The sequence below is a fragment of the Spermophilus citellus genome (genome assembly GCF_964194105.1).
Source record: "Spermophilus citellus genome assembly, chromosome: 10".
Taxonomy (NCBI): domain Eukaryota; kingdom Metazoa; phylum Chordata; class Mammalia; order Rodentia; family Sciuridae; genus Spermophilus; species Spermophilus citellus.
Genome location: NC_138197.1, coordinates 118,839,608 through 118,983,786, shown reverse-complemented (window position 1 = coordinate 118,983,786; position 144,179 = coordinate 118,839,608). Strand labels below are relative to the sequence as shown.

Below are 144,179 nucleotides of genomic sequence, written 5' to 3'. Positions count from 1 at the left end.
AGTGACTAAAATGAAAATAGTTGCAACACTATTAAAGGAAGGGTGTGGGAAGACTGGATAACTGATTCTCTGCTTTGAAACTATAAGTAGATGAGGTATTCTGGAAAATCATTGGAGTTTCTGAAATGAAGTTAAATATACACTGAATGATGTTGGTAGAGTGTGCTATTGCTGACATCTGGGTTGTGATATTATAACATACCTTTTCAAAAGTTATCCTTGGGAGAAACTTGGTAAAGTATATGTGGGAAACCTTTGTACATATTTTTTAAGACTGCCTGTGATTTTATTATTATCTCTTCAAAGTTGAATTAAAAATAAAAGGAAATCATACATCTACCATACATAATCAAGCCCTTCTATTCTTAAGCATTTACCCAAGAGAAATGAAAGTTTGTCATGCAAAGAAGTACTTGTACCTGAATTTATTCTTATTACTATTTGTAATAGTCAAAAGTGTGTTAATAACTGAAATATCTATCAACATGTAAATCAATAAATTCTCTTATATTCATGCAATGGAATACTACTCAGAATTTAAAAAGAGTGAAATCAATACACATGCCATGGATGAATCTCAAAATAATTATGCTAAATGAAAGAAGACAAAAAATAATAATAAAATGAGTATAAACTGTACATTTTCATAAAATTCTAGAAAATACAGCCAGATCTATGTTGACAGAAAGCAGATCCCTTGTTGCCTGGGGATGGAAGAGAGGTTGAGAGAAATAAGACAGAAATTACAAAAGGGCACCAAGAAACTGTATGGGGTGATTTATATGTTCGTTCTCTTGACTGTGATAATGGTTATGATTGAATATATATGTCTGACTTATCAAGCTAGATTCATATAATATATAATATGTCAATTATTCCTCAATAAAACTGTTAAAAATTCTGCTTCAGGAATAGAAAAGGGAAAATGGGATTATACTGCCATCAGCTAATAATTGAGAATCAAAGTGATTAAATTTCTCCAAAGTCTTGCAACTAATAAATGCTGGAATTCCAAACCAAATATATCTTACTCCAACACTTCTGACATTTTTACTGCACCTTGTGAGATGTACATGTTACCTATTACCATAATAATGCTACATAATGAATCACCCCAAATTAAATGTTTTACCTTTGGTCACTCATCTGCAGGTCAGATGAGATCTATTTGTCTAGGCCAGGTTCAACTAGACTTGGTTCCTAGGTACAGATTTATGTCCATGTGTGCTCCACAGAACTATCAATGTCCTTGGACCAGTATAATACCTACAGCATGTAATTCTCTTGGCAATGTTAGCAGTGCAAGTGAGCAATGTCCAGTTGCACATGCACAAGTCAGACCTCTGATTGCACTGTGTCTGCAAACCTCCCATAGACTAAATCAAGTGACATGGCTGATCCCAAACTCAAAAGGTAAGCTTACTTGGCCTCTTTGAGAGAAACTGGAAGGTCACAAGGCAGGAAATAAAGGAGTGAATGAGGTAATGGGAACAATAATGCAGTCTACCAACAATCAACCAATAAAGGGAAAAGAAACTGAATACCATTTGGCATGGTTAAGATCTGCAAAATAAGAGAACATAAGGGAAGTCCACTCAGGCTAAGGTAATCTTAGTTCACAGGAGGTTATGAATGTCAAGATAAAGGCCCAGAAAGCAATGTCAACAGCAAAGTCTGCAGCCAAACAGTCAGATTTCAAAGGATACAACAATGGTTTCTTTATCCCCAACCAATATCCAGGCCCCTTTACTTTACTTTAAAAAAAAAAAGACCTAATTTCTATCAATCAATATTCCCCACAATTTGGTGATATGTAAATCAATAAATTCTGGTGAGTCATGCAGGCTATTTTGGTGGTTTTTACTCCTAAGTCAAGGGGGTTAAGATTTGACATGACTTAGAGGCAAAATTCAGGAAGGCCTGGCTTCTGGGATCTCATGGATGTTTTCTTCTGTAGTTTGGATCGTGAATATCCTCCAAAGCGCTTCCATGTGTTAAAGACTTGGTCCCCAGCCCTCAGTGCTATTGGGATTGGTGGAAACTATGAGGTGCGGCCTAATGGAAGGAAGGTAAATCACAGAGGGCAGGCCCTTGAAAGGGATATTGGAATCCCATATGCTTCTTGACTCCCTTTTGCCTCCAATCCACCATGAGGTGAACAGGCCTCCTCTACCACATGTCCCCACCATGATGTCCTGTGCTGCCACAGGCCAAAGCAACATGCTTAAAGGACCACAGACTAAAACTTCTGCAACAGTGAGTCAAAGTAAACTTTTCCTCTTCTGTAAACTGATTTATCATGGTATTTGTCACAGCAGTGGAAAGCTGAATAAAGCATCTTCCTTCTGTTCTTCTCCAAACCTATTTCTTCAGCTATTCTGATTTTAAGAGCCTTTTATATTTTTCTAATTCACTTCCTTTTTCCTCAAGTTTCCAGAGTTATTTTTTGATGCTTCCATCTAAAAATGAAACAATGCATTCTGCATTCCTGTTTAGGAAACTCAAACTGAATAAATCAAGTCTCTGGGACCCAATGGCCATATTGGAATTGGCACCCACAGTTGATGGCTACTCTACTCATGATTGGATAATGCTCAGGACTCATGCTTTCTCTGTTTACTTCTACCCCATGTTCTTCTGCACAGGTCTTCCCTCTGCTCCTAGATTCTTCTTAGTGCCTTCTGCTTCCTGCCATCCTGTAGCCCTCTCCTCTTCACCATCCTCATATTCCTTTATTGGTGTCTCACTCCAACCTCCTCGAGAGAGAGGAGTTGGCTGGGCATTATAAGTCACAGAACTCAGAATCCTTAAGCTGCACTATACCTTGGGCTACAGGTAACTTCCTTTTGGGTAGACAGTAGTCCCTGGTCTAAATAGCTGTGGTCATAATCATAGAGACAGAAAGTATCAAGATCTATGTATCAATTGACTTCTCTCGGAAGAGACTGTGGGTATGGAAAGAACCCTGAAACTTGCACAGGTATAATTAGTCTTTGAGTGAAACAAAAGTGAAAGTAGGATAAGAAGAAAGGATGAGAATAAAAGCTAAAAGGCTTAGTTGATAAATGAGGGATCCCCTGGGGTATTAGTGTGGGGAACACGGAAAATGTTTCCAAGGTTTATTAGAGTACTCTGGTGAATACTTTGATAGGCATTTGGTCTTGCCCTGAGTCACTCAAGCTGAAACAGGTCTAGGGAAGCCAACCACGTGATGATTTGGAACAACCACAGCCCTACTGGGGCTGTACAGGTCACAGCACGTGCAAACAAAGATGAGCTAATGAGGGCCTTGTCAGAGACTCTGAGACCTCATATAGCCTAAAACAGGCTGACAGCCTCTCTTTACCCCAGAGGGGAGCATCTGAAGTCCTTGTGGCAAGAGATTTTCTCTTGCTACATGGAATATCTCCAGCCAAGGAGATAGGTTTGCCTTTTAGGATGTGCAGAGATATGAGTTACAGTCTACAGTCAAACCAGGGTGATGTCTAAATAGATAAATCCCAGAAAAATCACTCTGACTTCAGAGAGCACATAATTTTATTGAGCCTAAAATAAAATTTAATTTTAGTAATTGATTTTAATTAGAACTTTGCATTTAAAAAAATTCTTTTAAATACCTGGTTGTAGATCATCTTTGTGAGCTCATTATGGCCAGACACTAAGCTAAATGTATTATATAGATACAAAAGCACTTATTTAATTTTTGCAGTCATTCTTTAAAATAGGGGATATAATTATCTCCCTTTTACAGATAAAGAAATCAAAGCTTTGGAAGCTAATATGACATGCTCAGACATCACATAGCCAGAGCCAAGACTCCAATTCCACATTTTACTTCATCTTTCTAGAAATTAATGAAAACCCAGAAGGATCACATTTATTATATCCATTTCAAAGAAGATGGATTTTAGCAGAATTAAGAGACTTATTCTAGGTCCACCACTTAGTATAAAAGGGAGTAAGAAAGTATCCAGATCTGCTGAAATCAAAAGAGATACACCAGGGCACAGTAGAAAAAAAAAATTTCTAAAATCAGACAAATCTAAACTCAAATATCTGTCTCTGAATATGTTTGCTATATGACTCAGGCCAAGTTCTCAAGTTCTTTGAGCTGTGAAATGAGATTTCTATATCTACATTAAAGAAGAACTGTAAAGATTCAGTGAGAATTATCATACTAACAATTAGATGTTAATGTCCCTCTCCAAAGTTTTTGACATTTCACTTATATAAATAGGACAATCCGGGTTAGAAATCATAAATAAATCCACAGTGAAAGGAATCATAATTTATGAATGAATGATATCCTACGGTCTTTGGGGCAAGTATTCTATGGAATCCTGAATGAGTTTTCCAATATGAACAATTCAATAGTGTGTGTTGGGAGATGAATATTGTCTCCCCCAAAAGATATGTTGAAGTTCTAACTCCTGGAACCTATGAATAAAACCTTATTTGGAAGTTGACTTTGAAGATGTAATCAAGGTGAGATAATATTAGATAAGGCTAGACCCCCATGGGTGTGTCAGATGGTAATAAAGTGTGGGAACACACTTCTCCCCGTTTTCCATTCCTTCACTCCTGGATGGAGTCATAAAAAGAAAGTCCTTGTCAGATGCTAGCCCTGCAATCATCTGTACGTCTTGGGACATCAAAGAGGTGGATCATGCTCACTCAAGTGAGGGATCAACAGCCTATAGGAGATCAAGTGACAGGCCCTCCCCACAAAGCCCTGCATTCCTAATTCCTGACTGGAATTCCTGACTACACGGTCTTTAGGTCTAGTCCTCTTCCTTGAGTCCCACCAACCTCTTCAATTGCTCTCCTAAACATCTCATTTTACCCAGATTCCCTTCATCTCTAAGTCATGTAGATAATGGGAAACCATTCATCTGGAAAGGCAGGGACCACGGCCCACCAACAACCCTGTACCTTTGGAAAAGGACGGGTATCACAAGGTCCAGCTAACAGCTGTCTACGGATGGTATGTCCCTGTTCTTAGACATACCACATTAAAAAAAAAAAATAGCCAGTAATCCTAAATTTTTGTAGGAAATCTGAAAGATTTTTAAAGTATGATGTTCACTAGAGGAGAGCTTCAGGCTAGATTTGGCATACAAGGCAAGAAAGAGGTAGTAGAGACAAAAACACTTTTACTTCTGCTTCCAGACCTCCCAATCCCTCCCTTCAGGCAATGAACATAGAACTGACAATTTTCTTAACATAGGACTTGGTGGAGGATACAGAGTAGAGTACTAAAAAAACAAAAAAACAAAACAGGTATATAAAAACATACCTGTATCATGAATAGCACAACATCTTTTGTGAAGTCATCCTGTTGGGGTTTACACAATGTCTCTGCCACAGGCTAGCCCTGGGATCCAGCAAGTGGGTGGATCATCAAAGCATAGTCCAGGGAGCAGCAGAATCAGGTCCAGGGAACAGCAGAATCAGCTCCAGTTAAGAGTTTCCTAAGAAACTCACTCTTGAGTGCCAGCATAGGCCGATTGGATCAGAACCCACATTTTAACAAAATCCTCAAACGACCCTTTCATACATGAAAGTTTGAGAAGCACTGAATGAATGAATTTCGGTCTTTGGTTCCTTGTCATCATTCAGTCTTTGGAACTGTTGCAGCTCTTCAGAAAGGCATCCAGAGCACACTCGCTAAAACACTCCCCATTTTCTTTCCTCTGTCTTAATTTTCACCACAGCTTTTACCTCATCCTGAAAGTATCTTAATTATTTATGTGTTCACTGGAGTATAAACTCTGGATAGCTGGAACTTATCTTTCTCATGCACTACTTAAATTCCCTACCCCTGGAACAGTACCTGGGACATTCTATAAATAGTTCAATAGTAACTGAATGAGGTGAGCCAATTAGCCACAGGATGGCTTGTGATTTCTCAGGGCATGTCATGGGAAACAAGTTTGGAGAGGTAGATTGAGGCCAGATCATGAAAGACCTTGAATATCAACCTAAGGAGGTCTGGATTTCTTGCCCATATTTCTCCTCACTCTGACATATCAAACTAATGTGCTCACAGCCATGGGGATCTTCTTTGCCTAGTCTTTACACTGAGAACTGACAGTATTAAAAAAGAGAAAGACATTCAGAAGACTCAGAGATTCGTTTTTCATTCAGAAAAAGAAAACAGGAGAACAGAACAGTTGAATGTAGATCTCTCTTCCCAGAATGACATAGAAAAGGCCATGTACCCAATGACAACCGTTCTCCTCTCTTACAACAGAGCTTATATACAGTCAGCAAGAACTGATCTTGATGTCTGAAGGCTTATACAATTGTAAGCCTTTGTGCCACATAGCTACAATTTCTTTGAGCTTATGCCTTATTTGTAAAACTGTAATGACAACTTGCATTTTCTAGGGTAGTTAAGAGGATAAAAATTAAATGACTCAAGTGCTGTTAGCAGGGTGAAGGGCATTATAAGTGCACACCAGTTTTGTTTCTGGGTTTTTTTTTGTTTGTTTGTTTGTTTTGTTTTGTTTGGTACTGGGGATTGAAGTCTGGGGTATTCAACCCACTGAGCCACGTTCCCAGCCCTATTTCTGTAATTTATTTAGAAGCAGGGTCTCACCAATCTACTTAGTGCTTTGCCATTGCCGAGGCTGGCTTTGAACTTGAGATCCTCCTGCCTCAGCCTCCCCAGCCTCCAGGATTACAGGCATATGCCACAGTGCCCAGATTCCTTTGCATATGGTACTTGGTGAGTGGAAGATCTTACTACTTCTTAATCTTAACCAAAAGCCTGGAATGAACAATGACATTGGCACTGAAATTCTGTCCTCTGACATACACTTACAGCAACCATTAGTTCCAAACTAGAATTGTGACCCTGATGGGGATGTTCCCAATAGAAGCTAATCAGCATTGAGTGTGCCCCTTCAAAATACCACTTGTGCCTGTGATCCTGTGTGCTAAGCTCCTCAAAGCCTGCCTCCCTGCATCCTCTACCTTTCCTCTTTACAGAGTTCGTCCCACCCAGCTTTCATTTCTTCCTGCTATAAGGAAAGATATCCACATCTCTCAGAAATAATGTCTCCTTCTGCAAAATCAAATACCCGGGGCAATGGGAGTGTGTTCCATGAGCGACTGAATGAGGCTTTCAATTAAGTGTAGCAGCTGACAATAGCTGTTCACAGTGAACTTCTCTGAACTGTCCATTCTGTCAGTTTCTGGTACCAGGGATTGAACCTGGAAGCACTCAACCACTGAGCCAAGTCTCCAGACCCTTTTGTTGTTGTTGTTGTTGTTGTTGTTAATTTTTAATTTGGGGGCAGGGTATTGTTAAGTTGCTCAGAGCCTTACTAAGTTGCTGAGGTTGGCCTTGAACTTGCAATCCTCCTGTTTCAATCTCCTGAGCCGCCACCACACTCAGCCTAAGCTCCTAACAGTTCTTTTGACATACGTGGCAGATTTCTATTATCTGCCAATATCTGTTCTTTCATAGTAACAGAACCCGTGATTTATTTTATTCACTTATTATTTATTTTTCTGAGTGTGTGACCATAAACCAAAATAAAACAAGATACTTCCCAGACACTGTTGCAGATAATGTGGCCACATGACTGCTTTCCGTGTATGAATAGATTGAATGGGGCTCCCAGGTATGTTCTCTTCCTGCTGGCTAGAATGTGGATGCAGCTGTGAACCATCTTGATGGAAGAGGATAGCACCTCAAGGAAAATGGAAGAAGGTACAAGGAACTGGAATCCTACTACCACGATCTTCAGTAGCAGCCCCAGAACCTATCACACCTGGACAAGAACATGAAAGAATTAATTTTCTGAACTTTAATTAATTTTCTGAACTTAGGTTTGCCACTGCCATGTTGGGTATTTGTTCTATAACTTAATAATCTATATCCTAATTCATGAAACATAGATGTGCTGAAAAAGTTTTGTGATTATTGTGATTTTCAGCCCCTTTCTCTAAAATTCTGGGCCACAGTTTAGCTTCCTTGGTCAAAGCACAGGAATAAGATGAGAAGTGCTATCTCCTGCCTGGGCCAGATGATTCCACAGTGTTTCCCACCATCTCTAAATAACTTCTTGGAACTGCAAATGAGAGGACAGCTAGATCTGGCAAATATATTCCCACTGGAGTAGGTGATAACATTTTTAAAAATACATCATCTACAAATAGTGGAACTATATGAGAGGCAGAACTAAGAATGGTACAGGGTCTCACAGTGTAGTGAGAGTTGGTTTAGCTATTTTGGAGGACCTATTGGCAATGCTAAAAAGCTAAAAGTGTGTCCTGTAAGCCAGAGAGGTCACTTTTCAGTATCTACCCTAGACTCATAGATGTATGTAAGCTGATGTAGGAAAGAAGGCATTTGTGTTTGCATGCATAGTCAGGCAACATTGTTGTAGTACAATAGCTGTCTCTAGGCTGTAGATATATATTTTGAAAAGCCATTCAGTTATGTTGTTATTAATGAAGCAGATTTATTTGTCTGGCCCTAATGCATCTGTAAGATATACACATATTAAGACATAATGTTCAGTGAGAAGGATGGTTCTGGAATGACATGTAAAATAAGCCATCATACATACTTCTACGAAAAAGAACCCACACATATACACACTAGATGTTTCTGAAGTCTCATATATGAAAATACTGTAAGAAGACAGAAAGGAAGGCAAGGTTCAATTATAATACAACCTGGTAACAGTGATTCCCTCTGGAATGACAACTACCATTGGAACTGATAGTTAACATCAATAATGCCTAAATATTTTACAGTGGGAATGAATTTATTTATTACCTGGTAATTAAAATAAAAATATATTAAAGACAAGGATACTAGTACCTGGTTACTATTGAAGACTGTGCAGATTGCAAAAGTATGCAGCTGCCTTCTAGTTAGAGTACATGAGGAAAGAAAGGGTATTGTTTTTAGTACATATATACTAGAAAAACGTGGAAATTTGGAACTTTGTCTCAGTAAGTAGTCAAAGCCTAGTTTTTTTTTAAATGCTTTTCTATCAAAGGTGAGCATTGCAGTAAGATACAATTATCTGAGCAAAACAACCATTTTAATGTTTCTTCTGAACATATTGGACTTGGGGACCAATGAGTTTAGGTGGCATGATCTTGAGTTCTGTATCATAATGCTTTGATACAAAGAGAGAAAATAGAAGTCTGGCCATAAGGTCAAAAGCAAATGAAGGGGCTGGGGATATAGTTCAGTTTGTAGAGTGCTTGCCTTGCATGCACAAGGCCCTGAGTTCAATCCCTAGCACCACACACACACACACACACACACACACACACACACACACACGCACAGCAAATGATATCTGATGTTTGGGAATTCCAAAGCAAAATCCATCTGCTAATCATCCAAATGGTCCCAAACAGATTAATTGGTGGCATAATTACAAAGCCTACCCCAAACACTTAACTTTAATTCTCTTTGGTCCTTTATCAACCATTTTATACATAAATAAAACAGGATCCATGAGTTACTCGGCCTTAAATGTTCCCTTCCTCTCCTTGTTATGACCAACTCACCTCATTCGGTCCTATTTCCAAACATGAAACTCACTTTTTTCTAGTCACCATCCTGGAGATGGTTTTGGATAACATACAAATGAACATTTATCATTTCTATAATTATAGGTATAAGTATAATTTGTTATCTATAACAGATTTGTCATATAGAGTAATCAAATGATTTTACAAATTTTACTGATGAGGACAATAAAATGAGAATTAAAAGAAAAAGCACAAGTCAATTTTACATGGATATGGAAAATACACTGAAGTAGCATTTGAACCAGTTATGTTTGGGAAAAACTGACTTTTAGCCAAAAGTTTCACTGCTCTGTGAAATCCATCTGTGTTAGAAGAATCATGTTCATATGTCCATCTTCTCCATACTCTCTTTTTTTCACTTTTTTTTAATTGGTTGTTCAAAACATTACAAAGCTCTTGACATATCATATTTCATACATTAGATTCAAGTGGGTTATGAACTCCCATTTTTACCCCAATTACAGATTGTAGAATCACATCAGTTACACCTCCACATTTTTACATGATGCCATATTAGTGACTGTTGTATTCTGCTACCTTTCCTATCCTCTACTATCCCCCCTCCCCTCCCATCTTCTCTCACTACCCCATCTACTACAATTCATTTCTCTCCTTGTTTTTTTTCCCCATTCCCCTCACAACCACTTATATATAATTTTGTGTAACAATGAGGGTCTCCTTCCATTTCCATGCGATTTCCCTTTTCTCTCCCTTTCCCTCCCACCCCATGTCTCTGTTTAATGTTAATCTTTTCCTCCTGCTTTTCCTCCCTGCTCTGTTCTTAGTTGCTGTCTTTATATCAAAGAAGACATTTGGCATTTGTTTTTTAGGGATTGGCTAGCTTCAGTTAGCATAATCTGCTCTAATGCCATCCATTTCCCTGCAAATTCCATGATTTTGTCATTTTTTAGTGCTGAGTAATACTCCATTATGTATAAATGCCACATTTTTTTTATCCATTCATCTATTGAAGGGCATCTGGGTTGGTTCCACAGTCTCTACACATAAATCAAAGGCTTCTCCATACTCTCATGGACCATCTTGCTCTCCTTCACATGACCACTGCTGTTCAGAGAAGGTTCTTAATACTGTATTGCATGTGGGCTGAATGACAGTTCCTTGGCTTGACAGTGTGAATATTAAGATCACTTGCCTTGGTGACAAACAGCCCCTGGAAAGATTATGGTGAAACAGAGCCCCCTTGCTCTAGAGCAACTTTTACCACATAGAAGAAAATCCCAAAGCACTGAAAACTCTTGAGGCCTTTGCTGCAGATCAATTAAATCAAAATCTTTGGAAACAGGATTTAAACCTCTGTATTTTTGTAAGTCCCAGAGCACTTTCAACATGCAACCAAGGTTGAAAAAAATGGAATTGGATGATGGACTCATCACCAGCAAGCTAAGTGACTGAAAGCCAGTCTCAAAGAAAATGAGAACACTAACAGGCTCAGACCATTAGGGCCTTCACTCTGGACCTGTTCTCTGCTGAAATGTCTCCTTTCCAGACAGATGCTTCTCTGACTCCCTCATTACAGGCACCACTTAATATTACAATTACATTACAATCTGCCCTCAACTCCACCCTATGTTCTAGTTTCCTCGAATCTGTTCTACATTTTCCTTTCCCCTAGTACTTATTGTTCTCTAACTTACACCATTTACTTAGTAATTACCTTTATTGTTAATGATTGTCTCACCAAGAATGGAAGCTTTTCTGGCTGGGGATGTAGCTCAGTGGTAGAGCACTTGTCTCTATACGTGCAAAGCCCTGGGTTTGATGTCCAACATTAGGAAAACAAATGAACAAACTAACAAAAACGTTATGAAGCTTTCTGAGCCCAGGGATCTTCGTCTGCTCTCTTCCCTAAATCTCTCAAGAGCCTAGAAGGATGACAAAGAACTGGTGAGTGCTCAACAAATATCTGCAACATGAATAAAAATTGGAGCTAGAAAAGACCTGCTAGATGGTTGGCTAATTGCTAATAGAATTGATAAGAAACTGCAGCCCAGAGAGAAGAAATGCACCCAGGTCACAGAACAAGGCAGCGGCTGAAGTGCAATGAGACCCCGACCCGGACTCCCAGCACAATATCCTCTCACCCTCACATGCACTTTTCACATTCATCAATGTGCACACGAGCAGATCCAAACTGCAAACCTTGAAGCACAGCCTTTGTTTCGGCTTGAGGTTTTCAAATAACCGCTCTGCTTTTAGAGGGTGCTATTAGCATTAGACCCTGATAAATTTGACTTGAAATTTGAGGACACCACTGTGCAGGATGTGTAAGCACCAAGGCCTGACGACCACAGAAAAAGATTGATTTTTACCAGCTTCTTTTTTTTTTTTTTTTGTTCACCCTAATCTGGGCTGAAATAAAGAAGCTGTGAGATCTAGGCTTTGAATGTTGTAAATGAGCCCACCACTCATTGCACTTTCCAGCAAGATAAGGCCAGAATGGCATTTGCAGAAATGCTTGGCTATCTCTCCAGCAATCCGGCTCCTATGCAGGCCCCTTGGTAACAGCTTGGCAAATCCGCAAAAGGAATGCGACTATATAGTTTGTGTGTGGACTGCGGAGTTATTATGGCTTCCAAATTGCCTAGCAGGTCATTAATCATAGGCCAAGATAGGCCATCGCTGCGGCCCGCAGTGAAAGCACCCAGCACAATGCCAGAGAAATCATGTTTAACATGCAGCTCTTGCCAGCACAGATATGGATGGGGGAGAGGGAAGGGAAAAAAATCATTCCCCTCTTAGGAGAGAAAACTTCTACTTATCTTTGATTTGCATTCAGTCCTCTCTCAATAGTCCTTAAGCCTGTTATTTAATTCATTTTGGTGCCAGGGTTCATCACAAAGCAAAAACCCTAAGCGAGACCTATGCAGTCTGTGACCTCCAAACCCCCTGTCTTTTCTTGTCAGTTCTATGTCATTTGTGCAGTTGAACTCCACCAATTTGAAATGCTGACCTCTTCCATAGACAACCTTATTCTCCTTCAGTGAAAGAAAAGCCCAGAGACGACAAACCACTCAAGCGGGAGATGGCAAGAAAAGAGAAAAGTGGTTGACTCGTAAATCAATTTCCACAGCCCACCCAAAACCCACACACACATTGTATTTGTATATTTTTTTTTAAAAAAAATTGCTGAATGGGTTTATAAAGAAGAGGGTTCCAAGAACAAAATAAAAAAAGAAAAATATGAATCAGAGCCAGGAATAATAGAAGGGACAACCCTGTTCCAAATGGGCCTGAACGACATCTTTTACACCTGAATTCTCTGAGGTTGTATGAAAAGTTGGAAATTAAACACAGGAATAAAGTTTCTGACAAAGGCAACAAAACAGAAAGGGTTGGGGGTGGGGGGGGACACTGAAAAACAGGACTTCAGTTATGATGCCCAAGAGATTCTGAGGCCAAAGCTACACACCTGGGCCACGTGTAGGAGTTATATGTGTGAAACATGGATGCATATTTCCCAGTGCTGGCTCTGGTCTTGCCTGCCCCAAATGCAGAAATGAATCTTACCCTAAGACCTGTGATTTTATACATTTTTTAATGCCATCTGTATCACCTCTGTAGATTTTTAGTTTTTTCCAATAAAGCCAGTCATCAGCTATGTTCTGTTATTTAATTCAAATCTACACATATCAGGCACCTTCTATATTTCTGTACTAGGTATACTGTGAATATAAAGTACAGTCCTTTTCTTAAATACCTAACAATTTAGCGTGTACATAAAACATAAAATTCCTCTCTTATATGGGAAAAAATTATGAGAATAGAAATACAAGTTTCTCTTTTAACACATGAATCAGCTTTTCTTAGATTTTCCTCCCTACGTTCCTACATCACCAATAGGATTTTTTTAGGCTTGTGAAGACAATTCCCAAATCAGTCTGTGTTTTGCTAGAGACTATTCTTTCAGCTCCCTAGACCTCCTGACACCTAAGGAGTAAAATAGAATAGTTCCCTTCTTGTGTTCAGAAAATTGAGTTTCCCCCATTATGAAGCACACACTAATGAACCCTTTTATTTCAGTTACTTTCAAGATTCATGAAACATTGTTAGACAATTAATGAGGATTCACAAATTGCTATAGTTGAGTGAGATAAAGCATGTGGAGTTGCCTGGCTCCTTTTCTTAAGAGCTATTGTTCTCCGAGCTACAAAATGCTTATTGTAACTCCTGGTGGTCAATATGAAAAATTTCATCATTTCTCTTTATTTTATTTATTTATTTATTTTGGATACAGCAGAGTCTCTTGAATAAAAGTAATCATGACAGCTTTTCTAAATTCTAAACATTATTCAAAGTCTTTTTATTTTGATCATTTCTTCTACTTTAGGGGTAAAAATGAAGCCCTATAAACAAACAAATTACAGGCTATCATGATAAGGGTGACTTAATAACACTAGTACACGTAGAAGTTACAGTGAAAACGTGATTAACCCGTGCAAACTGGAGTGGTGGAAGATTTTCTGGAAGAAGGGATGTTTTGAGACACCAGGTCAACAAAGAGGGCATGTGCAAAGATACAAAGAGGAGAAAAAGGATCACGGACAGATGATACTGAGCACGTTGGTATAAGGCACTAGGAATGGCTAGAGATCTAGTACGGCAGTGGACAGAAGTTGCATCATCAAGGACTTTCCAACTCTCATCAGAATGGAAGTTCCACAAGAGCTTCCAGGTTTGCCTTATTCATCCCATTGGCACCGACGAACATTGTATTGTGCTGGTACATAGCAAGAGCCCCATTTTTATTTGTGGAGCGAATAGAGTGACTACTATTGTGGACAATGGGGAAACCATGGAAGTGTTTTTAAACAAGAAGGCTATATAATCCCACTTAAGAAAGATTACTTTGGTGGCAGTCAGATGGTCTGTATATTATTTTAAAAGTATTCAGACGGCCAGAGGAGTGTAAAGGATGGATTGGAGTGACAGGGATAAGGAGACTAGTTCAGAGACAGAGGTCCCAGGAGAAATGATAAGGTCCTGAACAAAAGCAGAGCATTGGGGTTGAGGACACAGGAGCTCAGTCTCAGAGATAAGTATGAATATCTAAAAAGTCTGGAAACAGAGAAAATGTACTTATTTATTTATTTTAAAAATATTTATTTTTTAGTTGTAGTTGAACACAATATCTTTATTTTATTTATTCATTTTAATGTGGTGCTGAGGATCCACCCGGCTAGACAAGTGTTCTACCGCTGAGCCACAACCTCAGCCCAGAGAAAATTTATTTTTAAACAATACTTTCTTTCCCTATCTGGTTCAAAAATGTATGATATGTCAAGATCGTTGTACTGTCATGTGTATCTAATTAAAACAAATTTAAAAAAAAGATATTCTTTGCATCTTCAAAGAACATGTTCAGAATGTTTCCTTCAACTTCTAGGCACATCGATAGGCAAGATGTCTCTAAATCAGAAATCTAATCAGCTTAGCCATTAATCTAGGGGGAAAGTACAATATGTAATTTAAATGTTTTCTCTGATTTTTCCAGAATATTTAGACATCATAGAGGATCTTTTGGACTTAATCATGTTTGTTGAGAACTGGACGGGTTTCTGGTCAAAAATATTGAAGGGATGACAATATTACAAACCAGGCTTTGGAGCACAGGTTGAGCATGTTCTTTCAATCAATATTTTCTTTTCAGAGCCTACTAAGTACTTAATCAAAAGCCCTCGGAATGGGAAAATAGGTAGGACTAGAAATGTAGTTTAAAAGCCAATATCATTTTATGGGGAGATCCCTGTAATGAGGGGCATTTGCTGGAAAAGACTCCACCTGGTTTGACATTCTTGCCATCTTGAACTATAATTCATAAAATAAGTCTTTTGAAAGAATATGTCCAGAATTCTTTCCATGTATTCTAATCTTGGCTATCCTACTTTCCGGGTGTGTGATCGTGGGCAAGTTATTTAATATTTCTGGCCTTCTGTTTCTATCATCTGCAGCTCAGGGATTTGAAAGAGGGGACCCATGAGGTATTTTAAGCATTCAGTGACTCCATAAATGAAACTGATGGTACTACGTTGAGAAACTGACCCTCCTCTCCAACTTAAAAGTACAAGACAAATAATGGGGACCAAAAAGAACTGGGAACAGATGCCAGATCATGGGTGACATATGAATTTGTACAAAGTGAGTCTTGGGTTAAAGTCTACTCGAAAGGGAGCTATGAGTCTCGTTGAGACCCAATATCCATCTTCTTCTTCTCCCTTGCTAATTGAATCTTATCTGTGTTTGAAGCAGTGACATTCTGGGTTTTAAAAGCAAACTCCCAAACTTCTTTTACAAGACAGCAGCATTAGGTGGCACATTCCTTTTGTCCTTTATCTTTCCTCCTCTTGCCTAGAAAGCAGATGTGATCCAGAGACTCAATCAACTTGAACTACAAGACAATAAGTCAGATGCTGATCATGACCGAGTGGAAAGTTGGTCTAACCCTGATAGCACTATGAACATTCTACATCCAGACTTCACACTCAGAAAGGAAGGGAGGGAGAGGGAAGGAACAAGTGAAAAGGAAAAGAGGGAAGAAATGAAGTAAGGAAGTTGGAAGGGAGAGGAAGAAAGAATGAAAGGAGCAGAGAGGGAAGGAGGGAGAGAGATAGGAAGGAAGAAAAAGAGAGAAAGTCCATCATTTGGTTTCACCATCATATTTTAGATTTTCTGCACATGCCATCAAACCTATTTCTGATAAAAGTGATGACTGACATCCCTCATATAGTGAGGAATGGCCATTTATTATGCTTAGGTAATATAGATACAATAAATAACTGCTTCCCAAAACAACATCTCAACAAAATCTTGCTTATGGAGCCCCAAAGAACCAACTGAAGTCCTCCAGAATAGAGACCACTTGTAGAACTATTGCCCTGCTTAGACATGGTAGACTTTCAGATCACAATTGCTATGGGTTAAATGAATGATGGGGAGAAGGAAGCTATCTTTGTCCATTAAAATTACTGTGTCCCTCTGACAACAAACATTTATAGCTGATAATTCATCACAAGTCCATTGGGTTGACTGTCCTCCCTCCCTAGGTCAACTAAACCAAACTCTGGGAACATCCCACAGAAACCATAGAAGTGATTGATGAATTTCACTAATGTGGTTGTCATGCCCTTAGGAAGAAGCTAATATCCAGATTCCTGGTGTGGACTAAGTGCCCTTGTGCTACCACCCAGGGCAAAGAATGACAAATCTGTCCAATGGTGTGAAAATGCAGAAGGGCCAAGGAGAGAAGCCAAATTAGGTTTGAATGCAAATAACTTACATGTTATTAACCTCCTAACTGGGAAACAGCCTTCACAATGAAACCAGCAGTTATGGGGGCAAGATAACTGAAGGAAGGAAGACAGAGCACTTTTGGGGGAATTGCTACTCTCTCTATCTGCATCGATTTCTAGCAAGCAGTCAAAGTACAGCTTTAAAGGGGACATAGTTGTCACCATTATCATCATTCTAGAGCAAGGATCAGCAAAGAACACCTAAAATCCAAAATCCTACTGTTATAAATAGTTTTACTGGAATATAGTCACACTCATTTACATATTGCTTCTAGCTGCTTCTGCATTCTAATAGCAGAATAGTATGATACAGTTTGCCTAGGAAGCTGAAAATGTTGACTATGTTGCTGTTTACTGAAGCATTTGCAGAACCCTGATCTAAAAGATATTTGCTTTTTTTTTTAAAAAAAAATTGCTTGTTCTGTTTTGTTTTTAGCTGCCCAGTTGGAAATACCCTTCCCTTGGACATTCTTATGCATTTTGGAAGAAAATAGAGTCCATATCTTAGAGTAAAAGCAAACAAATCCAAAGACTCTTTTTCAGGAGCCTCCCTTACACTTATAGCTGAACAATCAGGAGCCCCTGCCCTAGAAATGGTCTGAGGGACAGCTGCACAAAGTAAAGACAGTGGGGAAGCCATTGCTGTGACGTTGGCAGCTTGGGTTATGGCTGCAACCAGTCAGTTTCCAGGTAGTGACAGCATCAACATCAGCAAGAGAGTCATTTTTATGCTGGAGATGGTGTCAGAATAAATGGCAGTGTCCAGAGAACAGAGGCAACAACATTTGCAGCCATATCTGACCATTCTGGGGGAGCATTTTTAGCTTCTTTTTAGCTTCATCTTTTTAAGCCCATTTTCTGATCCTGAAATCAGTCTTCCCAGTTGTTCTACAAACTACCCAAACTCCTTCTATGTCTCTTTTTAGTTTACAGTAGCCAGTTTACATCAGGTAGCAATTCACAAATCACACATCCAGTCCTGGGAAGTGTGTTTTAGGCCCACTTAACAGGCCAAGAAACTGAGGCTAAGTGAGGTCAAGCAATCTCCCTGAGTCAACACTTTTGATCAAAACAGAGAATCTCATTCTACTATGTCAGGCAGGCAGAAGACCTTTTATAACACCAAGATCATTGGTTTTACTTATAAATTACACAAATCACCTCTCCAAAACCAGCACTCAACAGTTCTGTTAATGCTTGCCAGTATCTAGTCGTGTGTGTGTGTGTGTGTGTGTGTGTGTGTGTGTGTGTGGTGTGCGTGCATGTGCTTCCTTTATTCCTGTCCAGGTGGCTTTATTTTTCACTGGAAAATGTCATCCCAACGTCATTAGCAATGAACTGTTACCTGACAGTAGGAAGACTCATCCCCAGGCCATATGGCTGAGTTTAATCTACATGGTCACGGTGTAATCCCGTTGAAATGGCTTCCCTTTGCAATCAAAACCGAATTTCACACTTTACCAAGATGGGGACAGCTCTTGTCTTCCCCCGAGTAATATAGATCTCCCCAGGCAGCCAAAGCCAATGGAAATGGCTTTCTTCTCCAGGCCTGCAGCAGGTGGGGGGCAGGGCTGGGAGGTCAGAGTGAATGGGAAGAGGCTGGAAAGGAGAGGGAGGAACACCAGAGAATCAGAATCCAAAGTAATCCTCCCCATTCCCTCTGACAGATTACCATTGCAGACCTTCAGTGCGTATAAGTTTGGAACAGTAAATTTAGAATATGTCACTTTTATGGGATTGGTGATTTTATCTTATCCACAGTTGTCATTTCTATTAAAGCTAATTAACTGGTACATCTCCCCCAGAAGACTAAAACAAATGATCCCTGTCCACAAACTGGCCTTATAGGAAAGCCTCCTAGTTAATCAGAATACCCAGGAATATGTATTATAAACAAACCCCCCCCCCATTTATTCTAATGCAGTCCATTTTAGTGCTGTGTACGAGAATCAATGCTGTCAATAAATATAAAAGAGAACTGAATGTCACTAGTGAGGTAAGACAAGCAGAATAAGAGAACATATATCATTTTTTAAAATTACCCTTTTGGTAAAGTTGTTTAAAATCTAATAATACTCACTGAGGCTTCGTGGAAGATTATACTCATATCAGTGTTGATGAAACTTTGACAGATTCAACCTTTCTGAATGCTGTGAAGAAATATGAATCCAAGAGCCTTCAAAGAGCACATATCCTTCAACAAAGCAGTTTTCCTACAGATCCATCCTAAGGACGCAGGTATGGATAGGATGTTTAGTTACAAAATTTTTCATTTGTTATAGCAAAAAAAGAAAAATAGAAAAAAAAGTATTTGTGTAAAAATACAGATTGGCTAAGATGTTATTATACTTTCAACCAACATTTAAAATTATGTTATATAAGACTAAAGATTCAGAAATAAATGACTTCTCGATTTTTAAATCTCTGTCCTACCTTATTCTGTAAGGACAGGGACCATGTTAGTCTTCACTGCTATATTGAAAGGGCTAAGAATAGACCTGGGAAAATATTTATTGATTTAATAACTAACCTGATAAATGTTTGCATGTAAGTATAAAAGTGAAAGATATGATGTTCTTTATGAAAAAAAATATAAGATTAGATGTTGAATGTTTTTCTGTGGTGGGAAGATTAGAAGTGAGGGCTATTTACATATCACAGATATATTCCCATATTAGTAAATATAAATCTACATCACTGTTAAAAGTTTGCATAATGTCCCATTAAATGAGCTTGCAAATACTTATTTGAACCAATACTCAAAATTAACATTTCAAAATGTTTTAAATTTTTACCATTATAAAAAAATAAAAATCATACAACAAAAGCTCTTGGCTGTGTCTTTTGAACTCTGCTGATTCTTTTTTTTTTTTTTTCTCTCATAAAAAGTAGGTAGAATTTGAGTTAGCTGGTCTGTTTTCATCTGTAGAGTATCTACAGCAAAATTAGTTGTTCATTGAAATATATAATGTATTGGATGCCACACAATGAACATCATCATTCCTGTGTGCCCTGGTGAAGCAGGTGACATTCCTGAGAAGGAGAAAATGGACATAAACAGGCATCTTCCCTACTGCGCCAACAGGAAGAAACTGGAGAAAGAGATGTCCTTCCCACATGCAGAATTCTCTTCTCCATACAGTTTCTGTCTCCCCAGGAAGTGAAGATCTGAATGCTGAAGCTGAATTGGTCCTGCCTGCACCTCTGCCTAGGGATCAGGCCTGGTCCTCTACCCAGGGATCAGTTATTATTGGCCACTCTGGTTTTCCTTGGATTTTCAAGAGAAAAGATCTATCTCATCAATAGTTTACATGGACTACCATTGGCTAGAGCACTGTGGTTGTACTAACTCTAAAGTTTTTATTTCAGCAATCCTGGGTCTCATGCTTGTGTGGCTGGGGAGGGGGTTGTCCATGAGATTGGTCTGTATATCACTGCATTCTGGACATATCATTCACGATCCTCAAAGCAGACTTGCCAATCTAGCACTGCATTCTTTTTTGTCTGGCAACCAGTGAGGTAATGATTCTATATCAATATGGAATCTGTCTTCAGAAGATGAGAAACGGTGTCCACAGAAGGAAGAAAAACAGAAGATGCCGCAGAGACCAAGAGGGACATGTTGAAAATGATCTCTGCTCTCAAGAAACTAAAATATTACAGAAGGAATCAATGAAAAATAATGACTGAGAAACTTACCAACTTCAGTAGAATTATTAAACTCCCCTGGGATTATAAAAAGTAGCTGTTCTAAGTTTTCTAGTTTTGTTTTATGAAACAGCCAGTGAATAGGATCAGAGAGAGATCATGACACGGATCCTGGAGTTTTGGGTGTGGAAGCAAATTTAAATTATCTCAGGAGTATCTGATGCAATGGGAATTATAGCCATCCCTTAAATTATTATGATTTCTGCAAATTATCCTTCTAAATCCTGTGGAAGAAATCAAAGTTCTGAACCATTCCAGAATGCTAGGGGGATAAGACTCTTGGAAGAAAAGCATAGTAACTAATTCTAACTTTCAGTGCTAATTTTCTCCTAGAAAAGTAATCACTCCTTAGGACTTACTTTTTCATTTCCTACCTGCTTCCTTATGAAGAAATAAGTGGCAGTCAGGTCATTCTGTTCTTACTGAAAGGTGACAGCTGACTTGGAGGCCCTGAAACTCTTCCACACCAATAGGCAGTCTCCTGGAGATCTGCAAATGTGGTCTCTGATTTACCACACAGCATCCTTGCAGCTTGAACACCACAGGACAACAGCATGTCAAATTCCCTGATAAGTTAGCTGTAGCACAGTATTTTTGTTTCCTAGATGTAATTACATACCTGGAATATATTTTCTTGATACAGAAAAAATAAAGACTAATTCCTATTTCATTTCAACTTAATTTTTGGACTATCTTATATGTGCTAGACACCATGCTGGGGCATTACATAGTTTATCTAATTCTATCTTCATCATTCCTGGCAGGTAGTTATTATTATCTCCACTTAAGCAAGTGAAGGGACAAGAGTTCAACTCCCTAGTTATCAGACAGGGCATCCAGAATCCCAACCAGATCTTTTGACCCCTAATCAAATATCTTCCAGAAGAAAATAGTATTCAAAGAAAACCAAAAGGACATTTCTATGGAATGTCCCCCCTTCCTTCCCTGTTTTCTTCCTTCTATAAATGTGTAAGTGCTAAGCATGTGCTAGATACTGTTCTAAAAGCAGGGAATAGTCTTGTTACTACAGAAAGATGGCAAAGAACATGCTTGAGTATTACTAATGCTTTCGGAAGTGAACAAGCATAGAGTTGTTCTCTGAATCTTATTGGAGAAACTAACTATTGGAATGAGGTCAAAAGGACATGGAATTTAGAGTCAGGCAAACCTGAGTTCAAATCCTGCCCCTGACACTACCTAGCTATATTGAAAGACCCCAGCCCCATAACCTAAGGCCCGATTATGAAAAGTAGAAAGTATGCAGTAAACAGGTGAGCTCACCACATGACCTGTTAGAAAGGGCACCCTGCCCACATCACAGGACATGCTTGAGCAAACTGGGATCATAAGCGGGAAAAGGGAGGAAACAAAATGTAAACCTATGAGATTAATGAGTTTTTCGTGAACCTATAGTGAAAAACAAGTTTATCATAGTGAAAAACAAGTTTACTCTTTAAGTGACATGTATGCTGGATTCAAAAACACCTGTTATTGTGCTAGGTGGAAAACAACTCCTTTTTCCCTATAAAAGATCTGTACCCCAAAGCCCGGTGTGCCAGTTCACCAAAGCTTCGGCTGAGGTTTTGCTGTGCACCCGCAGGCGCCTGTGTATTAATAAACTTGCCTCTTGCTTTTGCAGCCAGTGTGACGCTAGTTCTCTTTTGGACGGGGGATTTGAGGGTCTGGGGGTCTTTCAATATGCCCCCTGACAAGTCCCATAGTCTCTCTGAATCTCTTGTTTTTCTTCACCTCTATAGTAAATATGATGATGTACTCCCTTAAAGAACTATTTTAATCATGAACAAAATAAGATGCCTGGCACTTGAAATATGATCAGTAAACACTGGAGAAGGGTATAGCCATTTTACTATGCTGCCTTGGTCTGGGAGATTTGTCCATGCCCATGTGCAGGACTATCTCCTATGACCTCTCCAGGGCCAAGTCTTAGAAAGCAGAAGGTGGGACATCTCTGTGCATTGCGACACTGCCGAAATTGCACTCAGGCCGGCTCCATCTCCTTTGGCTTGCAAATCCCTGCTCCTTTGGCTGGCGGGGCTTCACGGGGTGGAGGGCCAATTCGCCATGGCGGTTTGTATCTGCAGCAGGCCTGACAGGCTGGGAGAGGAAGGCGTTAATGTTTTCTGACAGGCGACCCCTAATTGTGGGAGCTTTTCTTCTAGGCCTTTCTGTGAAATTCTGACTTAGGCGAGCAGCATAACAAAGTGGTCGGGCATTGAGCATGGCTTGCACTACACTGAGCTGGGGGGGTCTGGGTGGGGGTGGGCTGGCCCGGCATTATTCATGAAGACTTTCAGCTGTTTTTGTCTTTTAACTAACCTTTGAGTTTGATCAGAGGGCTGGCCGGCCTCCCTTTCGCCAAAGGCCCTGCTGGCACCTGGACAATGGAGCCAGACTGTTTTCCTAGTAAAGAGAGATAGCTGGGGGAGGCCAAGAGCTGTGTGTACTGGAGGCTGTGGGGGGCCGCATGCCAGCTTTACTTCAGTCTCGGTCTTTGGGACAGGGATGGTTATTGATAGAATTCCCAGCTCCCTCAACACAAGCAGTCACCCTCTGACCGCTGCCTCTCCAGGCTCAACAACTTTATCCAAGCAAATGCGCACAGTGGGCTGGTTTTCCCATTTGATTTTCATTCTCTTCCCCTTCTTTCCTGGGCTCTGACTTCCCGCTCTCCCTTTTTCCCTCCAAAGGGCTCACTGGCTGAAGCAGGACTCCTATATACAATCTAGAAGTGTTCAGGTTTATTTTTTTTTATTTTTATTTTATTTTTTTTTAGTTTTAAATCATGTTGGCTAAAAAGAGAGAGCAAATGAATGAAGAACGCAGAAGGAAAGAAGAAAAGTCAGAAAGAGAAAGAGGAGAGAGGAGGGAGAAAGTGACTCGGAGAAAGACCCAGAAAGGCTGGCAGAAGCGGTTTGGCAGGGAGGATGTAGAAGGGCTGGGTGCGGCGGCGGTGGAGTCCGGAGGCGGTGGTGTAGCGCTGCTCGCGAGCCCAGCAGCCTGAGCTCCCCGGACCGGCTGGGGAGCAGGGAGGGGGCTGCGGGGGAGGTGCTCTCTAAGTGCTCTCGCTTTTGGCAGGTGCGGAGCTTTTGTCCCCTACATCCACTTCCTGCCCCAGCAGTCCAGACCTAGGGCCCAGTCCTCTCCAACGTACTTTGCAGAAAGTGACTCCCTTCAAGGAGTGTGGGTTGGCGGCTTTCCCCCATCTCATCCCCAAAATAGCCCTGGTAGCCAGCGCATCAAAGGCGGCTTTGTGAGCGGCCGCCCGCTGGCTGCCTGAAGGGGGGCGCACGCGGGACATTCTGGGAGCGCGTCCCACTCCCCTCTCCAACCTTTCCCTATTCTCCCTCTCTCATTCATTCGCCTCTCCTCTCTTTCATTTTCTTTCTCCCCTCCCCCTCTCCTCCCTACCACCTAGCCTGGATTTTTTTTTCCTCTCCGTCTTTTCTCCTCTCCCTCCTTCCTTCCTTCTTTCTCTCCCCCGATCCTTTTCTCCTTTTTCTTTTCCTCTCTCCACTCTGGCTACCATCCTGTCTCTCTTTTCCTTCCCATCACCTCCTACCTATTCCTCCCGTTCACTCCTCCCGGGAAACCGGTCCCCAAGCCTGTTGTCCCTCTCCCTCTACCTCCGCCGGCGACCTCCCCCCGACCTCCCGGCGTCAGGTAGCCTGGCGAGTCTCCGGCGCGCGCAGCTGACAGCGGACGCATGCCTGCAGCCAATCAACGCCCGGATGCGCTGCAGCTTGAATAAATCATTAAGCTTGACACGCGCTAAGGGCCTGCGCTCCGCGCTGCAACTTGCTTCCTGCCATTAACCTACACACCCTCTTTTGTAACAACCTAATCTTGCATACAAAGGAAGAAGGAATATAACTTAGACCTGCGCTAGAGCCAAGTCATTCTTATTCGCAGCGCGAAAAGAACGCTAGTATCAGGGAATCCACCTCCCTACCTTTGACTCTAGGTAACTTGGAATTTCTGGGGAAATCCGGAAACAATCATTTCTCGGTCCAGAAGTGGGTAGAAGTCCAGAGACTACTCAACAATAAGACTAGAGAAATGAGATCACTGAGAAGCATCAATAGTGCTTAAAAAATGCAATAAAACGTACTTCTTGGAGAGTTTGCAGTAGAAGATACAAATGAAGGCAATTAAGACCTATAAAGGTTGACTAAATTTAATCATTTGTCCACCCCTTTTTAAGTGATTGCATAAATGTTTGAGTAAAAAATGGGTGAAAATGTTAGTGGCTCCCCACAGCAGCGTCTCTGTTTATCTTAATGGCAAGTCCCAGCACCACCTCCTTATCTGATTCAGAAAGATTATGAGAAGTGGATATCTCTTGCACTGATATACAGTTATTGGCAGCTGTAAAGCCCTTTCATTTTCTATTCATCTGGTGATCTATGCAAAGGAAGGTATTGTTGTTACTCTCATTTTCCAGTAGAGAAAATAACTAACTTCTTTTGCAGACCTTCAGGTAAGTCATTGCTGGCTTCAAAAGATGAAATTATTTTCTAGAGTTAGATGTTGCAGAGAGTTTGGTTTGCCCCTACCCCTGGAAGTTTCTTGCCAATAGTCCTATGAATTCCTAAAAAGAACTAGTATATATTCATGAGATCCTGGGGCTATTGGCCTGACTACCAACCAGCAGTCAGGGTCAGCAGGAACTAATGGCACTTATGTAAAAGGGTAAATGAAAAGAGTTCAATGGATAAACAGAGAGATCTAGGTAGGGATATGGGAACCAAAAATGCAACACCCAGAGCTAGTAACAAGGGTGAACTGTAAGGACCTGAACCTGAAGTGGCAAGAGGAGAACTCTGTTCCTGGATCTCAGAAATAGCTGTAGCTGTGGGGCAGCTGTGTCCTTAGACAAAGGAGCAGAGCCACTGTCAAAGCAACTGAGCCCAAACAGTAAGAGAGTATGGATATTTCCACCTACCTCCCCTCCCACTTTGTGGCCTCCTAAGGGCGCCTCCCACTGGCCACACCCAACAGGAAGTCAGAGGGCAAGAGAACCCTAGGGATGAATTCCAGGTGACACTGAAGAGTAGAGAAGGGTAAAGAGTAGATCAGAAGGGGAAAGCATATGATCCAGATCCATTCTTCCAAATACTGTTTTTTCAGCTTTGTGTGTGTGTGTGTGTGTGTGTGTGTGTGTGTGTGTGTGTTGCTGGGGATTGAACCCAGGGCCTTGTGCATGCAAGGCAAGCACTCTACCAACTATTTTTCCAGAGACTTAGCAGTGAACAGAACAGGTAAGGCCTCTGTCCTCATGGAATTCACAAATCGGTGGGTGGGAGAATATTGTCAACAAACATAGAAACAAGCAAAGACAGCACTTTCACATAGGGGTAAATATCAGGAAGGAGAATCAGGGCCATGGACAGGGACTGATTGTGAGAGATGGAGAGTTGTTTTAGATAGAGCCCTTGGGAAAGCTTCTGGAGGAAGTCCTCTGGGAAAGCATTTGAGGGAAGGCAACCTGGACTTTCTAGGAAAGTCGACTTTGAATCCATTTCTACTGCCAGATTTCTTTCTATGAGGTTTGTGGGAAAGAATCAAGCCTGGGCTGTGATTTAGATACACCTGGCCAGTCCCCATGAAGATGAGAAACAGAACTAGAATTTAAAAAAAAAACAACAATAGCGCCACACGAACATTTACATAGAGCTTGTGGTTTCTTCCACAGGGCATTCCCCTAGTCCCTTAGATTGTTTATTCTAGCTGTTTGGGCACCAAGAAGTCTGGATGTTAATTCAGTTTCTTACTTCTCTTCAAGAACAGCAAACTCTGAGATGCACTTCCAATTCCTCCTTTATTGCATCTCAGTCCTACTCATTGGAAGCTCTGAGCAGAGCAGAATGGTTTCTTTTTTCTCTTCCTTGGTCGGTCCACCTGATATGAACGGTGAGATAGTCTTCTCCATATATAACCTTCCTATTCCCAATTTAAAAATTGAAAGATTGCATCAGGGAGGTGAAAAGTGTGTCCCAGTAGTTCTATGCCAGCCTCTGATAATACGTGCATTCAACATCTCTGAAGCCAGCCGCAGATCTGCCCATCACCCCCGCTCCCCACTCCTCCTCAATTTCAGGCGCGTCTCCTCTCTTAACTCAGTGGTCTCCAGGCCATTTTTTGAATAGGTAAGATTTCTCAGTCAATAAAGTTAATGCAGTTTTCTTCCCCAGCATCCCCCCCCCTTAATAAAAAAAAGTGGGGTGGGGGATAAGACCGGGGAGAGGTTGCGATTGCTAGCCTCTGGGGTCTACATTTTGTATTTCGCTGACAGCCCAGGGCTGCTCCAAAGCCCGCCGCTCAGCCAATGGGCAGTGGTGATTTATGGAGCTGACTAATGCTGGCTGAATGCGGCCTGTCAGAGCGCAGTGAATGGCTTCCCTTCGCCGCACAAGCCCCGGCTTTGTGTTGCTAAGCGATTAGAGCAGATGTAATGAGATTTTGCCCAATCCCTGCTTTGCCCTTTCCTAGCTTCGGCAAAATTGTGTGTGTTTTTGTGAATTTTTCGAGTTTGCCTTCGCATTGTGGCAAACAACGGCTAACTTTGCCTCGAGTTTTAACGAGACTGGATATCTCCCATTCAGAAGTGGGTAAAAGAACACCTGTCCACACAGGGAGAAGAAAAAAAAAACTCTTTGTGGGAGCTGAAACATTATCCTAATGTTATATTCATAGCAAAAAATGACTTGCTACACTTTCTTTGCATACCTTATCTGTAAACTTGCAAAGGAGCTAAATTAAATGAAAAAGAAATGGGGGGGGGGAAGCCCAGCTCTGGTGCTCCAAATAAGATAAAAATAAAAACAGGCATCACAAAAGCATTACTTCCCTCAAGTAAGCTCTGAATTGGCCCACTGCTGGCAGAAAGTCCGATTATTTATGGCGATGAGGAGTTTACTGATTTTTTTCCCCTTAATTACGTTCATCTCTTTGAAAGGGACTGAAGCTGCGATGTGCATTCTATAGAGGGTCATTTAGCAAAATGACATCAGACGCTGTGGCGTGCTCCGCGCATCGCGGCTTTAAAAAATGATTATTCTGTGCCACTAAATGGTATAGATGTACCAACACAGACTAGATTTTTAACTCTGGAAGACGTGCTGGCTCCCCGTTCTTTGTTGGGTTTTGTAAGATGCATTTTGCGCTGGGCTTTCCGCTTGGCTGGAGACACGCAAACTGAATCTGCAAGTAATGCAGGCGGCTAGTGAGGAGCCGGCAAGAGGCCCAGTAGGATTCTAATCACGTCCTTGCTAACTGACAAGAAGCAAGCCAGCCAAAAACCCACCAATTTCTTTTTGAATCTTGGTAATTGGGTACTTTTACACGCAGCTCACGCTATTCGGATAGAGTCACAGGCTTAGATAGGCCAGTGTCTCAAAGCGACCACACATTTCTAATGCGTTTATTTAAATCTAATTCCTTCTGCAAGGAATTCATATCATACCTGCTTTTTACTTGAAGTCAACATGGAAAGTGTGTGCATGGGGGAAAAGGACTAGGCCTAGAAGTGAGAGAAAAGGAGTACACCCACCATCAAGGCTAACGTGTGGAAAAGGAGACCTGCCCCCAACCCCCCCCACCTTCAGCACCTCCTTCCTCCACCCACCCCTCTCTCCACTAGTTCCTCCAGCCCTTCCATGGACTCACAAGGCTAAACTCAGAAAGTGAAGGTCTGAGAGTGGAGGGGAGGGGAGGACCTTCTCTTTCCAGTTGACTTTTTTTTTTTTTTTTGGAGATGTTTAAATGTACAATTTATTAAAGTGAGATGCAGCCATTAAATCATCTCTTCTCTTGGGGACATGTGTATATTCATAGCCCAAAAAGTAAAAATAAAAGAGGCCCTTTATTTTTATGTATACCCCAGCAATCTAGTGAAGCCCTAAGCAACTTAGCAGACCCTGTCTCAAAATAAAAACTGGAGCAGGCTGGGGATGTGACTCAGTGGTTAAGCATTACTGGGTTCAATTCATCATACCAAAATAAAAAAAATATATAAATAGAGAGACAGAAGAAAATAAAATACAGATAATATTTTCCTTCTGCAGCCATCACAAAGTTACCACAGGGACTAGGACTGGCCATAGCCCTTAGTCTGGCCATTTCTGCCACTTAGCATGTTTTGGACCACCCTTTTCTCCCCTCCCCCCATCCACCCATTCCCTTTGGTAGTTTAATAATAACTTGGCCAGGGGAGTCAGAGTCAAAGAAGCCTTAGAGACAACTAGTTATTTTAATTTTTAAAAAAAAGGAAAAAAGTTTTATTACGAAACTAGTTTGTATAAAACAGGGTTATACATTTTTTTTGTAAGTTTGTAATAAAACAGTAAGGAAAAAAAAAGGCAGTGGTAGAAATTTCCAAAAGGCAACCTATCAAAACCAACTGGTTACCACTTTGCGTTTGGACAGTAGCTGCATAAACTTTGTTCTTCTTGAACAGTATTTAATAACATCATTAATACATTAAAAACGTTTCTATAAAGTAAGACACATTGGTGCTGAAGTACATCTGGTGGCATTTTGATCTCACCTATGAGGAGAGTTCTTTACAAAACCACATAGGGAAAACGGCAGTCGCAACGTGAACTACACATCTAAAATATGCAGAGGTAATAGCATTACATGTTAAAGTATCAAGATATACACATTTTAAACCATTTGTACAAAACTTCTATAAATTTTTTCTCTTTCTTTCTCTCTTATGTACAAAAATATCTTAATATATCCCCAAACTGGTTAGGATAGATACAAATAGATTTTTCTTATAATAAAAAAAATTCACAAAAGATTGGAAGCCTTCTATGATGAAAACTGTAGAAAAGACAGTATGAGGGAGAGAGTAGGGTTTGGGGAGGGGTCCCAGGGAACAGGGGCAGGGTTTCAAAGTACTGAGTATAGATAGCATAGTTGCACTGTGGACAAATCTCCACAGCTCATCGGGATGAGGGTTACTGAGATCAGAGACACCAATCCAATTCTATAGGGCTAAGAACTGCACTTTGAGAGAGGGCGGGGAGGTGAAGGCACCAGAGCAAGCGCTTTCAACTCTTCTTAGCGGTGGGTGGGAGTTACTACAGGGCATGCGCTGCTGCCTTCCGCAGGGAGACCACTGTTTTTGCACACCAGCTGGGTCTTGCGCAGACTTTCAGGTACTAGTTGCTCTTCATATCCCCGTAGGTGATTGGAGTGCAAACATGCTGTTCTGGGCGCATCCTTGATTTCTGAGAGCCTTGTCTCTCAGGCATTCATCAATCAGTGGGCGTTGGGGCTGGTGGCCTGTTCTGTGTGTGTGTGTGTGTGTGTGTGTGTGTGTGTGTGTGTGTGTCCTTCTTCTTTCCTTCTTCTTTTATCTCCCTCCCAACATCGCTGATAAGAAAGCACTAAAGATGCAGGTGGTGCGGTCACGCTATAACAAACAGAAGAACAGGAAAAGTTAGTGTGAACCTAGAAGTAGCATAGAGCACCTGAGGTTTCAGGGAGACCCTATCAGGTAGAACATCTCTTTTGACAAATCCCAAGACCCTATTCGCCAGCATCTCAGCTCCTCACCCCTTCCCTCCACTCCTTGAATTCCTGGTCAAAGCCACTTTCTCAAGGCAGTGTTGAAACCAACAAACTAGAATTTGAAATGCCATACTTTAACAAATTCTTTAAATAAATAAATAAATAAGACCTTCATGTCCGTGAAGTCAGCCTCGCCTTTCACAGACACTCAACAGAAGGATGAAGGACCAAGACTAGAAGATCACCTCAATTTGTCCACCCCCAAATGCAACCTACCTGCTTCCAAAGTCCATTCACACCAGGGCCAGACAAGCCCGAGCCCCTCAGAACCAGTTGGTGAAGTCCAGCAGTTCTTGCTCCTCAGGGCTGAGAGGATCATAGGAGCCTTCGTCGGACGAGTAGGATGAGACCGGAGAACCGGCCATGGAGTTCATGTCGTTGGAGTAGTTGGGAGAGATGGTGGGCGACAGGACGCCAGCCTGGAAGGCGGCGCTCACCGCGTCGTGTTCATCCAGCAGCTGCTGCAGCGCTCGGATGTACTCGACCGCCGAGCGCAGCGTCTCCACCTTGCTCATCTTCTTGTTGGCCGCACCATTGGGGACGTGCTCCCGGAGGGTGGCAAAGCCCAAGTTGACCAATTTGACACGGTTGCGCTCGCGCTCATTACGGCGCGCCACGGCTGCCGGCTGCTGCTGCGGCAGGCTATAGCCGAAGCCGCTGAAGTTCAGCCGGCGTTTGCAGCGCATCAGTTCCGGAGAGGACGAGCGCTGTCGCTTGACTTGCTTGGGCGCTGACTTGTGACCGCCCCCTGAGGGCTGGCCGTCGGCCGCGGGGCTCAGCTGTGGCGCCTGCTGCTGCTGCTGCTGCTGTTGCTGCTGCTGCTGCTGCTGCGCGCTCTGAGCTGCCGCTGCAGCGGCTGCTGCCGCCGCAGCTGCAGCCGTGGCAAAGAAGCAGGCTGCCGGCGGCAGGAAGGGCTGCTGGGGCTGCGGCTGGGGCTGCTGGCCGGCGCCGCCGCTCTCCATCTTGGCAGAGCTTTCCATGCGCAGCGGCGGCCAAGGAGTCGCAGGATCAGAGTGAGCCCGGATGCAAGGTGCGGGGCAGGCGAGGGGTAGAATCAGAACTTGGGTGCACGAAAGGAGAGGGAAGAAGGGGAGAGAAAAAGTGGGAGCCCAGAGGGAAGTTTTTTAAAAAGCAAAATCCCCGGGAGATTTCTTAGGGAGCAAAGAAGGTGCAAATGATTTTTCTCCTCCCTCTTTGCCTCCTCCTCCTCCCCTCCTCCTTTCGCGGGTTGGCTTTGGGAGCCTCGCGTGGCGCTCGCGTGTGAGTCTGTCGCTAGCGCCTTCTTGCTATTAAAAAAATAAGAAGGAAGGAAGGAAGGAAGAAAAAGAAAAAGGAAGAAGTAGCCAAAATCAGTGTTGAGTGAGCTCTGCGGAGTCTTGCGTCTCCAGATCCTCTCTACCTAAAGGTCGCGGTCTCTTGCGCCCGGTCCTGGTCTCTCAGCCCTGGCTCAGGCTGTTTTTATTATTTTGTTAACCCCCTTTCTTTCTTATTTCCTTCTTTCACTCTCTCTCCCTGACCGTCTCCCTGTCGGTGCGCCTTCCACGTTCCCTGGCCAGAAGTGAGAGTGCTGGGCGGCCGGAGCGCAGCCGCCTTTTCAATGGGACACCCAGCCCCACGCGCAGCCCTGGCCCCGCCTCGCCCCCCACTCCCCGCTGCTGTAGAGAGCGGCTGCAGCCCCCACTCCCCCTCCTCTTACCTCCTCCTCCCACCCACTCCCTAAACTCCCCCTCCTCCGCTCCCCTTCCCCCTCCTGTTCCCTGCGCCCGCTCCTTGCAAACTCTCCATTCAGCGGGGTTTGTTGTTGCAGTGCGTGCGCCTGGCGCGTGCCGGACTCCTGGCTGAATAAACAGGCGCCGCGCTAGGAGCGGGCTGCGGCCGGGGGTGGCTCTAGAAAGGGGGGGGGGCGGCTTCGCAGGAGGGGTAAATGGCTCTGGGAATTGAGGTGTATGGGTAGAAAGTTCTGGGATGACATGCTCTTGGATTCTCCTGAGAAACTGGAACAAAATTCAGGGAAGGGTTTGGGCAGAAAGTGGCACAGGGGAGGTGTGAAGGTTAGGGGAGAATTGGGGCTCTACTTTTCCTCTTTACTTCTCCCCACTACTGCTCTCTCGGGGTTCGGGGTTCTTCAATGACAAGAACTGCAGTAGTTTTAAAATTAAAGTGTAGAAGCATGGAATGGAAACAGAGGGAAAAGGACTGGACTCTGCGAAGGCTTGAGTTCTAGTTCCGTCCGTCCTCTCAAGAGCTCTGTGGCTCTTGGTAAGTGCTATCCTCCTGAGCCTCGGTTTCCTCCTCTGTGGCCACAGAAGATTAGATTAGATGGTCTCTACCTCCCATCCTACCCTAATAACTAGGAGGTACCCACCACAATGGAGGAGTGCGGAAAGATTATAATTAGTTCTGCAGGGAGGTGCACCCCCCCCCCCCATACACCTCCTCACGCCCTGGGTAACCTCGCACCGGTTCCCCAGAGGATCATTTCTAGACTGGCTGTGGGAAGCCCAAAGAGGAGAGCGCTCTGGAATATTTCCGGTCTCTCCAAGAAGAAAGATGTGATGTGGGGTGGCAGAGGAGAGAGTGATGAAGCTTAGGGGACTGGAGGAGCTTCCTTGGCTGTTGGGCAGCGCTGCCGCAGGCTCCTCGGAGGCCTTGGCGCAGCCTCCATCCTGCCCCAGGCGTGTGCCCGGCCGGCCGGTGGCAGGCGACTGGGAGCTGAGCCCGGTGGAGCCGTGTGCTGGCGCCACAAGGGTGGGGGAGGCGCCTGCAGCCGTTGCTCGGTGGCTTGGACAGCGCCTGCCCAGGCGCCCTTCCTGGGCCCTCGGCCTTGGCACTCTCTGGCCAGAACTCGGTCCAGCTTCTGGGGATACTGCGCTCTGGGCAAAGCAAACCTAGCAAATGATCTGGTGGAGCGGGAGGCTGGGTCGCTTCTCAGGTCTACAGAGGCAGAATCAAAGAGAGGGCAATCTGGTGGATTTGTCCAATGGAAATAGTTTTGATCAGAGATCTAAATGCAGGAGTGATTGTGAATTATCTGAATAATTGCGCTAAATGAACTTCCTTTATGAAGCTGGGTCCTTCTAAAGAGTCGGTGAGAGTGACCCAGGCAGCCACACTGGGCATGAGTGGCTGGTTATGAGTGTTTTCAGAACAATAATGATGGTGGGCAGTAAGAATATTAGCTCCCCAGGTGAATCACGTCTCTTTTCTGCTTCAGTTTCCTCTATGTAGAAGAGGTAGGTTTGGGAAGCATATGACCTAGTCCTGCCAAGAAAGGTCTGTTCTGTAAACCTCCTCACTCACACAGTCCCCAGGCCCCCAGTAACCTGTGTCTTGTTGAATACACAGGATTTCACTGAATCCGTCTGGATTTACTGGGAGGATGTCCTCATCCTAAGAAATAAACCAAGAGGTCTCCAGAGTCACATTTGTCTTTTCAGAAGTTTGGTTTCACCACCCAGTCTGGGCCTCTTGTGCTTTCCAACCTCAGGAAACCTCAGGCCACAGAAAGAATAAGATTATTTAGGAGCTGTCCACCATCCACATGCCCCACTATGAGTCCTGGGTGTGCCACTAGGAGGCCTCCACAGGCCTTACCCACTCCTCTCTGACAAATGTGGGGGCAGGTGGAAAGCAGAAGAGTATGTGGTTAACATCAATGCATATAAGTGCATTTTAATTCATGTTATGTTGAATCATGCAGGAGCCTTGAATTCCCATGCAACTTTTATTGTTCTACATTTGAAAAAGGTTCAGAAGAGTCCCAGCTGTACCACTGTGGTACGTTGTAACCTGTAACAAGCCTCATCCCCTCTATATGCCTCAGTTTTCTGATCTGCACAGGAAAAGGCCTACATTAGTTAATTTTGAAAACCATATCTAGGAGCACAGAAAATTTTCTGGTAGCCATGCGTATTCTGGAATGGGGGCTCCAGGCCTATACAGAGATCCTAATTACCAGAGACTTAAAAAATCAGAACAACACACATTAGCCATGAAATGGGCTCTAAATGTAAGTACCTTGTGAAATCTTGCAGTGCAGTGTTCCTGCTCCTTAGCCCCAGCTCTGGAGAGAGGATAACAGGTATACTAACCCTTCCAAGCAAAAGTACCTGAGAGTGTATCCCTAATCTCCCTATTCCGACCCCAATTCTTTCCACTCTCATAGGCTAAGCCTGCTTCCATGCATGCTTTGCAAAGCTTTCCAGAAACCCAGGCATTGTTCTTTTCTTCCTCCAGGAAACTTAAGCACTCTAACGCTGTCTTCACCTCCTCCAAGCTTAAGGTAGAGCTGTCTAGATTTCTTTTTAGGAGAATGCAACTCTGCCCTTGGAGATGGTACAGAACCAAGGAGAGTTTTCCTCTGAGACTAGTTTCCTGGCTCATTCTAATCTAGGCCTGGTCACCTCCTATATACACCTCCTGTATGGGAGTCTAGTTTGGAGCAAAGGACTGAGGCTCAAGGGCCAAAATTGGTATCCTGCTTCTCACTCTGTGACCTAGATTATAATACACTCTTTTCCCTCTTGAGAGAACTGGTAGTGTGCTCTCCTAGGCCCAGGGAGCTCCAGATAAAGCAGAAGGACTTGGCAGGTATCTAGGCTTAATCTCCTTGAGTACATCATAGCTTACCTTCTGGGAGTCTTTGTTTCCTTACCTGTACCATGCAACAGGTACAACACCTATTTTACAAGAGTTGTGAGATTTTGACCTGACACACATGCAGCACTCTGGACTAGGTCTAGATAAGAGATCGATGAGGAAGTCACACTCATCCAGCCTGCCCAGGCAAGGTTTGAGAGAGGGTGTGTTGGTTAGCATTCCCATCACCACTATGAAATACCTGAGATGATTCATTCATAAAGATAAATGATTTAAGCTCTCCATTTGGGGGATTTCCATCCATAATCTGTTGGCCCCGTGTTTTGGTGGAAGTGCACAGTGGAGGAAGACCAGTCACCTTACAGCCAGGAAGTGAAAGGGCAAGGAGTTCCACAATCACTTTCAAGAGCATGGCCCCAATGACCAAATATCTCTCACTAAGCCCGCTAGTCAAAGTGCCACTTCCCAATAGCGCCACCCTGGTGACCAAGAGTTCTACACTTGGCCTTCTGGGAAATATTCCAGACCCAAAGTACAGCAGAGGAAAAGGTTCAGCTCTTGGCTTCCTGGAACCACACTGTGATAATTGCTCCAGGAGGTGGAAATCCAGGGCTACCATGTCTCCCTGTCTGAGCAGTTAGGGGTAAGTAATTCCTCTTATTCTTTAAGAATGACTGTGATTGGTAAATCAAGGTGATAGAGATAGCAAGCACATGTTTTAACTTGAGCAGTAGCAAGGAGATTAAATATAGACATGCTATTATTTCATGTGACCTTCATATGAAAGTGGCTGTAGCACAGTCCCTGGCCCAGACATACACATTGGCTTTCTGTGGTTCCCTTGCCATTCAGTGGGCCTGACTCTGAACAAGTCATCCAGGATTTCAATTAACCAGGATATTTGAACAAGGTCCCATTTATCTGAACATGGGAAGAAGAAAACAACTCACACAAGAAGAGTTCTGATACCTTCACTCACAAATGAGGTGCCCTTTGCCTATTTGTCAAGGCTGTTATGAGAATGAAGTCAAATGCTGTTGCTGAGTTTGCTTTGCAAATATCCCACTTACACCAGGAATTGCCTTTCCATTCTTTCAACTAGTAGCATGCAAACGGAGTTCTGTCTTCAGGAGAACAAGACACTGACACTCATTGGTAAGTATTACCCCAAATATAGGTATTCTAGGAAAATAGAAAGGTTTGATTTTTTTCCTTCACTACAATAAGTGAATTCATTACTGTACCTTCAAACCACTTTCCTATGTCAGAACCTCCTGGAACTGGACCGTGCTTATCCACACCTTGCACCAAGGTCCACTTAGGGGAAAATGACTTTCTTTTAATGATCCATATAGATCTGCAACCCAAAAATCGGAGACCTTGTTCCCTGGAGTCTCTTGCCACTTTAATTTCCACTCACAGCTGAAGGCCAGACCAGAATCACCTTTTCTCACATGCTATCCTCAAGCCCCAGAATCCTATGACCTCTTTCTCTGGAACCAAGATATGTCTCATTAAAAAAAAAAAGCCCATCTACATTTTTTTTGGGGGGGAGAGCAAAACTAAGTTTGTCATGGGATGAATCATTTAATAAAATTGTTCTTATAGTGTATCTTGAATAAGGGGCAAAGAGTGTACAAACATAAACACAGGCATTTGATTCTGGATTTGGTCACAAGAATTTTTGTGTAGTCCTCAATTTGGGGGAGACCTAAGTCCCAGAAGCTTCAGGTATTTTTTTTTTTAATATTTTTTAGTTGTAGAAGAACACAATATCTTTATTTATTTATTTATTTTTATGTGGTGCTGAGGATTGAACCCAGGGCCTTACTCATGCAAGGCAAGCACTTTACCACTGAGCCACAACTCCAGCCCAAAGCTTCAGGTAGTTTGAGAAAAGTTGAGTTTGCCCTGAATTAATTGCAAATACATGTTTCTGGCAACCATATGTACTCTGACCTGCTGTGCATGTCTTCTCAGAGAAAAGGAAAAGTACATTACTGCCCAATCTCCTGTCTCCAAAGGCACTCTTGCCAAGGTATACTGAGGGAAGACCACTGTGGAGTTGGAGTTTCTGTAGAGAGAGGGCTTGCTCAGAGGGCAGAACAGCACAGCCTACATTTGGCTGGGCTCCCCTCCTTGGTCAAAACAGCCAGGCCTGCACCTGCGTGAAGGAATTCAGACTTATTAACAAATTATTCGCTTTTTCAATATGCCTTAAAAAGAAAAAAAAAGTTGAAAAAGTGCAACACAAAAAGCACAAACTATATTTTATTGTGGCTTTTTGATGAAGGAGGAAAAGTGCGGGGGGGGGGGTGTGTGTGAACGGGGTAATTTGCAGCCACCTCACAAGTCCTTTTGAAGTTCTCCAAATAAGGAGAAGTAACGCTAAGTCTTTAGTTTTTCTAAAGCCCCATTTACATTATGATTAAATACCTTCTTTGGATAAGCATAAAGAAAGTCGTTAATCTATATAGCTCTCCCAAGAATCAATACATTCTCAACTTTTGTAGGATTTGTTACACTCTATTTTGTTACAGTAGGCCAGCTCTGCTCTGTCTAGGCACATGGCTCTCCTTCCCTCTCCCTCCCCATCTCCTCCAAGAATGAAAATAAAGTAAAGGTCTTTCATGGTAAACAAAACCAGCTGATTCTTCACAGAGAACCCCTGAATAGCTGGAGAAGAAAAAAAAAACTTACAATAAATGGTGCATTTTTTTCTCTGCTGGGTATAGTATTCAAGGATCAGGGCAGTATTCAAACAGAGGTCCATTTTTTGCTCAGCAAGAGAGTTTAGAAAAGAAGCGTGGGGTCCATTCAGAGCCTTCCCCCCTTCACAATCGCAGGGCTCTATGAAACCTATCTTCCATGCCTTGTCAGAGTGTTTCTGGGGGCCAATTAGTGCTTTGTTGCACGGCTTCTTTGCTGAATCTTTGAGCAGCAAGAAAAAGCGCTCTTGAGTCTCCCCTTATTTTGACCATTTCAGTCATTACTCAGTGTAATAATTAATATGACAACTGGTCGCTGGAGTTTGTATAGAAACACCTCAGCTACAGGAGCGAGCTTACAGTGGGTGGTAACAAGCCGCACATTGGCCCCAGAAGCCACACACACAAAAAAAGGAATGAATGGCGACAGAGAAAGAGAAGGAATAAAGATAAAATAGTTGGCACAACGCAGAGGGACATAAAACAGACTCAGAAAGGAGAGGGAGGGGGAGAGGGGGACAATTAGAAGGGGAGGGGGAAAAACACCCTACAGAGGTTAACTTATTTTGAAACTGTTTTCTGACTAGAACCAGGGACATGAGTGGCCAGATTTCAGCCGTCCTCTTTCCCCCCAACTGCGTAGACCATCTAGGGGCTTTAGTTTTTTCCCAGAGCTCTTCTGGAAGGTGTACCCAACAGTCAAGCCAGCCCAAGTCTCAGCCCCTTGCTCTGGGTTTGACTTCCATTTTTTGCAAAAAATTCTGTTCCCTTCGCGCCAAGTTCCATCTTTGTGGATCCAGAAGAGCCTGCAGCAAGTGTAGACCAGGAGCCACTTATGTGGTGCACTAACTCCCCAGGGATAAATTTTGACAGTAGGACATTCCAGATAGACCGCTCTAACTCTGCCGCTTGCACTAGCTACACAGTGCTCTGGGGGACTCCTGAGCCAGGAAGGGTCTCTCCGGTAGCGCTGCGCCCCAGCCTCCGCGCGGTGCCCAGTTCCACGGTCCGCACAAGTGCGCCCGGGGGTTGCGACCCGCTCCGTGGCGGCATAATAAATAATTAGAGGGTTTAAGCGTGTTAGCCACAGCTCATGCTAATGAGCCAGATAAGGGCTCAAGCTAACCCGAAGTGACAGTTTGCATATAGGAGGGAAGAAAAAAGCCCTGCTGTTTACCCCAACTTGATGCTACTTCTCAAATTCATACATCCCCAAACCCCTTCTTTCGTTCTGATAGCCCTCTAATCACATGCTCCCAACCCCCTTCCAGCCACACACTACTTTTTGACCCTTCTGCTGCCTTTCACCCATGGAGGCTGCTCGGTGACGTCACTTCTCCGCCCGGTGCCTATCTGACCATCGCGGAAAGTTCACTTGCAGCGGGTTTTGAACAGACCCAACCCCTAACCGATGTGGTTCTTGTGTCTTTTTCTCTACACAGCACGGAATGCACCAAGGCTCTATCCTCGTGCATGGACTTTAAGATCAGAGTCAGGGGCCTCTGAGCTCCCGCGCGCCAGGGGGTGCTCTCCACAATCATCAGGGCGAAGGGAGCCACCAGCGGGGCAAGGAACTTAGGCACCAGGAGCCTTGGAAGTCCTGAAACGCTCCTGCCGCCTCCAGAAAGCAGGGGCAGTTTACCGAAGTGACTGAGGTCAGTCGTGTGTCCCCATTGTGTGGCCACGTGTCCTGTGTCCATCATCACCTCCCCAAAGTCCGGGCTCAGCCCGACTCCTTGCGGTGCGGCCCGGGAATGCTTTGGCTTATAAATCAGCCCTCTGGTCTCCAGCCTTCTCCTCCTCAGGGCAAATCTGGACACTGGCCCTGCAGACCAAGAGAATCCAGTTTACTGGTAAACTATTAGGGAATCAGCGATGGTCAAAGCACAGTGACTACCAGGATTAACTTTGCATCCCCAGGATCTGCTAATGAACTCTTTCCTCCCTCGGGACATACTTCCCCAGGCCCAGCATTTGCAGCACAAGTGAGGAACACTAGGTATTCTCAGTCCTCTGTTGGGAAAGGAGAAGGGGAGGAGGGAGGAAGAGAGTGACATTCTATGTGGATATTCATGGACATGGAAACTTAAAGAAACTAACAAAGACAATTAAATTAGTTAATGCTTGTAAAAAATGACAGTTCCTGACATATGGGAAATATGTTAAATATTAGAAGCATAATGAAATATGTAACAGGAGGTATATGCTATTCATCTCAGATGTTAAAAAATACAGCTTAGATTTTAAAATGATAAGTGTTCATTTGATTTATCAAATAACTATGGAACATAACTAAGATAAATAAGACACCATCATAGCCTTGAATACACTTGTAGTTTAATAGATGGAAAAGGGGGTAAGAAAAGAAAGTCCATTAAAACACAAAAGTGGAACAACAATGGAGAACATTCTTCTTCCATCTCCATTTCTCTTTGGACCTTCACCCTTCCCCATCTGTCAGGCTATCCCCAAATAATTACAAAGTCTGAGTAAAAGCCGGTGGACTGCGAACACATCATATCGTCCAGCTTCTCCAACAGATGTTCCCAATATGACAAATCTTCAGCAGACACTAATGAAGGAAATGCAGGTATTTGCCTAAATCACTTGAAGAGAAAGATTCCAGGATGTTCTAGAACTTTCTGACTTTGCAACCCCTGGCAAGTTGTTCATTCTCTCTTAGGATGTTCTCAATTTACAAACTATGGGGAGTGAGCAATATATATCCCCTCCAGTTCTCACTATAAGACAACACAGACCGGGCCATATCACTCTCTAGCCACAATTCCCCTCTTTGTACAGTCAAACATTCTTTGCTGTTCTGCCCTCATTTCACCCGCAAGACTCTTGGGAGGCAATGACGTCATCATCAGTTTGCCGGATTATGGCTTCTGGTGGCCAGAAGGCGGCATCCTGGGATCATGGGATCCTCAAGGCTTTAGCCCTGGGGACCAACCCAAAAGATGGGTCGTTGGGGCATCGGGAGTCACATTCAAAGGGATGAAACTCACCACTGTTGCCAACAGCTGTCTGTCTTTTATGGCCTGGGCAGTTTCTCTGCTGGGATTTGGGGACCTGGGAAACTAAATCCTTCTTTGCTGGTTGTGTGGGTCGCCCGCCACCTGCCGGCCATTTCTCAAACTGCAGCGGGAACTGAGAAAATTCTGCAATTGGATCCAAAGTATCACCTAGTTCAATTCTATTAATTCGACTCCACACAATTCAGTTCAACCACAGAACACTGTGCCGCCCGTGTCACATGCCCTGGGATACCCATATTAGAGATTTATCTGAGATACTGCTGATATGCAAATTCTGAAACTTCACTCCAGATCCACCAAATCAGAATCCCTTTTACATGTGAATGATGGGCAGTTCTCTATCTAGAGGTATTAGAAGTGATAAGACAGTTTCCACTCTCTAGACCCTTGTGAAGATCGAATGTCTTCTGATAAAGAAGCTACACTAGTCCGTTAAGCCTTGGGGAATACCCTATTGACTTTGATGGAGGAGGAGAAGATGGGTAATTTGGTACACAGATGGCCTTTGTTGCCAGCCCTGATGAATTGTCAGAAACTTGCACGGGGAAGAAAAGGACGGTGTGAACAACCTGTCCAGCACCAGGCCTTTCACTTCCTTGACTTTCGCAACTCCAGTAACCTTGATCTCCATTGGAGGCATTCCTTTTGAGGCTACATCTTGGACTTTGACTTCATTCAGAACAGTAGCACCTTGGAAAGTTTGACCAATTCACCCATAAATCTCTAATTTATCAAATATCTTTCCATCCTAAGAAAAAGTCAAGCCAGGAGTGGTGAGGCATGCCGGTAATCCCAGCCGCTTGGGAGGCTGAGGCAGGAGGATAGGAAGATCAGAGTCAGCTTTAGCAATTTAGCAAGACCTTAATGAACTTAGTGACCCGGTCTCAAAAAAAAAAAATCATAAAAAGGCTGAGGTTGTGGCTCGCTGGTTAAGCACCAATGGGTCCAATCCTTGGTACCAAAAGAAAAGAAAGTCTACCTACACCTTGATCTCATGCCCACTTTCAAACCTCAACCAAATTCCTAGGTGTACAGTACTCTATACCTATTATTCCACTCATTTCTCATTTGCCTCTCTTGGGTTTGCCCTCCACTGAAGGTCCTCATTGCAATAGTTAATTTTAAATGACAGCTTGACTGGGCCACAGATTCCCCAGATAGTTGGTTATGTATTATTATGACTATGACTCTGGAGGTGTTTCTGGATGAGATAAACGTTTGAATTAATAACCTGAGTAAGGCAGATTGCTCAATGTGGGTGGGCATCATCCACCCTGTTGAAGACCTTAATAGAACAAAAAAGGATGAGTAAGGGTGAATTTTCTCTCTGCCTGGCTGTCTGTGTACTGGGGCATGGGGCTTCTCCTGCCTTTGAAGTCATACTTCGGCTGGAGCCATACCCTGAGTCTTCAGTTTGCTGACTTTAGAACTTGAGAACAAATGAACCAACTCCTCTATATTCCAAATATCTACCTACCTATCTACTATCTCCCTAAACACTACCTACCTACCTAATCTCCTACAGGTTCTGATTCTCAGACTAACACGTACCCATTAATACAGTACTTTGCTAGATGTAATAGATGTTTCACATCTTACCTTATTTGATTGCTTCACTGTATTTGGCTCTGCCGGGACTCAGCTGGTTGTTTTCTCTTATGTCAGTTACCTAGTTCTCATCCTTCAATCCTTTTACTTTCCCAGAACTCAGATTTTAGTTTCCTGTTATGAATGGAATGCCCTCAACCCCCACTGACATGCTGCCCTTAGGTTTTAATTACCATCTCCTTTGCTGATGACTCTCAAATTCTTATTTCTAGCCTGACTCTCTCTTTGGGATCCCAAACTTGTGTGACCAGCATTGCTACTAGAATATTCCCTGTGTAATATTTGAAATCGGGTTCATCATTCTTACTCCCTCAAATTTTTCCCTCCTCTTGTGTTCTGTATTTATGAGTTTGGCATCATTCACCCACCCAGAATCCCACCCCAAATCCTGGGAATCATTCTATACTCTCACCTTCATACCCTCTCCATTATCACTAAGTCTTAGCAGAAAAATACACATGTATATTTCAATGTATATGTTTATATTGTACATATATAATGTATGCATATGTAATGTTTATATAATGTATATGTAATGTGTATAATGTAAGATATATATTACCATTGACCCCCCATATCCACAGGTTCTGAATTTTTGGAATAAACCAACTGCAGATTGAAAATATTTTAAGAAACATTTCTGTACTGAGCATGTACAGACTTTTCCTTGTCCTTATGCCATAAATATAGTAGAATGATTAAATACATAACATTTGCATTATTTTAGGTATTATAAGTAATCTAGGGATGATTTAAAGAAAACAGGAGGATGTGCATAGCTTTTATGCAAATACTACCTCATTTTCTATAAGGGTATTATGGATTTTGGTCCTGGAACCAGTCCCTTCTGGATACTGAAGGAAGGATTGTCTAAATCCCTTCCCTCTTATCTATCACCAATCCCATTGCTTAATTTCAAAATTCTCCTAACTCCATGGTCTGTTTCCAGTGTTCTCCCCCTGTAATACCTTTTCCTTGCCGCCACCAGAAACATGTGATTAAACGATGTGGTCACATGTTTAAAGGCATCAAAGTACAAAGAATATTGCTTTATATCACATCCCAGTCATCTTTTAAAACATAGTGTACTCTACGTTTCCTCTACTGAAACCTTTCAGTCGCTCCCATCATTCTTAGGACAAGAACCCAGTCCCCTCAAAGCTTCCTAACAGCAGGGATTAACCTCTTTCTGGTTGGGGTGTAGAATAAGGCAAAGACTCCACAAATGCTGGAAGGAGTTAATGAACTTGGAAGGACTAAAGCAGTTTAAATGACATAGGCGTAAGCATCTATGACACTGAAAGTGGCATGCCAAACACTTTTCTAATTAATTTAATGGACTCAGCAAGACTATCTTCTTCCTCCTTTCCTGTCTGCAGCCTCATTTGTCACCTGACATTGTTTCTCTAGCATCACCAGTGATCTTTTTATGTGAGTATCTCGCTAGCCTCAGGTCTCCTCTTCAAAGAACACGCAGATCCCAGTATATAGCCGGCAATTCATAAATATTTAGTGTGTTTGATGTTGATGGTATCACACAATCCTTTATGAATATTTCCACTAAAGTATGAGAAAGGACCCAGTAAGAGGAGTAAGGACCATGTGTTGGTGATGTTGAACGGCTGTGTTGGTTGTGCAGGACTACAGGAAGCTTTGACAGACAGATGGTTTGAGTGATGGGCTAAGAGAGTTTTAAGAAGAGAGATGACCCTGTTTTGTCCATGGAAGATAAATCTGGAGCTATGGAAGGTGGGTGGGAGGGCATAGACTCTGAATGCTTTAAACCCCTTTCCTCATCACGAGGTAGTTCAGTTTGGGTACTGTGGTCATTTATTTCTTCAACAGACACTAGAATGTTAAGTCTCAGGAGGCAGGGACTGTCTCCATTTCAATCACAATGGTTTTTAATGTCCAGAAACACCTGGTTAGATATTCAGTAAAGATTACTGTATAAACATTTATAATTTACTTGCTATATGCCAAGCATTTGACAGGTTCCAGGATGCAATAATTAAAAAAAAAAAAAAAAGACATTCTGTCCCTGTTTTCAGGGAGTTCACATCCTTTTTGTAAGAAGGCTAGCAACGAGGCAATTCTGAATGCAAAACCAGAGTATCAACAGTTCACTGAGGGAGATCAAAGGAAGGGACATCTGACTGTGGAGGGGGGCGGGGAGGGAAGGGAGGTGAGAACATTTAGGGGAGCAAGAAAAGAAGAAATCCCACATTGAAGTCTCAAAGCTTGCATTAGAAATAATACCTGAACCTTGGGTCACTTGGTGAACAGTCACACTAAGTCTCTCCAAGGCTCAGGCTAGGCTTTCTAACCAAGAAATGCTCACAGCCCTTTCCCCCTGGTATCTTCTTCCCTCTTGGCCACCACCAACAACCCTAGTGCCCCCCCTGCCCCCGCACAGTGCTTGACCTCTGCCAGGCCTAACTCTTACCCACCCTGTGGCCAGTGCTGCTTTTATCCCGTTCTTCTAAGACTTTAAGCTGGGTGTGGACAGGGTACTTTCCTGTCTGGTTCACAGAGTTCTTCATGGGATGAGGAGGGCGATCCAAATCTGAGGAGCCTCAGGCTTGTAAAACATTGAGGCACTCCTTAAGAAATGGAATAAAAGTATCTAAATATCAAATCAAGTAAAGGAATGAATAATGTCCTTAGAACAGAAATCCAAGGAAATTACTCATTGCTAAAAGCTGGGAGAATGCTACAATTAATGAGTTGTATTATAAATTTCTATAGTAACCTTTTCTGTATCTTTTGGTGCCTACTCTTAGGTCATCTCATGATTTTTACTCGCATTATCTTTAGAAAAGGAAAAGTTTTGTTTTTTGTTTTTTTCAGTAACATTTGATTGAAATCTGTTTTTTGTTATTGATATTTTGGATGCATAAGGAATATCACTTTATACACAAATATATGGATTATTGATAGAACTATGGTAGACATGTGCCATACAAATCCAAGGGCCTCTGATAAATTTATTTCATATAGTTGTCATCAAAAAAGAAAAAAAAATCAGTGTGCTTAAATTACTTATGCTTTATTATCAAGTTTATTACTGACAAGCAAATTCTATTTTGTCCAGGGATTAAGAGACAGATGTCAGGGGAACACACTCTCCAGAGTTATCAAGATCTTCAGACCTGGGGACCACACAGTGGACAGTGAATGTGCTCCTGGAGCCCTTTCTTATACCTAGACAACCAGCAATCACTCACCCCTCTAGTGACTGCAAGTGACATAATCAACTCCACCATGATCACATCAAATGTATCCACATCTTAACTTCTTATCTAGTTTAACTCTCTGACGTTGGCAAATTTTACAAAATAGATAAGCCAACATCTAGGGTCTCTTCAAACACCTTGGTGGCCATGTAGATGTGGGGCCCTAAAGCTTTAACTTTGTTAGGTTCATGATGAATCTGTCAATGTTTCCTAGGGAGTTAAGCAGCAAAAACATGTTGAATGAATAAATGAATGAATGAGTAGATTTGCACTGAGACGACTCCTGTGATTTTGGACACATCACTGAACTTCTCAGAGTTTCTTTCCTCCTTTTCAAAATGAGAATAATCACCTGTATCTTACATCTGTATCTTATAGACAATGCACATGAAAAAATTCTATAAATCTTAAAGTAAAATAATAAGAACATATTTTAGGAAAACAGCAATCACGCTACCACTCTGCTTTTACCAAGAAACTGAGCATGATGGGCTGTGTGCCTCCCTATATGCTTCCCAGAAGGTCTCTTAGGAGGACGATGACTGCAACCATCAAGACCCAGGATTTCAAATGGTCAAACCTGCCAAGGCCCTAAGGGACCAGCAGTCTCTGAGTGGGGGGTGTTTATGCCTCCCTCTTCACTAAGCACTTGGCTTTCCTTTGAGAGCCAGAGGGAGAGAATAATGGGACTTTACCCAGCCTAACCTCCCAGTCGTTTTCCTCCTGTCTCACAAGACTCTGATATTGTGGACTCCTCATCCATACGGTGGGAATCCTAAAATCTTATCTCATTGAAGCATAGAAAAGATGAAATAAGATAACCTCTGCAGTGTGCCTGGTTCTGAATAAATATCTAGGTGTGTGAAATATATATTCGCTTCATTCTTTTCCCATAAGGAATAAAAAAGAAAGAATAAAGCTAAGGGATGGCTCATTTATGTCTAATGAGAAATTCAATGTGGCATTGGGCAGATTCTCGAGGGAAAATACTTTTTCATTGCAACTTTCCTTCTTTTCATATGTTCACATGGAAAAATATAAATATGACACTCAAAATATCACTTCTAATTCCATATTCTAGACAAAATTCCTCTTTCCAGTCTCTTTTTATTTAATTTTTTTGTGTATATACTTCTTGATGTATTTATGTAACAGACAATACAAGGCTTTCTGCCTTATGCCAGTAGCTAGTTTAATTGTGTATCTTAAGAAGTGATACGTTTTAAGATCTTAAAAAAAATTGTGTCTATAAACAAACTCATTTAATTATTCTCCTGTTGCTGAAGATTTCACTTCTCCCCATACTTTTTGGGATGGTATCACCTGAAACACTTTTATCCATAGTTTTCTACATTTCTGCTTAAACCACCAAGACTTGAATGCTTCATATGCATAAGGCTCTGTGTTTAGTTTTGAAAACTTAAGAAATATTAAGGTTTATTTTCTGGCCTGCAAGTTCCTGTTCTAGGACAAGAGACAGAAGAGTGAAAATAAGACTGCAAGAGAGCATGAGTTTATGGAAGAAATGTCCAGGTGCTGTTCGAGCCCAGGAGAATGACCACTTCTGACCAAGGGCAGTGAGCCAGAGAAAGCTTCTTGGAAGAGGAGGTGTTTGGGTTGATGAATTCGGTACTGTGTTAGTCAGTGTTCTGCCGCTGTGGCAAAACAACTGAGCTCATCAACTTAAAAAGGAGAAGTTGGTTTGGGCTCACAGTTTTGGGGGTTTCAGTTCATGGTTGATTGACCCCACTGCCTGGTGGCACAGTACCTCATAGCAGTAGGAGCTGGTGGATAAGGCTGTCATCTCATAGCAGCCAGGAAGCAAAAAAAGAAAGAAAGAGGAGGGGCCAGCCTTCCAAAAAACCCTTCAAGGGCACATCCCCAATGATCTAACCTTCTTCCACTAGGCTGAAGGTTCTTCTACTTCCTAATGGCACCGAGGACTGAGGACCAACCATTCAACATGTGGCCTGTAGACACTTATCCAAACCACAAGTACCAAGCCTTACTTCTAAGTCTTGTCATTAGGGAAGCCTCCCTAACATTGATCTTGGATTATTTTTTCAGATCAACACTTACCCTTCTCTACTTGGATTTGATGTCCCTGCTCTCTTAGCCAGTGGCTGAGCTTGCTGTGTCCCCAAGTGTCTTCAATTCCTGAGTGAAGTTGTGGGCCTGCCCTCTGCAGCATCTGGTTTCCACCCTTCTGTGTCTTTGCTATAGTGATAGTCAGTGGGGGCTTGGTGAATTAGTTTATCGACCTGCCAAACAGCTGTGATTCACAATATTTAGCTGATTTCCATGACGTAAACATTTACGGTGCGCCTGATGTCAAACTACCCACATGATGTCGCTAAAGACACATTTGGCAAGAGATATGCAGTAGCTTATTATTATGTAATATGTTTACTAAACAAATTCAGTGGGCATAAATAACCTAAAGAGCATAGGTAGTAATAAAATGTAGTAAAATAGTGAGAATGTAATGGATTTTTGAGTATTTATTGTGTTTGTTTTTAATAAAATTTACTCAATTGCAAGTTTACACGATTTGTTTTTTTTTAATCAGGCTTGCATTTAGCAACAGGCTCACAAAATAGTTGAAAAATCATCTCATGAGAGTTTCATGAGCTGCCTTTAGCCTACCTCTGGCTAAAGTGAACCAGCTACATGAACTGGTCTTGCTCACTTCCCTGGACTTAGCCCATACTCTCTCTCTCCTCCTCCAGCCTCAATGGGCCTATGTATATTCCTGAGAAGAATCCCACTTATTTTAGAGATCTTGTAGAGGTGTTCCTTCTACCAGAATCCTCTTCCCCCAGATCTTTGCATTTGGAGTCTACTCATAATTCACTTCCCAACTCATAACTTACCTCGGTCAAGAGGTCTTTCCCCTGCATCAAAATTAAACCAGCCTCCACCACAAAGTCTCTTCCAATACTTCTTAAAACTTTATTTCTTCTTGGTCATTATCAGCACTGAGTTTGTTTTACCTTTTTGATTTTCTTTTTGATCTATGTGTTTACTGTTCGTGTTTCCTAATAGAACAGGAGATCAATGATCTCAGAGACCTTGACTACCCTGCTCATCAGTGTCTAGAACAGTGCCTGGCAAATATATGTTCAACAAATATTTGTTGGAGGAGGGAGATCCTGAATGACAACACTCTGTGATCTCACTCTGATGCGGCCAAGAAGGCATGCCACTGTAATGGCTGCAGAGGCTTCAGGTTGTACATATATATTATTTAATTGAACATAATTTTGATTAAATGCACTTGATTTATAATTGATTTTATTATGACCCCATGTAATGTCCAATTTCTGCTCAGAATTCCTGGAAGAGCCAGCTCTAAATCTCATTCTGATAAAAACCATGACTTCATATCTTAATTGCATTTAGTTTGTGTGGGCTTTGGTTGATAATGACCTTCCGATTTCTGGGTTGTCAGAGTGGGAAAGAAGACTGGAAAGAGGGATGCTATAAGAATGAGGTTCTGAAGAAGCTAGCTGGTTTTGCAGTTAGACACTGCATTGTCTTCTAAATTCTGATGAGCAAGAGTAATTGTCAGGTGAATCCATCCCATCATTCTCTTGTGTCTTACATTGTTAAGATTAGTTTTTAGCTACGAGTGACAGGAACTTCAAACAATAGGCTTACACAATATAAAAGTTAAATTCTCTTCTATATTGAAGCTCAAGTCAGCAGCTCCAGGCTGCTGGAGTGATACTCCATGGTGTCAAGAACCAAGCTCCTTTTATCTTGGCCTCTCTTTGTTTTTGCTCTGAAAAACATGGTTCCTGTTCCTCATGATCCAATATGGCTGTTCCTGCTCCAACCAGTATTTCTGCATTCCAATCTCTAAGAAAGAGAAAGTGGATGGAGAGGGTGGGCCTCCTTAAAGGGCATTTCTCTTTGCATTTCTTTGGTAAAGTATTAGACCTGTAGCTATACCTACTTGCAAAGAAGGCTGAGAAATGTACTTTTTGTTCTAAGAAAACTTGAAGACAGGGTTGTGTCATTCAATGAGAAAGAAGGAAAGAAAATGGAGCAACTATCTGTGGAGGCCTCGGCTTCCTTTCTTCTCTGTCAACTGGTCAAGCAGTTTCTAAAGATCAATGTAATGCTAGGCAGACTTGGCACGCTTCCATGAAATTATGCAGTAAAGAAACAAATGAGGGCTGGGGATGTGGCTCAAGCGGTAGCGCGCTGGCCTGGCATGCGTGCGGCCCGGGTTCGATCCTCAGCACCACGTACCAACAAAGATGTTGTGTCCACCGAGAACTAAAAGATAAATATTAAAAATTCTCTCTCTCTTCTCTCTCTCTCTCTCCTCTCTCACTCTCTCTTTAAAAAAAAAAAAAAAAAAAAAAAAAAAAAAGAAACAAATGAGCCCAAACAGATGGAGATAATTTATTGCTCAGGGTACAACAGGGAACATGGCCTTGGTGATTTCATGGAACTTGTCCCCCAAGTTCCATGGACATCAATGCAGAATGAACCCAGGTGGATGCTGAGCACACAGTGGGTATGTTTTGCAGCAGAGGAACTCTGATCTGTCAGGACACCCAGATCTTAAATAGGGGCTGATAGCAACTTCTCCACCACCCTTTCCAAAGACAGGCATCATTTTTACTCTGGATTGAAAGCACAGTTGGATGGATTTCTCATCATGGAACATCTTCAAGGATGGAGATGTTTTCTCTTTATTATACTATCAGGAAACTCACAGCAGGAGAAACTTGTCTCCGGCTTTCAAGTCTACTGCCTTTGTCTGTGTCCTTGAAAAGGTAGAGTATCTCTCTCGTTCAGGGAACATCACCTGGGCCCTGGAAGTATGTTTTAAAGCCTCCAGAGGCACACATAAAATGTTCCATTAGAGAAATAATCAGAATTTGTACTTTTTTTTTTTTTTTTTTTTGGTAACAGAAGATGCCAATACCAGGTTACAGCTCTCAATGTCACCATGAAGAATCTGTATGTTGCACAGCTCAGCACGTCTGGTGGTAGGGGTGGGTGGTGGTTGGTGGTGGATGCCCTGGCCTCCGTTCTGCCTGGAGACTGCAAAAGCAAAGGGCAAGGACATAACCCAAGGTGCAGACAGTTCACAGGAAAGTAAATAGAAATCACTTTTTTGTTGGTGCCAGGGATTGAACCCAGGGGTGTTTTACCACTGAACCACGTCCTCAGCCCTTTTTATTTTCTATTTGGAGGCAGGGTCTCACTAAGTTGTTAGGGCCTTGCTAAGTTGCTAAGGCTGGCTTTGAAATTGTGATCTTCCTGCCTCAGCCTCTTGAAAAAAAATTACTTGTTAACTGTGTGAAAATATTGCTCAAAAATAAGAGATATTATGAGTTCAACTATATTGGTTTTTTTTTTCTGTCTAGTTTAAAAATTCAGTAAAATCTCATGTACGGCTTAAAGACCACACGTGTGAACAGCTAATGTTTGTTTCTTGTGGGTCTAGAGGAGTAAATTCACAAATATTCTTGGTATAAGTGGTTAACAACACTCAGCCTGGGGAGGCTGAATATGATGAGGAGTCTGAGGATACACAGATATAGTCCATCCTTAAGAACTTGTGATGAGGGCTGGGGATGTGGCTCAAGCGGTAGCGCGCTCGCCTGGCATGCGTGTGGCCCGGGTTCGATCCTCAGCACCACATACAAACAAAGATGTTGTGTCTGCCGAGAACTAAAAAATAAATATTAAAATTCTTTCTCTCTCTCTTTCTCTCTCTTTCTCTCTTAAAAAAAAAAAAAGAATTTGTGATGAGTGACCAAGATTAATGTGCTGTACCTGTGCAGTTGGCTGGGTCTAGGCAGGACTGTTCAGAACAACTTTGACCTCGTGTTCATCAGGCTGGCTAGGCAGCAGGTGCAAAGCTTCCCTCTGGTCTACTTATTTTCTCATTTACTCACATGGTGCTCAGGTAGAAACTCCCTAGTGAAGATCGCAGGCAGAAACTTAACCCTCTGCTTGTGCTAGATAATGCTGATGACCTTTTTGCTGTGAATACTGACTCAGCAACCTTCTTTGATTTACTCAAGTGATGTGTGGTCTTCGTGAATCTGAACTTATTGACACTGGTTAGCAGTGATGTATACAACCTCACCTTGAATTGCATTGAGGTAGGCAGAGGGGAGAGGACCTGCATGTTGCTGGTAGACAATAAATTGGTAGAACCCAGTTAGAGATCAGAAAGGAAAACTAAAAGTATCCCAAGTGCTTTGAATTAAATAAGATGCTCCTTAAAACCCTTGGGTTATTGAGAAAAGTATATTCAAAACTTAAAACTGAACATTAATTAGAATAATCAATTATCAAATACCAGAGACATAGCTACAATAGTGCTTAGAAATATTGCATTTTAAATGCATTTATCAGGAAACAAGTGAGTTAAAAGTGTTCAACCCAAGAAACTGGGAAGAGACCAACAAGGCAAACTCAAGCAGGGAAATAATAAGAACAAGTGTAGAGAAATTGAGAAAAGAGAACATAGCACAAGCATCAGGGAAGTTTCATAAAATGCCGATTTTTAATGGAGATTGCCAGATTGACATCTGGCAAGAAGAGAGAAGGTTCAAATAAACGAAATACAGAATAAAAAAGAAAGATAAATGTGCACAATACAGCTTTAAAATTAAGAAAATAATGCTAAGAATAGTAATATGTTCATTTTGTTGAGACTTTGACAGACTGAATTAATTTCTGTAAAAATATAAAATGAGAAGAAATAGAAAACATGAATAGGCCAATAATAGCTAAATAATTTGCAATGCAATCTCCTACTTTCGCTACTCTTTTCCCCAAGGGACACCCGATTGATAGTTAACTAACTGTGATTTATGGGAAGGTAACATCTTCAGTTATTGCCGAAGGCACAGGTTCATATCCACACTGTACAAATGACTTCTGCAAACCAATAATAAAAGACAGAAATCCCTGTAGAAAATAAGCAAAGATATGATGATCAATGATTCACAGCATGAGAAATCCAGGAGGCCTAAATATCAAAAGAGATGCTTAAATTCATTAATTATGTGAGAAGTGCAAATTAAAAATTGCAAAGAGACACGTCTTTATGCAGATGAGATTGAGAAAAAAGTCTCAGTTTTGGAGAAAGCTAAGGAGTAGGGGCACTCAATAAGGAGCCCTTGGATCTGCTGGTAGGAGTGTGGACTGGTATGATCTAAGACAAACTGGCAGGACTTAGTGAAATGAGGGGAGTGTGATTCTCTCCCAGATCTAGAAGAGGGCAAGGATGAGAATGTTTATCTCAGTGTTTTCTGGGGTAGACAATCTAGGTGTCCATCATGGAGAATAGAGAAGTCAAATAGGGTGGATTCACATGGAGGAACAATCTGCCCCCCAATAAACAAATAACCAAGCAAGAATTGGATCTCAGCAAGACTAGATCCTAAGAATACAGCAGAAAGAAGAATGTTAGAAGCTATGAAATCTATAGTATATCTGTACCCTCACTCTAATAAATCCAGTGTAACATTACACAGCAATAAAAAATACACAGGTGTGTCAACATTTTATTATAAACATACACTATTAAACATATTCATGTGGGGGAAACGCAATGGGAATGGGGAGTCAAGATCAAAGAGAATGAATAAGTAAAACAAATGAAGAGTCTTGTATGTTTTGATTGTGTGCCACGACCTCATGGATCGTGGTTAACTCGTTGCCCTGCATGTGAGCTTACATAAAAAGGAGATGGTAACCCAGCAATGATTGGGGAATTTTCAGCTTTCAAATCAGTGAAGGTCATCATCAAGATTGCCAGGTACACAACTGCTCATCTGGTGACATGGTGCCCACATCCGCCCAGCCATGAACAGGATCTCAGTGGTGGAGAGACTGAAAATCTAGGAATGTCAACTTGAATATTCCTTCTGGATTGGTGCTTCCACCTCGTTTCCCTCAGTATCCAGCACCCACCCCCCTTGTTAGCTACAGTAACACACTGTGTCCCATTCAGTCCTCTTCAAAGTTTATGTTGTGAGCAATCTCATATTGAGTTTTTGCTGTGGTCCATAAATAAATTATCTCTTTTCATCAGAATAATTTTTATTTATGCAGATGAGATTGAGAAAACTACTTCTGTTTTTTTTTTTTCTTTGAGATAGCAATTAAGTGTGTTCTCTCAATCTTGGGTGTCTTTATGTGAGTAAGAACTCCATTTTTAGCAGGTGTGCAGGGGAAAGAGAATGGCTATGATTTTGTTCTCCTAAAGCCACATGGTCCCCATTTCAAAAAAGAAAGAGCATTTACAAACCAGGGACTTGGAGTTGGGTCCAACATTGTTTGCATTTGGACTATTGATTTAAACTTCCTGGGCCTGTCTTCCCTGATCCAAGAGAATGCATAGATTGCTGAGGGAAAGTAATCATGCATGTAGAGAGCTTGGCACAAGCTCTAATATGCACTGTGCAGACTCATAAGTGGCCATCACTGTTTGCTTTTGTTTACTGTATGTAGCTAGAGTGCAGATGCTGTCAGTCTTTGCTCCCCTTGTACATCAGCCACACTAAGTCATGACATGGGGCTTGTAAAGGCAGTCCTGGAGGAGCTCAGGCAAACACTGTATTTTGTACTAAACTAGAATGAATATTGGAGTCAGAAAAAGGATACAAATCTCCTGATTGTAGAAGTCAAGGTCTTGGCCTTTCTTCCATGTTCAACATTGAGCTTCCAACCTACCCCAGGGAATATTAATTGGACATGCAAAGTCTCGATTGGAACAGACAGGATACTTCTTATGTGTTATTCTTAGCAGCCCGTAGAAAGCCTGGCACGTGGTGGAGGCTCAAGGAATCCTAACCGACAGCCCTTAAAATTGCCGTTTTTTTAAGACAAAGAAAGTAAAGCATGGATTTGATCAAAGACATACAGCTATTCAGTGGTAGGGCCAGGAACTCACCTACTTGTTTTGAATCCCAACCTTGGGAAATGTTTTGTTTCTTTTTTTGGCAGATGCCTGAATTGTGGGAGGGGAGAGGGTGGACTTCTAGCAACCTCGATTATTGGCCTGTTTTCTCACAACTCATTAACCTCACCGGGGTAAATATTAAGCAGGTACCCAGGGGCTTGATGATCTGATCTTTCATATCTTCAGCATTTTTTTTCATATTTTTTTAAAAATTTCTGTTGGCAACCAATGACTCCCCTCAGTTTCCTCATCTGAAGGAATGGGATTAGTGACATCTTCCTGCCTATTTGAAGACCATTCCCCAACACCCAACTGCTCACCCACCCCCTCATTTACTTCCTTCAGAAGACAACCTTGCCGGAACCTGCTCATTTCCTGTCTGCCCACCAGAATGGCACGATGGCAGGTCCTCTGTTCTGCTCCCAGTGCCTAGAACACCACCTGGTACACAGCACATGTCCTCAGTGGCTATTCATTGTCAAATTAAGTGGGCATTTTTTAAAGGGATCTCTTGTTAAAAATATCTTTATTTAGTTTATTTATATTTTTATGTGGTGCTGAGAATCGAATCCAGTGCCTCTAGCCACAACCTCAGCCCCCCTAAAAAAGGGATCTCATTCATGATTTTCCCCATTTAACTTAATTTTCCTTAATTTAACTGCTTTTATTAGTGCCTTCTAGTTATGGATAAGGGATTGGGTTTATTTTGACATAACCGTACAGATATGGAATTTCATTTGCTCCATTTCAGTTCCTCTCTCCCTCCCTTCCCTCACTCTCCTTCCTCTACTTTACTGGTCTTCCTTCTGTGTATTTATCTACTTATTTTTAACCGGTGCTTTATAGAGGTACATGAAGGTGGAATTCACTGTGGAACATTTATACATGCACATAGTAGAGCTTGGTCAAATTCATTTAGCATTCCCTCCCTTTCCTGTCCCTCCTCCCTCCCAGTCAATCTCCTTCCTCTCCTCCACTGATCTTCTCTCTGTCTTTATGATATGCATTCCTCTCCCCCTCTCCCCCTTTACTTTGCTTTTGCTTCTGCATATGAAAGAAAACATTCTGAGTCTGGCTTATTTCACTTAGCAGGATATTCTCCATTTCCATCCATTTACTGGCAAATGCCATCATCTCATTCTCTATGACATGGTAATTAGGAAGGATACAAATAATAATAAATGCTGGCCAGGATGTTCGGGGAAAGGCACACTCATACATTGTGGGTGGGACTGCAAATTAGTACAACCACTCTTGGAAGCCATATGGAGATCTCAAGAAAAACTAGGAATAGAACCACCACATGACCCAGTCATCCCACTCCTTGGTGATTATCCAAAAGAACTAAAATCAGCATACTACTGTGATAGGGCCATATCAATGGTTATATTTCACAAAAGTCATATTATGGAACCAGGTGCCTGTCAGTAGATGAATGGATAAAAAAATGTGGTATATATACACACACAGTGGACATACTTTTAAATACAATATTGCACTTACTGAATGCTGAATTAGGTGGCAAGTGGTTACTAAATGTTGAATACATCTCTTCTCCCTGTTATTCATGAATATTCCAGCAAGGTGCTTCTACAATTCTCCCTTCAGAGCCCCCAGCAGTTACACAAGTCGCTTAAGAACGCATGCGTGAATTTTAATCCAGGTGGCTCTTACCTTTGGTCTGTGGCTGTTGTGCTCAGTGTTAGTAATGTCATCCACGTGTGCTTCTTTAAAGACAAATCACAGCAAAGCCGTTCACTCGGTGGTTAATAAAAGGGACCAAAAAGAAAATCTAAATTAGAATCCTGGTTCTGTTTGACTGGGGGAGGGGGAATTGTGCACATGCTTGTTATCAGCAAGCTGTCTCAGGTTTAATTCTAATTGTCCAGAACCTGCCCTCCAGGATTCTGAGAGTCCCAGAGGTGTCAAACCTGTCTAATCACCAGGACACAGATGCCCCTGCACTTTCTGACTTCTTTCCTCCCTTCAGGGCAGGTTGCCCAGTGCCAAGTGTCTGCCACACCCTCCTGGAGTCCTCCCCTCCCGGATGCCCAGAGCAGGTGACCTGGAGCAGGAGGTGGGCTGCCCTCACTCTCTGCGTCAGGACAACGCCCACCAGAGGGGTGTCACCCTGCTTGTTACGCAGCAGGAGGCACCCTTTGGAACCTGGTCTCCTCCCTAATGCAGGATAAAACCCTTCCCTCCACGTTTGTTCAGGTTGCAAACCTACCTGCCACTGCAGCCCAGACTTACAGACTTTACTTCCTAGGGAGCCAGCATGTCGGCTGTGATCCTGGAGACGCCAGGCATGGGCAGAAAATTCTCCGACTTTGGACAGGTGAGCCAGAATGGGCCGCAGCTATTCTGGTAGGGAAGCTTGGATCCTAAACAGATCTGAAAAATTTCTGTTTTTTCCCAGTTTCAGAAGCTCACCGAGATCTCTGAATTCATTTGAAGATGATGGGAATGTTTAGGAAGTCAATATATAAAGATTGTCCTCAATAATTATTTCCAAATGGAAGCATATCTGTCCTGGGTGGTCTTCAGGGGAAGAAAACTTTGCTTCAAGGGTTGGGGATTTGGCTTTCAGCACTGCCACCAACCCACTGTGTGTCATTGGATCCTTTCTGTTCCTTGCTTTCTCTTCTGTATACTGAAAGGGCTGGTCCTTAATGACCTGGGTGGGGTAGGGGGTCCTTCTAGATCTCTTCTATGATGTTTATAATGGACTCCCTGTCACTTATGGAAATGGACAAATTGTAAGAATTCCTTTTACTTTGGGGAGCAGATGGGGCATGAAGAGTGAAAGGAAAGTGACCATAACACTCGGAGCAACTGAGAGATCTTTATTGCAGCGGTGCAACGGAGGAGAAAAGAAAGAAGGAAAGAAGTGGGGGGGGGGCAGCTGGGGAAGGCTTTTCTAGCCCTTCTGCTGTGCTGCCTAAATCTAACAGGGTCTGGGTCTGCAAGCTGCCTTGTTGGCACACAAGGGGGTTAAGTACTTGGCCTTGAGCGGCGGGCTATGTGTTCAGCCTTGAGCGGGGGATTGGGCGTTTGAGCTTGAAGCAAACAGGTGATAAAGAACCAGACGGAGGGTTAGAGAAGCCAGGTCATCCTGCAGCTAACTTTGTTTGGCATGCCCTGCAGACAGCTTACTCAGCCTGTCCTGCACCTAACAAAGAGGATCTGGAGACTTGCTCAGATCTGGGGAGAGACAAATTAAGCAGAGAGGAGATGGAACAAGAGTCAGCACAGACAGTGACAGAATCCTAGATGTGACTAGGGATGCTGCCAGGGAGGGTGGCTTTCTTCAGGAGGCTGTCATTCTCTCAAGGTGAACAGGTGCAGAATGCGTTCTATAATTTGACAGGCAGGAAATCTTACTCCAGGACTCGAGAGCAGATCCCAGAGGGGATCTGAGACTGTGACAGGGAGGATTATCACAGAGACCAAAGAGGTAGGAGAGGAGAGGAGGATTGATGTTTAAGTTAATATAACTGGAGAGACTCCTGAAATTTTGGCTGGCTCCTTTTGGATCCCAGGAGAAAGATCACCTTTGAAAATGGTGTGCAGTCTACCAGAGTCAGAAGAACTTAGTGTTGAAGAAGGGTGGTGCGTGGTGCAGGCAGGTCCTAGAACTTAAACTGTCCTCCATTTTGTTTCTGTGTGGCTGGAGGTGGGGACCCTACAGCCCTAGGAGCGGGTTAGGGCAGCCATCTGAGCACTGAGGTGAGGACACACCAGTTATCACCACCATTAACAGGGGCACTAGTAAAGAGGAGGGTTCCAAGTGTGCTCTGATGCAACCTCTGCATCAAAAGCAGGATATTTTACTTTGCAGAGTCTCAGGTTGATTCATTTGTAAACTAGGAATAAAAATACATCCTAGTATTATATGAGAATTAAATAAAATAATGCTTATAAATCTCTTAGAACAGTTTCTGGAGCACTCGAAAGTGAGAATGTGTGCACCAGACCCAATTTGTTTTTTCAATAAAATGCAGCTCCGATATTGGCAGGAAGGAGAGATAGCAGGTCAGGCACCAGGCCTAGTGAAGCCCAGGAGGGGCATGCTGGACATGCAGTGGGGAGCCCTGGGTTCTCATCCTTGACCTACTTAAGTTGCCTTGGGAAGTCACTTGGCTGGGATGAGGAGACTCAGTTGGGTATGTGTAAGATCAAGGTGGGAAGTGTTGGACTAGATTATTCTTTAGGACTCCCTCTGTCTCTGACAGTCTTCAAAAGAGAGTTTATGCCTTCTTAAAATTCCCAACTCAGATAAGCAGCTAGACATCCCTATGATACATAAGGCCGACTGGGGAAGGAGCCATTTTCCTGGGGCATATAGTAAATCAGGGCCTTATTCATGCAATCAGCACAACAATCATCCACACGACCAAGACTCATTGAGCACCTGCTTTTCCCAGGCACAGTGGTTTTTATTTCTGGCAAAACTTTTATCTTAGTGTAAGAGATAAACAATAACAAATTAACAAAATGAACATGTGATGTCATATAGAGATGAATGCAGTGAAGAAAAATGGATCAGATCAATAGGATAAAAGGTGAACAACACAGAAATCACATCAATGAATGGCAAAAACAAACAAACAAAACACCTAGCTCTGACTCCCCAAACTGCACATTTCTTTACTATAATGCTTCCTCCCATAGGTAAATACTAGAATATAGAAATATGCTGTATTCATACCATCCTACGGAGATAACACTGAGACAGAAGATCGGTATCTTGTTTTCAGTAGTAGTACAGTATAGATCTCTTTCTCTCTCTTTGATCACACCTGCAAATACAAACCTCCTCCACAACCCCCCAAAGCACTAACATTAAAAAGTTAGGATTCCCAGAATATCCTTGCCAAAGTGGATTGCTTATAAATTCGAAATCAGCTCTTTTCCAAAGGTAATAGAATGCCTTTGATATACACAACCTAAAAGAACATACTGTGTCTATTGTTGAACTTACTGTGTCTATTGTATTTCTCAATGATCAAAATTCTTTGCACCCTGGTTCCTGGTAAAATTCTCTCCCCTGGCTCTGTTTCTTCCTATGTGACTTTGGAACTGATTTACTCAATCTTTTCTTTATCCTGAGCACACCTGTGGGTAAGTCCACCCACATGTTTGTTGGAAACAAATAAGGTATAGTTTCTACTACAAAAAAGTTTTGATCAAGGGTCTCTGATTGCCTGGAGCAGAACAGCAGTATTAGAATCCAGACTCCAAATCTATTGAAGGCCACACCATTTCACAAACTACTAGGAGCTTCCTTTCACTTAAAGTCCCTCCTGTGCCAGATGTGGTGACATTTGCCTATAATCCCAGTGACTCAGGAGGTTGAGCCAGAAGGATCACAAGTTCAAGGCCAGCCTCCACAACTTAGTGAGAATTTGTCTCAAAATAAAATTATTAAAGGGCTAGGGATGTAGCTCAGAGGTACAGTCTCTCTCTCTCTCTCTCTCTCTCTCTCTCTCTCTCTCTCTCACACACACACACACACACACACACCCCTCACACTTCACAGAGAGGAAGCTATTGTACCACTTCAGAGTCTGCCACTGGGAGGCAGGATAAGGGCACTGAGGTTGTTGGACTTGGGTTCAAGGCTAGCCCTGCTGCTCTTTAGCTGGATGTTCTTGCTGAGCCTCTTCCTTCATTTGCAAAATATTGTTCCTACTTCAGGACTCACTGAGCCGTGACATTCAAACCCTTTGAACAGTGCTACCTGCTACCAATGATGATGCAAATTATATGTGAAAAAGTACTCAGTAGGGTTCCTGGCAAAAGGGGGTACCCAGTCAGGGACAGGTACTGAGCATTGATACTAATAACGACAGAGTAGCACCTTATCATATGGTAAATGCACATTTGCAGACACATTTGAGAAAAGTCATAATTTAAAAACGGACCAGATATTTATCCATGGTTTTGAGGTTTTCCATTATTAAAAATCACTGGGAATGGTTTTGAAAACACAGAAGTTTATGGGCAAAATTCTGTTGGAGTGGGATCAATGCAGATAGACCACGGAGAGCAGGATTCACATGATGGCTGTGGGAACAGAAAAAGAGACTAACTTCTAAGGTGGTTGCTGGAGACGACTGCAGTGAACTTCATTGGCTGGACACACGTTGAGAGTTGGGTGGGAGATGGGTAGCTGAACTTCACCCACAAGGACATCTAAGACTTCACTGCCTTTGTGGCAGGGAGCATCTGTAGAGGCATATCAGGAATATCCTACTTTTCTTGGAGGTCAACAGGAGAAAGAAAGTTGCCAAGTGAATTAGAAACAGGGAAACCCTTTGTTATTTGAAGGAAACTGGAAAGGATTAAGGGCTCAATGCTCTCTGTAGGAAGGAGACTGAAATCAGACTCATGGGCACAGCCCTGAGAGAGTTTATTGATTTTTATTGTTTTGGTTTCAGGGACTGAAGCCAGGGGCGCTCAACCACTGAGCTATATCCCCAGCCATTTTTATTTTGAGACTGGGTTTTGCTAAGTGGCATAGGGCCTCTCTAAATTGCTGAGGCTGGCTTTGAACTCACGATCCTCCTGCCTCAGCCTCCAAGCTGCTGGGATTACAGGCATGTGCCATTTCGCCTGGCCCCTGGCAGGATTTCAAAGTGGGAGGTAAGAGTCCGCAGCAGGTTGTGACCTTGCACAGTACACAGGGATCAAGTCTCCTAGGTTCAGATCCTAGCTCCCCCGCTAACTGCCACACCATGGGCCAGTTCCTTACCCTCGACAGTTGAAGAGGGAACTTGGTACATAATCAAACCTAGTCATAAGATGGTTTTCCAAATCAAGTGCTTATAATACCCAGAACACTACAGATTCTTTTTACTTTTTTTTTTTTAGTTATACATGACAATAGATTTCATTTACAAAAGCATGGAATATAATTTGTTCTAATTCATTCCTCTGTACATCCTCCTCTTCCTCCCCTCCTCCCTCCCCTGCACCCTTCCCTCCACTCTACTGATGGTTCTGCTATATGCTTATAATTTTTTTAAAAATTAGTAATGACAGATTAAAATTTTTTTAAGAAAGATAACATCTGGTCCAAACAGGGATATGTAACAGTTCAGTCTTTTATTTGAATCACCCTATAGTCCTACTTGCTGATAAATTCCCCATACTCCTATTTCATGTGAACTTCTGGGAAACTCTGAATTCTCTGAATCCAAAGAATTTTGTCCTAAGGGTCATCAGTATTCATGTAGGGCCATTATCCTGAGACACTGATAAGAATCTGCCCAGTGTAGCTTTCTGTCACTGAGATGATGTAACACCCGCCCCATTAACCTCATTAACTTGCTTACAAGAGAGTAATTGTTCTGCACATTTTTCTCCTTCCTGTTTTTGGGGGAACATGCTGCCTATTTATGGGCACACTCAGAATTTTACATATGATTTTTAAAAACTCCAGGAACTCTGTTGGCAAACTCACAGACTGTCAACTCTAATCCCATCTCGGTGTGCATGTCACACGCATAGAGTATGTGCTAGATCCCTGACATTCTTCACTAGTTAGTGAAAGGCATCCATCTTCTGATAGGTTATTTGTGTAGTTTGCAATTCTATTTCAGCAATCGGACATCTCAAATCCCAGTACGTGGCAACAAATTCATGCTGAGTTTTTTTCCCTGCCAAAGGCTGAGAGGTCATTCATGTGTACTTTATGATATTTCCATCATTTTTATATACTTCTTTTAATATTCTATTGAAACTTCTTCTTTTTATATCATCTGAATAGTGATTGGTAAGGCCTTATCAAGAAAATGCATTTATAGGCAAGAAAACTAAGAAGGCTAAGTGATTTGCATGCAAATCACTACAGCTGATAAATAAAAAAGAGAGAGTTCCAAACCAGGTCATGGACTGGAAAGCCTGCAAGTGTTCTATTTTTAGCACTTTCCAATCTATTTCTCAATGCTTTCCTGGGATACTTTTTGAACCATATTTGATTACCTCTGAGGATCTTTTGATTTACTGTATGAGTGGCTTAGAGTCAGATTGTAGCTCCTAAAAGGTAGAAACACTTTATTCATCTTTGCATCTCTCCAAAAGATACAAACTTGAATCAAAGTGTGAAATATGATATGTCAAGAACTATGTAATGTTTTGAACAACCAACAATAAAAAAATTAAAAAAAAGATACAAAGTAAATCATGCCTGACATTTAGTAGTGCTCATTAAAAGACCTCGATTCTTGGTGACGTCATGAATAATGGAAACTTCTTAAAATTGAAAGCTGACCTGGGAGTATCATTGACCATTCCATCGCCCTTTATTTATTTATTTTCTACACCACCACGTATTTCTGTTTAGAATACATGAAGCTCATTGTATTCCAAGGCTTAACAAAAATACAAGAACATTGTATTCCTACTTGGCTTCATGGGAATGAATTGCTAAGTGATGAAAAACACTTTAACCAAGTGCATCTGATTCTGTAGGAAACGAGCTACATTGAAGACAACTCCATTCAAAATGGTGCCATATCACTGATTTTCTCGCTCAAAGAAGAAGTTGGTGCACTGGCCAAAGTCTTGCGCTTATTTGAGGTAACTGCTCTCTTCATTTTTGTCTTGAATAATGCCATAGCAAAGTTTTGAGGAATTTTATAATTATATGCAGTAAAAAAAATAGGATATAGAATTGAAGGCTCGATTTTTAGATCAGGCCCTTAGATTAACCAGCTGTGCAACTCTGTTAAAGTCACATAATCTCTCTGAGCTTTTTAGTTTAAACATTCATAGTATGGTGCTGACAGTATGTGACTTGTTGTCTTCAAATGGGATTCTGTGATAAAATCATGTGTTTTGTAAAATGCCTAGATGCATGTTATATAAATGTTATATAGGATTGTAACTAAAGACCAGCCAAAAATGAAATGAAGAACCATTTGTTCTTTTATTCTCTAAATTAATTTTGATTATCTTCTACGTTTAGGCAGAAGATAACAGTAAAACACCATCCCTTCCTCAAACAGCTTAAATCCAAATTCTGTTCTTGAAAACAGTTGATGTTCTTGAAAATACTGGTAGTAAAGGTCTTATGATTAAAGGGGGTTTCATGATCAATGTGCTTGGAAAACTTGGGGTTGTTTCATTTTATCTGATTTCTTTACTGTAGGAATTTTAGAGTCTATAAAATGCTAAAGTATATCATGTTAGTTTAAATGGGAAACGTGTGTACTGTTTTCCAAGCTTATCACTGTGGACTCTTACTTTTTAGGACATATATTAACATGTTGGAACAGAATTTAGGAAATGCTGATTTGAGCTTTTGCTGGGCATGTCTTCCTAACCCAGATTCCTCCCAAATATTTTGCCAATATTTTAGCTGGGACTATTCCCTACCTGAGGATACATTGCTTTGTACCCATTTTTCTCTGACCTCTCAGCTGATTGACACATTGGTTTGATCACACATTCAACAAATCCTTCGAGTATCTGGCTGGGTAGAATGAGACATCGCATGGAAACCTATGGGGTTCTCAGTGCTTGGTGAAGTGTGGGGGCTACACAGAAGTTGTAAGGCAACGCTGCCTTCTTTAAGATCCAGCAGAAGGTCTGAGTAGCTGTGGAGCTGGGTTAGAGTGTGGGAATGTCTCTCAGTGATGTCAGCTCTACAGACATGATCTCATTGAATCTTATTTTTATAGCATGAGGTAGGGGCTATTTCTTTCTCTATATTTCAGGGAAAAGAACTGAAGTTCAGAGAGGTCAAGTAACTTGCCCAAGGTCACACAGATCCTGGAGATATTATTGGAACCCAGGCATTCCGACTCTAAGACCTACTCCCTTAACTGCTATTCAGTACTGCCCCAGAAAAGACTGGCTTTATTATTCACCAAAGACATGAAAAGGCACTTTAAGAAAACTAAAGAAAAGTGCTGTCAAGAAAACCAAAACATAAAACTGTTCCATCTCTTCTGCAATCTCTCTCTTGTGCTGTCTCGGTGGCTTTTGTTATTTAGTTGTCTTCACCTTTCCTGGGCATTGTGGCCCCTTAGCTGCTCGACTGACAGCCATGCTCCTATTACTGGTGGGAAAGACCGTCTCCCCTCTTCTGGGCCTGCTGTACCACCTCACAATGACGGTGACCCCCCAGGAGAGTGCAGCCCTGGAAGAGAGATTCACATAGGACCAAGTCATGCACCAACCACCTGCCAAATCTATGGGTGGGGAGGGTGGCAGAGGAATGCGTCTGTCCCTCTCGACCTCTTGCCACCTGGTCACGACTATGGCGATGTGGTGAGCCTGGGTGGGGCCCTTGGTACAGAGAGCTAGGAACAAGTCTCCTATACTCCCTGCTGGGAACTAGGGAGGGGACAGAGGCAGGTTACAGGTGAGCTGGGACTCCACACACCTGGTGCGTGCTTCACTGCCCCCTCAGACTTGGCTTATCACCCAGAAACTCAAAGACGTAGTTAAGAATTTCAAGAGGACTCGTGGGCACCTTAGACCCCAAGAGTGAGCTCTATGGAAATGCAGGTTCCATACCCAGGAAATGCACCTTATCTCAGACCTAGACCTCCTATTTCCAGCATCCTTGAACAACTTGCTGTCTTCTCTGTGTTTCCAAACACTTTGACCTTTCACTGTAGAACTGATTCGCCTCTCAGCGTGTACATTTCTGTCTGACCCTCAGGATGGTTTCTTCAAGAGGATGTGATTATATCATCAGTCGACCAAGATTTTACAGACACTAATTGTTCAATTAAGAATCAAACTAGATTTAAATACGAACAAAGGAAATTAGAATCTTCACTCTTTTACCATGGATTTGAAGGAGTATTCCTGAGCCAGTCAATTTTTACCCTGAATTTGCTAGTGAAATTAAATATCAGTGATGAGTACGTAAATAGGTGGAGAACACACGGATTTCTTACACAGAGGAATTCTGAATAATTTAAGCGGTTGCTCCTACTCTTCAAGTGCAGACTTCCTTACCACACTTTGACCAAGGTAGATAGATATTGTCAAAAAAGAAACCTGATATTTAAAACAAAGCTTTTCTTAATGTTAAAGAAGATCAAAGAATATGTGGTAAAAGTGGCCCTTCACCCCTGAGCTCTTCCAACCCCCAATCCAGAATCCTGTCCAACCACAAGGAAAACATCAGATAAACCCTGATGGAAGGGCATTATAGAAATTATCTGGTTACTATTCCTCAAAGTTGTCAAGGTCATTAAAAACCAGGAATGTCTAAAAAGCTGTCCAAGAGGATCCTAAATAGACTTGAAGAGGAAACGTCTGTGGCATCTTGAGTGAGCTCCTCAGATGGACAAAGGACATTAGTTAGACACAAACTCAAGAAATATGGACTAAGCATGGCCTTTAGTTTACATAATGCATTGGCATCAATGCCTTAATAATAACACATGCTCTGCATTAATATAAGATGTTCATAATGAGAGACACTGGGACCAGGGTATGTGGAAACTCTCTGTATTATTCTTTCTTTTATTTTTTTTTAATGCTAGATATGGAACCCAGGACCTTGTGCATGCTCTAACACTAAGCAACACTGACATGTGCCTGACACTGTATAAATACAATGTCATTTTGTTGTCCACTGAAAATTGTTCTAAAAAAAATGAAACCTCTTGAAAAAAATCAAACCTGGTTATCCAAATGAATGGAGGCTGTACGGCTAAGCCACAGCAAGCAAGATCTGTCAAGAAGACATCATGTTTTCTGAGTGGCAAAGTCTTCCTTCTGGTCAACTTTTGTGTTCGACAGTTAATCACATTTTCTCTTTGAGAGGTTGCCCCTCGGGCTAAAGTCAGAGTTAATAGATTAAATAATAGTAAATGAGCAGGATGTTTACAATCTAATAAACAAACTGCAAGTAATTAAGTTACTAGAACTGGATGGAATGCACCCAGGAGGGTTGCGTGCGCATGTGTGCTCTGGGACAATTCTTTGATGCATTATCCAGAATCTCAACTGTCCAAATCATTGAGCGGTGTTTCTATACCCATTGTACACAGGAGGAAGCAGGACACTGTACTGGGTGGTCAGTGAACAGTTGTTAGTGTGTGTGTGTGTGTGGTGTATGTATATTTTTTTTTCAAAAAAAATTCAATTCAGCAGTTACTCAAGAAATTGTCTAGGGCAGCATTACTCTGATACCTTTTTAACAGCCTGGCAAAATCATAGTTAAATTAGATGTACATATATGAATACACCACAGTGAATCTCAATATTGACTGTGAAACCACAAGAGTGGTATCCTAATTAGAATAAGATATATCCTATGCTTGTATAAATATGTCAAAATAGAGTCTACTATGTATAAGTAAAAAGAAAAAAATTAAAAAATTATAATCATTCGAAATACTTAGTTAAAGGAGAGAATCCAGTTTTAGTATTTTTGGAACAATATTATATGATGTCAGGCGCATAAGATTCTTGATCTGATCCTTATTGAACTTGCAGCGTTCTTGTTTTCTGGATGAGGGAACTGAGATTCTGAGAGGTTGTGTAACTTGCTCGAGATCACACAGCTGATGCTCCGTGAATGTGAGTTTGAACCCAGAATCTCAGGTGCCAAAGCCCATGATCTCTGCACTATACCCCACAGCCTGCCCATGGCTGTCCTTGAATATCTGAATCATCTTTGGAATGTTTAAATAATGCAATTATCCTGACCCCATTCTCTTTTTCTTGTGTTCTGTCTCAAGATATTTCTTTCTTTCAAACTGAAAAATGCATCAAAGTCTAAGAAAACTACTCAGATTCTCACTAGTCACTATCAACCACTTTTAGCATTTTGACATATTCACTTTCCTTTTTTGTGTAATTATGGATTAAAAAATCACAAACACATTGTTTCTTAGCATGAAAAATTAGTACGTGAAAGATGAAGCTGTTTTCCTTTCCTCTCTTCCCTCAATCCTGGCCCTCTTACAAACTTCCTGGCCAAGGAAACATTTATATGGGTTTAGTGTAGCTCCACTCTGTCCTTTAAAACATTAGTTGACATTTCAGGTGTCATGCTGTGCACATTGTTCTGCAACCTCTTTGAGCAGTCAAAATCATGGACTGGATGGAGGGACAGGGGCATAGGCTGTGGCTTTGAGAGCTTTGTTTGAGGACCTGTGCTTCAGTTCCTCATCTGAAATATGGGAATAATTACTGTGTCTGCTTCATAGAGTAGTTCTGAAAATTCAACGACTTCATGCATGTGAAGACCTTGGAACAGTTGCTTTAGAACTATTCAGTAAGAATGAATATATATGTATATTATATATACACATATTTTATCAATTGCAATATTTTGATTGTATACATATTGATATATATGCACATGATTTATACCTTTTAACTTTTGAAGCATAGTTCTTAATATGTGTGCACTACAACTTATTCATCCCCTTAACTCCTACAGGGTTTTTTTTTTTTTGACTCCTACAGGGTTTCCTCTTTTGTGCAGCCACAGATAATTCTGTAGTACTTATTTCATTTATTTATTGCTTATTTTAGTACGTAATATGCAAATATTTATCTAGAGTAAGTACCGAGAAATGGACTTGTTGATCTTAGGGTATGAGCACTTTTAATTTTAACATAAAGTACTAATTTGTTCCCTAATATTGTGTACCAATTTATACTCCCAATAGTTTACATTTAAGAATATGTGCTTAAGAAGTGGCTCAAAAGGCCAACGAAGGAGGATCATGAGTTTAAAGCCAGTCTCAGCAATTTAGCAAGGCCCTAAATGATTTAGAAAGACCCTGTCTCAAAATAAAATATTTTTAAAAAAGGAGGCTAGGGATGTGGCTCAGTGGTTAAGTACGCCGGGTTCAATCCCCTGTGTGTGTGTGTGTGTGTACACATACATATGCATTTATATATGTATCTTAATATTTATTTTAATCTCAGACCATAAAATTGGTTAAGCATGATAATTTATTGCTTTCGGTTTTATTTCCCTGATTATTAGTGAGAAGAGAGCATCTTTTTATTTTTCATAATATTAGAAATTTTCTCTCATAAATCATGAATTGTTCACCGAGGGTGTCATTTTTTTCTTTTGTAAATTTGTCTCATTGATTTTTGAAATTTTATCTAATCTGAAGTTTTTTATGTGTGTGATAAATACTTCCCCCCAAAACCTTTCATTTTACTTGGGTTTATGGTATCATTTGTCATCCTGAAATTTTAAATTTTGATATATCCAGTGTTTTCTGTCATTTCTCTCATGGCTTTGGATTTCTATCTTTCCTTAATTTAAGAAACTCCCCTGAAGAATGTTTTCATACTCTGACTCCAGGTCAGGTTTTAAGCTACGATCAGACTCTGACCTGCAGGGAGGAAGCTATTCAATGTTCTCTCTCAGAATGTCCCAAACACATTTTTTTTTCTTTTTTAAAAAATTTTATTATTAGTGGTTCAAAACATTGCATAGTTCTTTTTTTTTATTTATTGGATGTTCACAACATTACAGAGCTCTTGACAAATCATATTTCATACATTAGAATCAAGTGGGTTATGAACTCCCAATTTTTACCCCAAATACAGATTGCAGAATCACATCGGTTACACATCACATTTTTTTTTGTTTCCTATATTTTTTATTGGTGCATTATATTTGTGCACAATGTGGGATTTGTTGTTACATATCTGTACATACACACAATGCATTAATATTTATATTTTCAATAATATAATTTGACTATATCGTACTCCAGTGTTTCCCCTTTCCCTCCCCTCCTCCCGCCACCCATCCATTTCCTCTATTTTACTGATCTCCCTTTGACCCACCCCACCAACTTTCTTTCCCTTTTTCCCTTCTAGCTTCCACATATGAGGGAGAACATGCAACCCTTGACCTTCTCTGTTTGTCAACATAATGGTCTCAAAGCTCCATCCATTTTCCTCCAAATGACACAATTTCATTTTTCTTTATGGCTGAATAAAACCCCATTGTATATACATACCACATTTTCTTTATCCATTCATCCATTGATGGGCCCCTAGGCTGGTTCCACCCCAAACACATTTGATCATGGGATCCTATTTAGGGAAGTCCTCTTACTAATTTTTCTGGTATGAGTGTCTCACTAAATGAATGTTGGCTTAGAGTTATGAGCTCTTGACCATCAGTGGTAGCCTAGGTGTGAGGTGCTGGGGAACAGAACAGCGCTGGGGTTCACAATTTACTGTTTGGAACCAAACCATGTGGATTCAAAACCCAGTTGTGCCACCTCTGAGCTGGATGACCACAGGGAAGCAATTTACACTCTTGGTGGCTTGGTGTTCTCATTTTTTAAAGCAAAGGTAATAACAAACCTATTTTATAGGGCTGCTATGAAAATTAGATGAATTAATTTGTGGAAAGTCATTAGAACAGTATCTGGCAGATAGTAAGATCTGTTCTAATTATTTCTGTGCTCCATTATCTTTACAGGGATACAGAGCCTCAGGGACTTGTAAGTTCTTAGTCATAGGAAAAATAGTTTAAGGACGAGTTTTATTTGGTTTAAAGAAAGAAGACTTGGTAGGCAACATGAGAGTTTAATTAACAAATCTTAAGGTTGATCATGGAAGAATCCTAGTTATTTTCTCTAACTTGAGAGTCAAGGTCAATGAGTAGAAATTGGAGGCGACATGTTCCAAATCACTTACAGGCAATATCTCTACTGCAGAAGGGCCCTGGAATATCTTGATTTCAACATTTCAAAATAGTCAGCAAAAGGCAGGGCAGAATCAAATCAAACTGTGGAATAAATATATTGTCTTTCCTTAAAGACAATATATCCATAGAAAAAAATCTATGCAGCTCCTCCAAGATTGGTAATAGTGAGAAATCTCATGTATGGGGAGGCCCATCTGTGTTCTGTGGATTCTTGCTAAATACCATGGCAGAAACTCCATGCCTAAGGAAGTAGAACCATCCCTTGGTGCCCAATGGCACGGAAGAGATGCAACTGAGACCTTCAGCCAATCTCAGTAACTGCTCAGAATAATAAGCGAAAGACTCAGTAATGTGACCCTAGGCCCTCTGACCCCCTGTCCTGACTCCATGTAGTGGAACTTCCTTAGCCTCTAACTCCTAGAAGCACACTCTTCAAAGAAAAAATGAGGTCTGAAATATTTGATTACCCAGGTTGGCTTCCCTGCCAAGAGATGAGAGTTCATCTCTTCCTCAAATAATTAGATCTAAAGTCACCATCCTGTTAAGGAATCACGTGATCTGTCAATGGACTTCTGGCCTTGTAGATCTCAGCAGGTAACTGACTCAGGATGTACCACGGTAGGGTGGATATTTGGAAAATATGTACAGATTCCTATGTTTATGGTGGTGGAGTTTGAGAAAGATTTGTGATGACTTAAGACCAGATGATTAAGAATAACCAAAACTCATATATATATATATATATATATATATATATATATATATATATTTAGTGGTAGTTGGACACAAGACCTTTATTTTATTTATTTATTTTTATGTGGTGCTGAGGATCAAGCCCAGCATGCTAGGCGAGCACTTTACCACTGAGCCACAACCCCAGCCCCTCTCCTCTAATTCTTTCTATGTTTATTTAAACATTTTCCATCACTCTCTATATTTTTAGTCCCTACTAGTTTATGTCCCACGTCTTCTTAGGAAAATAATCTCCCGAGAGTCTGACTGCTTAGTAATGAGCTATAAAATTAGAAGCAGGCTCCTGGGGGGGGGGGGGTTTGCAATGACGAGGTCTCCCTTCCTCCTTCAACACTCACCTTTCCGTGTATTCTCCAGGGAAGGGAACAAGCAAAGACACAGAGCAGAGATATGGAGCTCTGAGATCTCAGGACATCTCAGAGGCCCTCGATTAGGACATTTGATGGATGGAGACACAGAGCTTCAGACCATGGAAGCTCTCCAAGGCCAGGCACATAAAATTTGCTTCAGAACTGACCTTCACTTTCACAGTGCACTGGTCTTTTGTAAACAAAAGGAGAAGACACAGTCCATATTAGTCACATCCATTTGCTGTACCCTACTCAAGCCCAAAGAATCCATTCCTCCCTAATCAGATATTGGACGATCTCACATCGTCTCATTTATGCATCTAATTAGTGTCTTTGGAGTATCTGCTGTGGTCACACCCTAGACAGGTGATGCAGACACGGGCATCAGTGAAACAGCCCTCCACTGCCCGTGAAACGTGAAGACTGCATCAACAGGGAGTTTCCATGGTGTATACAGCAGGTGCCCCGATGAACTCAAGGTTCTGTGGGCTTCTTCACCCAGACCCAAGGCCGACAAGGTGGTGGTGGTGGTAGTGGGTTCTTGAAGTTGTAGTGTTTCAGGTGAAAAGTGAAAGGGTTAGCCAAGAGGAGGCAGAGGAAGGGTAGATTCTAGAATCAAGGAACAGCAGCCTTAAGGTGAGAGAAGAGCAAGTGGTGAGGTTGCAGAATCTGCAAATCCTTTCCTGTGTGCAACCTCAGCATTTCTGGGAATAGAAGGATGAGAACATACAGGTTGTTTGTCGTTCTCAAGTTTGGACTTTAAAGCCTTACCTGTGATCCCCGGGACCTTGCTGAGCAAGACGGGATTGAAGGTGAATCATGAGAACTGCTTTTACCCCCTGGTCTTGGGTCCAGAACATCCACGGGCAGGAAAATGTTTCCCAAGAACATTTTTTCTTTACTTAAAATAAGACATTTGAGTTCTATTGGAAAAAAAAAAAAAAGGTTTTTATAGCCCAGATGACATTTTCACTTGATTTAAATGCCAAAACATAGATAATGCTATAAAGAGGATCGTATAACTCACTTGCTTAAGAAATAAAACCGTTCAGCCAACCAAGTCCCTGGGTTCCCCTTCCCCAGGCACCTCCCTCCTCAGGGGTAGCTATTAATCTGAATTTGATACATTATTCTCATACAACCTTTTATACTTTTGTTATATAGAGATACCCACCAGTGACACATAGTTTTGTAAACCTCGGCTCTTCGTAATAGGGAAATCATATTTGCAATTCCCTCTGCAGTTTCCTGTTTAGGGGAGGGGAGTGGACCCTGTTTTTGAGGTTTGTCCATGTTGATGTGTGCAGCTCTTGCTTTTTATTTCCCCTCTCTCTATTCCATTGTGTGATTACACATTATTCACCCACTTGATGGACATTTAGGTTGTTTCCATGTTTGTCTGTATAAACGCTATTACCCTGAACATGTTACAGAGGGTTGATGACTTATGAAGTAGAAGAATCTCTAATGGAAAATTAGCCTTGCTTTCAGCTGCACGTATTTGAGAACTAACAACACGGAGCTGGCTCTCAAAACTTCTTTAGGAAGCCAGATCCCATATTGTGATGGTGTAGACAGAAGATGGTGGCCCATTGGTGACACAAGAGTTGGGACTCCTCATCAGTAGCCTCAATGGAAATAGTCCGCAAGGTCTTTTTGATCCTCCATATCTTATCACTCAGCTGGCCAGAAAAATTGTAGAAGGAGGAATAAAAAGAAAGAGAAGGTCTTTTCCCTGAGGCCTGGGGCAGAGGCTGGGATAAGCTGCTTTCCTGGCTCTTCTGGCCCAGGAAGGGGTTCCTCTGAATTGGAGACATGGGGAAGGCAGAATCTCTAACAGAGGGAGAGGACAGAGAGAAGACAGTTCCCAGGGGTGGCAGAGGACCCTCCAAGAGGGAGCCAGGGTGAGATCCTGGAAGAGTCTCCAGGGGGAGAATCCACTGAAATTCCAGCTTTCTTCTCTTGGAGACCCCCAACTCCCACCCCTGGGGGGGAGTTGGACTAGTCTTGGGCTTCATGTAGAATTTAATTGCACTGCCTCGATTTTCTTGGATGACTCTGGTTTTCTGATAAACCCTGTTGGCATAATTCCTAGACCTTTGGCCAGCCAGGGCTATTGCTGACCCTCTCACAAGAGAGATCAGTGAAATATCCAAGAAGTCCTGCCTGCACCTCCATGACATTTCTCTAATCTTTGCAATTATCATTTATCGCCCCAAATATGGTAGTAGCCTCCGCCTCCTCTCACTAAAGTCTACACTTAAAACAGCTGCTGGGGTGCTCCTGTTAAAATATGAGTCAAATCATCTCTCTCTTCTGCCTCCCATAGCTTCCTTTGTCACTTAGAGTAAAAACCGAAGATCAAAGTAATGGCCAATATGGCCTTCCAGGGTCTATCCTGGTCACTTTTCCGCCTCTTGTCCAGTTACCTTCCATCCTGCTCACTCTTCCCCCAGTTCTACTGGCCTCCTTTGTGGTCCTCAGTTATATTGTCTATCCCAGGACCTTTGCGCTTGCTGTTCCCTCAGATTTGTCCCCACACTGACATTAGGTTTATGCTTAGATGTCCCTTGCATATATATTTTTGAATCTGATCCCTCTTTCCTGCTCTACTTTTCTCTATTGGGCTGAACACCATCTGGGGACTGTATTTGACTCATTTTCCATAGCTCTTGTTTATTTCTGCCTTGGAGAATTTGAGCACCAGGAGGTCAGGACATTTTTTTTTTCCTGCTTTGTTCACTCGCTCACACCAGCACGGAGAACAGCATTGGGCACAGGAGAGGGGCTCAGGGGAACGAATTATTGAAAGTTCCTACCTGTTCTCTGAGACCAGCGACCAGGGACATTCTTTGCAGATGTCTTTCATGTTGTAGAAGAATCTCGAATGGAAAATTAGCCTTGCAACCTCCCAAAGAGGTTGGGGTATCACTTAGTTGACAACAAGACCCGGCGGTAGCCTGAGTAGCCCTTCCCTTCCACTCTGGTCTCATCTCAAAGTGGGCTCCCCCTTCCCTTCTCTTTTTAGAAGTCTGTTCTCAGAGAAATGACTGAGAAATACTGGAGGGCAAAAAAAAGGTTTTAAAGGTAAAATGACCTAAAATATCATGTGTCCCACCTGCCAGGGAAAGGTGTGTCTATTCCAAGGTGAGGAGGAAGAATATACCAGGAACTGATTGTGCTTGTAAGAGTCAAACCCAATGGTGCTGGGCATGTTTTCACCCTCCTAATTCTCATTCATTTAGCTGCCAGGAAAAAAAAAAGAAATGTTATCTCTAAACACAAGCAAAAATTCAGAGTGGCCAATGAGCATATCCAAGGGCAGTGAGCGGCAGAATGAGAATTTGAACTTCCGCTGGTTCTAAAACCCAAGCTATTTTCAGGAGACCAATCCCCTTTCCTCATAGAATCAGATACTGACAGAGAGAAGGGGACTTCAGTGTGAAGCCAGTTTGGGACCCATTCCATGGCAGAGTTACTAATAATGTAGCAAATATTTCAATTCAGAGAGGAATTTAAATGTTGTCACCACAAAGAAATGATAGCTAGCTGAAGCGATGGATAGGTGAACCTCCCCTGATCATTCCACAAGGTACACAGAAAGCCAAACCGGACATTGTATCCCATCAATATATGCAATTATTTGTCAATGAAAAATAAAATACAAAATGGAACTTAAAGGATCCAGAATAGCAAGCCAAGGCATCGTCATTGCGAATCCTATAATTCTATTCACTTGCTTCCAAAGCCTCTTTAAAAAGTCTCCTCCAAGATGGGAAAAGAAAGGGGCTTCTGGTCCATCCTTTGTAAAATAGACAATTCATCTTAACCTGCCACCCACTTTCTATTCCAGAGTCCTAATCAATCAAGGTTTTACGTGGGTTATGTGTATGAATAAGTTAACTTTTGAACAAATCATGAACTTGGTTTTTAAAAGTTTAACATTTGCAGGGCTCAGTGGCACACACCTGTAATCCCAGCAGCTGGGGAGGCTGAGGAGGGAGGATCGCTAGTTCAAAGCCAGTCTCAGCAAAAGTGAGTTGCTAAGCACCTCAGTGAGACCCTGTCTCTAAATAGAATACAAAATACTGGGGATGTGGCTCAGTGGTTGAGTGCCCTGAGTTCAATCCCAGGTAACCCCCACCTCCAAGAAATGTTTTTTTAACAGTAAACCTTTTTGCCCTTCCTTACCTGTCCCCTTGGAGTAAGATCAAGATATGGTGACTGTGGGTGGGTTGGTTTGGAGACCTACAAAGAACTCTTGTTTAATTTAGAAAATTCATTTACAAAATTATGATCCTAACTAGGCTTGGAAATTAATTTCTAAAGCCTCTCTTGGCAATCAGAATTATTTGTTTCTAAGTCTCTGTACTGATAAGCAGGAACACACCCCAGGAAAGAAATTGCCTGGTAAACACAGGGTTAATTATTAACACATTGTTAGAAATGGGGAAGAAATAAAGACCCCAGCTGAATGTTCAGTGCATGCTAAGCCAGAAACTCCTCTCATGAAAGACTTGGAATATTCACCTGATGTCACCATAAATATTTTGATGCTTTTCATCCAAGATTTTTTTTGGACCTGACATAATTGTTTTAAATGTGCTTTAATTACCACATATTAATATACATCACAAGTATTTTTCCGAGTGGTTATCATTATAATTATTTAATAAATAAAGATAATTTTTATAATAAAAGTAATAAATGATATTTTTAGAAAAGTTCAACTATGATACAAAAAAAAAAGAAAAATGAAAGAAACCAAATCACCCCTAAACCCATCATTTAACACATCTTAAAGGATGGGTGACCCTTCATTTTTTGAATGTCATTGTTACTTGCTTTTTAATGGTTGCATAATTTTCCACTGAGGGTAGGTACTACATCCACTTAGTCATTCCCCTGGGTTTAGCTAAAAAAAAAACTTTGGTGAAAAGTGTTGAGAATTGTTCCTCTTAGCCTGATCTGCAGCACTATGACTGAGTCATGGCATATGTGTTGTGGTTATTCCCAAAGTAAAAATCTTCTCTTTGAAAGTGGCTGCTTCACGGGGTGGGTGTGGGTGGTGAGCACTCCTAACCTATGACTCGCCTCCCAGAACTTCCTCCCTCTGCACACACCCCCTCCTACTGCCCCTGGCCTGCATCCTAAACTCCAGCATAAATAAGCCTGCCCCACATGTGTCCCTTTGTGGTTCTTGGTTCTTCTGTGTTCTCCACCCTGCAGAAGGCAGGGGTTGGTTGTCTCTCCTTTGGAAGTTTCAACATAGGTCAGTAAATGGGAAACTTCCCATTCTCTTTCTTCCTGAGCCAGGAAGGATGATCTTGCTCTTTGCTTTGTTTAGGAAATAATCTGTTTGCCAGAGATAGCTTCAGAGCTTACATTATCTCTCTGGCTTTCCTAGGATCCGTCTGTCCACCACTCGGGCCTCCATCTAATCTCACCTGGTCACCACGTGAGCCCACAAATGATGGCAGCATCTTGTGTCCTTGGGGTCATGGAAGAGAGTCTGAGGTCACTTAGTTAAAAATATCTAGGGCCCTTAACTTTTTGCATTTGACTTAATATTAATGATAATGATAAAAGCTGACATTTGAGGAGGGCTTGATCCCTGGCAGGAAAGGCAGTGTGGTGAGGAGACTAATGACTCAAGATCAGAAGAGATAATTGTCCCTCCCTATTGCTGGCAGTAAAGCATCTTCATCTCTAATTTTACTTTTTTTTTTTTTTTTTTTTTTTTTTTTTACATTTTCTTTAATGTCCTCAAAGGATTATGGGAAAGCTCTCGGAAAAGAAGTGTAAACCGTAAAGTGTTCCTCAAGTGGGAAAAGGGTTCATTATTGTAGTTCTATGTGGCCTCTCCAATCCTCAACCATAAACAAGGCCAAAGATAGAGACCTCTTCAACTATCTGGTTGATGAACTTTTTTTTTTTTTTTTTGACATTTTAGAGTTATTTAGGTTGTTGAATTTTCATGGCATTTTCTGTTCATTTAAATGTTGAGATCACCCTTGTCATTTGTTTGTTTTAATAAAACATAAACCATACTCCCTTGGTTTTTCTCTGTAATGAACTAGCACTAGCGGTGTTCTCAGCAGATGATATGCTCAGTACTTAAAATCTGAGGGTGGATTTAAGTAACTAATTATTTGTGTGCCTATGTAAGAAAACAACCCAAAGAGCTAAAATGTCACCATCTAAAAACATGGAAGTAGAGTAGCCATGGTAGATGATCCTTATTTTTGCATTTGTGTGTCATTGGACACAGCAACTTTCACAGCTCCCTTGTAGGGATGTGGGCGTGGCCTGCTGAAGCTTCAGGGGAACTTCTGGTGGGGAGCTGACTAAAGGCTGAAGGTTCACTCCCTTGTGTTGGGGTCCAGCAGGTTTTACCAGATTTCACCAGGCTCTGCTGCTGAGCAACATCCATCTCTCCTTCTGAACTGATATAATGCATCCAGATGTTGCAAGAGAACTGTGACATCTCATTGTTAGAGATGGGCTCCAGGGGGGATAGTAGGGGATAGGAAAGGTAGCAGAATACAACAGTCACTAATATGACATTATGTAAAAATGTGAATATGTAACAGATGTGATTCTGCAATCTGTATTTGGGGTGAAAATGGGAGTTCAAAACACAATTTGAGTCAAATGTATGAAAGATGATATATCATGAGCTATGTAATGCTTTAAATAATCAATAAAAAAAATTAAAAAAAAAAAAAGAGATGGGCTCCAGGCCCCAAATCCCCTCTGTTTGGAAGGAAGTCAGAGCCAAGAAATAAGTGAGACTTTCAAGTTATCCAGCAGTGCCATTACCATCACCATTATCATCACCACCATCAAGATTTTAGGAATGCATTTGGACAAATGACACAGCCAGTCGTGTGCGTCTTGTTTATGTTCTGGTGATTTTGCACTTCGAACACCATCAATGCCAAAATAAATCTCAGGGAACTTGATTGTAAAATTAGGGAGTTCTCTGGAAAAATTGAGAAAGTCCTGACGTGAAGGTGGTGATGAGGAACAAGTTGCTCTTTTCTAAGAAGGCATTTCAAGTGCAATCCCTAAAAACTCATAAGAGACTTACTTTATTTTTTAGTTCCCTACATTTTTTGAGAACATTTTAAATATTTTTTGTATGTGTGAAGGTATTTAAGAATAGCCAAGCATAAAAAATGACTTGAAAAAATTACATTTAACAGAGATAACATCAATATACAAATGGTTATTATTAATCAGTTAAAAAAAAACCAGAAAACTTCATAATGGGAAAATGGCATGAACCAGTAATTTATGAAAGAAGAAATACAGATGATCATTAACCTCAGGAAAAAAAAAATGTGTGGTCTCCTCTAAACAATTAAATTAAAAAAATTGAGTAATGAGTTATGAGTTTTCTTCACTATCAGGTCAAGAGTATTGAAAGTTTGGGCAGATGAGAAGTAAGGCTCTAATGGAGAAGAGGTGTGGATGAATATGGCCTTTCCCAAGAGCCAATATATAAAAATGTTTTAAAGGGAACACAACTTTGCAACTCGGCAACATGGCTCCTAGGCATTGATGTTGAGAAATCAGGCAAGGAGGGAAAAGCGTATGTGTAATGTTACTCACTGATTCTAGTGGTGAAAAATAACACGAGCAACTTACTTGTCCATCATCGAGTGCTTGTTGAAGAAGTTATGGAGCAGCTGGTCTGAGGGGTTCGAAGGCAAAGGTCAAAGTAGAAGCTGCTTCTCCATCTCTGCGCCTCCCCCCTGACTCACCACGTGCTTGACTTAAAGACACTGCAGGGAGACAGGAGGCTGAATTGGTGCCTCTTCTTTCCCTGGGGTTTCTGGAATCTTCCTTGCTCTGCCACATGGTGATTCAAAGTCATGGTGAAATCTGAGTGTGGTATGGATTAGGATGGACCTTTTCCTACTTCTTTACCCACAAATCTTTCTCATGTGCCTTGATAATTTTGGTCCTTTGAGGACATTGTAAAGGTGTCAAGAATTTCGCCTCTTCTCACCCACCAGGGCACAGCCACCGTCATGTCCCACATCACAGCAATGGCCTCCTGGCAGGAGGTCAGACCTATAGATGGGTCTGTCATACCCCCAAAGCTTATTCTCCAGGTGGGAGTCAGATTGAATCTGTGGGCACTGGGAAAGCCTATTTTCCTATGCTCAAAACCTCGTAAGACCCCTATTTCTTTCTGAATAATCTGCATAACTGGCCTCTCCCCTGGCACTATTCTGACTTCTTCGACTTTTCCTTCATCACTTCCTCAGCCTTGGTCATGCTGGTCTTGCTGTTGTCCCTTCAACAGGGCAGCACATGATATTCCAATATTCCAATGCACCCTCCTTCTTTCTCAGGACTGTCTCTCCCCTTCACCCTGCTCTGCTGTGATTTTTCTTCCTTATCCTTTATCTTTATAAAATAATAACTAAATTATATTTTATGCTTATTGTGTGTATGTCTTCAACTAGAATGTTTTGTTCACTGAGGGACCCCAATTACCTAGAAAGATTATTGGCATCTGATGGGCGTTTTACACACACACACACACACACACACACACACACACACACACTTGTTGAATGACATAAAAGAAACCCAAGGGATCACATAAAGAAATTAATGGCAATTACTTAATTTTTACTGAGCATTTACTATGTGCTAAGTAGTGGGATGGTATGCACCAGCTCATCCAGGGCTCCCAAGGAACTGATGAAGTGGGTATCTTTAAGACCACTCATTTAGAGATGGGAAAACTGAGGTTTAGAAAGATGAACTAAGCTGCCTAAAATCTCATAACCAATATACTTTAAACTTAGATGTAAAGCCAAGAAGTCTGAGTGCTGAAAATTCTGTTTCAGCAAACCAACGTTGCTTCTGCACTATCTCTTAATTGAGATTGTGTGAGATTTATCTTGGGGAAGGGGTTTTTTTCCTATGTAAATAATTTTGGCCACCACTGTCCTTGATATTTGAACCAAACCAAAATCCTGTGGTAGCAAATCTAAGCCAGTAGTAGGTTTCCATGTGATCAAATACCGTGACATTTGAATAATTCCTCCCACCACTTGCCATTTGGGACTTGGTTTTGCAGAAGAAAAAGTAAACATCTGTAGATAATTTAAGGACTTTCTTCTACTGTTATTAAAAACAAAATCCTGCCCCTTACCTCCACACATTGCTGTGCTGTGTCTGGGTCTGGCTTTGCATCTTTGGCCTCTGTCAGTCACGGTGACTGTCCCCTCACACTCGATTCTCTCTTCCAGGAGAATGACATAAACCTGACCCACATTGAGTCCAGACCTTCTCGACTAAACAAGGACGAGTATGAATTTTTCACCCACCTGGATAAACGCAGCATGCCTGCTCTGACCAGCATCATCAAGATCCTGAGGCATGACATTGGCGCCACTGTCCACCAGCTCTCCCGAGATAAGAAGAAAGACACTGGTAAGAATTAGAAGGGCCGGGCGCGGGTGGCACACACCTGTAATCCCAGAGGCTCCGGAGGAGGCTGAGACAGGAGGATCGCGGGCGAGTTCAAAGCCAGCCTCAACAAGGCGAGGTGCTGAGCAACTCATTGAGACTCTGTCCCTAAATAAAATACAAAATAGGGTTGGGGATGTGGCTCAGTGGTCAAGCGTCCCTGAGTTCAATTCCCAGTACCCTCCGCCACCCTCCCAAAAAGAATCAGAGAAATCCTGGGACACAGGAGTCTGTTTTTATAAAATGACACACAAATAATGCCTCCCCTGGAAACCGTTGTGGGGGATTAGACAAGAAGATGTAGGTAAGGGACCAGGACTAGCTTAGCATGTCAGGGACACATAGCAACTTAGTTTCCTCCCCTTCAAAATAGCTGTTTCTTAGATTAGTAGTTCTCTTTCTCTCTCTGCAATTTTTAGACATCTTTCGTTCCTGATTTATCATCTCTCAATCTTCTACCTCTAGGTGGGATGGTTAGGGTGCCAGGTGCTTCCTATGTGAATGCAAACCCAGAATAAGACGCCTAGTGGTCTCCATTGCCACCAGAGGACTGTCTCAAGAGCTGTGCATAACGTGCCAGTCCTGGAGCTGGCCCTGCCTGGTTCCTTGGTCCTAAAGGTGCCGTTGTCATTGTCTGTCTTTTTATCTGTCTCTGCTCCTGAACTGCCAGCTCCTCATGAGAAAGGGATCCCTCTTACCTGTACGTATATCCTCAGAGTTCAGCTCAGTGCTCAGTACACAGCAAATATTTGTGAGTGAATGATTAAATACAGGATTTATTAAGGCTTGTGTGGTCCTGTTCTCTGCTTACCAAGGTGCTGCCCATTTCTGTCACCTGGAGAAGTGAAGCGTGATAGGGCATAGGTATTGTAAGTATGGGCTTGAGATTAGATGGACTTGGGTTCAAGTCCTACTTCCTCCCCATTATGACTTTGAGACTCTGACAAGTCCCTTGGGCTACTGTGATCTCAATTTTTTCATTAGGCTTATACAAGCATTAAATGAGATAATATGTAAACCATGTTTGGAACAGTATCTGACATAGTAGAGGGCTGGTTAAATGATGGTATGAAGTTGTTATGATTATGATTAGCCTAAAAAGAATATAATGAAACAGGAAGCTGTGTTTTAGGGTCCAAAGCATATTTTTAATAGACTTTAATTTTAGAACAGCATTAGGTTTACAGAAAAATTGTGCAGAAAGCACAGAGAATTCCAATGTCTTCATTCTCCTTATTAAGAATTTGCATTAGTGCAATACATGTTTTATAATTTGACGAGTCAATATTGATAAATTTTTGTGAACTAACATCCAGGGTTTATATTTAGAATCGTGCTTTGCATTGTATAATTCTATTGGTTTTAACAAATGCACGTCATGTATCCTCATCAAACTAAACAGAGTAGTTTCATTGCTGTAAAAATGTGCCCCACCTAGTCCTCCCTCCTACATTACCCTCCCTTCAGCAACCTCTGATACTTTTAGTGTCTCTGAAGTTCACCTTTTCTAGAACGTCGTAGAGTTGGAATTCTATGGTGTGTAGCCCCGTAGACTGGCTTCTTTGACTTAGCAACACACACGTGAGGTTCCTTCCTGTTTTCTCCTGACTGGAGAGCTCATGTTGTCTCTGAATAATATTCCACATGAACTTCACGAGTTTGTTTATCCAGTCGTCTAGTTTAAGGACATCTTGGTTGCTTCCAATCTTTGGTGATTATGAATAAAGCTATGATAAATATTCACGAGCAGGCTTTGGTGTGGACATAAGTTTTCAACTCATTTGGGTAAATATTTAAGACTGTGATGGCTGTGGTGAACTTTATTAATCAAAATTTTTTTATTAATCAAAATTTTTTTATTAATCAAAATTTTTTTTCCACTGTAAAATTAAAAGTTTCTTTCAGAAAAATAAAAACCTTTAGGTCAAGAGAATTTCAAGCACTGTAGCTGAATTGGTTAATAGATACTAAGTTATAGTTAGGTAAGAGAAATAAGTTCTGGTGTTCTATTGCACTGCAATGTAACTTCTTTTTCAAAAAAAAAGCTAGTAAAAAAAATATTTCTAATACTCCTACTACATCAAGGTGATCCATGTTTATAGAGATGGATCTATTTACCCTAATTTGAGCATTATACAATTTATATATGGTTTCTCATAAATAGGTAGACTTTTTTTCTTTATGATGGGGATTGAACCCAGGACCTTGAACGTGCCAAGAATATGTATAGTTCTTATGTGTCAATTAACAATGATTTAAAAATAGGATTTTAATAGGCAGATGCTTTAAAAATGAGCCACAAAAAGTGGCTTTTGTCAAACAGGCCACTGAGTTATTTCCTAAATGGTAGCTCCAAGGCCCTCCTAGGAGACCCCTTCTGCCCTCTCCTCCTGAAGGTAACACTAAGACAATGAGGCCCGCTCCTGGGCTCTGCCCTTGCCCACCATGGACAGCCATGCAGGGGCTCAGGTATCCAGGGGCTGGGCCCTTGGAATTTGTCCTCTGTTCAGCCCTTTCTCCCCCCCCCCCTTTTAGCCCCTCAAGCTGCCTCCCCAGTGACTGTCCTCTCCTGCTTTTCCGGCCACCTGCTCCCAACAGGAGCTGCAGGCCCTCAGGACAAAGGGCCTCCAGGATCCTGGGGCAAGCTCTGCCTCTGGTCGCAGCAGGTGGAGGCTGGGCCAGCTGGGGCTCTGGGGTCGGAAATCAAAGCAATTGACAAGCAGGCAGGCGGCCCCTTGAGGGGCCCGGAAGATGTATGTGGACCAGCTGGAGGGCCGCAGCCCGGGCTAGAGGCTCAGAAAGGAGGTTCTCAGCAGGGATATCACGGGACAGTTAGGAGCCAGGTTCCGGAGCCAGGGCGCACCGCATTTGGTGTGACTTTGAGCAAATGACTGACCTCTGCAGCCTTCTATTGTATCCAGTGGGGAAAACAAGAGTCTCTGCCCTGCAGGACGAAAGAAATCACACCTAGGAAGCACCAGAACAAACTTAAAGACTTGATCGATCGTCTCTTTTCTTATCATTATCATCCTTATAAATTATTATCATTGGGGACGTGAATGCAGGAGCCACAAACAGCCAGTCTGTACACAACGTCTCAGAGACCCTGAAAACTGCAACATGACCTCGGAGGTCACGTGGCCCTGCAGACTCCCTCCTTAATGTTTCATTGTAAAGATGGAGGCCATGACTCGCCTCAAGGCACAGTGAGAATTCTGTGTGGTCACTGGCAGGGGTGCCCTGAAGCCCCATGCTGTGCCTGACACTGATCAGAGCTGTGGAGAGAGTGGGGCCAGCTGCCTGTTCCACAGGATCTCACCGTCTGGCAGGGACAAGACACCCGGGTCAATGCCGTGGAGAGAAGGATGCTGTGAGAGAGACAGCTGTGTGTCTCTGAGGACCAGCAACGTGAAGGTGAAAAGGTATCACGTCGTCACCACTGAGTCTATCAGAGGCGGAAGGTAGTAGGGGTATGGTCCCTTAGCAGGGTTCCTCACCTCATTGCTCCAAATGGCAGGGTGCTGATGTTTGAAGCTGGGAGGACATTTTACCTGGAGAAAAGAAAACTTCTAAGTCTTTAAAACAACAAGTGTTTCAGGACCCTTACTTCTTGGAATGGCCGGTCAGACATGCCCTGATGACGACCACCTGACCTCATCTTATTTTAACAGCTTCTAGGGATGCAGCAGATGCAGAGGTGGCATCTGCCAAGGAATAGAGGGCCCCTTGGGTCTCTGTGGTAGCAGTTGTGGAGTTTGGGCCCAGATTTTTGTAGCGGAAACAACGGTCTCTTTACAGAGTTGTTCCTTCTGCGAGGCCTCAATGGGCAATGATCAGAGGAAGAAAAGCCTTGGAGTAGCCCGGAACCTTTGATTCTTTCTCTGGACAAAATGCCCTTTTTAATGAGGGGCTCAGATCTCGGGCGGGTCTGACAGCAGGTTCAAGTGGGAGATCTGAACCCCTCAAATCAATTAAGCTAAACCACTTTCCACTCTAGTTTTCAAACCATTCAAAGAGCCATGTGGGTGACAGAAAATGAAAGTTTTTCAGTTTCTTAATTGCTAAAGTTCCCCACCCAAAACAGCTTAAGGGAAGGTTAATTATGGTGACATGTTAAAGAAACCCCCAACCTTCTCAAATGCCTCCTGGAGAAGCTGATGTAAGTTTAATAGGATTTTAATCCAGAGAGTCTTTTGAATAGTTGAGGTCTATTCTCCTCTACCCTCTCTCCTGAGGACCTCAAATCCTTCTCCAACCCAACATGAAAGAGCATTAATATCGGCCATCGATCAATCTCCTAATCCTTTTACCTTCCCTTTGAGTCTTCTGCATGACATTGCATTTACTGGGGGGATGGAAAATGCCTACGTGGAGACAGACTGCAGCCAGGGGAAGCAGACGGACAGCGCGTCTTGGAGGGATGGAGGTCGAGGAGATCACTTTGTGAGAAACTTATCTCCTGGGCGTTATTTTTCCAAGAGCAGATGGATACTTGTTAGATTTTATTCAAGTTATAGTAATTATGAGGGTGTTGGTGTGGAAGTTAAGCAAGTCCAGGCTGCAAATACAACTGCATATTCTGTGTGGAGCTGAAAGGCTGTCTGTCTATCTATCATCTATCTGTCTGCCTGCCTAGGTAATATGCATGTATGTATCTACCTCCCTACTTACCTACGTATGTATCTGTTTGTGTGTATATATATATGAATGTCTACATATTTTTCTATGTCTCTTTCTTGTCTATTATCCATCTATCTATCCATCCATCCATCCATCCATCCATCCATATAAGCTGGGAGCTCTTGTGATTATTGCAAGAAGCAACTTTCCAGTGCTTTCTCCCTCCCTCTAATAGCCAACCCCCATCCCCTTGAGTTTTCTCTCTTTTCCACCATTTCTGCCTTGAACAGCTGTGCTGAGTAAGGTTGATGCTTCAGATCAATTTAGGATAGGGGAAGGACAGGATCCCTTAAAGTACTCTGAAAAGCCCCCCCTGGGATTGGGGGCACAATGGCACATTTGCATGTGCATGCACACATTTTAGGAGAGAAGACTTTTCCAAGGAGTCGTGGTTCCCAAAGAGTTAGGAATCTCTAGAGGAAGGCTGCTTAGGGCTGGAGGCCAGTGCGGATTCTGTTGGGATTTTCCATCCCGGCCACCTGTGCCCTTCCACTTGTTTGTGTGTTCTGTTTCCATCTTCTCACTACCTTCTTTTCAGTTCTAAAATTTCTCCCATGCATTTCGCTTTGCCCCATGAATGCCTGTCATGGCCATGGTTAGACATAGGTGCTTGTAGCCCTATGTCTGCAGAAGTCCATGGGTTTGCATGTTTTTAAAAACACACAGAATTGACTACAGTTTTTCTGTTTTAAAGGTTGCTTGCTGGATGTGTTGGTGTAGCCCTACATCCTGACCACTGGAGAGTGACTTCTATTTCACAGGCCTGCTCCTGTTGAGAGCAAGCAGACCCCCAGCTCAAAGAATAAACCCATTTGGGGAAGGGGGTACCCAGTGAGGTCCTTGACGTCCTTGGTATTTGCTTGCTCCTTGAAATGTGGGCAGCACTATTTATTGGCAAGAGAAAACCTGAGCAAATGCTATTTCTGAAGCCATCCAATTGGCCAGGTCACAGGGGATCAAGCTAAGGGAGATTACAAAATTATAACCAGATTCTAGGAAGAATTCCTTATTTGTATGCCAAATCATCTTTAAAATTCTTTCCCCATAAGATTGTCTCATTTAAACTTTGCAATAACCAACTTAGGAAGGTACAGCAAGCAGATGATATACCCTTGTTGTCAATAATAGAAAACGAGACAGAGAGGTCAAGTTGAAAGGCAGTGTGGATTTTGCAGTCTTCATTGTTCTAGTTCAGTTCCTGGGCTGCTGTTGTTTGGCCAGGTTGCCTGTCTTCTCTAAACCTGGCTCTTCTCATCTGAAAATGAAAATACCCGGGTGCCAATGCATTTATGTGGATTATACAACATAATTTGCATAATGTATTTGGCACGTAGGACCCATGTTGGCAGGAAACTTATCCTTGAGTCTTTTATCAGGATAGACAATGAATCTTTTGGTTAAGCAGGTCCAGAATCCTCAAATTCATGATCTGGGATAAAGAAAATCCACCATCTCTCACATACTGGGAACAACTGTGGAACTTAGAAGTCAGACTGAGAACACCTTTTCTCTGTGGGACAGGTGTGATCCCTCAATTGAAAAAGGAAGTAAGAGGATATGAAGTAGTTATAGTTGAATGCCACTCTGCATTCATGCTGGTTGGAGAGAGCATCACAATGACGCAGAAAGAGCAGTACATTTAGAATGGAGAGTCAGACAGATGCCGAGACACTGCTCTAGTGGTTGAATGAGGAAGGAGAAAGAAGGACCCGACATTGGGGCCGAGGATTCTTTCCCTCTGTTTGGATGGCCCTTGTTGAAACGTGGATCAAGACTGTCACCCAAAGTTTTGTATTAGTTATTGCACCTGGCTTTAGGATCAAAAAAAAAAAAAAGAAAAAGAAAAAGAAAAAAAAATATATGTTTTTGCCAAGTTGTGCCTTTCCTTCTGGAATTGTAAGTGAACACAGTCATAGCGCCTGTTTACACTGCGACGCGGATATTGTTATGGAGAACACCCCAGTGGTTCTCACTGCTGAGCTCAGTGCCTAATGAATGTGGGACCAATGGAGAAACTCCTGTAGGACCTGCTGATGCTGTTTGTCTGTTGCAAAATAAACTTTGAATGTTTTTTTTCCACTTACAAAAAAAATAAAATAAAGAATGGAGAGTCAGAGCTGGGTGCAGTGGTGCACATCTATAATCCCAGTAACTCTGGAGATTGGGGCAGGAGGCCAGCCTCAGCAACTCAGCAAGGCCCTAAGTAATCTAGAGAGACCCTGTCTCAAGATAAAAAATTAAAAAGGACTGGGAAGGTGGGTTAGTGGTTAAGTGCCACTGGGATCCATCCCCCGTATATAAAATTAATAATAATAATAATAATAATAAATAATAAAATCGAGAGCCAGAATTTCAGGATTTGAATCTCTGCTTTGCACACAGACACTTCCTATTGCCGGTGATCATATCAGCCTTTTCTCCATCTGTGAGATGGAACGAAGACCCTCTTCACACTTTCTGTAGGTCAAGGAGGGGATCTTGTGAGATATGCTGGCTGTCAGGACAGATCTAGTGGAACAGGCTGAGGTAAACAGGCCCATGGTCTCCATCAGGAGGGAGAGATCTCTGTGACCAGTAACCACCAATAACCGTCCGTTTGTCAACCCCAGCTCCCTGGATGTGGACACCTACCAGGCCAGTAACACATAGGGAGACGGTGGCTACCTCCCCTCACTGGGGCCAGTCTTACCTAGAAACTGGGGAGGCAACTTCATGTGTGGGATTAGTGGGGACCTGCAGAGTGTCGCCCATTTCCAGGTGTTTCTTCCTGGGCTGGGTGTTCCCCACCTGGCCGTGGGACCTACTGGAGACAGCACAGGCCTAAGAGGCAAGAGACCAGCCCCCCACGTAGGTGTTCCTCCTCCCCTGGGTTTTCTTCCCATTTTCTTCCTCCTTTCATCCTCTCCTCCTTCCTCCCTTTTGAATCTTCTTCCTTTCTTTCCTATCATTCTGACCACAACCATTTCCAAAACAAAGAGCCTACTTAGTTTTCGTCATCCTCCTTGGCAGTGTTCGTAGCATGGAACAGCACCAACCCTTTCTTTAGCATTTTATAAATGACATGGCCTATCTTACTTAAAATCCTATTTATAGGGATTTTCTTTCTTCTCTTAATAGTCCTCAGAAACCAGAATCAACTTGGCCACATTTTCCTCTTTTTTTTCACATTTATCCCGAATTCAGTTCATTGACGCATGTCACCCAGGGGCGTACCCGGGATAGGAGGCAGGAGAGAGAAGAGACGGAGCTGGTGCCTGCATCTATGTGTCCTGTCATCTGTGGGTCGCTGCTTCTTGCAGGATGTCCTGCAGCAGTGGAGAAGTGTGACATGCCTGGGGATCTCCTTAGGAGGTGCGCTGAGCCTAGTCTTTCTTAATTTGATGGAGGGGAGGAAGAAGGGCCAGGCTAGACCACTTGGAGTGAGACAGACCATCTGTGGAAGAGGCTTTCCATGTTTCAACTTGCATTGACACAATGCAAGTCCATTACTACTAAGTCCCATCACCAAGTTTCAGTGCTACATGAGAATTGGTACTTGGGGACAGAGTGGCCAACCTGCCATTAGATGTATTTATGAGATATATGACATCTATTGGGAAGGTAGTACTGCATAGGTAGGTGGCTGGAATAAACAGCCTGCAGGATGTTATTTATTCATAATTTCACTCATATCCTATTCCTTCACTTCATCTATTTATTCAACACATTTACATTCTTTCCTTTATAGGCCAGATCCCTTTAATTCATCTGGCCCTTTGGTTTTCATTTTAACATGTGAACAGAAAGAACAGATGGTTGGCCCTGAACCTACCATTCCTGACCACGCCTCTAAGAGGTAGAGGGTAATAGCTTGCCCCAGCGTTCAACTTTTGTATACTTCAGACCTTCCTGAAGGATATTGATCCTCTGAAAAGAAAGAAGAAGTTCTTTGAGAAGTGAAAGATGAAACCCTCCAACATCTTCTTCTGCAAGGTGCAAGCTGCCACCCCTTCACCCCTTGTGGGAACCACCAGGATCAGCACAGCGATTGCTTGTCTGAGTGGCCGGAGACCATTGCCTCGGACGCGACATCCAGGAGCCTGGGTGGCGGGGGTGGAAACACCCTTCTATTTTGGGCTTCAGAGCTGGGGGATTTATGGCTCTCCCTGAGACAGGCTGGAGGCAAGCCGGGGTGCCTCCTTGGCTAAGCCCTGGGGCTAGGGAACATCTGGTGGCGGGAGGGGTTCCACTGGACTCAGCCTGCACCTTGAACTGCTGTAAATTTAATGGGCCTGCTCTGACCTGCTGGCCAGGAAGCAGGCTCCAGCCAGGCCAGTGGGGGCCTTTGGCTCAGGAGCACTCCTGAGCCAGCCGCCCCTTGGTGTCCTGGCTGAGCAGTTGACCCTGACTTAATGGGACCACGACGTGGGTGTCCAGGGCCAGCTCTCCAGCGGGCTGCTTCCTTTGGAGCCAAATCAATATTTATTAATGATCTGCCCCCCACTCCCCGGGTGACTCTGACTTCACAGAGGGCCTCTGTTGCACCAGCCGGCCGAGTCATTCATTAACCGGGGCCCGGTGGCCTGTGGAGGGGCCCGTGGAGGCCGGCCTACTGCCAGGGTATTTGGAAAGGTCGTTAATGAGCTAATCTGATTGAACTTTTCAAAACAGAGGCCTGGGTCGCAGGGGTCAGTCTCTACTCCCAGTTCTGTGAGACCCGGGTACATGGGGGGAATCTGCAGCCTTCAGTGAAAAAGAGAAAGCGTAAAAGGAGGAGAATGTAGGCAGAAAAGGCTCAGGAGAGAGGGCCCAGGGTGTCCCAGGACTTCTTCCAGCCTCTTTGGGGTCCTGCTTCAGCTTAATACCTCCGGTCTCGCTCCAGGTGTGGGGACAGGAGCCAGTGTGGCCTGGGGCTGACCTACACAGGTGAAAAATTCTAATATTGGCCCAGACAGTTCAGTGACCTTGAGCAAGCCACTTTGTGTATTTGTGCCTCAGTTGACCCCTGAGTGGATGGAAATAATAATGTCCACCTCCTAGAGATAGAAGAGACAATGGAACCAAGCCAACCACTTAACTCTGATCTGTTATACAGTAAGTTCTCTCTCTCTCTCTCTCTCTCTCAAAAAAAAAAAAAAAAGTAACTTTAGAGGAGAAATATAACTTTTTGGCCAGTATAGAATTTGGGAACACGAGTATAGGCTCTGGCTCTGTTACCAGTGGCCTGCCCTGACTGTATTTAACCAGGCAAGCATCTCTAGGGTTTCTTGTGAGGTTCAAATACAATGACTGATGACGCAGATCAACCTGCTGTGAGTTGGTTGCTTCCCACCCTGAACAAGTAGGCAGTGAGGGATCGGTTCCCTGGCCCATTTCACAGATGAAAAGCCAGGATCCCAGGAATTAGGGAATCGGCTTAGACGTGTATGGTTTGTTGGTGCGAGAGAGGAAACTTGAGCTCAGACTTGCTGGCTTCCTGGGTGCTTATGTCCCTTGCATGATATCAAGTGTCAGTACAACAGGACTTGGGGTTGAGCCTGTCTGGGGGTCCTGCCTTTAGCTCCTAGGGTCCTTGGACTGGGCTTGTCCTTCATGTTTTGCACAGCCAGGAAGTGAGCCACTGCTGAGGGACATCCTACTATAGTCATTTGCAAATGGAAAACTAGGAAGAGAGAGATTAAAGAATTTGCCCCAAATCCCAGTGTTACAAAGTATCTTTGGGTCTCGGAACAGGATCTATGTCCCTAGCCCCCAGGGTTTGCCACTTCTCCAGCCTGGCTGTATTTGGAGCTTTTGGCGGGGGGTGATAATGGGGCCCAGAAGCCACCAAAGGCCTCTGGACTCTAGTGGATACCCTGTGACCTTGCAGTGCTGCTGTGGGGGGTCCCTCACAGCTTCTGACCAGGTCCTGGGCTCAAAGGCCTGTGGTTGGTAGCCTGCTTTGATCTTTTGTCTTTTTGACTTGAATACTTGAGTCTTTGTAACTCTCTCATATTCTATTCATTGTTGCTTTCCATAAGGTGTCTGAACTAAGCCTTGTGGCCCAACTAGTCTTTCCCCTTTGGAGGAAGAAAAAGTTAACAAGGAGCTGGAAATAGCTGGCTCTGCTGCCCTCTGGTGGTCTGTTGGGAGACAACCAAGCTCCCAGCTCTGAGTCCTGCCCCAACAGGCTATGTATGGCTTTGTCCCTTTGGTGAGAAAAAAAGGGGAAATGGCAGGTGGGATGGGCTTGAGTGTCGCGTCCCCCTTGCCCGCAAGGAAGACGCAACACCGGGAATCTTCTTCCAGTCGTTTATTCAGGTTCTCGAGATCTCTTACACTCTACTCTCTTCTTCATCTTCCTCTTCTTCATCTTCCTCTTCCCGAATGCTCCTACCAGCCTTAATAAAGCATCTCAAGCCCCAATGCGAAGCTGCCACGTGGAGCTTTCTCATAGGGTGTTAGAAAACCACGCACCAACTCTCCCAATTAAGGAGTTGTTTGTCACAAACCACAGTCGAGCCAGCGCCATCTTGTAATGGCGACCGCAGTTCGCAGAAACGGCTCACTACAGTTCCCCCTTTTGTTTTCTAAAAACAATACAGGCGAGAGTAGAGGTCCTATCCCACTGTGCAGAAGTGGCTGCATAGTATGGCTCAGCCCCAAGGAGGCGCCTTCCCCAGATCTGAGACCATATCAGCCGACGCTTTTCTCGTGGGACGGGGCGTGGACGCGTCTAACCCGCATGCAATAGGACATGCTCTCCTTGAGGTCCACTTCAAGGATCACTCAAGTGCAGTGCCTTGCCTCGCATCCTGTATCGTGATGGACGGAGGGGGATAGCCGAGGCTGAACTGTGGCTGTTTAGAAATACAACGACAAACAAGTTGGTAACACCCTACAAGAAAGGCACGGATCTTAAGGCGATAATCTGCGCAAGCCAGACTTGAGGTGAATTGCCGTTACTCATACTAAGCCTTCAACCAGGAACCTTATCAGACCCAAACAGGTCAGGACGTTCCCACATGACCGTTATTGGCTGAATACGAAAACAGACACCACAAATCTTTCAAGGCCTTGTGAGCTCCTTCAAGGTCTTGTGAGCTGGCCTCTTTGACATGCACAAAAATCAGGGCTGGATCCAAGCCCTGGGGGCCGGGGGGAATCCGTGCCAGCAGTTCCCCCCCTTTTGTTTGTTGCACGTCAAAGGGAATCAAGTAGCCCCTGTCTTAGGTCGTTCACTGCCCCTACACTGCTTACCCGTCTTTGGGGAGGCCCCATTCCCCTGTCTTAGGTTGCAGTGCAAGCGTGAAAGTTGCCCGTCTCTGGGTACTACAAGATCAGCTTGATGTTGCCAAGGCGTTCAGTGGTATCTATTCAGCCAGTCATTATTGGGTCTTTAATTGGTTCCGGTTCAACAAGGCATAGAGTAAAAATAAAGAAGAAAAAGGGGGCAAAAGGAGGAAGGCATGAAGCAGGGATCATTGTAGAAAAATCATCTTCGAATTGGTCGGAGACAAACTTCAGCAAGATCATCCTTGGTCTGCAGGCGTTGATAATGGATCTGTATTGGCTTAGAAGTCAGAATGTTAATTTGGTCTTTAATAAATTGTGTCATTCTCTTACCTAGGCAGGGGCCTACAGCAGCTATAAGGAGGAGACCGAAAAGCGGTCCCATTACAGTGGATATCAAAGGAGTTAACCATGGGGTATTTTTAAACCACTGTTCAAACCATCCTTGTTGTGCTTCAAACTCCTTTTGTCTTTTAGCCAATCTTTCCGTGACCTTTTCCATAGTTTCACGGATTACCCCAGTATGATCTACATAAAAACAACACTGTTCCTTTAAGGCTACACATAGTCCTCCTTCCCTTAGGAATAATAAATCTAGTCCCCTCCTATTTTGTAACACAACTTCTGAGAGGGAGGTGAGGGACTTTTCCAAAGCAGTAATTGACTTAGCCATGGCTGTTAAATCTTATAGCTGGGTAGAGAATAACATTTAAGATCTACAGTGGTATTAGAGGATAATTTAGACAGTATTACTACCCCTTCATAATAGGGCGGCCTGGAGGTCAAGCATAGCCAGCAATCTTGGGTCCTGTTAGGACTAGTGGCATTGAGAGCGAAAAAGGCTCCTTGGATCAAATCAAAAAGACGATCTCCAGTTCCAGGGTGTATGGGCCCAGGGGCACAATCAAAGGTTTGATAGCCCACAGTTATTGTTTGACCGCTGGGGGAAGATATTACTGCTGGGACTATAGGCTGTTTGGGTCCAGATGGGGCCTTTTGATCTCCGAGCACCTGATTGGGTCCTATTAAACTTCCAGTAGGCTGTTCTGTGGTCAATTTAAGCCGAAAAAGCAGGCCAGGATTGTACTGTCCGGGGGTGTAAATACCCAGCCCCCAGAGATATCCTTAAGTCCAATCTGGCTGCTGTTTTCCATTGGAAGTAAACTGAATAGTAATATCTGATTCTCCCTCTATTGTTTACCAGAAATGGGTAACATCATTTTGCCAGACATCATTGGTGTGTAAGCCTCTAGGATTAACACTTAGACTAGGGGAATGAATGAATGGAGCACACACTGGGCATAAGGAAACAATTTGTAGAGCCTGATCACGTAAGCACCCCGCACAGAAGCGTAAGGATTGTGCATTTAGATGGAATTTAGCATGGAGCTAAGGAGTTGATCCGTTTGTAATTGTTCCATGATAGTAGATTGTCTGCCAATATAAGGGGCTGTTTCAACAACTGAGGCTAATTTAGCAACATAGAGACTATCAGTATACACATTAAGTGGGATGGAATTGTATAGTTTAAGGGCCATAATTAGAGCCTCAACTTCTGATATTTGGGCAGACAGTCTAGGAACAGGGTGTCGAATTACTTGAGACCCATCAAAAACAACAGCAAACCCCCCTCTTGCTCCGTCTGTATAAACAGTCTGAGCTCCCGGGATAGATTCCCCTTTAATAATTTTAGGAGAAATAATAGGACATTTTTTAAGGTCTTCTAGAAGTTTATGTCGGGGAGAGTGATTATCAATTTGACCTTTGAAATTACAAGGGAAGAGACACCAAAGATCATGTTCTTATCATATCCTGGGTATAAGGTTGAATGAGAATGTCAAAAGTCTTTCCAAACAGTGCATCACCCAAATATTTGGCCTTCCAGATCAGATTCATCACCAGTTCATAAAAGGGAGTTATTACCCGAGAGTTAGAAGCAGGTAAATGGACCCAATAGATGGGACCTATTTGTCAAAACACTGTAGTAGGAGTTAATTTTGATGGCAGGATTATAAATGATAGGGGCATAGAGTAGTTTATCTGGGTAACCTGCGTGTCTTGTAGGGCCTTCTCTATTAGTCTTAATGATTGTAGAGCCTCAGGTGTGGGATTCTCTTGTAGGGCCTTCTCTATCAGTCTTAATGATTGTAGAGCCTCAGGTGTGGGATTCTCTTGTAGGGCCTTCTCTATCAGTCTTAATGATTGTAGAGCCTCAGGTGTGGGATTCTCTTGTAGGGCCCTCTCTATCAGTCTTAATGATTGTAGAGCCTCAGGTGTGGGATTCCTGGCTGAGCTGGGGGAAGGGTCTCCTTGGAGGAGATCATACAGAGGCTTAAGTTCCTGGAAAGAGAGGAGTTGGCACTGTTGTCAAAGTTATAAACATACCTCTTAAGAGAGGGGGAAAGGGAGAAACCTTTAGCAACTTGACGTTTCTCCCAAGAATGATCCTGACAAGGCGTAAATGTTGGGGGGAAACCAAGATTAGGGGTACAGTAAGGAGAGGCCTTAAAATGAGTGGCATTATAAAGACTATTAGAAGAAGGAGGCACTGGGATTAGTACTTCGGAGATAATAGCCAAGGTAGTTATGTTTAAAGCAGAGCTATTTACGGGGGTTCCTGAGCCTGATTGTTCCCCTGAGGCTACTTAGCTCAATACAGCACTGAGAATGCTCCCTGAGACCTGACTGGACCGCAATGGGTCCTTCCAGTTAATCAAATTCTTGGTCTTAAGGCTAATACAATGAGCGTTCCCGAAGCCAAAACAAGAAACTCCTGTGAGATTAACTTGAGATTGATTAAAAATGCTTTCCACCTGAGTTAGTGTGAAGGCGGCATCCACTCCATGAGTGCGCACAGACTCTGCCAGGGTCTTCAATTTATCATCTTATGAGTTTAACATAGAAACCTGTGGAATCAAATTTTGTCTGAAAAAGATATCTTCCGTTAGCATTTACAGGTAGGCATTTTTAAAAATACAGTTTCTGAGTAGCTCCGGTAGAAATCTGAAACGCAACAGTACAGGTTAGTGGCTGGAAGGCGGGACTAGAAGTCCTGTCTGAGTGACTGTGGAAGAACCAATCGGTAGCCCCCAAGAGTGTGGGAGGTGGGACCAGGAAGTCGCTCTTCCGCCAGGCAGCCCATGGTTACCATGGTGATGCAAGCAACACGGAGTCCGTCGCTCACCCTCGGGGCAAAAGTTCCCCAAGATTTCCTAGCCGACCGCACCTTGCCTGATTTTGTTTGCATTTTTCCCCGCCTGGCCAAGCTCTTACTGCGGCAGCAGCCTGCTCTGTTTCTGGACCATCCCCGCACACTCCGGCTTCCGGGCCGGGGCGGGCTCCTGTTCCCTTTTCCCGGCTGCAGTGGGCGTCCCTGGGCATAGATCCCAGGGTCATAATTAATCTGCTGCTGCGGCACCCATGGCACAGCAACAGAAGGAACACAGAAAACGAAAGACACAGACGACAAAAAAAGAACACAGAAAACAAAAGTGAAAGTACACATAGCAGCTGCAATAAAATATGAGGCCTACGGGGTCCCGCTCTCGGGGACGAGGAGTCCGCTCCGCTCAGGGACGAGGGGTCCGCTCAGGGACGAGGGGTCCGCTCAGGGACGAGGGGTCCGCTCACGGACGAGGGGTCCGCTCACGGACGAGGGGTCCGCTCAGGGACGAGGGGTCCGCTCACGAACGAGGGGTCCGCTCAGGGACGAGGGGTCCGCTCACGGACGAGGGGTCCGCTCAGGGACGAGGGGTCCGCTCAGGGACGAGGGGTCCGCTCACGGACGAGGGGTCCGCTCAGGGACGAGGGGTCCGCTCACGGACGAGGGGTCCACTCAGGGACGAGGGGTCCACTCACGGACGAGGGGTCCACTCAGGGACGAGGGGTGCACCACTCCTGACGACTGAAAGTTCTGATTTTCCCGGGTCTCGGCACCATTTGTCGCGTCCCCCTTGCCCGCAAGGAAGACGCAACACCGGGAATCTTCTTCCAGTCGTTTATTCAGGTTCTCGAGATCTCTTACACTCTACTCTCTTCTTCATCTTCCTCTTCTTCATCTTCCTCTTCCCGAATGCTCCTACCAGCCTTAATAAAGCATCTCAAGCCCCAATGCGAAGCTGCCACGTGGAGCTTTCTCATAGGGTGTTAGAAAACCACGCACCAACTCTCCCAATTAAGGAGTTGTTTGTCACAAACCACAGTCGAGCCAGCGCCATCTTGTAATGGCGACCGCAGTTCGCAGAAACGGCTCACTACACTTGAGGGCTGAACAAATGCAGTGACTATGTTTCCAGGAAATAAAGGATGGTGACACATTGGTTGCAGCAGGAGCTTCTTTGCATGTGTCCTCTGATCAGCTCTCCATAGGATCCCAGAGATCCCAGAGATCTCAGAATAAGAAATCCCAAAGGGATTATAGCAAGTGACTCTAGCACTGTGTTATGGGTGGGGGGATGAGGCCAGGGTTAGAAAGACTAATATTAAAGTGGGGCCAAGAATTGGCTTTTTTTTTTTTTTTACACTAGTCTTTCTTCTAACTCCCCTCCCTCTTCCTCCTCCTTAATGGTCATAACTAAACTCCTTGTCACTTCATGCTCATGGTTACCACTGAGAATTGACTGTGGGTGAGTCACTTGTGCCAAGATGTGTCACATTTGCTATAGTCTTCCATTCAGCCAATAATATGGAAAGATCATTTCAATCCATGCTATGGATAAAGAAGTGAAGGATCAGTTTCACAACGACACAACTGATTTACTTTCTAGCTTTGCTGGAAAATATTCTACTCTTTCCTCTGTGGTGTGATAAACTCGGGGCAGAGCAAAAACAAATTGAATGTACCTCTACCTATTTACAATCATGAGAAGCATAATGATATTTCAGTCAACAATAGACCACACAGACAATGATGGCCCTATATATTATATCATTCAGTGACCTTGTAGCCATCTTAGCTTGTGTAAGCACACCTGTGATTGTCATGCACGGCACAATTGCCTAAGAATGCATTTATCCGAAAGTATTTGCTATTAAGTAAACACACACACACACACACACACACACACACACACACACACACGCCTCCTGTATCTTCTAGCTGAATAAAAATGGCATTCACTATGTGCTGATACTATTCTCAAAAAATCCTATATGTTCACTTACTAAACTATATATTGTTTTATAAAGTATCGTGTTATAGTATTGTCATTATTTTACAGACAAGAAAACTAAGGCACAAAGAAGTTGATAACTTGTCCTTGTCCCACAGATAGTAAGTGTAAAGAAAAGATTTAAGTCGGGGCTCTCTGTACTGTTGGGCTCTTACTCCAACTCTCCCCGAGACAAATAAGAACCCACTCAGGACTAGGGACGCATTCTGACTGTCTCAGGTCCCATTGAGCTTTGGCGAGGTATGGTCATGCCACCAGGATCTTCACCCTGGGGTCTGGAGGCACAGAATATTCTTTGAAATAGCACCCCCTGACTGAGGTAAGGAAGAGAAGAGATAAGCAGTATTGGTTAAGTGGGCGATGGAAAGGGATCCCTTGCACACTGTTGGTGGGAATGTAAATTAATACAGCCATAATGGAAAAGAGCATGGTGGCTCCTCTTAAAAATGGAGCTACATGCGGTCCGGCTGTTCTACTTTTGGGGGGAAAAATCAGTGTCTTGGAGAGACATCTGCATTCACACTCTCACTGTTGCCTTATTCCTGGAAGCTAGGGTATGAAAACAACCTCAATGTCTACACTGATGGATGAATGGATAAGGACAGTGAGTACTGTATGGCTTTGTCCCTTTGGTGAGAAAATGGAGTACTACTCAGTGGTGATAAAGAAGATCTTACAATAACATTAGTGAATCTTGAGGGCATTACACTAAGTGAAATAATCCTACCACAAGGACAGACAGATAGTGCAGGATGTCACTTATATATGGAATCTAAAAAAGTCAAATTCATAAAAGCAGATAGTAAAATATCAGTTGCTGGGGGCTGGGAGGAGAGAGAAATGGGGACATGTTGATCAGTGGGTATAAAGTTTTGGTTATAAGGTGAGTAAGTCCTGGGGGTATAATGTACAGCATAGTGTCAATGGTTAATTACAATGTAATTGCCAAGCGCTATCTTAAGTATTCTCAACACACACATGCACTCACAAACACACACACACACACACACACAAATGGTAGCCACATGAAGTGATGGGTGTGTTCATTAACATGATTGTGGTAATCATCCACACACTGTTCATCTTTTTCAAGAACTTCCTGGCATTGGTGAATATTTGCATTTATTCCTTACTTATTTCATGGTACCCTGGCTGGGGTGTAAGCACCACCAGGAGCCAATGTTACAGTCACTCTGGTGGCTACCATGCCCAGTGCCGGGTACATAGTAGGTGCTCACTTCACATTTGTGGAATCTTCTTTATCTCAGAGTCCCCCAGTCAGAAGGAAGATCAGCAAGAAGGCCTAACTTACCTTGTCTCAGGTGGCAGCTGCTGGAACTGTGGGTGATTCTTAGGCAAAGGAGATGATGGAGGAATGGTAACAGGAGGCTGTGGAATTGAGGAGTTGGGGTTATCAGTGGTGCTTCATGCAGGGGAGAGGGATAGGCCTCCTTGCCCAGGTGGGTGCCATTCACTGAACCCTTTGGTGACAGTGTTCTGGAGAAGCCAGAAAGGTCCCATGGGAGACCCTGAGCCCTGCCTGTCCACAGTAGGTCGTTCTTTCCCAAGTTCTTCTGAAGTTGGCTGGGAAATAGCCCCATGCTGGACTCAAGGAGAAAGAAGAGCTTGGGAGGAGGTCAGCTGATGAGGTGGGAGACCAGGTCCCATGCCAGGCGAGCAGAGCATGGTACTGAGTCACGGAGACTTTGGAGTCTCAGCTGTTGGGAGCAAGGAGGTCTATTAGTGGTCTTGCCCTGGTTGTTCCCCAGTTTCCTTGTCTGCAAGATGGGGTAACAGTACTTCCTGCTGCTCAGCACTATGAAGACTGATGTGTTGGACAGCACCTGGCCCAGAGCCAATGCTACACACGCGTCCATTGCCATTACCGGCACAAGCTTGGCTTCTGTCCTGACCATCCCTAGGGAGTTGATCTCAGAAGTGGGCTGGGATGGAGGGACATGGAAATCTCCAGAAACTACAAAGAGCCAGTTGGGCAGTCGGGCTCCAGAGCCCAAAGTGGCAGGATAGATTGGTGGTCAAGAAAAAGATGACAGAACTGTCTGGGCCAGCATTTGCACCCTGACTCCACTGCTTACTCACAGCGTGTGGTTGAGCTAGCCATGCTTACCCCCAAATTCCCGAAACCCAGAGATCTCTGAAATAAAAGGGCTCAATAAGCCCTTTTACTGAGCCATTGTAGATGATGGCCAGAAAGGACCAGTCCTGGAATAAGGACCAGGCCAGAAAGGACTGGTCCCTGTCCTCTACTGCCAGCAACAGGGCAATGAGGCAGAAGTTGGAAAAATGTCTGCTCGACCTTAACGAACCAGACAACTTCTTAGTGAAAGACTGGGGAAGACACAAGCTGTTTACATTGAACCTAGATTGGCCGTAGAAAAGTGAGGTGGGATTATAGGAAGCAGGGAAGGCTTTGGGCTAGGAGGACGTCCACAAGGAGAGGTAGCCATTGCCTCTGGATTGGTTTGGGGCTGCAAGCAGGATGCCGTGGTACCTGGGGGTTCACAATAAATTTAAGTTAATGTTTTAACACACATTCAAAAATATAAAATGCTATTTTTTGTCTGTAAAAGTTATTAGCTTGTTACTAATTAACCTCCCTCGTCTCTTCTCCCTTCTCCCACCTGCATAATTAAATTTAGGACATCTCTTGCCTCTGTTTTCATATCTGTAATAGAGGGCTACCAAGAGTTATTTGAGAACAGAACTCAGTGTTAGTTTTTATTGTTGACATGGCTGATAAAGAGCTTAAGCAGATCCGAGCTACAGAAAAGAGGCTCTAAGCTGAGTGTATGAACACCTGAACCATCCAGGTGTTTGCTGGAAAGTAGTCCAATCTTGTCCTTGTTCACGGACAGCATCTCCCCAGATTGGCCACTAGATGGCAGACATGCTCTTTTCTGCCCTTCCTGAGCAGGTCGGAATCAAAACCTCCCTGTGCCAGACCTGGGCTGCACCCACTGCCTACTTTCTCATTTACTCCTGGCGGCAAACCTCAGATTAAAACAGATGCTCCACCAAAAATACCGAGTGAGCACAGTGCCTGGCACACAGCAAGGTTTTAAAAATATTTGCTCTTCCTTCTGTTGTTATCATTATTATTCCCTTTTACAGAGAAGAGACCGAGACACAGAGAGGATAAGGAGGCAGAAGAAACCTGGGTTCCAAGCCAGAGCTAGGGGGTCAAGTTCAGCTGTATCCCCCGAGGCTCATCTAAGCACTGGATTGCCCTGGCTCGCATCCAGGATGCCTCCTCTCCTCCCTGCACATGTTCTGGATCAACACTGTGAGATCTTAAACCAGCTATTTAGACTTTCAGAGGCTGACTTTGTCACCTGTACAGTAGAGGTCATAATGCCTTCCTCATTTTGGAGACACTCCAGAAACAGCAACTAGACCAGAGTAGACACTGTGGCTGGTAGTTACTGCTGTCAGTGCCTCGTGTTAACATATCTAGAGCTAGTTCTTCTGTTCCTTCACTCTTCTTTCTTCCTGGAACTACAAAATACTCCTGGTTCCTGCTCTTATGGAGCTTACAGTGCCAATATTCCTAGTCTCTGTTCACTTCTGGGGTAATTTCTTCCCAGTGTGTCTGCTTTCCTGGAAGCCCCACGGATTTGGGTGATATCACCTCCTTATTTCCCTGGGGTCTCTCTCTCTCTGCAAGACCCCATGGTTCAGGGTTTTGTGAGCCACAAGACTCAGGCCCTGTCTCCTCCCTACAATAGCAAGTCCACAAGGTTTTTAGGTATTGCAAGGTGCCTCCAAATCCCACACTACCGGGACCCACCCACTCTGCTTCAATATTGACTTTCTAACTGGCTTTTGGATTAGAAATATTTTCCCAGCATATCTGGGGAGACACAAGTAGGAAGATGGGGTCTCATGAGATCATCCTTGATTATAATAGAACAGTTCTGGTATTTATAGTTTGGGACTATATAATATGCTAAAAAGTCATAGAAGACAACTAATAGGATGGGTGAGAGGGAGAAGAGTTTGAGATAATTCAGGAAAATCCCCAGGAAAGAGAATCTGTTTGGGATATACTTCAAAATTTAATTTTCCAAGAAAATTAAATAATGAACTTTTCAATTACAGGAGTTTAGGGGTTGTGTGGAAACCTTCTTGCTGACACCATCAATATGACCGACTGGGGCCAGGCCTGTGCTTTCTGACTCAGCCACATCCTGTGGGTCAGCACTCAGGACTTTGCCTTTTCTGTGTTGCAGTGCCCTGGTTCCCAAGGACCATCCAAGAGCTTGACAGGTTTGCCAATCAGATTCTGAGCTATGGTGCCGAACTGGATGCCGACCACCCGGTGAGTGCATGGCCCTTGGGATGCTCTGGGTGAGAGTCTTTCATTGACCCCCTCCTCCCACATCCTCATCTTGTAGCTGTGTGTTTGTTTACTTCTGCAACAAATATTTATTGAGTTCCCACTTACACCAGGGCTGCAGAAGCAAAGACTGACTTGTTAGAATTCACGTCATCTTCATTATCACCGTCATGCTTGGAGCAAATATGACTCCCTGTCCAGAAACTGTCTATTATATATACAAAGGTTCACATGCATGATCTGTATTTCTGCATTTGTACATTCTATGAAGGCTTAAATCAAGTGCCTGGGAAGGGCAGAGTGTACTAACAACTCTGCCAGCTGCAAAGGGTGGTGGGGAGTGGTGACATTGGACCTGGACCTTAGAAGCCGAGTCCCAGATGCTGGTCAGATGAGGGAAGGGGAGGCTTGGTGGTGGGGAGGAGGGTGTATGTGAAGGCCCAGGGTCTGCAAGAGTGTGGGACTGGCTGGTCAGTGTGTCGGGTGAGGATGGGAGCTAAAGTGGGGCTGCGGTTACATTTTCAAAGAGCTAAAGTACCAGCATGAGGAACTTGACTGTGCCTCTGCCCTGTGGGCGGGGATGGCTCCTTTAAAGCATTCTGAGTAGAGGACGGGGCTGGGGGGAATCTTCTTGTTCCCTCTTCTGTGGGCAGAATCCTGGCTGCAGCTCAGGGTGGGCTCTGAGGTCCTCCCTGGGCGTGAAGGGCACCAGCCTGTTGACCACCCTTCATTCATTGCCAGACAAACAGCTCCCTGGTCTTTATCGACTCAGAAGCTGTTTAGGTGCAGGAGGGTTTGGCGTGGCTCTGTGCAGGGAGCATCTGCCTCCCATCCAGAGACTGTGTTTTGCTCAGGATCTTGTGGGTCCTGACGGTTGGGGTGGAGCTGGCTCTTCCCAAAGATACTCCTCGGCAAGCAACGCAGAGGCCTCCATCTCCCTGACATGTGGAGGCCGACCAAGGGCAAACGCTCTCTGCAGGGTCCCCGCCAAGCTTGGGCTGCTTGGACTCAGAGCCCAGCGCTCACAACACCTGGGGACAAAGGCCTGGCTGGTGGCAGAAATCCAGCCCTTCACAGGAACAAAGGTGGGGGGGCTTTTTTAGGGTCAGTCTGACCTTTTAAAATATGGACAACTGATGATGCTTGCTCTAATTCAAATAGTAAAACCCCCTGTAGTGGAATTGAACATACAGAAAAGCATGAGGGAGAACTTGAAGATCAGCCATAATTTCAATTATTTCTATTTTTCTCTTCCTACTATTCTGTGTGTGATTTTTTTTTTAAATAAGAGAAAGTATTTGCAAACAAAAACAAAGAAGAATTCCCTCCTATTCCCCAGACTTCAAGACAGAAAAAAAATCATCTATTATTATGCTGTCCTAAAATAATCAACTTTATATTTGGGTATGCTTCCTGTATCCCTATGCATTATGGCAGTGCACTAATAAATATGTTAATATATGACATTATATTACATATAACTAGATAAATATGTTTCTATAATAAACTAATTTATTAATTATTATAATTAATATGCATATATTAATAAAAGTATATATGAATATATATACATATATATATTTGCTAATGCAGTTCTTGCTAAGCAGCACCCAACAGTGAGTCTTGAGGAAGTTTCCAGTCTTCCCTGTTTATCCATAAAGTGAAGGTCCTGCCTGTTCATCTTCACATGAACTTCCAGGGGCTTCCTCAAATATTCATTGTGAAGTTAAACTAAATTATCCTAATGGTATTTCAGTCTCTAAATGGTATTTCAGTCTCTAAATCTATACTACTTAAATAGTTTGTCCAAGAATCAAGGGACGTGGAGGTCCCGGATCCATCTTCCCATGTAGGATGCAGACCACTCTGGAGCTGGGTGGCAGAGGTCACCCCAGGCAAGGCTCTGATACGCTCTTGGATGGACCCCCAGTGTGGCACTCCAGCCATCTGTCCTGTTAGCCCAGCCTCTCCAAGGTCTCCTCTCAGGAAGGGATCCGTCCCGCTGGAAGCCAGCCATCAGTATCCCTCTCCTCCCAGGGTTTCTGTGTCTGTCCTCCTGTGTCCCTGTAGTCTTCTTGCTGGCCTTTCTCCCTGGTCATTTGAGACAGGAGGAGAGGAAGCCAGTCCAGAGAGAGGGACATGTCCTTCCCCAAGTCTTCATGTCCTCTCGGAGGCCGGCCGATGGATTGGCCTTAATACTCTGGAATTCTTTCTTCTCCGCCAACCCAAGCCCCACCTCTGGCTCCCTGGCCTTTCAGTGTCATGAATTTTATCGTAAAAATACAACTTATCAGGTACACAGTCCCCCGAAGAGGAGGCGCCAGGCTCTCGCTGTTCCTTGGATTTCTCATCAAGCACAGAGCAAACCCTCCAGGGTGCCTCTCCTCAGTCCTCCAGGCCCCGCAGGCCTGGCCTCAGCGTGAGAACCTGGAGCCCACACCAGCCGGCGGAGAGCAGGGACTGTTCTCCCAGGGACCCTCTATTCTGCTCTGTGCCCTTGCAGACAGTATGATCCCTCCTTTCCTGACCCCTGCCTTTGTCAAGGGGCCTTAATTTTTGACCCAGTATCTCACATCAGGGCCTCCAAAATAGCCGCTGTGAGAAATGAGGGAAAGGAAAGGTTGTCACCAAAAGAGAGACATCTGCCTTAGGGCTTTGGCTAAGTGGGAAAATGAGACGGGGCGGCTGTTATTCACCCTGCGCCTCCTGCTCTGCTGTGCGCCTCTGTCCTCCCTCCTTCCCTTCTTCCTTCCACAAACATTCATCAAGCTAATGATGTGAACAGCTAACATTTCCTGAGCACAGGCTGCGAGCCGGGCACGATGCATGTGTTTTTAAATCTAAATGTTGGTCACCAGCCTGGGAGGGTTCTGCTCTTCATCTTCTGATGAGAAATCTCAGGTGGAGAGGGCCGCGGGGCCTCTGGTGGATATGAACTGTGTTCCAGGCCAGGTGAATGAAAGGAGGTTGAAGTGACAAATAGACATGACCCCTGCCCTCCAGAGGCTTCCAGGTGTGAGGCAGACGGTGAAGGTGTGTCAGAGTGATACCAGAAAGAACTGGGACAGCCTCTGTTTTTTGTTTGTTTTTTTGGTGCCACAGTGGATTGAACCCAGGGGTACTTCACCACTGAGCCACATCCTCGGCCCTTTTTATTTTTTATTTTGAGACAGGGTCTTGCTAAGTTGTTTAGGGCCTTACTAAGTTACTGAGGCTGAATTTCAAACTTGCGATCCTCCTGCCTCAGCCTTCTGAGTCGCTGGGATGCACCTTCATGCCTGGCTTGGCATAGCTTCTGTAAATGAGGTGGGCAAAATCCAAGTCTCATTTAATTTCAGTTTCCAAAAGTGGCCATGCTGGGCCTTCCCCCTTAGATGCTTTCCCTTGTTCTTTCCCTGATGGAAAACCTCAACCCATCTTGGGAGGCTTAGCTCCTCTCCCCTGCCCTCCTAAGCTTTCTCATGTCTCTTTCCAGGCTTAAGTATTTCACATGATTGCTGTAGGAAGAACTGTGTCTCAGGGATGGTTGTATCTCAGTGGGTTCACCCTTTGAGCACAGAGCATCAGATCCAAGTAAATTCCCTCTTCCTTTCCTCATGCCTAAAACCTCATAAGGCCACAAGATTATATACACACACCAGCAAAAGGGTCTCATGTGTATTTCCCAAACTGTAGTCTATGACAAAATCCCATAATCGAACCAAGGAATGTGGTATTCTATAATCCATTTTAAGATGTTTTGTAGAGACCAGTCATTTCTACAAAAATGAAACCCATTCATCTTCATGTTTCCTCATGGAACTCCCTATCCATGAAATACTTAGCAACACTACCTTGAAAGCTCTTGTTCTATGGAACACGGTTTGGGTAATGATCAGTTAAATAGGAACTCAGACCTGGTTTAAGAAGTCAGTGTGTGCTGTTAGTTTTATGGGCACCATGGTCTGGAAGGGTTAGGGAGGCCTTCTAGAAAGGGGGAGACCTGAGTTGAGCCCTCTAACAACCAATGTAGGCTTACTGTCTATCAAACCAGCCCCAAATCTCCACAGCCTAAACCAATAAAAATGTACTTGCAGCATAGCTCAGTGGAGAAGCTGCATTACACTCCAGAGACCAAGCCCTCATGGCTGCACCCTCCTCCAGCTCCCCAGAGCCCTTCCTTTTCTTCCAGCACCTGGGATGGGGGAAAGAAGGAGCAAGAATTGCTCTTGGGAGGTTCTTCTGGACCATGCTGGAGACAGCTCACATCCCTCCACTCAAATTCTACCATGTAGAACTCAGCCGTGGGGCTAGTACCAGTCACACAGGAGACGAAGTCAAGTACTTAGCAATGCGCCCTAAATAAAGGAGGCAGGACAGATCTTGGGGAGCACCAGCAGCCTCTGCCACTCAGAGCTGAACCCCAGGGTCCCCTGACCCAGCTGACTTGGTGCCTGTGCTTCGGTCTTGTGACAATGGCACTAGAGGGGGCTGTCGGGGGAGAAACACCAGCCACCACAACTGTCCTTCTGTGTGGAGCTCCACATCTTGAGCCAAGTCTCTCCAACTGCTTTTTCATCTTTCACCGTCTGGGTGTTGAGTTCCCTGCTCACCAGCAAATTCCCCAGGAACAGGATACGTTCTCCAGGGTTCTCTCCTTTCCTCTTTCATTCGCCCTCTGTCCTTCTCCACCTGGGGCTGTCACAGTCTGTTCTAAGGGTCAGCCATCCAGCTGAGTCATCAAAGGCCCCTGCCCTCTTATTAGCTGCTCCGCCAAGGCCTAGTTTTCACAGTTAAAAACAACTGAAATACAAGTACACGGTGAACACCTGTGCACGATCCATTTGACTCATTAACGAGGAACCGTGAAGATATGACGAAGATGGTACAAAGGACACGAGACACCAAAGTATATATAGTTAATAGGAAACAGAACCCTGGCTCACATCACAAAGAGGGATGCACCGATGACTAATGTCCACCAGGCAATGCAACCACAGTCCACAAGTACGACTTTTTTTCTCCTAGACAGAGATTAATTGCAACTTAACCCTAAAATAAACATTTTGCAATTTTTAATCTAAAAGTCAGCATCCACTTTGAAGATTCTTAATTAATAAGTAGTAAATATGTTTTCCAAGGTCAGACAGTGAGCTTGGAAGACCACGCTCTAAGATGACATTGAAAAGACATAGGGTAATTTTGTTTTGCAAAATCACCAAGTTTTTGTAAAATCTGTTCTTAATAGTTATTACTCAGGGGTATTCCAAGTGGGCTATACACTGACAATTAAGTGATAAGGAAGACAAACAGGTTCTGTGTTTGGTTGTAATCAATAAGCGTGATGGTCTTATAAAGGGAGAGAGACACAGATGTTGCAGAGGGAAGCCAATAAACTTTGGGGAAATCAAAGAAGGTCTCTAAAGGAGCCATTTAAATCAAGATGGAAAGAAGAGGTCGTCGCTCATTGATCAAATCCAAGTCATAAGCAAGAGCACATGTGAAGACCTTCATTTGGGGAAGAGTGGCAGGTTTAAGGAATTGAAAAAAAGACCAGTACAACTGGGAGTCCCATTGGAGAACAGCAGTGGCTCAGCCTAGGGCAGGGGACATAGACAGGACCAGATCCCATAAAGCTTGGTGGACTGTGTGAAGGGCTTTGGACTTTATTGCAAAGCAATGCGAAGCCCTTTGAAGTTCTTAAGGAGGGGATAACCCTCGAATATTTGTGTCTTCCAAGTCTCCTTGGGCTGAAATAGAGGAGGCAAGCAGGCTCTGGAGAAGCCACTTGGAGGGTAGGTGAAAGACCACCTGGACAGCAGACACAGAAGTCCAGGCAGGAAGGGAAAGTGGCCTGAATGAAGGAGGAACAGTGAAAATGAAGAAGGTGGCAGGGGTGTTTGGAAGGTAGAGTGGGCGGAAATGGATTACTGAACACCAAGGAAGAAAGTGGGGGGAAGTTGACTCCCAGCGCCTGGGCCTGACCAGCCAGGTACCCAGATCCTCTCCACAATAGGCTTCTTGGTATTCTCAGTAGTGACCAGGACAGCAACCCGGAGTGAGCTAGGGCAGGGTTATGGTCAGCGTTTCCCCCGTCCATTGGTTTGCAAGCCTCCTCTGGCCAGTCTCTATAGGGTGGGAATGATAGGCACCTAGTAAATACCAGCTTGAAACTCTTGTCCCCTGGGTACTTATGAAATGTGAAAAGCCTCTCATTACTGGCCTACATGAAACGTGAATAGCAAAGTGAGAATTCTGCAGGTGTCATTTATAAGGCCCAAGGTGGGTGGTGGGACTCTATAACCTATTCCAGAGAATCCCCTCCGTGCATGCCGAGAGGCACCCCTCAGGTTTTGGAGTTTCTCATCATTTTGTGCAAATGTATCATACTTTGAGTGCATACTTTGTGCTCAGAACTTTACCTCATGCCCTACCTCCATTACTGAATCCAATTCTCACAATCCTGTGAGGTGCCTAGGATTAATGATTCCATTTTATTGATAAGGAAACCAAGGCTCTGAGAGGTAAATCAACCAACACTGGAGGCCATGCTTCGGTCAATGAATGGATTCTGATTCCAAGCCAGCCTGTCTGACTTTAAAACCTGTGTCCTTTTCCTCACTTATCCTAAAGATGGCATTTCTGGGGTTTACTCTGAGTTAGAATATCAAGAAAGATGAACTAAATGACTCAGTCTAGAAGAATCCTTGGGAGACTTTTCTATATTGTTAACCCCCAGTCCCACTCCCACCCTGCCAAAGTCGTACCTGCAAATAACAAACTTCTGAACTTAAGGAACCGTATGAAGACTTCAGGCAATATTATAATTTTGCATCCTGTCAAATTCTCTGCTCTTTCCCCTGGTTCTCCTCCTCGTTGCCAACTTTCCCTCACCACTCCTTCACCAACAATGTATTTTTCCTGTCAAAACATACTTGGTTACTTGCAGTGCAACCAAAATTGCCGCTATTAACTTAATTGAGACAGGGTGATTATAAATAAATGACATGCAGTGCTACCGAAATTGCTGCTATTATCTAAATCAAGACAGGGTGATTAGTTGTCACCAACAGCAGCTTCATTGAGAAAGCATTTCATGTGGATGGCCACAGAGACTCCGGGGTCACCTGACAGCCCCAAAGATGCAAGCCCAACTCGTGGAGAGGCTGAGCTTCAGGACCAGAGATCTCTCTGGCCATTAGTCACTGAGAGGGCAAAACTCCCTGGGATCTGCCTGGTGGGCACTCCTTGCAGGCTGATAGTAACATAAAGCTGGAAAAGGCCTTGGTTGAAACTCTCTCACGTAGAAAGTCTGTGTGGCATATGATAGGTGTGTTCACACAGCTCGGTATGTGACTCTTCTGTCACTTTCCCAAGATGACTTAAGATGGATTTTAATATTACTTTGCTTTCTTTCCAAATTATGAAAGATTCATACTCACTGTAGGAAGCTTCAAATGCACAAATAGTATAGAAGAATAAAACATGCCCCCCCCACTACTTACAAGTAACATTTATTAGAGCTTGGTGTATTTTTTCCACCATTTCATTTATATAATTTTATTTTCCCTCTGACACAGTTGATGCTAGACATACAACTTGTATTAAGCTTTTGTTTTCACAGGTGGCAAAACATTAGGCCACACAGCATATTATAGATCAACCGTGGAGCCAGGTGGGGAAGAGACATGGCCACGGGCATCCTATTCTGGAGGCAGCATGAGACGGGGATCCACTGATTAAAGGAATTCTTCTCTTGATTTTCTGATCCTCTCATTCAGCTCTCAAATATCAATTGCCAGCCTGGGTAGGATCAGAAAACCCTGATGAAGTTGCTGGTTCTGCAGTTAAGGACCCTTTAGCAAATGGCCCAGTGGGATTAATTGTCCTTATTTCTAGATCAAAATATACACACATTCCCCAAGGTGCCTGGAGCAAAGGTGTTCATTTTATAGCTAGGGACTAGAAATGACATTTCTACTGACTGTTAAGACGGACAGTAAGAATGACAAATATTAAATTTATATTTAAATGTACATTTTGAGTCCTAAGCATGCACATGTAGACAGATAAGTGTTCTCTGTTTAGCCCAGTAGATGGGTTACTTGTACGCATGTTAATATTGCTTGGAAGTCAAATCACGATTCCAGGTTTTCTTTTCTTTTCTTTTCTTTTTTTTAATTCTCTGGTTTTTAAAAAAAATTATTTGTTTTAATTAGTTATACACGACAGTGGACTGCATTTATGCACTTTAATATATCATACATAGATGGGATCTAATTTCTTATTTTTCTGAGTGTACATATTGCAGAATCATAGTGGTCATGCAGTCACTTATATACATAGAGTAATAATGTCTGTTTCATTCTACTACCTTACCTATCCCCACATCCCCTCCCCTCCCCTCCCATCACTTCCCTCTACCTAATCTAAGGTAATGCTATTCTTCCCTAGTGTCCTCACTTTATTGTGATCTAGCATCTGCATATTACAGAAAACATTTGGCTTTTGGTTTTGTGGGATGGGCTTATTTCACTTAGCATGATATCCTCCAACTCCAACTATTTACTGGCAAATGCCATAATTTCACTCTTCTTTAAAGCTGAGTAATATTCCATTGAGTATACAGACCACATTTTCTTTATCCATTCATCTATGGAGGGACACCTAGGTTGAAACATTCATTAAAAGAATAAAAAGTCAACAAATAAATGACCTAACACTACATCTCAAAGCCCTAGGGGGGAAAAAACCAAATCAACACCAAAAGCAGTAGAAGAAAGAAAATAATTAAAATCAGAGCTGAAATTAATGAAATCAAAACAAAAGAAACAACTGAAAAAATTGACAAAACAAAAAGTTGGTTCTTTGAAAAAATAAATAAGATAGATAAACCCTGGCCATGTTAATGAAGAGAAAAAGAGAGAAAACTCAAATTACTGAAATACAAGATGAAGAAGGAAATATCACAATGGACACATCTGAAATATAGAAGGTAATTAGAAACTATTTTAAAAATTTATACTCTAATAAAATAGAAAATACTGAAGACGTCGACACATTTCTAGAGACATATGACCTAACTGAATGAGGAGGTCATACATGATTTCAACAGATCAATTTCAAGTAATGGAATAGAGAGCTGAGGGCATCAAAGGAAGAAAAACTACTTGGGGTGGGAGTTATGCTTCCAGGGCATAGCATTGTGGGTCCTGTAATCCTGCCACCCAACTAAATGCTTTTTTTAATTTTTAAGCACTGACTTTTGAAAAAAAAAAAAAAGCAATGAAATAGAAAACACCATCAAAAGCCTACCAACCAAGAAAAGCCCAGGACCAGATGAATTCTCAGCCGAGTTCTACAAGACTTTCAAGGAAAAATTAACACCAATACTCCTCAAAGTATTCCATGAAATAGAAAAGGAGAAAACCCTTCCAAACTCATTCTATGAGCTAATATCACACTGATACCAAAACTAGACAAAGACACATCAAAGAAAGAAAACGTCAGACCAATATCCCTGATGAATATAGGTAATAAAATTCTTATAAATCGCATACAAAAACATATTAAAAAGATAATGCACTATGATCAAGTGGGGTTCATCCCAGGGATGCAGAGTTGGTTCAACATAATGGAAATCAATAAACATAATTCATCATATTAGTAGACTTAAACCAAGAATCATATGATCATCTCAACAAATGCATTTGACAAAATACAGCACACCTTCATGTTCAAAACACTAGAAAAACTAGGGATAGTAGGAACATACCTCAACATTGTAAAAACTATATATGTTAAACCCAAGGCCAGCATCATTCTGAATGGAGGAAAATTGAGAGCATTCCCACTAAAAAACTGAAACAAGACAAGGATGTCATCTTTCACCACATCTATTCAACATCATCCTTGAAACTCTAGCCAGAGCAAATAGACAAAAGAAAGAAATTAAAGGGATACAAATAGGTAAAGAAGAAGAACTCAAATATCACTATTTGTTGATGACATGATTTTATATCTAGAAGATCCAAAAATTTCTACCAGAAAACTTCTAGAACTAATAAATGAATTCAGCAAAGTAGCAGGATATAAAATCAACACCCATAAATGAAACACATCCCTATACATCAGTGATGAATCCACTGAAAGAGACATTAGGAAAACTATTCACAATAGCCTCCAAAAAAAAAAAAAAATCCCTGGGAATCCAGGAATCCAGATTTTCTTACAATATTATTTTACACCAACTTATCTCTGACCAATGGTAGAACACCCAATGGTAGTCTCAAGTTCCCAGTTTCCTAAGCTTCCCTATCTATAACTAATGATTCCAAACCAGTCAGTTCTCCAGGGAAGACAATAGGGTTATACATCATCATCACCATGCCATGTGAGAGTCTGCTTTCCGTTGCTCTGATAAAATGCCTGAGAAAATCAACTTACAGGAAGAGAGATTTCTTTTGGCTCATGGTTTCAGAGGCTTCAGTCCAGGGTCTCTTACCTCCATTGCTCCTGGGCCTGTAGTGAGGCAGGACATCATGGCGGAAGGGCATGGTGGAGGAAAGCTGTTTACTCACTACATGGCAGTCAGGAAGCAGAGCGTGAGTCGAGGTGGGTGGGGTGGGGCTAGAGGGGAAGGGGCTGGGGACAAACTATACCCCTTAAGAACACTTCTGACCTACTTCCTCTGGCTGGGCCTGACCTTCTAAGTTTCTACTGTCTCCCCGTAACACCATCAGCCAGGAACCCAGCCTTTAACACATGATCTTTAGGAGGACATTCTAGATCCATGGCATCTTTTCTAAACTCAGTAGTCACTTACTATAGTAACTGGGATTTGGGTTTGTCATTTTAAAATGTGTAGTCATTATTATTATTATTATTTGCTTTTCTATGAAGTATTTGGATTTTTCAATTTCTCAAAATTCACCCTAGTTAACAAAGTAGGTTCCTACCCCCAATTCTGTCCATCAGCAGGTGTCCGTGGTTCCTTTTGCATGCCAGATCCTCTGTTCCAGACTCTCTGAGGAAATTTCATTGCATTCATTGACTTCTGGTTCTTCATAATTATTGGTAGTCCATGATATAAAAAGGAAAGAAAGAAAGAAAGAAAGAAAGAAAGAAAGAAAGAAAGAAAGAAAGAAAGAAAGAAAGAAAGAAAGAAAAAAACCCGGCCAACCAATTCAGCAAACAAAAGAACAGCAATATTTGAAAATCAGGAAATTATTTATCTTAAAAAAAAAAAACTTCTTTAAACGCTGAGCTTCATGTTACAAGCCTTAACTTTCAATTCATTAATGCTGTGGTTTGGGGGTCATTGGGACAGAGAATTGCAAGGGAAAGTGGTGGACTATGAGGCTTACTGGGACATGCTTGGAGGGAACCAAGCAGAGTTCTGAGGTGATGTACCAGTCTGTGTCTCACCAAAATTCAGACTATAGTAAACTTTTTTTGGAAAATGCCCTTTTGATCAATCGCAATCATTTCCCACTCAAGATGTGCCCTACCGCCCACCCCCCAACACTTGAAGACATACTTGTCCTCTGTTCACTTGGAAATGTTCTGCTTGGAAATTGTTTAAAAGGACTGGCTGACAGTCAGCCTCAGAGGAGAAGCCATTATCATCCTTTTGATGTCCTGAGATGGATTTCTCAGTTGGTTGGGCCCCTTCCAGGTTGTAAAGGTTGACAAGTGACTGGAGTGCAGTGGAAAGGGCTTAGAACTGAGTGATCCAGGTCCTGGCCTGGCCTTTATTATGACTCCATTTCTCTGAGCTGCTGTTTATTCTAGAAAGAAGGAGATGGTTGTATTGGTCTACCTGGCAAGTTTGTTGTCAGAGTTGTGGATATAATAACCCCTTGGCACACAGAGACTGGCACGTAGTAGGAACTCAATAAAGGTTATCTTTAAAAATTGCTATAAGCAGGTACCTATTTAGCTGTCAAGCAGTTAGGAATCCATGCTGAACATGCTCCGTGGGTCAGGAAGGAAGGGCTGGTTGTGATCTTCAAGCCGACTGTCTATCCTACTATCTTTGCCTGACTTAGCAGGTTCAGAAGGGAAAAATGCTGTGGATGAGATTTCTTTAAGAACAGAGTGTGCCTGTAGACCTTGGAATCCTACTGCAGGGTGGGTCTTGCCTAATTGAAGGCATTGCTGATAACTTGTCATTCAGAGTGTTTGGTGTGAGCTCACCCTAAGTTTAATGAGACTGTATTTTTAGGGTGCAATCAGATGAAGGAGACTCACACTGCCCAGCATGGAAGCTCCCATTCAAGGTATTTATAGAGAAGCTAAATTTTTACTACAAAGGCCTGAGTAATCAAGTGTCTCCTCTCTCTTAGGGTTTTAAAGATCCTGTGTACCGAGCAAGAAGAAAGCAGTTTGCTGACATTGCCTACAACTACCGCCAGTAAGTCTCACTATTGCAGAAAAGATAAGAGAGAAGTGCCTACCCCTAGCCTACATCTCTTTTGCTTTTGGTTGGAAAATACCAGCATGGAGTGTGCCATGGTGTGTGTGTGTGTGTGTGTGTGTGTGTGTGTGTGTGTGTGTGTGTAGGCCCTCCTTTTAATAGCACATGTTAAAAAAAAATTGCTACCAGACAAAACAAAATTACCCACTGCACTAGGCCTCAGTTCTCTCCCAAACTTTGTTGCCTAATGACACAATGTCTGAAATCATTACAGAACGTCTCAGTCTTGAATGAAATAGCCTCTGGTCTTCTCCACATTGAAGGAAAAAAAAAAAAGAGGATCGTTTGTATTCAAGAAGGAACTGGCGGCTTTACTGAAATAATGAATCATGAGAGGTTTGGGGCCAGCAGAGTTCCACTTTTGTCTGGTCTCACCCAGCTGTGAAGGGCAATTTTAGGATGTTTTTCTCTATTCGGGATTGAATGCCCCTCCCCGATGCTAACTTAGCCAAAAGAGAATGCAAATATCAAAAATGTTGTTTGGGAAGAGAATGGTTCTGCTATTTTCAGTCCTCATGAACTCCATCAATCCTACCAAGGGAAACTTATGTTTGGAGGGACAGTGCCATCCCTGAGTTAAGGAAATGAGCAAAGATATGCACAGGAAGAGACCAAAAAGGTGGGCAGAGGACTAAGGTGATAGTACTTCGGCAGCTCTGATGAGATTATGACTGAGATAACGGAGATGCTGGGACTTGGTACACTGAGGTCACTGAGTTCCTAGTTAACCTGAAAACAATGGAAAGACCTCTAGAGAAAATGGGGGAAAGTTCCTCCTCTGAAGAACTCCTGACAGTAGAAGGATCCAGAACCTGGCATCCCTTGGTCAGATCTAAGCCCATTTGGGCCATGGCTTCTGCTGAGCAGGAATCACAGAACAGGTGACTTCTCTCTGTCCTCACCTTTGTCCCTCCATATCAGGCACAGGCAAGAGTCCTCCTTCAGAGTCTGTGGGGACAGATCATATTTGAAATGTCCTTACAGTGTGTTTGGGGTTTTGCTAAATACTTTGCATATGTTATTTTTTTTTCAATTTTCAAATGAGAAAACTAAGGCTTAAAAAGGTGAAGTAACTTGTCAAGGTCATATAACTAATAGGTGATAAAATTAGGCTTTTAATTTTACCTCTAAAGTTATTCTCAATACTTCTGTGGTGTCTGACAGCTGGGTACAGGCAGGTCCAGGACTCAGGGATTCTCTCTCTCTCTCTCTCTCTCTCTCTCTCTCTCTCTCTCTCTCTCTCTCTCTCTCTCTGGCTGTAGTGGCCTCTGCACTAGATGGTTTTCAGGCATTGACCTCACCTCTCCTGAAGATGGACCCTAGTACCTCTAGGCTGACCCAATAGAGGTTCCATCTTTTTCCAACAAAGTCAAAGTTCCGTGCTTGAGTCTCATCAACTCTGACCAGGACTTGTCTATCCCTCAGCCAGTCACTGTGACCAGGGAACAGGACTCTCTCATTGGCCACATCTGGTTATAACACTCACCTCCGAAGATGGGGAATGGAACCTTCTTGTACCCAGACATTGTAGACCGACAGGGGAGGTGGGTACTTTACTGAAAGAATAAGGAACAGATTCTGGGTCCCTAGAATAGCAAATCTTGATCAGGGGGACATCTTGGTGCTTTGGATATTACTATCTCTTGAAATTTGTTGCAGAAGTATCAAGGTATGGTGGCACACACGTATAATCTCAGTAGCTCCAGAGGCTGAGGCAGAAGGGATAGCACATTCAAAGCCAGCCTCAACAACTTAGGGAGACCCCAAGAAACTCAGCAAGATGCTGTCTCAAAATATAAAATAATAAAAAGGACTGGGGATGTGGCTCAGGCTCAGTGGTTAAGCACTCCTGGGTTCAATCCTTGGTACAGAAAAAAAAAAAAGAAAAGAAAGGAAATATCAGATGCCTTTCTTTTTAAATGAGAATCAGTTATAATGGTCATGATCAACAATCTCCTGGTTGCTCTTTGTCAGTACCAGTGTTAGGGACTTTACCCTTAGTATTTCACTTAATCTTATCCACACTTTACCAATAGTTATTGCCATTAACCTGTGTTACAGCTGCACAGACTGAGACGCAGAGAGGTTTATTAAATTTCCTGAGGACACATAGCCAGGAAAGGGCAGACCAGTGTTGAACCAGTTTCTGTTCATTTCCAAAGCCTTCCCCCCGGCCAAGTGCCAGCACTTGGCCCTAAAATAATGGTACATTCCGAGGGGCTCACCTGATGTTCTTTCACAGTCCTTGATGGTCCCCACAAGATCCTCCAAGCTTGTCTAGCTTTTAATTCATAAGCAAAACCTTGTCTTTTCCCCTAATCCCTGCTCATATTTCTGTAGAAAATAACAGTGACTTGACTTTAGTTTCCTTGGATGTGCTACAACTTTGAAAGGGCAGGAGGGATCAAATTTGGAGCCTGATCTGAAATTCCGAGGTAAAAAGTTTGACTTTGTCCTAGACTGTGTCCCCTGTGAGGGAAACAGGCCCACAGCCCAGGACACATCACTGGTCTTTGAGATCAGACTTTGTTTTGTTTTCGTTTGTTTTCACTGTTCAGAACACAGCTCAGGGCCTTTCAAATAAATGACTCTTCAACAAAATACGTATCAGTCACCTGGGGAGCTGATCAGAATTCCAAAGTCTGGGTCGTACATTCAGTACATTCAGAACCCATGGGGCAGGGCCCAGTGTGTGTATTTTGTCAAGCTCAGTGTTGGCTATACCTTAGCATGTATTTATTTACCTGTCTCACTCTTTATTTAATTTTTACCCTTGAATCTAGAATTTTTTCCTAAATAAAAAACACATACAATACACTTGTATGCATTCTATATAAAATATGTTTGTACTGACAAAACACATATATGTTTATATATATAGTATTTATACATATATATACATTGTGGACTCCTAGCAGGTAAATACCTTTGTAACTTCCCAGGAGTAGAAACACCAAATTCAGCAGGCACACACCCACTCAAGAAAGGTGTTTGAAACTCATGATCCAGGACCCACCTATCAGATCCAGCTTAGCCCACAGGGTTAATTGTGTTAGTTGCTGTAACACAAGGCACTGTGTGGCTTTAACTGAAGTCAGGTATCTTTGTTTAGAAAGAGGAAGCATTCTGGAATTGCCTCAGCACCCTCCTCCTTATCACCTTATACCTGCTACTTTATACCTGTTGGCTACCTGCCTGGCCCCTACAGGTAAACAATTAGAGAGAACAGCAGCAGGACCAAATGATTTCCCACAGTGAGAGCAAATTCCCAGTGTGGGCAGTGAAGTGAGGGCATATATATGTCGTTTAATCAAATTTCTCATGCACCAGGAGAACCAACACGATAATGTTTCTATATCAGTACGTAGAATTTTCCCCTTTTGCATCACTTTTTTTGGGGGGAGGATAGGTACTGGGATTGAATTTAGGGGCACTCAACCACTAATCCCCATCCCCAGCCCTATTTTGTATTTTACTTAGAGTCAGGGTCTCATTGAGCTGCTTCGTGCCTCACTTTTGCTGAAGCTGGCTTTGAACTCGCGATCCTCCTAACTTAGCCTTCCGAGCTGCTGGGATTACAGGCATGTGCCATGGTGCCCTGCTCACATAACTTTTGAAGCTAGGCAGTGGTGGCATCCCACAAACCCTGGAGCTCGACTCTTGGTGACCTGGCCTGCGTTCCCCTGTCTGCTCTGCCCGGGTCCCCTGGAGACACCTGTTTCCTCTCTGTGTTCTAGTGGGCAGCCCATCCCTCGGGTGGAATACACGGAGGAAGAGAAGAACACGTGGGGGACGGTGTTCAGGACCCTGAAGTCCTTGTATAAAACCCACGCTTGCTATGAGTACAATCACATTTTCCCTCTGCTGGAAAAGTACTGTGGCTTCCGTGAAGACAACATACCCCAGCTGGAAGATGTCTCTCAGTTCCTGCAGAGTGAGTCCTCACCAAGGTCAAGGGTCCTGAGGGAGCGGGAGGGCTGAGGGAGAGGAGCGGGAAGGGGTGGTACCTGGAAGCCAGAGTGAGTCAGAGAGTTGGTAGTAATGTCCTACATCTGTCCCTGAAGTTGGTTTTTTTTTTTTATTAAATTTTTATTTTTTTTTTATTGTACTCAAAGCTCAAGGTGCCCAGTGAGGGTTCTCTCTGAAGGTTTGCTCTCAGGAGATGGCTGCAGTATTTGTGTAAATGCCCTATGTGGGGTGGTCTGTGCCTGGGACATGAATCCTGCCCTTGACCTTCTCTAGCTGGGTAAACCTGCCTCAGTGTTGCCACCTGTTCAATGGAGACAATGTCAACCATTTAGCCTTTCTCACAGGGATGTCATCACAGTGAAATAAGATGTCACACGTGAAAGCAGCACCTACTGTTGGCTGCTTGGGGAATTTGGACTGAATTGCCTCTGAGTGGCTCAGAGAGAGGTACTCTCCCTTCTGCAAAGAGGGTGTTAATCCAGAAAACGAACAAACAAACAAACAAAATAAAACAATCAGCACGTACTGAATACCTACTATGTGCCAGGTAGAATGAGGGAAAAGGTAGGAAGACAGAGTGCAGGTTTATAGCAACTGAGAATATTCTGTTCATATGAACTGTGCAGACTCTGGGGCGAGGCTCCAGGAAACTAGATGGCAGGGAGGGATGTTGTAGCTGGGACAGGTTGGGCTATAGGAGCTTTGGGATCTTTTCTGTTGAGAGAGTCTCCTAAGATAAAGAGAAGAGCAAGAGGAAGCTTTAGCCTGAAGATACCGTGAACACGAGGGAAGAGGCAAGGAGGTCCTGAAGACATTCTGTAGCTGATTATTATCTTTAGCCAATGATAAGAATAATAAAACAGTAATACTAGCATTTGGGGAATTACATAATCATAATTAAGTGACCAGCCTCTGAAGCCAGATTGCTTGTGGCGTGTGACAAGAGCTTCAATCTCTGTGTCTCAGCTTCCTCTACTATAAAGGGGGATAATAATGGCATCTACCTCAGTGTCAGTGCAAATATCGGTGAGCACATGTAAAGTTCTCAAAACAGTGTCAAGCATGTGGCAGGTCATGTAGAGTATTAGCTGTTCTTATTATCATTATCAATGTGATTAGTGTTCTCCTTCTAAGTATGGAACAAATTGAATGACAGAGGACCTGGAGAGATGGTGATCATAATGTCAGTTTTAAAGAAAAGATACGTAGGTATAGATGTCCAGTCAGTCCTGTGTTAGATTTCCCAGAATTTTATCCTTGGTTAGGGAAACTAGCCTGCCAATTCACAGTGCATAGCTAAGAGTAGACCAGAATGTGTTCCTCCGTGGGCAGTCAATGAAGAAGGAGCCCTAGGGCAAGGGTTAAAGTCACGACCTTTGTTTCTTCTTCCCCAATACTATAGTCAGGTTCCAGCTCCTCCTGGGGTGGACTGTGTGAGGTACAGCAGAGAAACTAGAACTATTCCTTCCATTCTCTTTCCTCTGGGCAACAGAATGAAAATTCCCTTCCAACTGTGGAAAAAAAATAAGAATTAGTGAGTAAGTGTTCAACTCTAACAAGCAATAATAAAAGTGAAATATACTAGGTATTTCCAGTGAACTAAGCTCTGTGCTAAGTACTTTGTACTTAGCACTCTCGTGATGTTTGAAATATCCTTAAGCACTATCTATCTACATTTTGAAGATGAGGAAACTGAGGCTCAGAAATGTGTTTACTTGACCCACATCAGCCATTCATAAAACAGTGGGGTAGAGATGTGAAGCCAAACCAGCTTGGCATCAGAGTACCTGTTCCAGGGCAGGTGCATGTACTGCTTTCTTACCTGGAGGTCTTTAGGACCCTCTGGCTGCTCCGCAAAGGGGTTTGAGTCTTTGTTCTTTGCTTCTCAGGTTGTACTGGCTTCCGCCTCCGACCAGTGGCTGGCCTGCTGTCTTCCCGAGATTTCTTGAATGGCCTGGCCTTCCGAGTGTTCCACTGCACACAGTACATCAGACACGGATCCAAGCCCATGTACACCCCTGAACCGTGAGTACTGACTTCCAGCGCCTGTTGCTAGCCACGGTGGGTGTCACCCTTTCTGCTCCAAAAACAAGGTTTAGGATCACTGTAGGCTGATCCTCAGGAGTGGTTGTCTAAATTATTTGATAGCAATACTAAGAGGGAAGGAATCCTGTCTATTCTGAGTATTTTCTCTGTCCAAAATGACCAAATTTGAACATACAGAAGACTTGGAATGGGAAAGTGCTTATGACCTACAGCTCACCTAGGTGTATGAGAGGCTCTTAGGTCCTGCCCTACACCCTAGTGGACATATCCCTACGCCCCCTGGCTGCTGTGCCCTGCCCTGTGCCTGATCCTTACTTTCCTTGCCCTTCTTCCATTTCTCAACTGACCTCACACTCTGCATATCACTTATTCTTGAGAGTGAAGGCGTTAGCCTAAAAGAGTTACTTACCTTCTTTCTGCCCATTCCTCATGTAGAAAGATGAATTCTGGCCTGGCCTAACCCTCCTCCCCTCCAAACTCTTTGTTTGTGTCTTTCAGTGACATCTGTCATGAGCTCCTGGGACATGTGCCCTTGTTTTCAGATCGCAGCTTTGCCCAATTTTCCCAGGTAAGGAATGGATTGATTTTCCCCCTTCTAGTTATAGAGTTGGGACTGGATTTCTCAAATGAGCCGAGCCCTAGAGAGAGCCTTATACATCCTTTGCAAGAGTGGAAACCTGGTCGAGTCCTGTGATCCTGTCTGAGAGGGGTGTGTGGGTCTGTGGAGTTGGCTAAATACCCACTTTAGGGACATCATCGAGGATGAGTTGCTCATCCTCCAAATCATATTGTGCACAGTCAAACTCACTTATCTTACTTATCCTACCAGATGTAGTTTAAGAGCCTTTCATTTGTGAATGTCTCCTTGATTCCTGTGCAGACATCACCTTGCCTTCTTCCAAGTTCCCCTGGTACTTTTCCACTCTCATTTTCTTTAGGGACTTTCATACAAGTACATACACCAGTCATTGGTGTATGTATTTGAATTAAATAAGATGATATTTATTGAGAATCAAATGCCAAGGACCTGACTTACAGTTGAAAAAAAATAAATAAATATGTAAATAATTAAAGAGCCCAGTGTCTCCTCACCATCATCAAAGCAGCAATCTAGACCTTGATTTATCTTTTACAGTGATGAGCAAACTCAAAAGAAAAATCTTTTGGGGTGAATGAAAATATTCTGCTAATTCTCTCCAGGCACTGAGAGGCAGCCGAAAACCAGGCTTGGGGTAGCTGGGATCATGGTTGAGTGGCATGATGGCTCTGATGCACTCAGAGGATCCAACCCTACTAATGCCCAGCTCTGTGACCTGGGACAGATCGCCAGGGCACTCTGTCTTTGTTTGCACAGATCTGATCAGTAAGAAGCCTTCCCTGATAGTTCTCTTCCTCACAATGAAGAATGAGGATCAAATAGAATAACCCATGAGGAAATGCCAGGCCAAGTCTGAATTTGAGAATAGTGGGATTGAGTGTGAATATTATAATCATTTTTTTTTATCAGCTGGAAGAAATAAATATTTCCACGGATGAATTAAGAGGATACCACTTCATGTTTGAAACAAATGGACAAATCAGAAAGCCAAACTCATTGCTTACTAAGTCTGGGAGAACTGTGCTTGTAAGACACAGACTCTCGAAACAGACAAAGCTTTTGTTACTTCTGTGTGAGGTTTGGGGGAGCTAATGGAATTTGGAGATTGTTGGACTTTTAAAAGTGGGAGGGTATACAGATTAGTTAACTTTAATTCTGGAAGCACTTTCACTGACAGTGTAGTTACAGCTGCCCAGATAGCATTGATTACTCAGGACAGGCTTCAAATAGGGACTGGTTACTATATTAGAGAACTATCCCTTTTCTCCTTGGAGAGTAGATACTTCTTATTTTCACCTCCAGGAATTCTTCTACCAAGTGAGAGGCTAAGTGTCAATCCTCCTTAAGCCATTTCCATTTGGGGGAACCCACAGAGGGGTGGACAGTTAGGTATAACAGATAACAGCTGTGGGGCCATCAGTGTCACATGGTTCCAACTTTGATCTGGAAAATCCACAGGCAAGGAGACATTTTAAAAGTTCTATGAGAACATTCCTTTTTGACCTAAAGGTAGAACTTGCTTTTCCTTATAGGGAAGTTTGGGGTTGGGATGGAGCACAGGGAAATAATGGGGGCCAGCTCTGGGCTCAGGGAGAATGGTAATGAAAAAAATTGGGCACCATTTTGATCTTGGATTTATCAATGGATTTTGCTGGATTTGGGATTATGGCTTTTGGAAAGGTGGTTGGAATGGAGACAATGGAGGGAGAGCCAGGTTAAGGACAATATCTGAATCTGATTTACTCTACATTTGATGGCATTTTCTAAGCATAGTGGGGTTGAGGCTCTGGGCTCGGTGCAGGAGGGATATAGAAATGCAAACCATGTATCCTCTTGCTTCAAAGTTGTCTCAATCATTAGTTCTATTTGCCTACACTCATTCCTTGGGTGATCTCACCAAATCCCATGGCTTTGAATACTTTCTTGACTTTGATGATGAACAAATTTATGTCCTCAGCTCAGACTTCAGTCCTCAAACTCAGGCTTATATATCCACCTGCTTACTCAAAAGCTCCACTTGGGTATTAATTAGATATTTTCATCATCTGGTCCAGAACTAAATTTCAAATCTTGTCCAAACTTCCACCTACAAACATCCTCATATCAATCCATGACTACTCCATTCTTCCAGTTGCTTAAACCAAAAGCACAGGAGAATATTATCACCTCCTTTTTCGTTTACCACATGACCAATCTTTCAGTCTCTTCTGTGCATTCTACTTTTCAGATAGGCATAGTGCCTGACCATGTCTTACCACGTTCACTGCTGCACCCTGCGTCAGTCACCCACTGTCATCTTTTACCCTGTTGACATCATAGCCTCCTTACTGGCATCCGGCCTCTATTCATGACCCCTACAGCCCATTCTTGCTCAGTGGCCAGAGTGAGTCTTTGATAACATAAGTCAGATCCTGTCCACTTCTCTGGTCAAAACTCTGGAATGGCTTCCCATTTCACTGAAAAGAAAAGCCCAAGCCCTAAAATACCTAAAATGGTCCAACATAATCTGACTCTGAATCCTTTCTCAGCCACACTGGTTCCCTCTCTATTGCTTGAACCAACTTATATTTCCCCACTTTAAGGAATTTTTACATTGTCTGTGTGCTTGGCCTACAATGTAGTTTCCTCAGAGATCAGTAGAACCAATGATCTTGTTCAAAGTTTTGCCCAAATACTACCTTCTCAATGATGCTTCCTCTGAAACCCCGTTTAAGGTTGCATCTCTCCCAGACTCCCTGAAACTTGTAATCTTCCTGCTCCCTTTTTTCTTCTGTCTCTTCTTTCCGAAGAACTTATTCAGAGTACCACATATCTATGTATATGCATGGATATGTAAACCACAAAGTCAAGAATCTGTGTCAATCTTGTACATAGTCAGGCACACAGAAGGCATTCAATAAATATTTTTGGAAGGAATGCATAAAGTCGGAAACACAAACACACACACACAAACACACACACACACAAACACACACTCACACACACACACACACACTGACAAACCAAGAGACCATGAGAGGAATTCTGCAATTGAAATTGTGATGAGAAATGATCCATGACATTTCAAACTCTCCAGCTGGGTGATAGACCTGGAAGGGTTTCACACACTCATCTGAATTCTCCTATGGTGTTCCAAGGTACATGATTAAGCCTCATCTGATACTCCAGGAATGTTCCATGTTTGCTATGGGAGAAAAATCACTGGACTGGAAATAAGAGATGAAGCTTTAGATACCAACGCCCTGTGTGACCATGAACAGTCACCTCCCTTCTCCGTACCTCATTTGTAAAGTGAGCACAAAAGAACCAAATGATGTTGAAAGGTTCCCCAGGCTCTAGAGATCTTTGCTTCTATGAGGTGTGGTGGGGAAGACTTGACAGAACACCCAGGATCCATCTGGGCCCTTCTGAAGACAGCTGGCCACTCGTGACCTTTCTGTGGTCAAGCCTCAGCCTGGAACTGAGGGTAGGGGTTGGGATGGGCTGAGTTGGTGACTTTGCTTCTCCACTGTGCAGGAAATTGGCCTGGCCTCTTTGGGTGCTCCTGATGAGTACATCGAGAAACTCGCCACCGTGAGTCTTTCCTCCCCCCAGGTGGATGGTGGGAGTGCTGTGATGTGGCCCTCAGAGCTTAAAGATTTGCTCTTTCCTGGAAGGCAGGCTATTTGGGTGGGGGGTAATCAGAATGCAGTGGGTTCCATTTGCCCAGGGGAAGCCTCACATTTTGATTTCTCCTTCTTGGATTATTTTGGAGGCAGCTGCATGCAGATGTGTACACATAATTTTAAACAGAGTGTTCTTAAAAATAACAACTGGCTATACTGATCAAAATGCCTTGGTGCTGTGAAGTAGTCTGGATTCACAACTTTGAAGAGGGAATGTTCACATCTCCACCTTTATAGTGGAGCCAGCATTAGGCTCTTTTCTCAGACACAAGGTAGGAATGGGGCGGGCTCTTCATTCTCTCTCCCATGTGACTCTAATGACACTCATTCACTGAAGCTATAGAAGCAGCAAATCTGCATAGTAGATGATTTCCTCCCTTTATACTCCACGATTTCAACACATCCTTTCCCAGTTTCTAAGCCAAGAACCCCAAGACACTTTTCCCCAGTGCAGGCATCTAAGACGTGTTGGACTGTTGAAGGGAAAGGTCTTGGTTATTTGTGGAGATAAGTACAGTGGTTGACTTTAACAACACTCCAAGTTTTAGAATGGACAATGGGATGCACCCCTCATTGATTCCACCACCACCCAGTCCCCTACCACCCACTGCTAGACCTGATGGAATTACCTGGCAAACCCTACCAATTTCAGAACATTTTAGGGACATAGCACCATAGTTTATGCCACAGTGAAAAAAATAAAAAAGAAAAGAGGGGTTCCCATGTTAGAGGAATTTATTGGGGTTATCTTTAGGAGATTTCCTTAGTGCCCATCAAGGTGTATTTCCCATCATACCTTGGACTCAGCCAACACCTGATTCAACAGGTGAGTAGGTCGGGTGAGGCACAGGATACAGAGAAGTGAGGTCAAGCAGCACTGACTCAGAGAACAGACTCACACAGGCTCCTTCCTGGGCAGTTCTGTCCTTAATCCTAGGGTATCTGATACCTTCTCCTTCCTTGGGATATGCTCTCAGTGTGGCTTTCCATTCCAGATTTACTGGTTCACTGTGGAGTTTGGGCTCTGCAAGCAAGGGGATTCCATAAAGGCATATGGTGCTGGGCTCCTGTCATCCTTTGGTGAATTACAGGTATGACCCTAACAGGAACCAGGAATGAATTTAAAAGTGGTGGGTACAGGAGACCATTCTCATTTTGTTAGTATTGTTGAGGCCCCGTGTATCCATTTTGAGGTACAATTGGAGGCTCATCATCCAGTGATTGGTACTTAGCAGTTATGATTTGATTATGACTGTGGGTGTCAGAGGTAGAAGTTCAACTGCAAGTGCGCAGGGCCCTAGGGAGGAGGGAACTCCTCATCCTAAGACTGACCTGTGTATGCACTTTCCATGGATGCAAACACATGCCAGAAAATGTGGTTGGCTCCCACAGTGCCTGTTGATCTCTTTGCTTGAAAGTACTTGGAATGAGTTGTCACTTCCTATCTTGGTTGTGGGTTTTAGATGAGCTAAGAAGGGTTGAATCAATATATGCAAAATAACGTGGTTGACTGCGTTTGGGTGGAGTGTAGAAGGAATCAAGGTAAAATAAGATGTGCAAATAGCCCATGGGAAGAGCAGGACCCCATCTTGATTTAACTGAAAGCCTTTCACTTGGTGCCTGCAGTACTGCTTATCTGACAAGCCGAAACTCCTCCCCCTGGAGTTGGAGATGACAGCGACTCAGACATACAAGGTCACAGAGTTCCAGCCCCTGTATTATGTGGCTGAGAGTTTCAGTGATGCCAAGGAGAAAGTGAGGTGAGGTGGTGACCAGGTGTGTCCTTAGCTCTGCGAGTCCCTGACCCGGGCTGGTGATGCTGATCTGTGGGCAGTCGGCCTGCAGAACTTCCACACCCTCATCCATTTCCATGCTCTTTTGGGAGCCTGGACATCTGACTCTTGCAGACTGTCCTGACATTGGGTCTCTGTTCAGTGTAGACACCAAATCCAGTCATGGAACCCTGTGTGTGCAGAGTGGCCAAAAAGTCTCCCCTACCCACTCCACCAAATCAGTTAGGGAAGTCTTCCAACCACAGGAAATACCTTCTTCATTTTGCTCCTCTAATACCTGCATAACTTGCTTCTTTACCTCCTTTATATCTTTCCCCAAATTTAATCTCTTTGTCTTCATCTCTTATGGTCAATCATGCATCAACCAACCACGTATCTGAGAAATTCATCACTAGGTGATTGTCATTGTGTTATTAATGTCATAGCACGTACATACATAATGGTGAAGCCTACTGCACGCTGCAGCTGCATGGCACATACAAGGCACAGCCCATGGCTCCTAAGGCCTTGATGAACAAAATAACACAAGATTAACCAAGCACCAGAGAAAATGATGCAAACATTCTTGCTATGAGGCACAGTAAAGCTGAGATGTATGAGGATGCTGCTTGGCATGACCCAGAATATTATTTTACACTAAAATATTTATTTTTAAAAGTAGAAGAACACCAAAATAATGATTAAAAAGTACAGTATAGTAAATCCATAGAAAAGTAGCATAGTAACATAATTGTTGCCAAGTATTTTGTACTATGCACAATTGTATTGCTGTACTTTTGTATGACTGGAAGAGTAGTGGGTTTTTTGACATCAGCATCAACATAAACACATAAGTGATATGTGGCACTATGACATTACAATGGCTATGGTGTCACTTGGCAAGAGTAATATTCCAGTTCCTGGATAACCTTCTGAGACCTCTGTTATATATATGGTCTATAATCGGCCAAAATGTGTCTATGCAGTACCTGACTGTACTTAAAATCTCCATCCAACCATTCCCTCAGCACTTCTGTGATTTATTTTTCTTCCTAGCACTTCTTAACTTCTAACGTATTATAATTTAAGCTCCATAAAGGAAGGAGTGTTTGTGCTTTCTGTTTCCTGCTCTTTCTGGAGTCCCTAGAATAGCACCTGACATAAAAAAGGCATTGAACCGATAACTAGTGAAAGGGGTCAGTCCCAGAGGCAGTTCAGCAAGAGGCCTCAGAGTAGTTTCAGGACTCTGGGGCTCTCGGGCCTCTGAGCTGAGAGCTTGGCCTACAAGCCCTGCAACCCTCAAACCAGGTTCTCATCCAAGCAGGAGACAGGCCGAGCAGAGGGTCTACCCAACGTGGATGTCCTGATAGTCACCGTCACCACTTTTAGGAAATAGCTTAGAACCATCAGGTGATGGACCCAGGACATGGAGGCCTCTGGAATTCTGAGGCTGAGTATGTCAGCCTTTGGTGCATTTAGATTTGAGTAATTAAAGGTAAGATTCTGGCCCACAAGTCCATTTGCTCTGCTCTAAAATGACTCCCACCTCCACCTCTCACTCAAGGACCCCCAGTCCTTCCTGCTTGGCATTTCTAGTTCTCTCCTCCATCCTCCTCACGCCGGGAGCCTCACCTTCCTCCCACATCATGAAGGCTTCCCAAGAGGATCTCCCTAAAGTTCTCTGTTGTTCTCAGCCCTGGCTTTGGAAGCCCCTGTTCTGTGAGGCTTCAGTGTTAACAACGAAGGGAAATGCCACAGGAAAAAAAAAAGAGACTTTTCTCCAAAGGCTGCCCTGCGGTTTTGGTTTCAGGAACTTTGCTGCCATGATCCCTCGACCATTCTCAGTGCGTTATGACCCCTACACCCAAAGGATCGAGGTCTTGGACAACACCCAGCAGATTAAGATTTTGGCGGACTCCATCAACAGTAAGTAGTTACCCCTCTTTCCCAGAAACACAGGGTTGTGTTTTCTTACCTCACTATAGGAACAATAGGAGATTTATTACATGTTGGATTTGGAGACATCCCCACATAAGCCCCGGGATCATCGGGAGAGAAGAATTTGGCAAAAAGGAGAGGTTGCCTTGAGAGTTCCTTTTCCTTTCACTCTCGGAGACTCCCTTCCATCTCCTTTCTCTACACCACTTTCCTACACCTGGTCTGCCACTCTCAGGTGCCTCTCCATCCCATTCCTCCAAGTGTCTGGGTGATATCACTCTGCCTGGAATCTCATCTCCTAAAGAGCTAGTTCTGTCTCCATTCTCAGCTCCCCAGTAGCTCATCTATTGCCTTCTACTCTTCCTTGGTTATAGAATTATAATAGCTGTTCTTAAAAAAAAATCTCAAAGTTACCTTTTTCATATCTGATTCTCCCCCAACCCTTCAAATTGTTTTCTAGTAATTTTGACCAGTTTCTAGTTCCTGTGCTCTCTGGTTGTTCCTGGCCTTTTGCCCATGTAATTCTTTCCATTTAAAATAGTATCTTTCCCAGGCCCTTTTAGAGATGCCCACAACCTGTTTACCTTTAAGTCCTGTGTAGATGCCTCTTCTTGTAGGAAGAGTGGTTGGAGGCCCTTCCTTTGTCTTCCAGTGCCTGGAGATTCCTCTCATAAAGGATTTCTCACTGTTGTTTTATAATTGTTCACTTGGCTGTCTCTCCAACTAGACTTGGGCAGAAAGCCACAGCAGGTTTGCTATGGAATCCCCAGATCATAGCTCTATTCCTAAGAATTATATTAGGTACTCAAGAACTATTGAATGAATAGATGGAACTACCGAAGAGGGGAGCCCATAGGGAGGTATTCTGGATTCTGGGCCAGGCAGAAATTCCTGCCTTGCAGAATGCCAGTGCAGTCCAAAGGGATAGGTTGGCTTGAAGTGTCTCTGTAATGCCCCTTTCACGTTGCATTGGTAACCTCTGATACACAGAACTTGCCCTCATCACTGACAATATTCCACAGTAGGCATGGCTGCCTGTGATTTCTCATTTCAAAAAATCACTTGAAACACTCCTTTGGTGTCAATGTGTTCAGTGAAGAAGCGCCACGCACGCCAGAGGCTGGGATGTAAGACAGAGGTGTGAGGCTATAGCTGCTTTTACCATTTCCATAGCTATTTTTTTTCAAATTGTTTCTGAAAAGACAAAAATAGATTATCATTTATAAGGGAGTTTTCAAGAGCACAAACTAACCAGTTTAGGAACGGAGGGTTCTTAGAACTATATGACTTTATATCATCTTTCTACTTTTGATTCTTCTGGATCTAGGAGGGAAGGAGGTTTATGGATACTCAAGGCTTCTTCCACTTTTATGATGAGTATCTGACCTGTGTTCTTTGGCTTGTGAAAACTTGGCATGAATGGAATCACATGACACCTTAGTCTAGGGATCTGACAATCTAGGCTATGTGATCTGCTTAGAGCACACATTCCCAAACATTAGTATGCACCAGAATCATTTAGGAAGATGGCTAAAAATTAAAAAGTTCCAAAATAAATTTACTAAATTTGTGCTAAGTTTTGGGTGTTTTTATTGGCAATAAGACCTCAGGTGATTCTGACATGTGAGATTTGTATGAACCACTCTTTTGGGTTTAGTGACTTAGTTCCTTGAGGCACTTTTGGATAGTCACGTAAAAAGTAACAGAATAGCTAGTATGTGCCTGGGCAGAATCCTGTTAAGTCCTTTCCTGGTGAACAGACTCTGGAAAGAGGAAGATAATTATATTAATAGCTCTAGCACATACTAAAACATGGGAGTACCCATAGCACAACTGCCCAACTATATCTCCATAATATATCTCCTATCTACATAAGTTGTAGGTGCCATAAAATTTGAGTGACACCCAGCTTCTTCAGGAAGTCCACTGATTCCCTAGGGTTCCACACATTGTGGATACTCCAAGGGTATTTTTAAATTATATGTGTGGCCCTTACCAATGTTTTTCTTCTTTTTAGGTGAAGTTGGAATCCTTTGCAATGCCCTCCAGAAAATAAAGTGAATCTACAGACAGAACTTGGGTCAACTGAGAAGCTGTCCATAGAAATCTGGCTACGTTTTTCATCCATACAACTGAAAAAAAAAAAAAAACTTTATGTGACATGTTAGCCTTAAATACTTTTTAGAACAAAACAGAAGATCAACAAGTAAATCAAAATAATCTGAAGTGACAGTATATTAATACAAATCCAAAAGCATAATGGTGGATCTTTTGGAGTCCTCTTTGATTTAGAGATCATGATCTCAGACTCCCAATTAAGATAAAATAGTACTCTGTCACATTTCATCAAGGTGAATTAATATTTGGGAAGGGCTTTATTCAAGCTTCATATGTGCTTTTATTTCTCATAGAGAAGTCCTAAGGGAGTATATGTGGCTACACGAGAGAGAAGACTGTCATCAGAATCGAATTAGTTGGTTTAATATAAATCTTATTCTACAAAATTCAGTTTCTATTTTCATTAACTATGACTCCAATTACTGCTTTGTTATTGTGCCCATGTAAAATTTCTTTAATTTTGGAGCCCATTAAGATCATTACAAACATTAAAATTTTAAAGCATTGTAAAAACATTCTGTATGTTTTATTGTAATCATAATTACTGCTGTGGAAGGCATTAACTCCCAACGGGATCCCACAACTTCCAACATCATTTTCCAACAATTTGCCAAGTTTTTTTGGGGAACTTTTAAAAGACACTTATGGTGCAGCAGATGTTATCTAAAGACATAATTGGTAGATGTTCAAAAAATATTCATTGAAGAAATAAGTGCATATATTATTAAATAGCAAGTCCACTAAAAATAATGAGGACTTTACATTAGAAAGCACATGAGGGGTTATTAAATTTTACTGTTTTAAATGCTCCTTGGAATGAAATATTCCTTTCATTGCCTTGGAAACACATTAGCTGGATAGTCTTCTGAATTGAAGGCATAACCGGAAGCTCCTATGCCCCAACCATCACAGAGGCTCATTGTGATAATCAGTCATGTGTGGATAGTCAACAGGCTGACTTTTGTCAAATGTGCATTTTAGCTGAACACATGCATGTCTGAGAGGCAGTGGGAGAATGTCAGTGTCTTTAAAGCTTTGATTTCAAATTCTTACACGACTTTACATTTTAGCTAAGTCTTAAGGGGTTTGCATAGTGCTTCCTCAAGAGCAGTTCTCAGACCAGCTGTAGTACCATCAACAGTAAATCCTGGGCCCTCTCCCACTCTACCCAATTAGAACCTTTCGGGATAGAACCGAGAGACCTGGATCTTTAAGTACCTGGGTTGTTTATTGTTACTATTAGTGTGCTTACATCAACATAGGGCAAAGAGGAACAGGAGAAATGAATAGAACATAATGCCACCAAAGGAGCACAGTAATGTTCCAGTAACTTCAACTCCCCAAGTGGAGATCTGTCAATGGCCTGACAAAGAATTAAAAAATAATTGTTTGACAGAAGCTCAGTGAGCTTCCAGAAAATACTTAACAAAATCAGAGCAACAATAAATGGTAACAAAATGGGAAATTTAATGGGTTGTAATAATAAAAAGAACCAAACGAAAATTCTAGAGTTGAGGAATACAATGAAAAAAAAATGCAGTAGAAAACACCAACAGCAGAATTGACCAGGCAGAAGAAAGAATTTGTGAACTCGAGACAGAATAATTGAAAAGATACAGACTGAGGAGAAAAGAGAAAAAACAATAAAAATGATTAAAGAGGGTTCATAGAACAGCATCAAGAGTGATAGCTCTCATGATGTGGGAGATCACAAAGGGAAGAGAGACAGAAAAGGACAGAAGCTTACTTTAAGAACTAATAGCTCAAAATTTTCCAAATCTGGGAAAAGGCATAAATATGTAGGTACAGGAAAGTCTCTAATCAGATTCAATACAAAGAAGACTACATCACATTATATATTTCAAACTGTCAAAAATCAAAGATAAATAGAGAATCTTGAGGACATCAACAGAAAAAAAAATCTTACATACAAAAAAGCCTCTATAGACTATCAGTGGATTTCTCAGCAGAAATTTTGTAGGGCAGGAATGAATGGAATGATATAGGCAAAGGGCTGGAAGAAAAGAAAAAGTGCCAATCAAGAATATTTTTAGCCAACAAAGCAGTCCTTCAGAAATAAAGGGAAGATAAAGACTTTCTAAGGCAAGCATAAGTTGTGGAAATCATCACTGGAAGACCTGCCTTATAAAAAATACTAAAGGAAGTTCATCCAACATGAAAGAATGTTAATTAGTAACATAGAAGTATAAAACTCACTGGTGAAAGTAATATTTTTTTCCAATATGGAACATTTATTTTTACGTGTTGCTGAGGGTCAAACCCAGTATCTCACACATGTTAGGCAAGTGCTCTACCACTGATCTACAACCACAGCCCCTGGGAACTTAAGTCTAATGGTAGTATGCAAATCACTTATATTTATATTATAAAGTTTAAAAGATGAACTATTAAAGTAAGTGTAAGTACAAAATTTAAAGGGTAATAGATAATATTAAAATATGTAAATTATGACATCAAAAACAAAGTGTGGAGAGGAGAAATGAAAGTGTAGCTTTCACAAGCAATTGAAATTATGTGATTATCCACTTACAACAGCCCATATAGCAATACAATGTTTTGAGTCAGTTTCATGATAACCACAAAGCAAATACATGTAGTGGATATACAAAAGATAAAGAAAGGTATAATTCAAGGTATAATACACTACAGAAATCCATTAAATCACAAAAGAAGAGAACAAGACAGGAAGAAAGAACAGAGAATCTACAAAACAAGAAAACAGGGGCTGGGGCTGTAGCTCAGTGGCAGAGTACTTGCGGTGGGTGTGGGAGGCACTTGGTTTAATCCTCAGCACCACATAAAAAAATACACAAATAAAATAAAGGCATGCTATCCATCTATAACTACCAAAAAGAAAAAAAAAGAAAGAAAAGAAAGCAATAAATGGCAGTTGTAAATCTTTATCTATTAATAAAGTCTTTGAATATAAATGGATTAAATTCTCCAATCAAAATACAAAGAGTGGACTGGGGCTGTAGCTCAGTGGCAGAGCGCTTGCCTAGCATGAGTGAGGCACTGGGTTCAATCCTCAGCACCACATTAAAAAAAACAAATGTCTAGCTATAACTACAAAAATTTTTTTTAAAAAAACCTACAAAGAGTGGCTGAGTAGATAAAAAACAAAACCCAGCTATATACTAACCACAGGAGACTCAGCTTTAAGGACATACAAACTGAAACTAAAGGGTGGTAAAAGGTATTCTGGCAAATGGAATCCCAAAGACAGCAAAGGTACTTGTACTCACCATCAAAAAGTTAGACTTATCCCTGGGATGAAAGGTCAATTCAACATGCAGTTTGTGTGAACTGCAGTCTGTATTTTTTCTTAGATCATAATTAGGAAGTATGTGATATTCAGAGAAAGCAAATGAATCCGTATCCTTTATTGATTATTAAAATTGGTCTATACTTTGGATGCCTATAATTTTCTTTTCCTAGAAGTAGGACTAAATTAGGGATAACTATTAAAAGAGAAATAAACTTAGTCCTCTCTGAGGATCCTTTATTCCTACAGGCTCTCAATGAAATGTTAACTGGGTCATGTCCCTTTCTCCAACACCTTCAACTGGGGAGAGTAGTGTCAGAAGACTGATTTCCACACCTTGTGAGAGGACTAGGGAAGATGAAATTTGGATTTTAGAAAGAAAGATTCAGAATACACCTTCCTTTGTGACTGAGTTTCTCCCCACACTTCTCTTTTCTAAAGGATGGACCTTGGGTTTTGTTGAGAAATTTTACTGTACCACTCCATTTCTCTGACCTCGTGATACTTAAGGGCTCAGTTGAAATCTACCAATGAAGAAAGGCATAGATCATCTGGCCATCCCTGTAAGTCTCTAATACTTGTGTATTGGTGGAAAACACATTTTAAAGCTCTTTGTTTCTTAGAGAATCTTCAGACAGCAACCTCTCCCAGAGGCAGAAAATCCATCTGGAACAATTAGGAATGCTTCTGGGATCTTTGCAGTGCTTCTGGTGGCTGCCAGCCCTACATCTGTCAAACTGGGAGAACTCCATTTCTATGCAAAATAAATCAAATTTCAGACTCGGGTATGAGGAAGCAGAACCCTTCTATTTCCAGCATGTCCTTGGGAAAGCCAAAGAGTCAGGAGGCTCCTTTCAAAGTGGCTCTTGCAAAAAAACAACAAATTTTCCAGAGTGGAGGACAATCTGGAGTTAAAAAATAGAAGTTGTTTGATCATAACGTGTCTCTGAAGACCAGGCACTTGAGGCTGGGATGAATGGAGAGAGAACCAACTGTCCATGCCTACCAGAGAGGAGATTCTCAGCACCGTGGACAGCGCCCCCACCAGCATAGCGAAAGGGGCAATAGACTCGAAAGCTTAACTTTCTGTAAGTATTTATTTTTCTTGTGGTGTTGGAGATAGCACCCAGAGCCTTGTGCATGCAAGTCAAGTTTTCCAACACTAAGCCATATCTTAAGCTCATTTTCTCATGCAGCAACCATCAGCCCTAGGAAAGAGCAGAGAGTGTGTGAATACAAGACACTCAAGGTTCTAAGGATTGTCTTGCTCACTGAGACTTTAAATAAATTTTGCCTGAATAAAAAGAATGAATTTTTTTATTCGTTACCTCATTAATAATGTCTGATGTCTTGTTATTTATTCAAATGAAAATCAGGTATCCTATTTTTCCAGTACACTATCACGTGTGACTGTTGGAGATCAGAAGATGCAGTATCTTTCATCAGACCCTTCTGTGGATTCCAAATCAAATGCCAGTTTTCCACCTCTCTGTATCTAATTGGATAGACCTTTTAAGCTCTGTGAGTTTCAGTTTCCTGAGTTGTAAAATGGCAAAGATTTATGTCTTCCTCATAAGATCATGAGAAAGATCAAATAACATTCTCTGTATAGAACCTTTCCTTCATTGTCAGCTGCATCTAACAATTTTAAGCATTTATTATTCTGAGTTGAATCACAATTATGCTTCCATAAAAATTGGATATTACTCTGGTCACCTTGGTTCAGAAACATGTTCCCATTGGACCTTCTTTCCAAAGAGATAATGGTTGTAGAGAAGCTTGACTTAAAAACTGGCTTCTGTTTGAAGAAAGAGTTAGTTTTTTAAAAAAATTTCTTTAAAGTTTTTAGAAGAGTGGTTTAGTTGCTAAAGCAGAATGTAAACCTTTCATATAAATGTTGCTCCCATATGCGATATTATGTCAATAATAAAATTTGCATGAACTTGAAACTAAAACTTTTTTTGAAAAAGGCAACTTTGGAGGTTGAAATTAAAGTGTCCTGTTTAAAGCCAGTGGTAGTGAATCTCCACGCTTTTTTATGGAGTTTTTACTTTATTTATTTATTTATATATGATGCTGAGGATGGAACTCAGGGTCTTACACATGCCAGGCAAATGTGTTACCACTGAGCCACACCCCAGCCTGAACCTTCATTTTTAAATCCTTATTTCTTGACATGCACTTATAATTTTTCACCTTCCATTTCCTCCTAGAGCTGTAGCATTGCCCTCACAGTTCTAAATCATAACCTCCAGAAAGCCACCATTCAATGTACTACATAGAAACCTTCAGTAAGGTTTTAGGAAACAGTTAATATAAACACAATTGATTTTAAAAATGAATCATTCTCCAGACATGCTCCTTTACTAAGGAATCAAAGCAAGAAAACATGATTTCTTTGCTGCCTAATTTTAAGACTGCCTTGGTAAGTGAGGGTTGGAAAAGTTTTTGTGCCTTCAGGGGCAGGAAGTGGAAGCCAATTTTAAAAATGCAAAGTGGTTGGCACTGTAGTCAATTCATTTTACCTTCTGAGCCTTGCCCGTTTGAGAAGTTCAGTGGGCCAAACAATTACTGCAAAATAGAACAAGACAAAGTAGGCCCTGAAAATGTAGAAGTGATGAGAGAGCAGTATCTTCCTTGAGAAGTATTGCTCCATTCCCATTCATCAAAGTTTAGTAGAATAAAGGATGCCAACATCTGTCATCAGGCCTACAGTTTGATGAAGGAGAGAGTCTATTAATATTAATATTATATATATTAATATTTAATATTAAAACAATATTGTGTTTTCCCCCAGTTTTAATTCTTTGAACACTGATTTGACTATTTGCTTTGTGTTTAATGCAAGACCAGGAGCATGACGCTGATTACTGCCAAGGTTCTGCACCTCTGTTGCTCCACCACACAATTGATTTAGCCAATCTGTTTCTTTCTGTGTGCTGCTGTAGTCCTCAAACTTCCTTTCTCTTTCTTTTCCAGGAGCTCTCCCACCCAAAAGGGGGAGCCTTCCTTATACCATCCCTAACTCAGGATTTCTCAGATCTGTGGACGTACACTGCCTTTTAAGAGGTCCAAACCTCAAGGTTCCAAAAATTCGGTTTTTATTTGATGAACTTAAATTTTCATCCTCATGACATACAGGCCAGCACCATGGGTTTTAACCTAATCTCAGGCTCAGTGTGCCCATGCCCCTGGACCTGCCTGGCTGCTTGGGGGTCAAAAGTAGAGCTAGATGTCACCATTTGGCTACAAATTCCTCACCTTGCACTTCTCCACCTGTATCCGGGCATGGAGTAGGGGAGGAAGCTGGAGAGCGATAATAAATGCCAGGCAGACTGGGGACAAAAGTGGGGAGGACATCAAAATAGTCAGTCGCTGAAGTCCTCAAAGAGGGATGACCCTGAGGGAGAACATGGCGAGAATCTTTCAGATTTAACCCAGCAATAACATGCACCACAAAGGGCCAGAAATGCAGCTCTCAGAAGTTGCCTTGCAGGAGGATTAATGAAAACCAACCGTGGCCCCCTCCGCCTCTGACTCCTCCCTGTGGTTTAGCAGAAGGTAGTCCAGCTGTCCTGGGTCTTTAATCACCTACTCACCAACTCTGGCCTGGACCATGGACAGCTCCCGCCCTGTGGCCCTTGTAGGGTCCCAGAGCTGAGTAGTTTCTGTACTGTCACAGAGAATGAGGGGTGTTGGGCAATCTCAGCAGTTGTCTATTGCTTTTGCATCCTTTCTACCACCTCTGGGTGTTTATTGGACTGCTAGAGTCCAGCCTGGAGCTAGGTGCCCTATGAGGGGTTGAGTCTGAGAGGCTTGGCCAGTTGTACCATGGATAGACCAAGGTTAGCAAGCTGAATCTCAGCTTACTCACCCAGGGAGATGACAACCAGAGGCAATGACCTCAGTCCCATAGATAACAGGATAGAGTGACTTTGCTTTTTATCAGGGGGAAGGCTGGCTTGTTGAAGGCTGGCCAAGCCACTGAGGTTCCTCTTCTCTGGGGTGCGTGTCCAATTCCAAGTGAGGGAAAGGGGAGAGAGACATGTCAGAGACCTCTTCTGCAAGTAAGGATGATTTCAGGCATAATAGGTGAGGTCCCTCCATTTCTCCTTCCCACCCCATCTCCTCTCCTTTTCCCCAGTTCTCTGTGGGGGGAGGGTTTGACTAGATGTGCAATTCCCTCACTTGTGATCCTTCTTAGGGTCCCCCTTTCACCAAGCATCTGGAGAGCTCCACATTCTTCCCTCTTCTCTTTCCTAACCTGTCAATCTCCAGGATATGTGGAAACAGGCGGGAGGGAGGTCCAGTCACTGGGCCCTGGGGACCTACCTCCTGAATGGAATAACCTGTTAGTGTGATTAATGGACTAATGGGTTCTCTTTTTTATTTATTTAAATAAGTAATTTATTTATCAATTTAGTTTTTGTGTGGTGCTAGAGATTGAATCCAGTGCCTCTTGCATGCTAGGCAAGTTCTCTACATGGAGCCACATCCCCAGCCCTAATGGGTTCTCTTGACAGAGAATCGGCCCTAAAAGCTTGTTTGGCTGGGTCTCTTGCATACTCTGTGTCTTGCCATGTGATGGTCTGCCCCACCATGGGAATCTGCCAGCAAGAAGGCCGTTACCAGATGTGGCCCCTTGACCTCATGCCAGAACTGTGAGACCAAATAAGCCTATTGTTTTTGTTTTTGTTTTTAGTGAGAGAGGGGGGGGAGAGAGAGAGAGAGAGAGAGAGAGAGAGAGAGAGAGAGAGAGAGAGAGAGAATTTTTTTAATATTTATTTTTTAGTTCTCGGCGGACACAACATCTTTGTTTGTATGTGGTGCTGAGGATCGAACCCGGGCCGCACGCATGCCAGGCGAGCGCGCTACCGCTTGAGCCACATCCCCAGCCCTTGTTTTGTTTTTTAATAAATGTGATATGGTGTTATTAGCAACAGAAAACGAACTAAGACGTTGTTTTAAAGAAAAATGATGTGGTTAAAGGTAATTTGAACTTGTTTGGGAGGTTATTATTTTATTTATTTCAATATTTTATATGATAAACAAATATCAGTGAAGTCATTGGAATTTAAAAAAAAGAAAAACAAGTACATGGAGATGTGAATTACTGTTCTCCCTCTTCCTTTGAGGCAAAGACTCAGCATCTAAAATCCAGATCTGTTCTTAAGGCCAACAGTGCTTTTTTCTCTGAGAAAATTCACATGAAACATGTTTTCCCTAAGTCCAGAATCACCCTGTTTATTTTATTTATTTATTTATTTTCATTTAATTATTTAATTAATTAATTTTATTTGTTTTAATTAGTTACACACGACAGTACAATGACCTTGACATGTCATGCATTTGACTCACATGGGATATAATATCTCATTTTTCTGAGTATACAGGTTGCAGAATCGGCCTGATTGTTGATGCCTTGAAATAAGAGTTCAGAGATGTGCATGTTGACCCAAAGGAAAGAGGTATATCATTGTATTTCAAACTTGCTAAATCAGAACAAGTTTGTGGGAAGCCATCCGTGAATTACATGAGGATCTTCTCTCGGCATGGAAGCCAAGGATATTTAAGTTTGGCTTTGGGATTGCCCAGTGCACATGACCTTCATCTCCACTCTGCTAGGAAGATCCCTCAAAATAGCTTCAGAAGTGGGAAAAACCCACCGGGAACTGGACAGCCAGCCCAACTTTAACCTTTTCTGGTGGAGAACATTCTATTGGAAGGTCTTTGATGTTTCCCTATATAAATAAAGCAGGCGCAAGCTCCATTTTGGCCAGAGTCTAGATCTGATCTGCTTGCCTGTCCTGGCCCTGCTTTTCAAACTACTTTCTGTGTCCTGTGATTTTCTCGACATTCTTTTATTGTAACCCCCCACCCCATTCCACCAAGGGGAGCCCCATTTCCACCACCTGCGTGGGACATGGACGTGGAGATGAAGCTGTGGCTCCTCTGGATTGGCTGTGACCACAAACCTTGTTTTATTTTAGCCAAGGGCCATGGACTTATCAAAACCTTGTTATTTAAAAGTTTTATGGCTCAGAAGAGAGCAGAACATAGTGAGGAGTAAGTAAGGGAGTAGAAGCCAGGCAGAATCCTGATTTTTCTATTCAATGAATATATGATCTCAAGCAAGTTATTGATCACCTGTGGTTTTGTTTCCTCATGGGTAAAGTGGAGTATCATAATACTTACCTGGTAAGTCTGAGAAGAATATTGAATAAACTCATAAAGAACTTAGGAACATACTAAGTGTCAGCAGTTAGTGTCACTAACATTTTGATAAAATAGAAATCAAGCATTAGGGAAAACCTGTTAGAAGAAACGGAATCTTTTCCAGATAAAAATATTCAGTATAGACAAGAAGGTTGGAGCCAGAGAATTTGGAATAGATTAAGGAGACTGGAGCTAAGGTCTGTGTATACTTAGATGAAATTATGTGATGGATTTCAGTCAGTCTTCCTGGAGCTGATCTCTCATGAGTAACGATATTACCTCCCTATAGTTTTTGCTAATTACAAATGCCAACAATAAATGTACCCACTTTATATGGTAGTTATGATACTTAGGTAAATTCTGAGCCTCCAATATGAGTCAGCTACTGCTTGTCTCTTGCCATCAATATCCTGATCATGAGGGAATCTGACATGAATCTCTTTCCTAAGAATATGACTATAAATCTGAATATGGATTTAGGTCCATGTACATGTTACACTGCAATCCCAACAATATAGACAAAGGGAAACTGAACTCTTCTACTCATGCATAGCTTGGAAAGTGTAATTCCAGGCCAATGTAAAGCCTATTTATTGCCATCTAACAGGTGGTCACAGATAGTACCTAGTACTAGCTGCAAACAGGAGATCATTTCTCTCTTTTGGGGAACAGTATTGCCAGGAATCTATGTTCCTTGGGCTGCCTTGTGGTCTAATTTATGCGTTACTGATTTCCAAAAAGATACTATTCTCATGGCAAAAAAAGTATTGTGAACAATTTAATTGCTTACTGCAATCTTAGGAAAGGGTATCTAAGGGAAATTCATTTGTTACCCCATGATAAAATTCCCTGATGCTCTACAAGTCTCTCTCCTCTCTTTCCCCAGTACTTTCTATCTCTCTAAAACCTCCAGCTTCTCTTTCTTTCTCATCCCCCTGTTCTTTATACTTTCTGGCTCTAACAATAACATAGTGTATTGTTCAGAGCATGGTCTTTGGAGCCGGGCTGACATTTAAAGTCTTTGAAAAGTTGCCTAATATGAGCAGAAACAGATTGACTTTTACCTTGTGCTAGGCAGGTCTTAAATAGGTTGCCAAAGTTAGTTAGCAATAGTCAAGCAGCTTGACTCCAAAGCGCACACTTTTGATAACTGTGGTATTCTGCTATGTTATGCCTCAGTTTTGCCATCTTTAAAATGAGGATAAAATAATAATATCTCTCCATGGCAAGGGAAGACATTGTATTGGTGAGTGGCAAGGTTGTAAATATATGTTTTTCCTTGAGTTCAAATGTTTTTAATAGTTCCATTTTACTGAGTTAACGCTGTTCAGAGAAGTTGAATTACTTTTCTTCTGTTACATCAGCAAAATTGATGAACCAGTTTGAACCAAATTGAAATCTGTACTATTTCTTTTTTATTTGTTTTAATTAGTTATACATGACAGTAGAATGCACTTTGATATATCATGTCATATTGGAATATAATTTTTCATTCTCCTGGTTGTACATGATGTAGAATCACACTGGTCATACAGTTATATATGTACATACAGTAATAATATCTGATTTACTCTACTATCCTTTCTACCCCATATCTCCTCCCCTTCCTTCACTCCCCTGTACCTAAAGTAACTCTATTTTTCCCTAGCACCTCTGCTGAGAGCCATTAGCCAAGTAGGTATGACAATTTCCTTGCCAGTGTACCCCATGTTGCTTAGAGGAAGGACTCGTGGAAATGGACTTGCCTTGGACATTTGCAGTGACATTGCATGTATGCTTGAGTAAGGTGACCTTGCTCAAGGACCAGGGCGGATCCGGGTTTAGGGTGGATCAGGTTTTAGGGAGTATCCCACTCCTTGGGTTTAGGGCGGTTCCAGGTTTAAGGTGTACCCTGCTGGGAATAGGGCGTGTCCTGCTGAGAAGAGCCTGGTGGAGTACGTGGATTTTGCCCAGAACGTGAATTTGCCCAGAACGTGTGTAGAGTGCCCGTGTGAGTTCGGGAATAAAGAATTGCTGTTTGAATCTACAAGGCTGTGAGTGGCTCGTGATTTTGTGCCCAGCCAGACTGCGGCATTTGGTGGTCCGTACGTGGAACGTCTGAAACTTGGAGGTAAGTGAAATTGCTCGCCCCTGAGGGAAGGCGAGAGAATGGGTGACCATTTCAAAAAACAATGTGTTCTTGTTTTGATTTATTTTGTTTTTGTTTCAAGCTGCCTATCCCTAGAAATTTCTCAGGCAAACTGGGAAAAATGGTTGGCTAAAGATTTGAAGTTTTTCGGCCCCGAGGAAGAGAAAATTGATACAGCGATTTTTTATTCCGTTTTTGTTTCATTCAGTTTCGGTTTTGTTTTGTGTTATCTTATTGGGTTGCTTTATCTTTATAGTAGATTAGAAATTAGTAAAAAACAAACCAAAAAGGTGTTAAGTAAATTGTTAGAGGTTCAGACCATGGAGAAAGACATTTTAGATCAAGCAAAAGAGAAGGTCTCTCGAGCTAGTCAGACAGAGGAAGAAAATTTAAAGTAAAAGGGGTTATTAGGAAAAAGGCCACAACAGGAGGCTGTTACTAACTCCGTTTTATCACCAGAGGGCGTAATTCAACCAACAGCCCCACCGATGGAGACAGCTGAGTGGCCCTCAAACCCCGTAGTTGATAAATGGGATCCTGAGACAGGACCTCAAAGATTAGCATGCCCTGTACTTGAACAGGTAGGAGGGAAGCAAATTCACCGTGCTTTAGATTTTAAAACAGTGAAGCAGTTAAAGGAGGGTGTAACAACCTATGGTCCCCAAGGTCCCTTCACGGTAAGCATGATCGAGTCCATTACTAACTTGGACATGATGCCAGCAGATTGGGCTAGCATGTGTAAATCTGTGCTAAATGGAGGACAAATTTGTTATGGAAGGTTGCCAATGAGGAATTTTGCACCGAGACAGCTAGGTGAAATGTAGCAGTCGGTTACCCTCAAAGAAATCTAGATATGTTGTTAGGAAAAGGACCTTATGAGGGTCAACGGCAACAAATTGAATATGATCCTGCTATATATGCACAAATTGCTGCAGACGCAGTTAGGGCATGGAAGACATTACAAGGACATGGAGATTTACAAGGTCAGCTATCTAAGGTAATAGAGAGAGCTAATGAACCTTACGCTGACTTTGTAGATAGGCTTATTCAAAGAGCTGCCAGAATTTTTGGGGATACAGATCAAGCAATGACATTAATAAAACAACTGGCTTATGACCAAGCAAATCGTTGCTGCAGAGAGGTTATTAGACCATGGAGACATGAAGATTTAAACACATATATTAAATTATGTAGAGACATTAATGAACAAGGGCAAGTCTTGGCAGCTGCAGTACAATAGGCTTTAGATGCCAGGCTAAAAACATGCTATAATTGTGAACAAACAGGACATTTTAAAAGGAGTTGCCCCATAAGAGGAGGGTTTAACAAAATTAGATATCAAAGGAATAGAATACCAGGTATTTGCCCACGATGCCATAGAGGGAGACATTGAGCTAATGAATGCCATTCTCAAACCACCATAGAGGGTACTCCCTTATCAAAAAACAGACAAGGACCAGGTATTTACCCACGATATTGTGGAGAAAGGCATCAGGTTCCATTGCCAAAAAACGGACTGGGGGGCCCAATACTCCAGGGCCCACAACCACAAATATACGGGGCAGTGGAGGAACCCAGCAACACCATCAGGGTAGTGCCCAGGACACATTGTCCATTAAATCCCTCATCAGACAAACCCGAGGGAGCGCAGGGTTGGACATCTGCACCTCTGCCAGAGCAGTACTAACTCCAGAGATGGGAGTTCAAATCATTCCCACAGGAGTAAAAGGACCTCTTCCCCAAGGAACAGTAGGCTTATTATTGGGACGTAGTTTATCTACATTAAAAGGACTTATGATAAGTCCTGGGGTAATTGATCCCGATTATGTAGGTGAAATAAAAATTATAGCTAGTTCTCCAAGAGGTATATCAGTAATTTCACCTGGAGATAGAATAGCACAGTTGTTAATAATACCCAGCCTACATAATAAATTTTCT

At 42.7% G+C, this 144,179-nt stretch overlaps 2 protein-coding genes across 2 annotated transcripts; one reads left to right on the top strand and one right to left on the bottom strand.

Annotated features, from left to right (window-relative positions):
• Window positions 1-30,445: 30,445 nt before the first annotated feature.
• On the bottom strand, window positions 30,446-31,162 carry ASCL1 (achaete-scute family bHLH transcription factor 1; the record flags this gene model as incomplete). Its single annotated transcript, XM_081311900.1, has 1 exon — window positions 30,446-31,162. One exon carries the CDS (start codon window positions 31,160-31,162, stop codon window positions 30,446-30,448), a length of 717 nt encoding a protein of 238 aa, XP_081168026.1.
• A 25,434-nt stretch (window positions 31,163-56,596) lies between these two features.
• PAH (phenylalanine hydroxylase) lies at window positions 56,597-130,554 on the top strand (the record flags this gene model as incomplete). Its single annotated transcript, XM_081311469.1, has 13 exons — window positions 56,597-56,656; window positions 62,797-62,904; window positions 80,370-80,553; window positions 101,942-102,030; window positions 114,375-114,442; window positions 118,243-118,439; window positions 120,364-120,499; window positions 121,019-121,088; window positions 124,635-124,691; window positions 125,779-125,874; window positions 126,410-126,543; window positions 128,366-128,481; window positions 130,511-130,554. 13 exons carry the CDS (start codon window positions 56,597-56,599, stop codon window positions 130,552-130,554), a joined length of 1,359 nt encoding a protein of 452 aa, XP_081167595.1.
• Window positions 130,555-144,179: the final 13,625 nt, after the last annotated feature.